A 144179-nucleotide genomic window follows, 5' to 3' on the forward strand; every position below is an offset into this window, starting at 1 on the left:
TGATACAATTATTTTTCACTAAATTGCATAGTTTAAGTTAGGGTAAATTGTTTGTGTTGTACATTTTATGGATTTTGACAAATGCATAATATCATGTATCTACCATTACAATATCATACAGAATAGTTCCACTGCCCCAAAAATCCTGTGCTCCATCTATTCTTCTTTCCTTTTGTCCCTGGATACCCTAGCAACTGTTCTTTTTACTGTCACCGTACATTTTTCTTTTCCAGAGTCCCATATAATTTGAATCATAGAGTGTATAGATTCTTCAAACTGTCTTCTCTCACTTAGAATTATGTATCTAAGGGCACTACATGCCTTTTCTTAGCTTGATAGCTCATTCTTTTTATTTATTAAGTAATATTCCATTATGTGGCCATACCACAGTTTGTTTATCCATTCACCTATTGAAGGAAGTCTTGGTTGATCACAACTTTTGGCGGGAATAAAGCTTCTGTAAATAGTCATGTAAGGGTTTTTATGAGGACATAAAATTCCACTTATTTGGGTAAATACCAAGGAGCCTGATTATTGGATGATATAGTAAGCCTGTGTTTAGCTTTATAAGAAACTGCCAGACTGACTTCCCAAGTGGCTAGAATATTTTTGCATACCTAATAGCAGTGAAGGAGATTTTCAACTGCTTCACATCCTTGCCAGCATTTACTGCAGTGTTTCTGATTTTTGCCATTGTAATAGGTGTACAGTTTTACCTCATTGTTGTTTTAATTTGTCATTTCCTAATGACAGATGATGTTGAGCATTTTTTCAAATTCATATGTGCCTTCAGTATATCTTCTTTTGTGAGGTATCTGTTTAGATAATTTCCCTGTTTTCCAATTGTGTTGTTTGTTTTCTAATTGCTAGGTTTAAGAGTTCTTTATATACCTTAAATACATGTTCTTTATCACATACATATTTTGCAAATATTTTCTCCCAGTCTCTGGTTTTTCTTTTCATTTTCTTAACAAGTTTTATTTTAATCCCTTTAATATTTTCGGTAAATTTGGGTGTAAGATCATTGACTGAGAGATTGTTATCTTATTTGCCTCTCCAACTTCAAGCCAAGCAGCATTCTGAATTTATGACTATTTTCTTAATCTGAAGGATACTGATAGTGCAGTGGTTAAAAGCTTGGCTGATAACTGAAAGTTCAGCAGTTCAAACCCTCTAGCTGCTCTGCAAGAGAAAGATATAGCACTCTTTTATTGTAAAGATTGCAGCCTTGGAAAACCTGTGGAAGTTCTACTCTGTAATATACGGCCAGAATGAGTTTGAATCTACTTCACACCAATGAGTTATCTGTGTTTTCTTTATGTGGCCTTGGTGAGGTGAGGTGTCAAAAAGGAAGTTCTCGAGGAAGGGCCAAGTTGGTGGAACAGACAGATGCTTCCGGGGAGGACTCTTACAATAAAGACCCCCAAAAACAAGTGAAACGAGTATATTTATGACGAACTAGGAGCCCTGACCATCAAATACAAAGTTAGAAAACGAACTGAGGGGTAGGGGGAGGAAGAGACGGTTCAGAAGTGGAGAGAAACTACCAGACCTAAATCACCGGGAGCCCTCAGGCACCATCTCTGAGAGCAGCAGTGGTAGTGGGCTGGTGGCAGCGTTCACCACAGTTTCCTCAGGGAGAAGCAGTCAGCCACACAGCGTACTCACATCTCTGGAACCAGAGAAGAGCTGCACTCTCTGCAAAAGCTACTCACTTGCATATATTTGACCCCCCCCCCAGCCCCCAAACAGGCTTCAGCAGCTTTTGTTTTCCCTGAACGTGAGATAGGCCCTGTTGAGCACCTAGAACCATCCTCCCGGCCTTGGAGAAGGAATAAATTCACTATTGGGAAAAAGACAATTTTCCAGCTCCACTAACCAGGGGAGCTCAGGACAGAAGTGGCTCCTGTCCAGGCATAAATGGTCCATGCACTTTGCGTACCTTTTCCCCCTGCATGGACCTGTGTGGGCCTATTTCAGGAGAATAGGCCCTTGTTTGCAGACTCCAGCCATTTCAACTGTGTGGTGGAGAGGTGGGTGTTTGATGTTTGACTTAGTTTTGCCTATTAAAAAAGGTCCTCACCTACTCACATTAAGGGCCCAAGGTCTGGTAGGTCCGCTCAGGTCAACCACCCACGTGTTACAGAGTTCCAAAGATAACTTCTACCTCCCAGTCCTTACAACTGAAAACATTGGGTGCTTATGGTCTGTATTCAAGACTCACCCACCTGTACACTCTAGGGAACAGGGACACACTTTCCTCTGAGATATTTAGGGGAATATTCTCAAAGCCTTGTCCTGTTCAGAGTGTGACCCCCTGCTCCAACCAGATACCAGTACCTATATCAATCACTCCTGTCCCTCTAAGACTGTAGGACAGGGCCTGTGCAGCACACTTGACGATCAGTTACCTGGACACCTGAGCTAAATTCATACAAGAAAAGTGAATGGTCTCCTACACTTATATACATGATAACAGCTCTAGCCATCTGGTGACAGGACGCCGGAGTTCCAAAGGTGATAATAATCAAGCTAGCTCACTCAAGCAACCCATTTGGGCATATCAAGACAAAAAAAAAAAGCAAAAAGCTACAAAACAGTAAGCAAACATAAAATAAACTAATGTAATAATTTATACACGGCTTGGAAACAACAGTCAATATCAACTCACAGAAAGAAACAGCATAATTGCCTCAACAAGCTCTCAAAACAAAGAATAAAGGGATCTTCTAGATGAAAGTGCCTTCCTGGAATTACTGGATACAGAACACAAAAGGTTAATATACAGAACCCTTCAGGACATCAGGAAGGAAATCAGGCAATATGCAGAACAAGCCAAGGAACACACAGATAAACAGTTGAAGAAATTAAAAAGATTATCCAGGAACATAATGAGAAATTTAATAAGCTGGAAAAATCCACAGACAGACAGCAATCTGAAATTCAGAAGATTAACAATAAAATTACAGAACCAGACAACTTAATAGAAAGTCAGAGGAGCAGAATTAAGCAAGTGGAAGGCAGAATTAGTAAACCTGGAGATAAAGCACGTGGCAGAAAAATTAAAAAAAAGAATTAAAAAAATAAAGAAACCTTAAGAACCATGTGGGACTCTATCAAGAGAAATAACATACCAGTGATTGGAGTACCAGAACAGGGAGGGATAACAGAAAATACTGAGAGAATTGCTGAAGAGATGAGGGCAGAAAACTTCCCTGATATCACGAAATTTGAGAAGATATCTATCCAAGATGCTCATCGAACTCCACATAAGGTAGATTTTAGGAGAAAGTCACCAAAACATATTATAATCAAACTTTTCAAAACCAAAAATAGAGAATTTTAAGAGCAGCTAGGCATAAACAAAAAGTTACCTACAAAGGAGAGCCAATAAGAATAAGCTCGGACTACTCAGCTGAAACCATGGAGGCAAGAAAGCAATGGGATGACATATATAAAGCATTGATGGAAATAATTGCCAGCCAAGAATCATATACCCAGCAAAACTGTCTCTCAAATATGAAAGGGAAATTAGGACATTTCCGGATAAACAGAAGTTTAGGGAATTCATAAAACCAAGCCAAAACTACCAGAAATGCTAAAGGGAGTTCTTTGGTTAGAAAACCAATAATATCAGGTATCAACCCAAGAGTAGAACACTGGACAGACCAATCAGAACTCAACCCAGACAGAGAAATCACAAAAAATAAACCAAGATTATATAAAAAAAGCTCAAAACAAGGAAACAGCGATATTATTACATAAAAGAAGAAAACATTAAAACAATAAAGAGGGGCTCAGAAATGTAGTCACAGATCTTTCATATGGAGAGGAAGACAAGGCAATGCAAAGAAAGAAAGCTAGGTTTAAATTTAGAAAACCCATTGCTATCAAGTTGATTCCGACTCATAGTGACCCTACAGGACAGAGTATAACTGCCCCATATGGTTTCCAAGGAGTGCCTGGTGGATTTGAACTGCTGATCTCTTGGTTAGCAGCCATAGCTCTTAACCACTATGCCACCAGGGTTTCCAAATTTAGAAAAGTAAGGGCAAATATTAAAGTAACCACAAAGGAGATAAACTATCCTACACATCAAAATAAAATACAAGAAAAAAATAGAGACTCAGCAGAAACAAAATCAACAACAACGAGTATGAGGAAAAGACAATAAATACAGACAAAATACTCAACATAAAAAATTATGTGGGAAATAGAAACTGTCAACAACACACAGAGAAAGACATCAAAATGATAGCACTAAATTCATACCTATCCGTAATTACCCTGAATGTAAATGGACTAAATGCACCAATAAAGAGACAGAGAGTCACAGAATGGACTAAAAAACACAATCTGTCTATATGCTGCCTACAAGAGATACACTTTAGACTTAGAGAAAACAACTAACTAAAACTCAAAGAATGGAAAAAATATATATCAAGCAAACAACAATCAAAAAAGAGCAGGAGTGGCAATATTAATTTCTGACAAAATAGGCTTTAAAGTTTAATCCATCATAAAGGATAAGGAAGGACACTACATAGTAATTAAAGGGACAATATACCACGAGGAAATAACCATATTAAATATTTACGCACCTAAAGACAGAGTTGCAAGATACATAAAACAAACTCTGTCAGCACTGAAAAGTGAGACAGACAGCTCCACAATAATAATAGAAGACTTCAACACACCACTTTTGGGGAAGGGCAGGACATCCAGAAAGAAGCTCAATAAAGACATGGAAGATCTAAACGACACAATCAACCAACTTGACCTCATAGATGTATACAGAAAATTCCACCCAACAGCAGCCAATTATACTCTCTTTACTAGTGCATAATGAACATTCTCTAGAATAGCCACATATTAGGTCATAAAGCAAGTCTTAGCAGAATCCAAAACACTGAAATATTACAAAGCATCTTCCCTGACCATAAGGCCATAAAAGCAGAAATCAATAACAGAAAAAGCAGGCAAAAGAAATCAAACACTTGGAAACTGGACAATACCCTGCTCAAAAAAGAATGGATTATAGAAGACATTAAGAATGGAAAAAAGAAATTCATAGAATCCAATGAGAATGAAAACACTTCCTATCAGAAACCTTGGGACACAGCAAAAGCTGTGTCAATTTATTTATTTATTAAAAAGAGGTCAATTTATTTAAAAAAATGTACACATACAAAAGGAAGAAATGGCCAAAATCAAAGAATTATTCCTACAACGTGAACAAATAGAAAGAGAGCAATAAAAGAAACCCTCAGCACCAGAAGAAAGCAAGTAATAAAAATTAGGGCAGAAGTAAATGATACAGAAACAAAAAAACAAATGAAAAAATTAACAAGACCAAAAGCTGGTTCTTAACAAAATCATGAACCATTGGCCAAACAGACAAAAGAAAAACAGGAGAGGATGTAAATAACCCGAATAAGAAAAGAGATGGGTAATATTACACAGACCCAACTAAAATTAAAAGAATCATACCAGATTATGAAGAAAAATTGTATTCGAACAAATTTGAAAACCTAGAAGAAATGGATGAATTCCTAGAAGCACACTGCTTACCTAACACAAACAGAGGTAGAACAACTAAATAGACTCAAAACAAAAGAGATTAAAAGGTAATCAAAAACTCCCAACAAAAAAAAAAGCTCTGGCCAGGAAGGATTCTCTGCAGAGTTCTACCAAACTTTCAGAGAAGAGTTAACACCACTACTACTAAAGGTATTTCAAAGCATAGGAAAGGACGGAATAATCCCAAACTCATTCCTTAAAGCCAGCATATCCCTGATACCAAAACCAGGTAAACACTCCCCCCAAAAAGAAAATTACAGACCTATATCCCTCATGAACTTAGATGCAAAAATCCTCAACAAAATTGTAGCCAAAAGAATTCAACAAACTTTAAAAAAAAAACTCACCATGATCACATGGGAGTCATACCAGGCATGCAGGGATGGTTCGACCTTAGAAAAACAATTAATGTAATACATCATATAAATAAAAGGAAAGTCAAGAATCACATGACATTATCAATTGATGCAGAAAAGGCATTTGATAAAGTTCAACACCCGTTCATCAAAAAAAAAACTCATCAAATTAGGAATAGAAGAAAAATTCCTCAGCATAATTGAGGTCATATATGTAAAGACAATAGCCAACAACTTTCTAAATGGACAGAGGCTAAAAGCATTCCCCTTGAGATCGGGAAACAGACAAGAATGCCCTTTATCACCACTCTTATTCAACACTGTGTTGGAGGTCTTATCCAGAGCAATTAGGCTAGGTAAAGAATTAAAGTGTATCCAAATTGGCAAAAAACAAATAAAAGTATCTCTATTTGCAGATGACATGATCTTATACACAGAAAACCCTAAGAAATCCTCAAGAAAACTACTGAAACTAATTGAAGAGTTCAGCAGAATATCAGCATACAACATAAACATACAAATCTCAGTTGGATTCCTCAACAAAAACAAAAAGAATGTCAAAGAGGAAATCATCAAATCAATAGCATTTACCAGTGATTGGAGAAAATACTTAGGAATAAATCTTACCAGAGATATAAAAGAACTTATAAAAAGAAAACTGCAATACACTTCTGCAAGAAACCAAAAGAGAACTACATAAGTGAATAAACATACTTTCCTCATTAATAGGAAGTCTTAAAAAAAAAAAATGATGGGAAGTCTTAACATTGTAAAAATGTCTACTCTACCAAAATTGAACTATAGACATAATGCAATTCCAATCCAAACTACATTGATGTTTTGTAATGAGATGGAGAAACAAATCACCAATTTCATATGGAAGGGAAAGAGCTTCCAGGTAAGTAAAAAAAAAAAAAAAAATTTGAATTAAAAAAAAAAAAAGCGTTACTGAAAAAGAACATAGTGGAAGGCCTCACTCTACCTGATTTTAGAACCTATTACACTGCCACAATAGTCGAAACAGCCTGGTACTGGTACAACAACAGATATATAGACCTATATAGACCTATGTATCAGAATTGAGAATTCAGACATAAATCCATCCTCATATGAGCATTTGGTATTTGTCAAAGGTCCCACACTAGTTAAATGGGGACAAAACATTCTTTTTAACAAATGGTGCTGGCATAAATGGATAACCATCTGCAAAAAAATGAAACAATACCCATACCCCACATCACGCACAAAAACAAACTCAAAATGGATCAAAGACCTAAATATAAAATCTAAAATGATAAACATCATGGGAGAAACGGTAGAGACAATGTTAGGGGCCCTAATACATGGCATAAACAGTATACAAAATGTTACTAACAATGCAGAAGAGAAATTAAGGTAACTGGGAGCTCCTAAAAATCAAACATCTATGCTCATCCAAAGACTTCACTAAAAGAGTAAAAAGATTACCTACAGACTGGGAAACAGTTTTTAGCTATGACATTTCCCATCAGTGCCTCATCTCTAAAATCTACATGATACTGCAAAAATTCAACTAGAAAAAGACAAATAACCCAATTACAAAATGGGCAAAAGATATGAACAGACACTTCACTAAAGAAAACATTCAGGTAGCTAACAGATATATGAGGAAATGTTCACCATCATTAGCCATTAGAGAAATGCAGATCAAAACTACAATGAGATTCCATCTCTCTCCAAAAAGGCTGGCATTGATCCAAAAAACACAAAATAAAAAATGTTGAAGAGGTTGTGGAGAGATTGGAACACTTATATGCTGCTGGTAGGAATGTAAAATGGTACCACCACTTTGGAAATCGATTTGGCACTTCCTTAAAAAGCTAGAAATAGAACTACCATATGATCCAGCAATCCCACTCCTTAGAATATATCCTAGAGAAATAAGAGCCTTAACATAAACAGATATAACCACACCCATGTTCACTGCAGCACTGTTTACAATAGCAGAAAGATGGAAGCAGCCAAGGAGCCCATCAACAGAGGAATGGATAAATAAATTGTGGTAAATTCACACAATGGAATACTATGCATCGATAAAGAACAGTGATGAATCTGTGAATCATTTCATAACATGGAGAAACCTGGAAGGCATTATGCTGAGTGAAATTAGTCAGTTGCAAAAGGACAAATATCGTATAAGACCACTATTATAAGAACTCGAGAAATAGTTTAAATACAGAAGAAAATATTCTTTGATCGTTACGGGAGGGGGAAGGGGGGGAGGCTGAAGGGTATTAACTAGTTAGCTAGTAGATAAGATCTACTTTAGATGAAGAGAAAGACAACACACAATAGAGGCAAGATCAGCACAACTGTACTAAACAAAAAGCAAAGAAGTTTCCTGAATAAACTGGATGTTTCAAAGGCCAGTGTAGCAGGGGCGGGAGTTTAGGGATCATGGTTTCAGGAGACAACTAAGTCAATTGGCATAATAAAATCTATTAAGAAAACATTCTGCATTCCGCCTTGGACAGCGGCGTCTGGGGCTTTAAACTCTACCAAGAGGCCATCTAAGATGTATTAATTGGTCTCAACCCACCTGGAGCAAAGGAGAATGAAAAACACCAAGGACACAAGGTAATTACGAGCCCAAGAGACAGAAAGGGCCACATAAAGCAGAAATTACACCAGCATGAGACCAGAAGAACTAGATCTTGCCCTGCTACAACAAATGACTGCCCTGACAAGGAGCACAACAGAGAACCCCTGAGCGAGCAGGAGATCAGTGCGATGCAAACCCTAAATTCTTGTAAGAAGACCAGGCTTAATGGTCTGACTGAGACTAGAAGTTACCCTGGTAGTCATGGCCCCCAGACTTCTGTTAGACGAAGATAGGAACCATTCCCAAAGTCAACTCTTCAGACAGGGATTGGACTGGAGAGTGGGGTTGAAAAAGATGTTGGTGAAGAATGATCTTCTTGGATCAAGTAGACACTTGAGACTATGTTGGCATGTCCTATCTGGAGGGTAGATGAGAGGGTAGAGAGGGTCAGGAGCTAGTGGAATGGACAAGAAAAGAGAGAGTGGAGGGAAGGAGCAGGCTCCTCATCAGGGTTAGAGCAATTAGGACTATTTCACAAGGTGTTTATTAATTTTTGTATGAGAGACTGACTTGATTTATAAACTTTCACTTAAAGCACAATATATAAGCACTAAACCAATTCTAATGAAACAAGAAAATGGGAGAATAATTCTTGCTTTTGAAAATTTGATGTAAAGTCAACAATGAAAAGAAAAAAATTTAAAAAAAGAACAATTAATATACAGCTAGGAATCTGCCACCAGTACAGATGCCTCATCAATCTAGAACACTAACTGGGAATTAATATTAATGTGTTGTTGTTGTTAGTTTTATCTTGTTGGCTCCGGCTCATAGCAACCCCATGTAAAACTGAGTGAAACACTGCCTGGTCCTGAGCGATCCTCACAATCCTAGTTATGCTTGAGCCCATAGTTGCAGCCACTGTGTCAATTCATCTCCTTGAGGTTCTTTTTTTTTACTGATCCTCTACTTTACCAAGCATGATGTTCATTTCAGGGTCCAATCCCTCTTGATGACATGTCCAAAGTATGTGAGACACGGCCTCACCATTCTTGGTTTTAAGGAACATTTTGACAGTACTTCCGCCAAGACAGATTTGGTCATTCCTTTTTCAGTCCATACTATATTCAGTATTCTTCACCAACACCATAATTCAAAGACATCAATTCTTCTTTGGTCTTGCTTATTTGTTGTCCAACTTTTACATGCATATGAGACTATTGAATACATCATGGCTGCAGTTATCTCCCTTCTCAAAATTGGGTTACCTATTACCAGTTTTTCTGACCCTTCCTGCCTTCTAGCCCTTGCCCCTGGGCTGGTATACCCCTTTAGTCTCATTTGTCCTATGAATCTGTCTAACCTTTGGCTAAAAGGTGAATCTCTAGAGTGATTTCATTACTGAGCTAAAAGAGTATCCGGGGCCATACTGTCAGGGCTTCTCTAGTTTCTGTCAGGCCAGTAAGTCTCATCTTTTTTTTTTTTTTTTTTTGAGTTAGAATTTTTTCTACATTTTTCTCCAGCTCAGGACCCTCTATTGTGATCCCTGTTAGAGCAGCCAGTGGTGGTAGCCAGGCACCTCCTCGTTGTATCGGACTCAGTCCGGTGAATGCCGTGGTAGTTGTGGTCTGTTAGTCCTTTGGACTAATCTATCCTTTGTGTCTTTAGTTTGCGTCATTTTCCCTTGCTCCTAAAGGGGTAAACCACTGGAGTATCTTAGATAGGCACTTACAGGCTTTAAACACCCCGGGCTCTACTCATCAAAGTAAAATGCACATTTTATTTATTTGTTTATTTGATTTCTTGACTGCTGCTTCCAGAAGTATTGTTGATAGTGGGTCCCAGTAAAATGAAACACTTTACAACTTCACTACATTCTCTGTTTATCATGATGTTGTTTAGTGGTCCAGCTAGTAGGATTTTTGTTTATTTTATGTTGAGGTATAATCCATACTGAAGGCTGTAGTCTTTGATCATCATCAGTAAGTATTTCAAGTGCTCTTGACATTCGGCAAGCAAGATTATATCTTCTAGATAATGCAGGTTGTTATTGAGACATCCTCCAATTCTTAGACCCTTTCTTTTTCATGTAGTCTAGCTTCTCAGGTTTTTGCTCAGCATGCAGGTTGAAAAAGTACGGTGAAAGATATAACCCTGACACAAACCTTCCCCGACATTGAACTACGCAGTAACCCCTTGTTCTATTCAAATGAGTGCCTCTTGATCTATGTATAACTTCCTCATGGGCACAATTAAGTGTTCTGTAATTCCCTTTCTTAGCAATGCTACCCATAATATATTATGATCCACATAGTCTAATGCCTTTGCATACTCAATAAAACACAGGTAAACATTTTTCTAGTATCCTCTGTTTTCAGCCAGGATTCATTTGACATCAGCAACGATAGCCTGGATCCATGTCCCCTTCTGAATCCAGCTTGAATTTCTGGCAGTTAAGTGTCAATGTACTGCTGCAATTGCTTTTGAATGATCTTCAGCAAAATTTACTGTGTGTGATATAAATGATAAAAAGAAAAAAAATTTTTTTTTTCGATATTGTTCAATAATTTCCACATTTGCTTAGATCACCTTTCTTGGGAATATGCATAAGAATGGATCTTTTCCAGTTGACTGGCCAGGTAGCTCTCTTCCAAATTTCTTGACATCCAAAAGGGCACTTCCCTTGCTGTATCTGTTTGTTGAACCATCTCAGATGGTTTTCCATCAATTTCTGAAGGCTTGTTTTTCATCAATGTCTTCAGTGCAAGTTGGACTTCTTCCATCAGTACCATTGTTGCCTTGTGATATGCCATCTTCTGAATTGGTTGGCATAGTGAGTCTGTGTACTCCTTCCATCTCCTTCTGATGGCTCCTGTGTAACTTAATATTTTCTCCATAGAATTCTTCAATATTGCAACATGGGCTTGAATTTTTTCTTCAGTTCTTTCTGGTAGAGAAATCCCGAGAGTATTCCCCGCTTTTGGTTTTCTAACACCAGGTCTTTGCACACATCATAATACTTTTTCTTATCAAGCCTCCTTTTGAAACCTGTTCTCTCTTTTACTTCATTATTTCTTCCATTTGCTTTAACTACTTGACATTCAAGAGCAAGTTTCAGAGTCTCCTCTGACGTCCATACTGGTCTTTTCTTTCTTTCCTGTCTTTTCAATGACCTCTAGCTTTCATAGTGTATGACGTACTTGATGTCAGTCCACAACTCGTCTGGTCTCAGGTCATTAGTATTCAATACGTGAAATCTCTTTTTCAGATGGTCTCTAAATTCAGGTGGGATATGCTTAAGTTTGAATTTTGGCTCTAATTTTCTTCAGCTTCAACTTGAACTTGCATATGAGCAACTGATGGTCTTTTCTAAAGTTCTCCCCTGGCCTTGTTTTGACTGATGACTTTGAGCTTTTCCATTGTCTCTTTTCACAGATGTAATAGATTTGATTCCTATGTATTCCATCTAGTGAGATTGACATCTGTATTCACTATTTATGCTGTTTAACAAAGATATTTGTGGAGGTGGAGCCAAGAGGGTGGAGTAGTCAGGAGCATCCTGTGGTCCCTTCTAAAACAAAGACCCAAACAAAACAAGTTAATCGATTGCATATGACAAGTTAGGAGCTCTGAACATCAAAGGCAAAGTTGAGGAACTGGACTGAGTGGCAGCGGGAAGGAGTACTGGTTCAAAGGTAGTGAGGAGTTACCAGACCTGGCTCAGTGGGAACCAGCACTTCTTAGACCCATCCCACTGTGGCTGCAAGGGTGGTGAGGCAAGCAAAGGCATTCAGGACTGTTTTCCACATTGGTGTAGGCTGAATGGCAGAGGGTCTGCTCATCCTTGCAGAACAAGCCAGAAGCAGCCCACAATTGGCAAGTAATTACCTGGCTTTCCCAACTACGAACCAAAAATACCCCCTCAGGAAAGTCCTCTCACCCATTTACCTGAACCTCTCCAGCTTTGCACAGTGTCCCTGCAGGCTGCATCATCTGGGCCGGGAAAGAACCCTGTACTCACCCTGAGACATTCTCCCAGCCTTAGAAGGGGAACAAATTGACAAACTGTTAAAAAATAATCTTCCAGTTCCCCTAATCCAGGAACTCAGGGCAGAAACAACATCTTTGCCTAGGCACAGGCAGAAGGGGCCCATGGACTTTGAATGTGTTCACCCCTACAAAGACTTGTTTGGGCCCATTACAGCAGCATAGGTCCTCATTAGCACAGAACGACAGGGTATATAACTGAAGTCTAACTTCATCTGTTTTAGCTACATGCTGGAGAAGCAAATTCATGTCATTTGACACCACTCTGCAAAATAACCAGTGTGCTCACCAACCCACATCAGGGTCCTGAGGACTGTTGACCCCACCCAAGATACCAGGTTACCGGTGACAGGGGTTCAAGAATAAGTAGTGCCTCCAGGTCCTTACAGCCAATAGTGTTGGGTGCTTATAATCCAGATGCCAAACATACCCACCCACACACTCTAGAGAACATGGACACACTTTCCTCATAGGCACTCAGGGGTGTATGTCAGCCACCAGCTTTGATCAGCATGTGACCCCCCCTACTGAACTGAAATACCTGTGCCTATACCAATTACTCCTGCTTGTCTAGGGCTGTAGGTGAGTGCTTGAACCACACACTTGATGACTGACTAACTGGACACCTGAGCTGAATCCATATAAGAAAAATATATGGACTTCTGGGATAACATACCAAATAATAGCAATAACAACCTGGTGACAGGAAGTTAGATCTTCAAAGCACTAATGATCAAGTTAGTTCACTCAAGTAGCCTATTTAAAAATATAAAAACAAAACAAAAGCTAAGACACAGTAAGCAAACATAGAATAAATGAATACAATAACTTATTGATGGCTCAGAGAAAATAGTCGACATGAAATCACATAAACAGGCAAGCCATGATGGCTTCAGAAAGCTCCCAAAACAAAGAATCAAGAAACCTTCTGGATGAAGATACTTCCTGGAATTACCAGAGGTAGAATATAACAGATTAATATACAGAACCCTTCAAGAGATCAGGAAGGAGATCAGGCAAATCGCAGGCCAAGCCAAGGAAGCACAGACAAACCTTTACAGGAACTTAACAGATTAGAAAAGAGCAAAATGAAGAATTTCATAGGCTGCAAGAATCAATAGAGAGACATTAAACAGACATGCTGAATGATAAGAATAAAATTTTATAATTAGACAATTCAGTAGAAAGTCATAAGAGCAGAACTGAGGCAATGGAAATCAGAATTAGTGAGACTAAGGATAAAGCACTTGACATCAACATGTTTGAGGAAGGATCAAAAGACAGAAATTTAAAAAATGAAGAGACTCTAAGAATAACATACGAGTGATTGGAGTACCAGAACAGGGTGGGAGGGTGTAAGAGAAAATATGGAGAGAAATGTTGAAGATTTCTTGGCAGAAAATATCCCTCAGATCCTGAAAGATGTGAAGATATCTATTCAAGATGCTCACTGAACTGCACACAAGGTAGATCCCAAAAGAAAGTCACCAAGACATTATAATTCAACTTGCCAAAAACAAAGATAAAGAGAGAATTTTAAGAGCAACTAGGGATAAACAAAAAGTCATCTATAAAGGAGAGTCAATAAGACTAAGCTCGGATTACTCAGCAGAAACCATGCAGGCAAGAAGGCAATGGGACGACATACATAAAATCTTAAAGGCAAAAAAAAAATTCAAGGGAAGAATTATACATCCATCAAAACTGTCTCTCAACTATGATAGCAAAATTACGATATTTCCAGGCAAACAGAAGCTTCTATACCAATCTATAGATACAAAACAATCCCGATCTAAATTCTAATAGCAAATCACCAACTTTATATGGAAAGGGAATAGACCCTGGATAAGTAATGAATTACTGAAAAAGAATAACAAAGTGGGAAGCCTCACACTACCTGATTTTAGAACCTATTATACCACCATGGTAGTCAAAACAGCCTAGTGCTGGTACAACAACAGATACATAGAACAGTGGAACAGAATAGAAAGCCCAGATGAAAATTTATCCACCTATGAGCAACTGATATTTGACAAAGGCCCAAAGTCCTTAACTGGGGAAAAGACAGTCTCTTTAACAAATGATGATGGAATACCTGTATATCCATCTGCATAAAAAAGAAACAAGACCCATATCTCACACCATGCACAAAAACTAACTCAAAATGGATTAGAGACCTAAATATAAAATCTAAAACGATAAAGATCATGGAAGAAAAAATAGGGACAATGCTAGGAGTGCTAATAGAAATACAAAACATTTCTAATAATGCACAGACACCAAAATAGAAACTAGATAATTGGGAGCTTCTAAAAATCAAACACTTAACACACGTCAAAGACTTCACCAAAAGAGTAAAAACACAACCTTTAAACTGGGAAAAAATTTGTGGCTACCACAAATCCAATCAGTGCCTAATCTCTAAAATCCTGAAGATATTGCAAAACTTCAACAACAAAAAGAGAAATAACGCAATTAAAAAATAGGCAAAAGATATGAACAGGCACTTCACCAATGAAGTCATTAAGGCAGCTAACAGATACATGGGGAAATGCTTATGATCATGAGCTATTAGAGAAAAGCAAATCCAGACTACAATGTGATACCATCTCACCCGAACAAGGCTGGCATTAAGCCAAAAACACAAAATAATAAATTTTGGAGAGGCTGTGGAGAGACTAGAACACTTATACACTGCGAGTGGAAATGTAAAATGGTAAAACCACATAGGAAATTGATTTTGAGCTTCCTTAAAAAGCTAGAAATAGAAGTACCATATGATCCAGCAATCCCACTGCTTGGAATATATCCTAGAGAAATAAGAGCTGTCAAAAGAATAGATATACGCACACCCGTGTTCATTGCAGCACTGTTCACAATAGCAAAAAGATGTAAACAACCTACGAATCCATCAATGGATGAATGGATAAACAAATTATGATATATTCACAAAAGGGAATGCTGTGCAACAATAAAAAAATAATAAACAGTGATAAATCTTATAAATCTCTCATAACATGGAGGAATCTGGAATGCATTATGCTGAGTGAAATTAGACAGTTGCAAAGGGCAAGTATTCTATGAGACCACTACTCTAAGAACTCAGAAAAATATTTAAACAAAGAAGACAACATTCTTTGATGGTTACTAGTGTGGGGAGGGAGGGTGAGGGTTATTCACTAACTAGATGAAGTACACAAGAATTATTTTAGGTGAAGGGAAGAACAACACAACTCAGGTGAAGTCAGCACAACTGAACTAAACAAAATCAAGACATCTCCTGAACACAACTGAACACTTTTAAGGACAAAGTAGCACAGGCAGGAGTCTGGGGACCATAGTTCTAGGGGACAGCTAGGTCAATTGGCATAACAAAGTTTATTAAGAAATGTTCTGCATCCCTCAATGGTGAGTGGCATCTTGGGTCTTAAATCTAGCAAACAGCCATCTAAGATGCATTAGTTGGTCCAAACACACCTGGAGCATAGTAGAATAATGAATACCAAAGACATAAGGAAAATATGAGCCTAAGAGACAGAGAGGACCAAATAAACCAGAGATTCCATTAGCCTGAGACAGGAAGAACTAGATGGTCCCTGGGTACCACCAATGATCACCCTGACAGGGAACACAACAGAGAGTTCCGGATGGAGCAGTCTACAAGTGGGGTTCAGAACTCAATTTCTACTAAAAAGACCAGGCTTGATGGTCTCACTGAGACTGGAGGGACCCCAGAGTTCATCACCCCTGGATTTTCTGTTATCCCAAAACTAAAACCATTCCTGAGACCAATTCTTCAGACAAAGATTAAACTGGACTATAAGATATTAAATGGTACTGTTGAAGAGTGTGCTTCTTGGCTCAAGGAGATGCATGAAACTAAATAGGCAGATGCTGCCTGGAGGTGAGATGAGAAGGCAGAAGGGGACAGGAGCTGGTTGAATGGACAAGGAAAATACAGAGTGGAGAGGTGAAGTGTGCTGTCACATAGCAGGGAGAGCTACTAGGGTGACTTAACAATATGTGTATAAGTTTTTATATGAGAAACTGACTTGAATTTTAAACTTTCACTTAAAGCACAATAAAAAAAAATAGATATACAAACTTGAGATTTTGAGTGGAAAGAACTAAAAGACCTGGATGAGAAAGTTTCTTGTGACCAGTTCTCAAATGCTTCTGTGAGTCTATCAGCTTGTATGGAAACAGGACCAAAAAGATGCAAAGTATTTACTGCCCCATGATACAATCAAATACTAGTAAGGTCAGGGTTCCTTAAGGGAGGAAAGAATTTATTGATGCTCTTAATTTACATATTTCTTTGCAGGGATCCACAATAAACACACATGGAAGCAATAGTAAAGAAATACAAGAATGTATTGCATTGGACAATTATGTTGCAAAAGGAGTCTATAAAGTGTTGAAAATGACAGCTGTCATTTTGGGGACTAAGGTGTACTGGACCTTAGCCGTTGCATATTCAGTCACCTCATATGTGTGCAAAAACTGGACAATGAATAAGGAAGACTGACAAAGAATTGACGCCTTTGAGTTGCTGTGTTAGTCAAGAATACTGAATATACTGTGGACTTCCAAATAGAACTAACAAGTCTGTCCTGCAATAAACACATCCATAGTGCCCCTTGGAAGTAAGGATGGTGAAACTTCATCTCAGGTACGTTGAACATTTTATCTGGAGGGACCAGTTCCTGGAGAAGGACAATATGATTGGTAAAGAAGAGGGGTCAGTGAAAATGAGGAAGGCTCTCGAGGAGATGGATTGATACAATGGTTGCAATAATGGGCTCACACATAGCAAAGACTGTCAGGATGGCTCAGAACTGGGTAGTGTTTCTTTCTGCTCTACCTAGGGTGGTTATGAGTCAGAGCTGATCTGATGGCATCTAATAATAAAGACAACTGCAGGGAGGTCTTTATGTCCAGTTATACTTCCAGGAGGTCTTGATTAAGTGGCAAAAGAACAAGACTGAAGCTTACAAGCACTGTTCTTCCATATAATTAAAATAATAGTGAAATCATAAAATATAAGATATAGGTAGCATGCTCCTCAGAAACCACGGAGGATGAAGAGATTTTGTCATGCTTACTGTGGACACGTAATCAGGAAAGACCAATTTCTAGAAAAGGACGTGATATTTGGTAGAGGGTCAGCAAAATTAAGTTGAAACCCTCCATGAGGTAGAGTGACAGGTGACAGCAACAATGAACTCAAAGATACCAACAATTATGTGAATGGTGCAGGACCAGGCAATGTTTTGTTCTAAGGTCACCCCGAGTTAAAGCTTCAAACCCATCCAAGCCAGTGGTGTTAATTATTCTTTGGACTCTAGGCACATAAGAATGCCATTGAGAAGTAAAAACACCATTCTAAGATCTCACCTGTATGCAAATCCTTGCACCATTTAAAACACCCCAATTCTATAATGGCATATTCATAAGTTTACTTAAAGCCCTCCCAGACCATTACTTCTGTGCCTTTCTCTCTTCTATCACTTTCCTGTGCTGATGCTCCATTCTTAACTCTACTACAAGACATTCCAAGGCAGAAAAGCCAAGGTAACTGCTTATATCTCCAGGAGGTCAGCAGGGTTTGGGCATCTCAGTACAGATTCATGGCAGTGGTGACACTGAAAAAGGGGTGATGATGGTGGTGTTGATGAAGATTAGGATGAGACAGCAATAGCAGTACCAGTTCTAAAAAGAAGAGGAAACAGAAGAATGAAATTACAACCGGAGCTTCAAATGCTTAGGTTTGTGCACAACAATGTTCCACCATTTGGAATTTGTACTTTCAAATGGTCATTCTATGTGTGTGGTCTTGGAACCCTGCCAGAAGACACCAAAAGCAACAAGGAAGCAAAAACAAGGAAATCATTCAATACAGGATGAGTTTCTCAATATCTCTCACTATTACCCTGGGCTCTCAACTTTGGTGGTTCCTGCAGCCCTGGGCACCACTTTCCCAGGGTCTTCACCCAAGTATGTGGGGTGAAAGGTCTCTAGTAGGCATCTTTTCCCTTCCCCTATTTGACCTTTTCTACTTGAATGTCCCCATAGTCTAAGGAGGTGGGGAAGATTGTACTACCTACATTTTTAGAGATAGAGATCATCATGTAGCCCCAGGGACCTAGGTCCACTACAGATGCCTGTCATTATTGCACTAGGGTGGGGAGCAATTGCAGTAGAAACAGTCCAAACTGTGGAAACTTCTTCCCACAACTCGACCATGGCCCAAGCTCTTGGGTGGCTGCTGCTGCTGCTCTTCTGTTCCTCTGCTCAGAGTTTTCTCTGGAGACGGACTCGTGGTTCCTATTCAAGCAAAGGGATGCACCCTTCTCGTGCTGGTTCCTTCCCACAAAAGTTGGACCATTTTAGCAAAAATTCTTCACAGTTATGGCCACAGGTAAAAAGTAATGACCAGGTAGGGGATGGTGTGAGCTTGAAGCCTTGGCATTGGTGCTGCAGAAGTCTGGGAGGTATAGAAGAGATGGGGAAGGTTTTCAGTCCCTGGGTGGTGCAAATGGTTAAGTACTGAACCACCAACATGAAAATTGGTGGTTCAAACTCAGCAAAAGGAACCTTGGAAGAAAGACCTGATAATCTCCTTCTGAAAGGTCACAGCCCTGAAACTTCTGTGGAGCACAGTAGTTCTCTGACACTCATGGACCCACCATGAATCAAAACTGATTACATGACAACGGGACTGGTTTTTTGGTTTCAGGATATTTCACTGAGGTAACAGGCCATTAAAGAAGTAATGAAGGAAAATTTTCTGTTACTTTTGTTTGTTTGCTTTCGAGGCCACATAGAATTTCTACAAATCTGTTGATGTATCTACAGAATTTATCAAAATTTATAGGAGCATGTTCACCTCATAATGGCAAGTTCTTTTATGTAGAGATATGAAATGCCTGAATTTTTTTTTTTTTTATTCTTGTTATGGTAGAAATTGTTGATGCCCAATGCTTAGATCTAATTATTCACACTGGGCGGGTTGCAAAATAATAATATTAATTTTCTTCATTCCTCATTTCTTAGCTGAAATATGAATACAAAAGAAATTTCAATTATGTATTATTTGGCTACATGGTGACCCAGTTTGTATTGGAAAGGTAGTATAAATGCTTGACTCATTCTCTTTATTTACCAGATTTTAAAAGGACATTAAGAATGATGGATTTAGAAAATTACACAATCACTTATTTTCTTTACCTTGTATTACAGAGCAGTCTCAGAATAATACCGTTTTCACCAACAATATAATTATGAAAAAACAATTAAAAATTTACTTTGCAGTGTATCTGTCCATGGGATTGATTCTATCTAAGATATACAGTTAAGTTACTGACTTCTCTGCCACTCAAAATTGGTCCATTCTGTGTGGTAATGTGCTAATCCTATACCATTTATGCCCATTTATTTCACTTTATTTTTAAAATTTGTGTTTTAAATTTGATATTGTTTTATAATTATGTATTTCTATGGTCCAATGTTGGAAAACCCAGGGCCTTTGAGTCAATTCTGTCTGATAGCGGCCCTATAGGACAGAGTAGAACTGTCCCATAGAGTTTCTAAGGAGCACAATGCAGATTCCAACTGCTGACCCTTTGATTAGCAGCCGTAGCAGTTAACCACTACCCCAAATGGACCAATGAGCAACATCATGGTAAATGGAGAAAAGATTGAAGTTGTCAAGGATTTCATTTTACTTGGATCCTCAATCAACAGCCCTGGAAGCAGCAGTCAAGAAATCAAAAGACACATTGCATTGGGTAAATCTGCTGCAAAGGACCTCTTTAAAGTGTTGAAGAGCAAAGATGTCACCTTGAAGACTAAGGTGATCCTGAACCAGGCCATGGTATTTTCAATTGCTTCATATTCATGTGAACCCTGGAAAATGAATAAGGAAGACCGAAGAAGAATTGAAGCCTTTGGATTGTGTTGACCAAGAATACTGAATACACCATGGACTCCCAAAAGAACGAACAAATCTGTCTTGGAAGAAGTACAACCAGAATGCTCCTTAGAAGCAAGGAGGGCAAGACTGTGTCTTACGTACTTTGGACATGTTGTCAGGAGGGATTGGTCTTTGGAGAAGGACGTCATGCTTGGCAGAGTACAGGGTCAGCGGAAAATAGGAAGACCCTCAACAAGGTAGATTGACACAGTGGGTGCAACAATGAGCTCAGCATAACAACGATTGTAAGAATGGCTCAGGACCGGGTAGTGTTTTGTTCTGTTGTGCATAGGGTCTCTACAAGTTGGAACAGACTCAACAGCACCTAACAACAACAACAACAACACGGTCTGAAGTCAAATTGACAAAAAAAAATAAAAAAAATAAAAATATTTCAATAAACTCAATTTTGACTGGTTGTATGGAGGAAAACACATTAACAACCTGCAGATGACACAAGCTTGTTTACAAAAAGCAAAGAGAACTTGAAGCAAATACTGATCAGAGCAAAGACTACAGCCTTCAGTATGGATTACACCTTGATATAAAGAAAACAAAAATTCCACAACTGGACCAATAAGCAGCATCATGATAAATGGAGAAAAGGTTGAAGTTGTGAAGAATTTCATTTTATAAGGATCCATAGTCAACAGCCATGGAAGCAGCAGTCAAGACATCAAAGTATGGATTGCATGGGGCAACTCAGCCGCAGAAGACCTCCTTAAAATGTTAAAAAGCAAAGAAGAAGGAACAAATCTGTCTTGGAAAAAGTAGAGCCAGAAGACTCCTCAGAAGCAAGGATGGGGAGACTTTGACACAGGTGCTTTGGGTATGTTATTGGCAGGGACAAGTCCCTGGAGATGGACGTCACGCTTGCTAGAGGGGCAGGGAAAGAGCGAAAGATCCTCAACAGGATGGATTGGCACAGGGACTGCAACAATGGGTTCAAAAGTAGCAATGATTGTGAGGGTGACACAGTAAAGGGCTGTGTTTTGTTCTCTAGTACATGGGGTCAGTAGGAGTGAGAACTAACTCCACAGCACCTAGGAACAACAACAAAACATTCTTAATGCTTCTCTTTATGATTTTATAAAAGATAAAGTCCTTCCTTTTGCATATAACTTCCCACCTTTACTCCTTTACTTTTCTATTTTGTTAGCGATATTATAGCCATATGTTTCTTGTTTTGTTTGTAATTGATTTTACGTGTTTTGTTGTGGTTCAGAGTATAAACAGTCAAACAAACTCCAGTTCAACAGTTTCTACAGGTCTAATTTAGTGACATTGATTCTATTCTTTGAGTTGTGCAACCATTCCCACCCTCTTTTTCTGGTTTGTTCCTCCTCCATTAACATAAATTCACTGCCCCCTAAGATTCCTATCTAATCTTTAGGGTTTCTTTAGCAAATTTTCTTCCATGTACATGGACCTTAAAGAGCATAACATTCGAGACACACATACTTTAGTAGAAAAGCTAATTATTATTTGGTTTTAAGAAGACTTCAGGGGATATTTTTGGTTTGAAGTTTAAGGAGTATATCAGGGCAAATATTTCAAGAGTACATCCAACCTCCATGAATCCAGTAATTCTACATTCTATGAGAACTTGAAATTCTGTTCTGCATTTTTCTGCTTTTGATCAGTATATGCTTTGAATTTTTGTATTTTGCAATATTTCATTCTATTCAATAACTATAACCTCTTGGTTGTTTTAGGCTTAAAATTGTATGTAAACACATAAATTTTTCACTCCTAATTCCTTTGTTAAAATCGATTATTAAAGAAGGACTTAAAATAATTATACTCTTGGAATTTTACTACTTGTGTGATATCTGAATGGTTAAATATATAATTCTTGCTTGTCAGTTTTCCTTCCTGAGTTAAACTCTCATCTAGCATTGTGTGTTGCTACGTAGCATGCGGAGTCCAACAAAATATATACTTTCTTATTTGGGACTTTTTGCCTGAATGCCTGAAGGATCCCTTCTTTTTCTTTGCAGTAAATGAAATTTCCTGGGACACATCTGGAGTTCTGGTGGCACAAGGTTAAGAGCTTGCAGCTTGAATCCACCATCTACTCCTTGGAATTCTCTGTGGGGCGGTTCTACTCTGAACTCTCAGTTCACTGTGGGTTGGAATCTACTCACAGAGATTGGGTTTGCGTTTTTGGGTTTTGGGACACATGTTGGTATTGACAAATTGATACCAGTTTTTCCTGAGATACAGTCTATTTATTCTTTACCATTTTTTAATAATGTATTTTTCCTAGTCTATGTATTTACTTTTCTTTTTTAAAGTCACCAGTTACACATTACTGAGTGTACATAGTCAATTACACTCAACTAGTTCTAATTTTCTCTCTAATTCAATTAAATACTTTTCCATTTATTTCTACTAATTCTTTTCTAGCTTGACCTCTAGATTCTTCATTCTGTGAATAATTATTTCTATAATAAGTTTATTTTTCCTTCTACTTATAGTTTGAACACGACCACTATAGTTTTCAGCTCTTTATTTTATTTTTTTTCTTTAAGTGTTCTGATCTCTTTTACAGAGAGTTGACTTTGCCTTAAGTTCTTGAATTCTTATGGAGAACTTCGGTCATAGTTATGAACTGCTTGCCAATACCATTTTTCTAGCCTGAGGACCTACTCTGTTGGCTAGGCTATTGGTTAACAGGCATTCTCATACATAGTTGTTAGGAATGGCTAAATGGTGTAACCATTATAGGGAGAATTTAGCAATATTTAGTAAAATTACACCCTCTTTTGTAAACCCTGGTGAAGTAGTTATTAAGAGCTACAGTTGCTAAGCATTTCAGCAGTTCAAATCCACCATGCCCTCTTTGGACACTCTATGGTGCAGTTCTACTCTGTCCTATATGGTTGCTATGAATAATAATCAACTCGATGGCAATGTTTTTTTTTTTTTTTTCCAGGCATCTGTCTCAAGGATACACTAACAAAACTATGGAAAGATGTATGTGCAAACTATGGATTTTGGAAACATTTAGAATAAGAGCAGATGGGAAATAAATCAAATATTCATCAAGATAATACTAGTCTAATTATTAAGATATGTCTACACTTGAAAATAAAATGTAGTTGTAAAAGACAATAAGGAATGTTTCAAAAATCTTAATATGTTGCTATGTAATGATCTCCATGATATGATATTGAGTGAAAATACCAGAATGGCACCCTAAGAAATGGCAGAAAGAATATATATATATATATCAAGGCATCAGGATTGGAGGAAGACTCATTAACAACCTATGTTATACAGATGACACAACCTTGCTTGCTGAAAGTGAAGAAGACCTGAAGCACTTACTAATGAAGATGAAGACCACAGCCTTCAGTATGGATTGCACCTCAACATGAAGAAAACAAAAATCCTCACAACTGGACCAATGAGCAACATCATGATTAACAGAGAAGATTACAATTCTCAAGGATTTCATTTTACTTGGATCCACAATCCATAGCCATGGAAGCAGTAGTCAAGAAATCAAAAGATGCATTTCATTGGGTAAATCTGCTGTAAAGGACCTCTTTAAAGTGTTGAAGAGCAAAGATGTCACCTTGAAGACTAAGATGTGTCTGACCCAAGCCATGGTATTTTCAATTGTATTATATTTATGTGAAAGCTGGACAATGAATAAGGAAGACTGAAGAAGAATTGACCCCTTTGAATTGTGGTGTTGGAGGAGAATATTGAATATACCATGGACTGCCAAAAGAATGAACAAATCTGTCTTAGAAGCACAACCAAAATACACCTTAGAAGCAAAGATGGCGAGACTTCATCTTACATACTTTGGACATGTTGTCAGGAGGGATCAGTCCCTGGAGAAGGACATCATGCTTGGCAGAGTACAGGGTCAGTGGAAAAGAGGAAGACCATCAATGAGGCGGATTGACACAGTGGGTGCAACAATGAGCTCAAGGGTAACAACGATTTTAAGGATGGCTCAGGACTGGGCAGTGTTTCGTTCTGTTGTGCATAGGATCGCTATGAGTCAGAACCAATTCGAGGGCACCTAACAACAACAAACATATATGTGTGTGTGTATATATATATATATATATACACACACATGTATATGTTTTACAAAATAATGGAAGAATAAATAAAAAGTAAAAACAGTTACATACATGAGACAGAGATAAAAGCTTCTGGAAATAAAATGACCCCAGTTTTTCTGAATATTCTTTGCTTTGCAGATTTAGCTTTGGAACCATGGAAATATTTCCAATAAAAAAATTAAAAATTGAAAATAAAATGAAAAAAGAAGAGCTAATTGTCTATAATATCTGTGGCTTAACTAGACAGAATTATCTTAAGTGACTAGATAGCTCAGTACTTTGACTTCATATCTCTTGTAAATTCTAACTATACATACACACAGAAACATTGGTAATCAGTTTTCAGTAATGATGTCACTGTTTTTATTAATTGTATTTTAGGTGAAAGTTTAGAGAGAAAATTAGTTTCTCATTCAAAAATTTATGCACAAATTGTTTTGTGACATTGTATTCAATTCCCACAATGTGTCGGTACTCTCCTGCTTTCTATTGTGGGTTCGCTTTCTAACTCAGCACTGAAGCCACACACACTCTCTCAATATTGTTCTTTCTGCATACCGTCATGTTGATTCCAAGGCATAGCAACTATATAGGACAGAGTAGAACTGCCCCTCAGTGTTTCCTAGACTGTAAAATTTATTGGAAAGAGCCCTGGTAGTGCAGTGGTTAAGAGCTAGGCTGCTAACTGAAAGGTCAGTGGTTCAAATCCAGCAGCCATTCTTTGGGAAAAAGATGTGCCAGTTGGATTCCATTTATTCCCAGGGGCAGTTGGTGGGTTTGAACCACCCACCAGGCAGTTAGCAGCCTTGCACTTAACCACTGTAACACCAGCATTTCTTTTAATATTGCTGTTGTTATGTTAATGTTTATTACTATATATTATTTGCATAAAGCAAATAAATAATTATGTTAATGTCACAACCCAAACTTTCAGAGTAAAAGAAAATAGTTGCGAGTATAAAATCAAACAGGAATCTCGCATTCTAAATTTGAATTTGAAATATCAGCTTGAAATGTAAACAAGTAGTACTGATGGTTACACTTTGTGGGTGCAATTTACACCACTGGATTCTACACTTGAAAATGGTTGAAGTGGCAGATTTTGCGTTGGGTCTATTTCACCACCAAAAGCAAAAACATAAATTTGTCCAGCATGTAGGCACAGTGACTTGAGCAATGACACTGATTTAAATGGGATCTTAGAATCATGGAAAACCTGGTAACATAGTGGTTAAGAGCTATGGCAGCTAACCACAAGTTCAGGAGTTTGAATCCACCAGGGACTCCTTGGAAACCCTATAGGGAAGTTCTTCTCTTTGCTTTGCAGATTTAGCTCTTCTCTGCCCTGTAGGGTCTCTATGAGTAGGAATTGATTCAACGGCAATGGGTTGCTTTTGTTGTTCTTAGAATCATAATTCAAATCTCACAAGTCAAATCATGCTGCTATCCAGTTATCAGAAACCAAAAACAATTTGCGAGGCCTGCTGAGTTAGTGACTTACAAAAATATTTTTACTTTCACAGAGATATTTCATTAATGATGCCTTTTATAAACCTGGAGGGCCAGTATTTCTGATGATTGGAGGGGCGTGGATTGCCTGCGAATCCTGGGTATCAATAAGTAAAACCTGGGTTACATATGCTGAGAGATTGGGCGCCCTCTTCTTACTTCTGGAACATAGGTTTTACGGACACAGCCAACCAACAGGGTAAGTCTAAGGTTGTCTTTTTTGTGGTTGTTCTCATTGTGGTTGCTCTTCTCTCTCTTTTTCATTTAGGCAATGTTAACTCCAGATATGCTCCTCTTGATAAGAAAGAAAAACTGTACGTAGAGGTTCTAGTTAGGAACAATGTTCTTGATAAAAAGATTGAAGTGAAATTTCCTTTTAAAAAATGTATTCCTCATGTACTATAATTTCATTTTAAAACTTGTTTTCCTGAACAGGAAACATACTTCTTTTTTTTTTTCTACTCCAATAGAATTTTATAGCATGAAAATTATCCTCCTCATGGAAAAGTGATGACCGTTTTGTTAAAACCACTCATCAAACATAACTGGATATTGTATTAAATTCCAGCCTGCAGTGGCAGAGCAAGAAACAAGAATGAGATCTGTTTTTGTCTCAATAGCTTATTCTTGCCACCTACTATTTTCTCCCCCAGTAGAAAGATATTTTTTTAACTTACTTTCTTAGAATTATAAGCTATTCATTATATGAAGTCAAGCAAATAGAACGAAGTTTAAAATTTTCTTGGGGTTCTGAAAAATCCAATTTAATGTCAGAATCTTTTATTGTCATTAAAATAAGGATTGCCTCTTATAAGCCTGAGAATGAGATTAGTGTCAGTAAAGTGATACCTTTTTTATGAGTCGAAGTGGTAGCTTTTATCACGACAGACTAATAATTACTGAAGGTTTCATAGGCTTCTATCTAACAATAACTCCACAAATGTGATTTTTGAATTGCATGTCAACTTATCTTTTGGTAGTGAGGTGACACTCCAATAATTCCATCAGTTCTACATTTCTTCATTAGAAACTTTGATTTGTTCATCTGTGTTTATGGAGTTGTGATAGTCTATATATATAGTTTTAAGTCCGAGTTTTCTTTAGTGATTTGTCAAAGAAAGTAAATTGCTGTCCAGGAATGGAATAACTGTGTTTTAGGAAATAACTATAGCAAATAACTCGTTTGCTATCCAAATTAACTTCATGTGCTATTTTTCACTAAGCTGGGGGTTAGAAAGAAACTATAATAGAATTTGGAGATCAAGTGAACAAATTGGGGGAGAGTCTACAGGTCTGAGAATTTACTTTTAGAAAGTGGGGTGAAATCTATGACAGAGTATTCCCATAAATCTTATCTACATGTTTCCAGTTAGTTTCCACTGCCTTGATCTTACACAGTAAGTCCACACCTGGCTGGAAGGGTGGCTAGGATACATAGTGTTTATCCTGGGCAGCCATGCTCACAGTTGAAACCCAGGACTCTGATTACATAAAGATAAAAGGGAAAGTAAATATAAGGGGAAAATTAACAGGTTCTGCTGTAGCTTCTTAGTAGAAATGCTGAGCCAAGGTAAACATTTTTGCCTCTTGATGTACTTATTGCATGAGGGCAAATTGCTTTCTGAATGATTCTACCAGTCCATATTTCCACAAGTGGTATAGGAGAGAAACTGTCTCCTCAAATCCATGCCAACACTAAGTACTAAAATAAATCTTGACAGTTTGATAGGAAGGGAAAAATACTCATATTTGTGTAGCTTTGATAATAGAAAGGGCTAATCATTTTCAAATATTTGCCGATTGTGTTTCTTTTTGTGAGTATTCTATGCCCTTTGTCTAGTTTTAAATCCATAATCAGCTAGTTGTAGCATCATTTGGAGGGGGGAGAGGGAGAATTTTTTCTTTAGCAATAAGGATTAAAAACATCCCAGGTTTATAAGAAGCCATACTATGTAAGAAACATCATTGAAAAATAAATTTTGAAAATTTTACTTAGTTATCTTATAACTGAGAAACTTAGGTTTAAATAGTGCTTTGTCTACATGTAGCAGAAAAGGAGAAAGCATGGAAAACAACATCAGTACAATTTAATATGTGTTTTTGTAAAGCTTTGCAAACAATTAAATCCCTGACATTTTAGCCCTTTCAAAAATGGGCTCCTCTCTGAGTCTGAGTAATAATGTGATAGTTGTGGTTCAGTTTGGTGGATGAAGAAATGAGATCATATGGGTATTTGCTGTTATTAGGTGCCAATGAGTTGGTTCCAATTCATATTGACCCTATATACAACAGAAAGAAACACCACCCAGTCCTATACCTTCCTCACAATCATTACTATGCTTGAGCCCATTGTTGCAGCCACTGTGTGAATCCATCTCATTAAGGGTCTTCTTCCCTTTTCTGCTGACCCTGTATTTTGCAATGCATGATGTCCTTCTCTCGGAATTGTTCCCTCCTGACAACATGACCAGAGTATTTGAGACATAGTCTTGCCATCATTACTTCTGAGAAGCATTCTAGTTGTACTTCGTCCAAGACAGATTTGTTTGTTCTTTTCGTAGTCCTTGATGTATTCAATGTTCTTTGCCCACACCACAATTCAAAGGTGTCAATTCTTCTTCGGTCTTATTTATTCATTTTCCAGCGTTCACATGCACATGAGGAGATTGAAAACACCACGACTTGGATCAGGTGTACCTTATCACTGGTTCCAAGTCCTCTTCTATATCTGGCTTGAATTTCGGGCGGTTCCCTATTGATATACTACTGCAGCCACTTTTGAATGATCTTCAGGAAAATCCTATTAGCATGTGATATTAGTGATATTGTTTGATAATTTCCACATTCAGTTGGATCACCTTTCTTGGAAATAGGTATAAATATGGATCACAGCTAGTCCATTGACCAGGTAGCTATCTTCAAAATTTCTTGGTATAGACAAGTGAGCTCTTCCAGTGCTGCATTTGTTTTTTGAAATGTCTCAATTGATGCTCTTTCAATTCCTGGAGACTTATTTTTCACAACCGCCTTTAGTGCAGCATGAAACTTTCTCAGTACCATCAATTCCCGATCATATGCTACCTTCTGAAATGGTTGAACGTCAGCCAGCTCTTTTTTGGTTTACTGACTCCGTGTATTCCTTCCATCTTCTTTTGATAGTTCCTGTGTTGTTTGATATTTTCCGCGTAGAAAACTTCAAGACTCCAACTCAAGGCTTGAGTTTTTTTTTCTTTCAGCTTGAGAAATGCTGAGTTTGTTCTTTCTTTTTGTTTTCTATGTCCAGGGCTTGGTGCATGTCAGTATAATACTTTGTCCTCTGGAGTCCTTTGAAATGTTTTTTTTTTTTCCCCCTTATTACCAACTTTCTTGTTCTAGTCCTTGCTCCTGGGGTGCTGTGCCCCTTTAGTCTCATTTTTTTTTTCTTTTTTACTTTTTCATTTTTACTTTTATTGTGCTTTAAGTGAAAGTTTAAAAATCAAGTCCGTCTCTCACACAAATCTCATGTACACCTTGCCTCATACTCTCAATTGCTCTCCCCCTTATGAAACAGCCCGCTCCCTCCCTCCACTTTCTCTTTTTGCGTCCGTTTCACCAGCTTCTAACCCCCTCTACCCTCTCATCTCCCCTCCAGGGAGGAGATACCAACATTGTCTCAAGTGTCCACCTATTCCAAGAAGCTCCCTCCTCACCAGCATCCCTATCCAATTCAATGTCCAGTCCAATCCCATTGTCCAGTCCAATCCCTGTGAAGTGTTGGCTTTGAGAATGGTTCCTGTCCTGGGACAACAGAAGGTCTGGGTGCCATGACCACCAGGGTTCTTCTAGTCTCAGTCAGACCATTAAGTCTAGTCTTTTTACAGAATTTTGGGGTCTGCACTCCTCTGCTCTCCTGCTCCCTCAGGGGTTCTCTGTTGTGTTCCCTGTCAGGGCAGTCATCAGTTGTAGACCAGCACCATCTAGTTCTTCTTGTCTCAGGCTGATGTAGTCTCTGGTTTAGGTGCCCCTTTCTTTCTCTTGGGCTCATAATTACCTTGGGTCCTTGGTGTTCTTCATTCTCCTTTGATCCAGGTGGGTTGAGACTGATTGATGCATCTTAGATGGCTGCTTGCTACCGTTTAAGACCCCAGATGCCCCTCTCCAAAGTGGGATGCAGAATGTTTTCTTAATAGATTTTATTATGCCAATTGACTTAGATGTCCCCTGAAACCAGGTCCCCAAACCCCTGCCCCTGTTACGCTGGCCTTCGAGGCATTCAGTTTATTCAGGAAACTGCTTTTGATTTAGTCTAGTTGTGCTGACCTCACCTGGTTTGTGTGTTATCTTTTCTTTCTCTTAAAATAGTTCTTATCTTCTACCTAATTAGTGAATACTCCTCTCCCACCCTCTCTCCCTCCCCCCTCTCGTAACCATCAAAGAATATTTTCTTCTCTATTTAAACTATTTCTTGAGTTCTTATAATAGTGGTCTTATACAATATTTGTCCTTTTGAAACTGACTAATATCACTTAGCATAATGCCTTCCAGATTCCTCCATGTTATGAAATGTTTCACAGATTCATCACTGTTCTTTATTGATGCATAGTATTCCATCGTGTGAATTTACCGCAGTTTATTTATCCACTCCTTCATTGATGGGCACCTGGGTTGCATCCATCTTTTCGCTATTGTAAGCAGTGCTGCAATGGACACGGGTGTGCATATATCTGTTTGTGTAAAGGCTCTTATTTCTCCAGGATATATTCCAAGGAGTGGGATTGCTGGATGGTATGGTAGTTCTATCTCCAGCTTTTTAAGGAAGTGCCAAATCGATTTACAAAGTGGTTGTACCATTCTACATTCCCACCAGCAGTTTATAAGTGTTCCAATCTCTCCACAACCTCTCCAACATTTATTATTTTGTGTTTTTGGGTTAATGCCAGTCTTCTTGGAGTGAGATGGAATCTCATTGTAGTTTTGATTTGCATTTCTCTAATGGCTAATAATCATGAGCATACCCTCACGTATCTGTTAGCTACCTGAATGTTTTCTTTAGCGAAGTGTCTGTTCATATCTTTTGCCATTTTTTAATTGGTTTTCGTAGTTGAGTTTTTGCAGTATCATGTAGATTTTAGAGATCAGGCACTGATCGGAAATGTCCCCAGTCTGTAGGTTATCTTTTTACCCTTTTGCTGAAGTCTTTGGATGAGCATAGGTGTTTGAGGAGCTCCCAGTTATGTAGTTTTTCTTCTGCATTGTTAGTAATGTTTTGTATACGGTTTATGCTACATATTAGGGCTCCTAAACATTTTCCCTATTTTTTCCCCGTGATCTTTAACATTTTATATTTTATACTTAGGTCTTTGATCCATTTTGAGCTCATTTTTGTGCATAGAGTGAGGTACGGATATTGTTTCATTTTTTGCAGATGGATATCCAGTTATGACAGTACCATTTGTTAAAAAGACTGTCTTTTCCCTGTTTAACTGTTTTTGGGCCTTTGTCAAGTATGAACTGCTCATAAGTTGATGGATTTATGTCTGCACTCTCATTTCTATTTCATTGGTCTATGTTTCTGTTGTTATACCAGTATCAGGCTGTTTTGACTACTGTGACAGTATAATAGGTTCTAAAATCAGGTAGAATAAGGCCTCTCACTTTGTTCTTCTTTTTCAGTAGTACTTTACTTTCCCAGGGCCTCTTTCCCTTCCATATGAAGTTGGTGATTTGTTTCTCCATCTCATTAAAGAATGTCCTTGGAGTTTCGATTGGAATTACATTAAATGTATAGATCGCTTTTGGTAGAATAGACATTTTTATAATGTTAAGTCTTCCTATCCATGAGCAAGGTATGTTCTTCCACTTATGTAAGTCTCTTTTGGTTTCTTGCAGAAGTGTACTGTAGTTTTCTTTGTATAAGCCTTTTACATCTCTGGTAAGATTTATTCCTAAGCATTTTATTTTCTTGGGGGCTACTGTAAATGGCACTGATTTGGTGATTTCCTCTTTGATGTTCTTTTTGTTGGCGTAGAGGAATCGAACTGATTTTTTTTTATGTTTATCTCATATCCCGATACTCTGCTGAACTCTTCTATTAGTTTCAGTTAGTTTACTTGAGGATTCCTTATGGTTTCCTCTGTATAAGATCATCTCTTCTGCAAATAGAGGTACTTTTACTTCTTTCTTGCCAATCTGGATGCACTTTATTTCTTTAACTAGCCTAATTTCTCTGGCTAGGACCTCGAACACAATGTTGAATAAGAGCAGTGATAAAGGGCATCCTTGTCTGTTTCACAATTTCAAGGGGAATGCTTTCAGGCTTTCTCCATTTAGGATGATGTTGGCTATTGACTTTGTATCAATGCCCTTTATTACAATGAGGAATTTTCCTTTTATTCCTTTTTTGCTGAGAGTTTTTTTAAATCAGGAATGGGTGTTGAACTTTGTCAAATATCTTTTCTACATCAGTTAATGAAATCAGGTGATTCTTGTCTTTTTTTTCTTATTTATATGATGGATGACATTAATTGTTTTTTAATGTTGAACCATCCCTGCATACCTGGTATGAATCTCACTTTGTCATGGTGAATTATTTTTTTGAAATGTTGTTGAATTCTGTTAGCTAGAATTTTGTTAAGGTTTTTTTGCATCTAAAGTTCATGAGCAGTATAGGTCTGGAATATTCTTTTTCAGTGGTGTCTTTACCTGGTTTTAGTATCAGGAACATGGTGGCTTCATAGAACGAGTTTGGGAGTAGTCTGTCCTTTTCTATGCTCTGAAATACCTTTAGTAGTAGTGGTGTTAACTCTTCTCTGAAAGTTTGGTAGAACTCTGCAGTGAAGCCATTAGGGCCAGGTTTTTTGGGGGGGGCGGGGGGAGTTTTTTGATTACCTTTTCAATCCCTTCTTTTGTTATAGGTCCATTTAGTTGTTCTACCTCTGTTTGTGTTAGTTTAGGTAGATAGTGTGTTTCTAGGAATTCATCCATTCCTTCTAGGTTTTTAAATTTTTAGAGTACAATTTTTCATAGTAACCTAAGAGGATTCTTTTAATTTCAGTTGGGTCTGTTGTAATATCGCCCATCTCATTTCTTCTTTGGGTTATTTGCTTCCTCTCCTGGTTTTCTTTTGTCATTTGGGCCATTGGTTTATCAATTTTGTGGATCTTTTCAAAGAACCAGCTTTTGGTCTTGTTAATTCTTTCAATTGTTTTTCTGTTCTTTGTTTCATTTAGTTCTACTCTAATTTTTATTATTTCTTTTCTTCTTACGCCTGAGGGTTTCTTTTGTGGCTCTCTTTCTATTTGTTCAGGTTGTAGGGATAGTTCTTTGATTTTGGCCCTTTCTTCTTTTTGCATGCATGCTTTTATTTAAGTACATTGACCTCTGAGCACTGCTTTCACTGTGTCCTGAAGGATCTGATAGGAAGCGTTTTCGTTCTCATCGGATTCTATGAATTTCCTTTTTCCATCCTTAATGTCTTCTATAACCCAGTCTTTTTTGAGCAGGGTATAGTTCAGTTTCCAAATGTTTGATTTCTTTTCCCTGCTTTTTCTGTTATTGATTTCTATTTTTATGGTCTTATGGTCAGAGAAGATGCTTTGTAATATTTTAGTGTTTTGTATTCTGCTAAGGCTTGCTTTATGATCTAATATATGATCTATTCCAGAGAATGTTCTATGTACACTAGAAAAGAAAGTATACTTGGTTGCTGTAGGGTGGAGTGTTCTGTATATGCCTATGAGGTCAAGTTAGTTGATTGTGTCATTTAGATCTTCCATGTCTTTATTGAGCTTCTTTCTGGATGTCCTGCCCTTCACCAAAAGTGGTCTGTTGAGGTCTCCTACTATTATTGTGGAACTGTCTATCACACTTTTCAGTGCTGATAGAGTTTGTTTTATGTATCTTGCAACCCTGTCATTGGGTGCATAAATATTTAATATGGTTATATCCTCTTGGTATATTGTCCCTTTAATCATTATATAGTGTCCCTCCTTATCTTTTATGATGGATTTAACTTTAAAGTGTATTTGTCAGAAATTAATATTGCCACTCCTGCTCCTTTTTGATTGTTGTTTGCTTGACATATTTTTTTTCCATCCTTTGAGTTTTAGTTTGTGTCTCTAAGTCTAAGGTGTGTCTCTTGTAGGCAGCGTATAGACAGATCTTGTTTTAATCCATTCTGCCACTCTCTGTCTCTTTATTGGTGAATTTAGTCCATTTATATTCAGTGTAATTATAGATAGATATGAATTTAGTGCTATCATTTTGATGTCTTTTTTTGTGTGTGTTGTTGACAGTTTATTTTTCCCACTTAATTTTATGTGCTGAGTAGATTATCTTTATATATTGTCCTTTTCTCATATTTGTTGTTGACTTTGTTTCTGCTGAGTCTCTGTTTTTTTCTTGCATTTTATTTTGATGAGTTTGCTAGTTTGTCTCCTTTGTTTATTTACCCCTATTTTTCTAAATTTAAACCTATTTCTTTGTATCACCTTATCTTTCACTCCATATGGAAGATCTATAACTACATTTCTTAGTTCCTCTGTACTGTTTTAATGTTGACTTCTTTTACGTAATAACATCACTGTAGCCCTGTTTTGAGCTTTTTTTTTTTTTGGCTTGGTTGGTTATCTTGCTTTGGTTTTTTGATTTCCCTGTCTTGGTTTACTTCTGATTGCTCTTCCCAGTGTTCTAGTCTTGGGTTGTTACCTGATATTATTGATTCCCTAACCAAAGAACTCTCTTTAGTATTTCTTGTAGTTTTGGTTTGGTTTTTACAAATTCCTTAAACTTCTGTTTATCTGGAAATGTCCTAATTTCATCTTCATATTTAAGAGACAGTTTTGCTGGATATAAGATTATTGTCTGGCAATTTTTTTCTTCAATTTTCTAAATAAGTCATCCCATTGCCTCCTTGCCTGCATGTTTCTGCTGAGTAGCCCGAGCTTATTCTTATTGACTCTCCTTTGTAGGTGGCTTCTTGTTTATCCCTACCTGCTCCTCGAACCCTCTATCTTTGGTTTTGGCGAGTTTGATTATAATATTTCTTGGTGACTTTCATTTAGCATCTACCTTATGTGGAGTTCAATGAGCATCTTGGATAGATATCTTCTCATCTTTCATGATATCAGGGAAGTATACTGCCAACAAATCTGCAACAACTTTCTCTGCATTTTCTGTGATTCCTCCCTCTTCTGGTACTGCAGTCACTCATAGGTTATTTCTCTTGATGGTGTCCCACATGATTCTTAAGTTTTCTTCATTTTTTAAAATTCTTTTATCTGATTTTCTTCAAATATATTAGTGCCAAGTGATTTATCTTCAAGTTCAGAAATTCTGCCTTCCCGTTATTCAATTCTGATCCTCTGACTTTCTATTGAGTTATCTACTTCTGTAATTTTATTGTTAATATTCTGAATTTCTTCATTCCTGTCTATTAAGGAATTTTCCAGCTTATTAAATTTTTCATTATGTTCCTGAATAATCTTTCTAATTTCTTCAATTGCTTTATCTGTGTGTTCCTTGGCTTGTTTGGGTATTGCTTCATTTTCTTCCTGAAATCTTGAAGGGTTCTGTATATTAATCTTTTGTATTCTGCTTCTCGTAATTCCAGTAAGGCACTTTCATCTAGATGATCCCTTGATTTTTTGTTTTGAGAGCTTGTTGAGGCGATCATGGTCTGAATCTTTATGTGACTCGATGTTGACTGTTGTTTCTGAGCCATCTATAAGTTATTGTATTAGTTTATTTTCTATTTCCTTACAGTGTCATAGTTTCTTGCTTTGTTTTATTTTGATATGCCCAGATGGTTTGCTTGAGTGAGCTAGCTTGATTATTTTTGTCTTTGGATCTCTGGTGTCCTGTCCCTACCTGGCTAGAGCTGTTATCAAGTATATCAGTCTAGAAGTCCATTCATTTTTCTTGTCTGAATTCAGCTCAGGTGTCCAGGTAGCTGATCATCAAGTGTGTGGTACAGGCTCTGTCCTACAGTCTTTGAGGGGCAGCGTGATTGGTGTAGGTACCAGTATCAGGTTTCAGCAGGGGGTCACACTCTGAACAAGGCGGGGGCTGAGAAAAGTCCCCAATGTGTCTCTGAGGAAAGCATGTCCCTGTTCCCTAAAGCATACAGGTGGGTGGATTCTGCAGACTGATCACGGGCACCAAGCATTTTGAAATCTTCTATTCAGCTCTTTTATTTCATCATTTCTTCCCTTTGGAAACATGCAATCAGGTGGCATTGATAGTTACTGGTGACTGGAATGCAAAAATTAGAAACAATATGGGTAGTGACAGGCATTTGAAGCTCCTTCAGAATGTCGACAAGAAGAAATTACATAACTAAAATGAGACAAATGATATCAGTTATTGCTATTTCCTGCATTTCTTTCTCACTGTCAACCAGATTATGCTGACTGAAATTTCAAGTTGGACCTGATATAAATATTCAACATCTTTTCATAATATTCATGTTTACTTTACTATAAAGCTCATGTTAAACCCCATATTCTCTGCTTTGTTGTCACAGAATGTTTTTATGCTTTAATTATAGAGATCTGAGTACTGCCAGCCTCCACTACCTCAGCAGCAGGCAAGCCTTGGCTGACATTGCGAACTTCCGAACTGAAATAGCAAAGAAAATGGGACTCACCAAAAATAATTGGGTTGCATATGGCTGTTCATATGGTGGCTCCCTTGCAGTGTGGTCGAGATTAAAACACCCTGACCTGTTTGCTGCAGCAGTGGGCAGCAGTGCACCGATCAAAGCAAAAGCTAATTTTTATGGTAAGTCCATCTATATAATGGAGTCCCTGGGTGGCACAGATTTTTAACAATCTGGCTGATAATCGAAAGTTTGGATGTTCAAGTCCATGCAGAGGCACCTTGGAAGCAAAGTCTGGCAATCTACCACTGAAAAATCAGTCATTGAGAACCCTATGGAGCACAGTTCTACTTTGACACATATGAGGTCACCATAAGTTGGAATCAACATGGTGGTAACAGGTTTGGCTTTTATGGCACATATGTGCACATATAAGTCTATAGGTATGTATACTATATAATATATATATAAAATAGCAAAAGTATCTGCAAGTTAGTGAATACTTAATCAGGCACTGTCCAATAATATAGCATCACACAACTAGACTTGAGTCTACCTTCCTCCCCATATGATAGGATCCATGAGAGATTCCTACACTACCTACCATTGGTAGTTGGTATCCATATTTGCAGCTATATGATGGGTGACAGCTTCTTAATTGGTGGAAATGATGTGATAAGTCACAGCTTTTGATTTAATGGTGAAAGAATTCATGATTTAGTTTTTTTCCAAAAAAAGTTAACAAAAAGTTTTTTTTTTTTAAATGACAAAACTTACCTATTCTTTTTTTAATATTTTAACTCGTTTTTGTTCTTTAGATGAAGGTTTAGAGAACAAACTAGTTTCTTATTAAACAGTACACATATTGTTTTATGACATTGGTTACCAACTCCATGACATGTCAACACTCTCCCTTCTCCACCTTGGGTTCCCTATTACCTGCTTTCCTATCCCTTCCTGTCTTCTCATCCTTGTCCCTGGGCTGTTGTGCTCCTTTAGTCTCATTTTGTTTTATATACCTGTCTAGTCTTTGGCTGAAGGGTGAACCTCAGGAGTGATTTCATTACTGAGCTAAAAGGATGTCCAGGGACCATACTCTTGAAGCTTCTAAAGTCTTTACAGGCCAGTAAGTCTGGTCTTTTATGTGAGTTAGAATTTTGTTTTACATTTTTTGCCAGCTCTGTCCCAGACCCTTTATTGTAACCCCAGTCAGAGCAGTCAGTAGTGGTAGCCGTGCACCAGATATTTGTACTGGACTTAGCCTGGTGGAGGCCATGGCAGATGTGGTCCATTAGTCCTTTGGACTAATATTTCCCTTATATCTTTAGTTTTCTTCCTTCTCCCTTGCTCATGAAGGGGTGATACCAGTGGAGTATCTTGGATGGCTGCTTACAGGATTTAAGGCCCCAGATGCTACTCACAATGTAGAATGTAGAACATTTTCTTTATAAACTGTGTTATGCCAATTAAGCTGGATGTTCACTGAGACCCTGGTGCCCACAGCCCTCAGTTTGGCAATTAGATCCCTCAGGGAGTTTTGTTGTGTCTATTGAGATTCCACCGCCTTGTCTGTTGTAAGTTGTTCTGGCTTCCCAATTATTGCGTACTGTCTTACCCTTCACCAAAGTTACTACTTATCTATTGTCTATTTAATGTTTTTCCATCCCCACCCCACACTCCTTCATAACCATAAAAGATTGTTTTATTTTGTACGTAAAATTTTCGTGAGTTTTTACAGTAGTGGTCTCCTATAATATTTGTCCTTTTGTGATTGACTAATTTCACTCAGCATAGAGCCCTACAGATTCATCCATGTTGTGAGATGATTCACAAATTCATCATTGTTCTTTATCGTTGCATAACACTCCGTTGTGTGTATGTACCATACTTCATTTATCCATTCCTCTGTTGATGGACATCTGGGTTGTTTCCATCTTTTCACTATTGTGATCAATGCTGCAATGAACATGAGTGTGCATCCGCCTATTCGTGTGACGACTCTTATTTCTCTAGGGTGTATTCTAGGATTGGGATTGCTGGATCATTTGATATTTCTGTTTCTACCTCTCTAAGGAAACATCATATCATTTTGCAAAATGGTTTATCATTTTGCATTTCCACCAGCAGTGCATAAAAGTTTCAATCTCCCTGCAGCCTTTCCAACACCTGTTATTTCCTGTTTTTTTTTTGGTTCATTCCAGTAATGCTGGAGTGAGATGGTACTTCAGTGCGTTTTGATTTGCAGTTCTCTTTACTGGCTAGTGATCACGAGCATTTCGTCATGTATCTGTTGGGCCCTCACGTGTCTTTTTTTTGTGTGTGTGAAATGTCTGTTCATTTCCTTTGCCTATTTTTTAATTGGATTTTTTTTTTTTTTTTTTTTTTGGAGAGGTGTTTGATTTTCTTGTATGTTTTAAAGATTAGACCTTTGATTTTTCAACAGCCAAAAACTATTTCAAAATCTATAGGTTCTCGTTTTACTATTTCGGTGAAGTCTTTTGATGCGCATTATGTGTTTAGTTTTTAGAAGAGCCCAGTAATCTAACTTACATTGTGACGTTTGTGTGCTGTTCGTTATGGTTTGTATCCTGTTAATGCCATGTATTAGGACCTCTAATGTTGATTCTATTTTTTCTTCTCTGAACTTTATAGTTTTTGGCTTTATATCTAGGTCTGGGTCATTGATTCATTTTTTTTTTTTTTTTTTGGTGTGTGTGTGTATGTATGGTGTGAGGTATAGATCCTGTTTCATTTTTTTGCAGATGGACATCCAGTTTTGCCAGCACCATTTGTTAAAAGACTGTCTTTTCCCCATTTGATGGACTTTGGGCTCTCATCGAAGATCAGTCGAACATAGGTGGATGGATTTACATCTGGGTTCTCAATTTTGTTCCAAATGGCCAATATATCTGTTTTCATACCAGTACCAAGCTATTTTGACTACTCTAGCTATATAGTAGGTTCTGAGGTTTGGTAGTGGAAATACTCCTACTTCATTCTTCATCTTCAATAGTACCTTTTTTTATCCAGGGCTTATTCCCTTTCCATATAAAGTTAATGATTCGTTTTTTGTCTCTTTAAATAATGTTGCTGGTATTTGCTTTAGGATTCCTTTGTATTTGTAAATCACTTTGTGTAAAATTGTCATTTTCACAATGTTAAGTCTACATATCCATAAGCACGGCATGTTTTTCCATTTATGTATATCTCTTGATATCTTGCTGTAGTGTTTTGTAGTTTTCTTTGTATAGGTTTTTTCCATCCCTCGTTTGATTTATTCCTGTTTTTTTTTTTTTTTTTTTTCGGGGCTATAACAAACAAAATTGTTTTTCTGATTTCCTTTGCTTCATTCTCTTTTTTGGGGTATAGGAATCCAACTGACTTTTATATGTTTATCTTGTATCCTGTTACTCTGGTTAATCTTTCTATTAGATCCAGTAGTTGTCTCCGGGACTCTTTTGGGTTTTCTATGTATAGAATCATATCCACAAACAGGGACAGTTTAAATTCCTCTTTAATAATTTGGATGTACTTTATTTCTTTTTCTTGCCTTATTGTTCTAGCCAGGACTTCCAACACAATGCTAAATTGGAGTAGTGATAAAGGCCGTCCTTGTCTTGTTCCTGTTCTCAAGGTGAATGTTTTCACCCTCTCTCCATCAAGAATGATGTTGACTGTCTGTTTGGCATAGATGCTCTTCATTATGTTGACAAATTTCCCTTCTAAACCCATTTTTGTCTGTTTTATTGTACTTCAGATTAAGGTTTACAGAACAAACTAGTTTCTCATCAAACAGTACACACATTGTTGTATGACATTGCTTAACTTCACCTATTTTACTGAGTGTGTTTATCAAGAATGGGTGTTGGGCTTTGTCAGATGCCTTTTGTACTTCGATTGAGATGGCCATGTGATTCTTTTCTTTCCTTTTTTTTATGTGGTAGATAGCCCTGATTGGTTTTCTAATGTTAAATCATCCTGGTAAAACTGGTATGCATCCAACTTGGTTGTGATCTATTTTTTTTTTTTTAATATGATACTGAATTCTATCGTCTAGAATTGTGTTGAGAATTTTTGCATCTGTATTTCTTAGAGATATAGGTGTATAATATTCTTTGTGTGTGTGTGGGGGGGTATCTTTGCCTGGTGTTGTTATCAGGGTTATCTGGCTTCATAGAATAAATTTGGACATGTCACTTTCTTTCCTATGTTCTGAAATAGTTTCAGTAGTACTGGTGTAAGCTCTTCTCTGAATGTTTGCTAGAATTCTCCAGTGAAACCATCTGCGCCAGGGCTTTTTATTTGTTAGATTATTTTTGTTACTTTCTTAGTTTCTGTTATGAGTCTGTTCTGATTTTCAACATCATTTTGTGTTATTTTGGGTAGGTAGTGATTTTCTATAAATTTGTCCATTTCCTGTATGTTTTCAGATTTGTTGGAGTATAGTTTTTCATAATACTCTGTCATGATCCTTTTTACTTCATTTGGGTCTCCTGTAATGTTCTCCATTTCATTTCTTATTTGGATTTTTTGTGTTGTCTCTTGTTTTTCTTTTTTTTAATTTGACAAGTGATTTGCCAATTTTGTTGATCCAGTCAAACAACCAACTTTTGGTTTTGTTTTTTGTCCTCTATTGTTTTTCTATTCCCTATTTCATTTATTTCTGCTCTGATATTTATTATTCCCTTTCTTCTGGTGGCTGCGGGCTTCTTTTCTGTTCTCTTTCTGTTTGTTTGAGTGGTGTAGCTAATGTTTTGATTTTGTCCATTTCTTTTTTTTTAATGGGTGCATTTATTGTTATAAATTGACCTCAGAAGACTGACTTTGCAATGTCCTAAAGGATTTTGTATGATGTGTTTTCATTCTCAATTGATACTAGGAATTTTTTGATCCATCTCTGATTTCTTCTATTACTGAGTGGTTTTTTAGCAGGGTGTTATTCAGTTTCCATATAATTGACCTTTGTTCCTTGCTCTTCTTCTTGTTAATTTCTACCCTGATGGCATTGTGGTCATGATGAATTCCTCCTTTAGTCATTTATATAATGCCCTTCTTTGTCTTTTATGGTGGATTTTGTTTTAAAAGCTATTTTATGTGAGATTAGTATTACCACTCCTGCTCTTTTTTGGTAACTGTTTGCTTGATGTATAATTTTTCCATCCTTTGATTTTTAATAAATTTACATCTTTCTAATGTGTGCCTCTTGTAGACAGCATATTGATGGGTCCTTTTTAAAAAAAAAAAAAATCTGTTCTGTCACTTTCTGCTTCTTTATGGGTGTGTTTACAGCATTTACATTCAGTATATTTATTGATAGGTGTGAGTTTATTGCTGTCATTTTGTAGTGCTTTTTTGTGGTGTTGATGTTTTCTTTGTTCCTCTTCTTCTGTGCTGAAGTCCTTCTGTTTGTGGCTTTTTTTTTTTTTTTTTCATTTCTTCTGTTTTTGTAGATTTGGTTATACTGAGAGTTTTTGTTTTCTTTTTTACAGTGGTGATTAGGTTCATTAACTTCCTTTCTGGTTACGATGAAATTTAGCCTTACATTCTCAGGTTTGAACCAGTCTATAACTTGCCTTCCTCTGCATTACGAAGTTCTATACTTACACTGTGTATTCCCTCTCTTTATTGTTCTGACATTGTGGTCATTACAGATTAACCTCTCTGGCTCCCTGTTGTAATTCTTTCTGTTTTGGATAGTCCTTGAGAGTATATTTCCTAGGTTGGTATCTGGCTGGTACAATCTTTGTCTTTGGTTTTAGTGAGTGTGATTACTATATGACTGCGTGATTTCTTTTTGGGTTTTATCCTATATGGGGTTCATTTAGCTTCTTGGAGAGTCAGCTTTTCATCTTTCATGATATTGGCGAAGTTTTCTGTCAGCAATTATTCAATGATTCTCTCTGTTTCTTTCATTTTCTCCCCTTGCTCTAGAACTTTGATTACTTGCAAATTTTTGCTTTTGATTTTATCCCACATAATTCTCAGGGTTTCTTCATTTTCATTCATTCGTTCTTCTGATTTTTCATCAAACAGAGTTGTAGTCAAGTGTTTGTCTTCAATTTCACTGATCCTGTCTTCCATTGTTTCAAACCTGCTCCTCAGTCTTTCTATGAAACCTTGTAGCTTCTATGAAACCTTGTAGTTTACCTTTTGGATTTCTAATTGTTGTTTTTGTGAGATTCCTAGTTGTGAATTTAATTTCTCATTTTGTTCCTTTTTTATTTTACTGAATTCTTCTTCTTTTTTGGTCTGCATTTTTCATGAATTTTTCTGCCCTTCCCATAAATTTGTTGATTTTTTCCCCCTCATTTTCGTTTGCCTTTTAATTCAACTCTTGGGTAACTCTGAACATTAAAGATTTGAATTCTCTGTCAGGTAGTTCTACTGCTTTTTCTTCTATTGGAATGTTATCTGGTGTTTCATTTTTGACACCTACTGGAACAATCCTGTTCTTTTTTTTTTTTTTTTAATGTGTTTTGATATTGTCTACTGTCTTTGGGTAATTCAGTACCTATTTTTTTCATTTACTGATTATAGATTTGTTTGTTTTGTCCTGCAGTTTGTTTTATTTTTTTATGTCTGAGCAGTCAGGCTGTCCATTCTTTGTTGTTTACTCATCTGTGGGCATGATACTTTTCACCTCCTTCTGCAATGAGCATGGCCATTAGCTCAGCTATGATTCAGTAAGGTCCAGCTAAAGGTGATGGTCTGGAATGGGTTTTTTGTGGCACATACTAGGGATAACAGGGCAGGCTTGGAACCAGTCCAGGGTAGTTCCCTGTGGGCAGTGACTGTGCTGCTCCAGTGTGTGCTGCTCAGTGCATGGCACAGGTAGGAAGGAAGGGGGGGAGGTTGTGATGTATGGAGCTAAGATGGGTATTGAGAAAGAGGAGAGAGAGAAGAGAGAAACAGGAGCAAAAAAAAGTGCTAAGGGAGCTTGCCATTGGAAGGAGAGATGAGAATCTGATAAAGAAAAAAATGAAAGAAAAAGGGAAAAATAAAATCATAATAATAATTATAAATAAAAAAGCAAAGCCCCCTGGGTCTCCACTGGTGTGTCTGGGAGACCAGGTAAGTAACTCCCAGGGAATGCAGTACAACCTTGCTAGAAGGGACAGAGATGTCATACGGCACCAGGTATTCAGGGGACAGGAAAATAATGTAAGTATAGAGAAAAGAGGAACTGAGAAGTGAAGAAAGAAAGATAAAAAGTAAAAAAGAGAAAAGAAATTCTCCCAGGGATTCCACTGTTGTGGCTTAGCTGACCAGGGAAGTGGCTCCAGAGTCACGCAGTACAGCCTGGCTAGAAGGGGCTCCCAAGCTACAAGAAGAAAATAAACAAACAAAGCAGAACAAAACAAAAACAGACAAACAAAAACCAGGAATTCCACCAGTATGGCAGTGCAGCCTGGGGAAGAAGTTCCATGGTCAAGCAGCCCTTCACAGGTTTCAAGAAGCAGCAGATATTGCACAAGAAGCCAGGTGTTTGAGAGAAAGGAGGGGAAGGTGGTGAGAGCGTTTATGATAAACCATTTATACTTAATGGCATTAGGATTTTTACAAGTGGATAAAAGCTCTTCAGTGGCAATTTGGGCTTCTGTATACACGTTCCCATTAAAATGAATAAAGTGTAAAATTTCTACTTCATTTTCTCTTTCAAAAAAAAAAAAAAAACCCACCTCACCAAAAAAAAAAAAGAGATACATTCCTCATAATTTTCCTTAAATATTTGAACATTTCAAATAGAAACAGTTCAGGTTTCTGTATCCTTGATAGAGTATCATCTGGTCCAACAAATCTGCAATGAGTAAATTTGTGGCATCTTTCTACCTACCTGTTTTAAAGAGTAAAACCATGCTTCAGTTCATTCATAGATCAGGATTTACCATGGTTATAAGTCTCTGTTTACTAGTGACTTTTCTTGGCATTCTGACAAAATCTGTTAATTTTGCAGTTTCTTAACCTTGTCATGACATGGAGGAAATTGCAAACTTGAAAGAACTCCCTTTACAAATAGTTACAGTTAAATATTACTGAATGCATTTTTTTTTTTTTTTTCCTTATTCTTAGAGTACCTTGAAGTTGTTCAAAGATCTCTGGCCACTCATAACAGCAAATGTTTTCAAACAGTGAAAGAGGCTTTTGATCAAGTTGTGAAGATGCTCAGATTTCCAAAATACTACAGAAAGCTTGAAAGGGATTTCACGTAAGTGGAATGATTTGCCTGTGAGGGAGTCTGTGTCTAAATATAGTTTGGTATTTACTTGAAGTTACATCATTTATGTCATTTTCTTACATGCTGTCATGGATTGACCTATGTCCCCCAAAAAATGTGTCTCTCGACTCGGTTAGGCCCTGATTCCCAGTATTCTGTGGTTGTTCTGAGATTGTAATTTTATGTTAAAGGATTAAGGTAGGGTTGTAAAACCATCCTTACCCAGGTCACCTACCTGATCCAAGGTAAAGGGAGTTTCCTTGGGGTGTTTCCTGCACCACTTTTTAACTCTCAAGAGATAAAAGGAAAGTGAATCAAGCAGAGAGCTGGGGATCTCATACCACCAAGAAAGCAGCACCAAGAGCAGAGTGTGTCCTCTGGACCTGGGGTCCCTGTGCCTGAGAAGCTCCTCAACCATGGGAAGACTGAGGACAAGGATCTTCTTCCAGAGTCAATAGAGAGAGAAACCCTTCCCTTGGAGCTGACACTTTGAATTTGGACTTTTAGCCTACTTTACTATGAGGAAATAAATTTCTCTTTGTTAAAGCCATGCACTTGTGGTATTCTGATATGGAAGCACTAGATGACTAAGACACAGGCATTGCATTGCCTTGCATTGCATAAGGCAAATTACCTGCAAACGATTTCTGTAGAATGTTAAAAAGCAAAGATGTCACATTAAAGACTAAAGTGCTCCTGACTTAAGCCACGGTGTTTTCAAAGCCTCATATGCAGGCGAGAGTTGGACAATGAGGGAGGACTATCAAAAATGAATTGATGTCTTCGAATGTTGGTGTCGACAAAGAATACTGATTATACCATGGACTGCCAGAAGAATGAACCAATCTGTCTTGGAAGAAGTACAGCCAGAATGCTCCTCTCACATACTTCGTACATGTCATCAGCAGGGTCCAGTCCCTGGAAAAGACATCATACTTAGGTAAGTAGAGGTCAGTGAAAAAGAGGAAGAACCTCAATGGGATAGGATGACACAGGACTGCAACAATGGACTCGAGCATAAGAACAGTTCTGAGGATGGCTCAGGATTGGGCAGTGTTTCATCCTGTTGTAAATAGAGTAGAAATTGTTTGGAACCAACTGGACCTAACAACAACAAAAACAAAAACAAGAAATAAGGAAAGCATTCTTGTTTCAGAACTGGAGGAGAGATATCCATGGTAGTGGTAGAAGTACTTTTCTGAGTTACTTAAAGTTAAAAAAGTTAGGGTGCAACAAATTTGTTAAAATACGTTTTCATAGATTCATAGAATAGCTAGAGTGTTATGAATAGTAGGCTTGGTATAACCTACATGACCCACAAATGTGTACTGTTTTTTCATATACCAGTTCCTGAGTCTTTCCTTGTTGTTATTATTAGGTGTCCAGAACCGGTTCTGACCCAGAGTGACCCTATGTATAACAGAATGAAACATTTCCCGGTCCTGTGCCATCTTCACAGTCATTGTTGCAGTCACTGTATTAATCCGTCTTTTTGAGAGTCTTCCTTTTTCTCATTGACCCTCTTCTTTATCAAACATTATGTTCTTCTTTAGAGATTTGTCCCTCCTGATGACGTGTCCACACTAAGCAAGATGAAGTCTCATCACTCTTGAATCTAAGGAACATTCTGGCTATATTTTCCTAAACCCATTGCTATGAAGTCTGTTCAGACTCATATCCACCCTATAGGTCACTCTCTAGACCTACTGAATAAGAATCTTGAAGGCAAAAGGATTGGAGATCTATGTTCTTCCTCTGGTTAAAGACAAAAAATATTCATTATATAGTTTTGTATCTTCTTAATTGTTGTTAGGTGCGTCAAGTCAATTCTGACTCACAGCAACTCTATGCACAACAAAACGAAACACAGCCCGGTCCTGCGCCATCCTCACAATCTTTGTTATGCTTGAGCCCATTGTTGCAGCTACTGAGTCAATCCACCTCGTTGAGGGTCTTCCTCTCTTCCACTGACACTGTACTTTGCCAAGCATGATGTCCTTCTCCGGAGACTGATCCCTCCTGACAACATGTCCAAAGCATTTAAGGTGGAATCTCACCATCCTTGCTTCTAAGGTGCATTCTGGGTGTACTTCTTCCGGAACAGATTTATTTGTTCTTCTGACAGTCCATGGTATATTCAATATTCTTCGCCAACACCACAATTCAATGGCATCAATTTTTCTTCAGTCTTCCTTATTCATTGCCCAGCTATCACATGCATATGATGCTGTTTAAAATACCGTGGCTTAGATCAGGCGCACCTTAGTCTTCAAGGTGACATCTTTGCTCTTCAACGCTTTAAAGAGGTCCTTTGTGGCAGATTTACCCAGTGCAATGCGTCTTTTTATTTCTTGACTGCTGTTTCCATGCCTGTTGATCGTGGATCCAAGTAAAATGAAATCCTTGGCAACTTCAACCTTTCTCTGTTTATCACGATGTTACTCATTGGTCCAGTTGTAGGGATTTTTGTTTTCTTTATGTTGAGGTGCAATCCATACTGAAGGCTATGGTCTTTGATCTTCATTAATAAGTCTTTCAAGTCCTCTTCACTTTCAGCAAGCAAGGTTGTGTCATCTGCATAATGCAGGTTGTTAATGAGTCTTCCTCCAATCCTGATGCCCCGTTCTTCTTCATATAGTCCAGCTTCTTGGACTATTTGCTCAGCATACAGATTGAATAGATACGGTGAAAGAATACAACCCTGGCACAACACCTTTCCTGACATTAAACCAATCAGTATTCCCTTGTTCTGTCCGAAAAATGCCTCCTGATCTATGTAAAGTTTCCTCATGAGCACAATTAAGTGTTCTGGAATTCCCATTTTTCATAATGTTATCCATAATTTGTTATGATCCACACAGTCAAATGCCTTTGCATAGTCAATAAAACACAGGTGAACATCCTTCTGGTATTCTCTGCTTTCAGCCAGGACCCATCTGATATCCCCAGTTCCACATCCTCTTCTGAAACCGGCCTGAATTTCTGGCAGTTCTCTGTCAATATACTGCTGCAGCTGTTTTTGAATGATCTTTAGAAAAATTTTGCTTGTGTGTGACATTAATGATATTGTTCTATAATTGCCACACTCAGTTGGATCACCTTTCTTGAGAATAGGTATAAATAGGGATCTCTTCCAGTCAGTTGGCCAGGAAGCTGTCTTTCATATTTCTTGGCAGAGACGAGTGAGCACCTCCAGCACTGCATCTGTTTGTTGAAACATCTCAATTGATATTACATCAATTCCTGAAGCCTTGTTTTTCACCAATGCCTTCAGAGCAGCTTGGACTTCTTCCTTCAGCACCATCAGTTTCTGATCATATGCTACCTCTTGAAATGCTTGAACATAGACTAATTCTTTTTGGTATAATGACTCTGTGTACTCCTTCCATCTTTTGATGCTTCCTGTGTCGTTTAATATTTTCCCCATAGAATCCTTCACTATTGCAGCTTGAGGCTTAAATTTTTTCTTTAGCTCTTTCAGCTTGAGAAACACCGAGTGTGTTCTTCTCTTTTGGTTTTCTATCTGTAGCTCTTTGCACTTGTCATTATAATACTGTACTTTGCCTTCTCGAGCCGCCCTTTGAAATCTTCTATTCAGTTCTTTTACTTCATCAATTCTTCCTTTTGCTTTATCTGCTCGACGTTCGAGAACGAGTTTCAGAGTCTCCTCCGGCATCTATCTTGGTCTTTTCTTTCTTTCCTGTCTTTTCAATGACCTCTTGCTTTCTTCATGGTAGATGTCTTTGATGTCATTCCACAAGTCGTCCAGTCTTCAGTCACTAGTGTTCAGTGTGTCAAATCTATTCTTCAGATGGTCTCTAAATTCAGGTGGGATATACTCAAGGTCATATTTTGGCTCTCGTGGACTTGCTTTGATTTTCATCAGTTTCAGCTTGAACTTCCATTGATGGTCTGTTGCACAGTTGGCCCCTGGCCTTGGTCTGACTGATGATATTGAGCTTTTCCATTGTCTCTTTCCACAGATGTAGGCAATTTGATTTCTGTGTGCTCCATCTGGCAAGGTCCATGTGTATAGTCACCGTTTATGTTGGTGAAAGAAGGTATTAGCAATGAAGAAGTAGTTGGTCTTGCAAAGTTTTATCATTCGATGTCCAGCATTGTTTCTATCACCAAGGCCATATTTTCCAACTACGGATCTTTCTTCTTTGTTTCCAACTTCCACATTAAAATCAGCAGTAATTATCAATACATCTTGATTCCATATTCTATCAATTTCAGACTGCAGCAGCTGATAAAAGTCTTCTATTTCTTCATCTTTGGCCCTAGTGGTTGGTGCGTATATTGGAATAATAATCACATTAACTGGTCTTCCTTGCAGGCGTATGAATATTATCCTATCACTGACACCATTGTACTTCAAGATAGACCTTGAATTTTTTTTTTTTTTTTTTGACGATGAACGCAACACCATTCCTCTTCAAGTTGTCTGATTCAAAATGGCCAATACCAGTCCATTTCATGTCACTAATGCCTAGGATATCGATGTTTATGCATTCCATTTCATTTTTGATGATCTCCAATTTTCCTAGATTCATACTTCGTACATTCCAAGTTCTGATTATTAATGGATGCTTGCAGCTGTTTCTTCTCATTTCGAGTCATGCTGCATCAGCGAATGAAGGTCCTGAAAGATTTACTCCATCCACGTCATTAAGGCAGACTCTACTTTGAGGAGGCAGCTCTTCCCTAGTCATCTTTTGAGTGCCTTCCAACCCGGGGGGCTCATCTTCCAGCACTATATCAGACAATGTTCCGCTGCTATTCATAAGGTTTTCACTGGCTAATACTTTTCAGAAGTAGACTGCTGGGTCCTTCTTCCTAGTCTGTCTTTGTCTGGAAGCTCAGCTGAAACCTGTGTTCCACGGGTGACTCTGCTGGTATCTGAATACCAGTGGCATAGTTTAGCATCACAGCAACACCCAAGTCCCCACAGTACAACACACTGACAGACACGTGGGGGATCTTCTTAGTACAACTGGTAAAAAGATTGAAAATTTTGGTAGAGCTATTCTCTACACTGCATCTCATTTCTGCCTCTGGGTTTGTTCACATGTTGCTCCTCATTCTGGAACCTTCTTTCTTTTCACCCTACCCAGATTCTATCCATCTTAAACCCTTGATTAAATTCTACCTCCTGACTAAAGTAACAGCAGACATCTACGTGCTTAAAAAAAAAAAAAAAACAGTGCTATTGAGTCGATTCCGACTCATAGCGTTGTGCTAATAAGCCATCCCCATAATAATCCCGAGAGGGAGTGCCTATTCTCCTCCCTGTTATAAAGCCAAGGCCGGGGGGTGGGGGGTTGGAGAAGTGAGGTTGTTGTTTTTCTTGATAGCTGTTGTTATTATGCCCCTAATTCCTGGCAATACTGTGCACAAAGGAATGCAAAGCTGCCTGCTCCTGAGACATCCCCTTGTTATGCATGAGCCCTGTTGTTGCAGTACTGGAACAACCCAACTCCTTGAGGATTTTCTTCCTTTTCACTAACCCTCTACTTTTACAAGCATGATGTACTTCTCCAGGGATTAATTCAACCTGATAACAGTTCCAAAATACTTGAGACGGAGTCTCACCATTCTTGCTTCTAAGGAGCAATTTGGCTATATATTTTTCAAGACAAATGTGCTTATTAATTTATTTGTTTTTTTGGCAGTTTATGGTATATTCAATATTCTTCATCAACACCATAATTCAAAGGTGTCAAATCTTCTTTGGTCTTCCTGATTCTTTACCCAGCTTTCATACGCATATGAGGCAATTGAAAACACCGTGGCTTGGGTCAGGTGGGCTTTAGTCTTCAAGGTACCATCTTTGCTTTTCAAAACTTTAAAGAAGTCTTTTGCATCAGATTTGTCCAATTCAACGTGTCCTTTGATTTCTTGACTGTTGCTTCTATGGGTGTTGATTGTGGATCCAAGTAAAATGAAATTATTGACAGCTCCAATCTTTTCTCCATTTATTAAGATAATGCTTACTGTTCCAGTTGTGAGAATTTTTGTTTTCTTTATGTTAAGGCACAATCAATACTTAGGCTGTAGCCTTTGATATTTATCAGTAAGTGCTTCAAGTCCTTTTCACTTTCAGCAAGCAAAGTTGTGTCGTCTGCATAACGCAGGTTCTTAATGAGTCTTCCTCCAATCCTGATGCCTTGTTCTTCATATAGTCCAGTTTCTCAGCTCATTTGCTCAGCATAGAAAAAAAAAAATAGAGATTGAATAAATATCGTGAAAGGATAAAACCTTAAGGAACACCTTTCCTGATTTTAAACCATGAAGTATCCAATTGTTCTGTTCGAACGACTGCCTCTTTGTCAATGTACACATTCCAGATGAGCTGAATTATGTGTTCTGGAATTCGCATTCTTTGCAATGTTATCCAGAATTTGTTATGATGCACAGGTTCTAAATCCTTTGGATGATATGTAAAACACAGGTAAATATCTTTATGGTATTGTCTGCTTTCAGCCAGGATGCAGCTGACATCAACAATGATATCTCTGGTTCCACGTCCTCTTCTTAATCTGGCGTGAATTTCAGACAGCTGTCTATGCACTGCTGCAGCTGCTTTTAAATCATCATCAGTACTTATGTGTGATGTTAATGATATTATTAGATAATTTCTGCATTCAGTTGGAGCCACTTCCTTGAGAACAGGCATAAATGTGGATCTTTTTCAATCAATTGGCCAAACAGCTGTCTTTGAAATTTCTTGGCATAGATGAGTGTGCATTCCAATGCTGCATCCTTTTGTTCAAACATCTAAATTCATTTTCTGTCAATTCCTGGAGCCTTGTTTTTCAGCAATTTCTTCAATGTAGCTTGGAACTCTTCCTTCACTGCCATCAGTTATTTATCAGATGCTACTTCCTGAAATGGTTCACTGTCCACCAAGTCTATCTGGTAAATAGTGACTCTGTGTATTTCTTCCATCTTGTTTTTTTTTTTTTTTAATATATAATTTTTATTGTGCTTTAAGTGAAAGTTTACAAATGAAGTCATTCTCACACAAAAACCCATATACACCTTGTTACACACTCCCAATTACTCTCTCCCTCCACTCTCCCTTTTTGTGCCCATTTCATCAGCTTCTAACCCCCTCCACCCTCTCATCTCCCCACCAGGCAGGAGATGCCAACATAGTCTCAAGTGTCCACCTGATCCAAGAAGCTCACTCCTCACCAGCATCCCTCTCCAACCCATTGTCCAGTCCAATGCATGTCTGAAGAGTTGGCTTCAGGAATAGTTCCTGTCCTGGGGCAACAGAAGGTCTGGGGACCTTAACCACCAGGGTCCTTCTAGTCTCAGTCAGACCATTAAGTCCGGTCTTATGAGAATTTCGAGTTTGCATCCCATTGCTCTCCTGCTCCCTCAGGGGTTCTCTGTTGTGTTCCCTGTCAGGGCAGTCATCGGTTGTAGCTGGGCATCATCTACTTCTTCTGGTCTCAGGATGATGTAGACTCTGGTTCATGTGGCCCTTTCTGTCTCTTGGGCTCGTAATCACCTTGTGTAATTGGTGTTCTTCATTCTCCTTTGATTCAGGTGGGTTGAGGCCAGTTGATGCATCTTAGATGGCTGCTTGCTAGCATTTAAGACCCTAGATGCCACACTTCAAAGTGGGATACAGAATGTTTTCTTAATAGATTTTATTATGCCAATTGACTTAGATGTCCCCTGAAACTATGGTCCCCAGCCCCCTGCTCCTGCTACACTGGCCTTCAAAGCAATCAGTTTATTCGGGAAACTTCTTTGCTTTTGGTTTAGTCCAATTGTGCTGACCCCCCCTGTATTGTGTGCTGTCTTTCCCTTCACCTAAAGAAGTTCTTATCTACTATCTAATTAGTGAATGCCTCTCTCCCACCCCTCCTCCCTCCCCCCTCTCATAACCACAAAGAATCTTTTCTTCTCAGTTTAAACTATTTCTCAACATCTTATAATAGTGGTCTTATAAAATATTTGTCCTTTTGAAACTAATTTCACTCAGCATAATGCCTTCCAAGTTCCCCCATGTTATCAAATGTTTCACAGATTCCTCACTGTTCTTTATTGATGCGTAGTATTCCATTGTGTGAATATACCATAGTTTATTTATCCATTCATCCCTTAATGGGCACCTTGGTTGCTTCCATCTTTTTGCTGTTGTAAACAGTGCTGCAATAAACATGAGTGTACATATATCTGTTTGTGTAAAGGCTCTCATTTCTCCAGGATATATTCCAAGGAGTGGAATTGCTGGATCGTATGGTAGTTCTATTTCTAGCTTTTTAAGGAAGTGCCAAATCAATTTCCAAAATTGTTGTACCATTTTACATTCCCACCAGCAGTGTATAAGTGTTCCAATCTCTCCACAGTCTCTTCTACATTTATTATTTTGTGTTTTTTGGATTAATGCCAGCCTTGTTGGAGTGAGATGAAATCTCATTGTAGTTTTGATCTGCATTTCTCTAATGGCCAATAATTGTGAACATTTCCTCACATATCTGTTAGCTACCTGAAAGTCTTGTTTAGTGAAGTGTCTATTCATATCTTTTGCCCATTTTTTAATTAAGTTATTTGTCTTTTTGCAGTTGAGTTTTTGTGGTATCACGTAGATTTTAGAGATCAGGTGCTGATCAGAAATGTCATAGCTGAAAACTTTTTCCCAGTCTGTAGGTAGTCTTTCTACTATTTTGGTGAAGTCTTTGGATGAGCATAGGTGTTTGATTTTTAGGGGCTCAAGTTATCTAGTTTTTCTTCTGTGTACTTAATAGTGTTTTGTATACTGTTTATGCCATGTATTAGGGCTCCTAAAGTTGTCCCTATTTTTTCTTCCTTGATTTTTATCGTTTTAGATTCTATACTTAGGTCTTTGATCCATTTTGAGTTCATTTTTGTGCATGGAGTGAGGTATGGGTCTTGTTTCATTTTTTTTGCAGATGGATATGCAGTTATGCCAGCATCATTTGTTAAAAAGACTGTCTTTTATCCATTTAACTGTTTTGGGGCCTTTGTCAAATATCAACTACTCATATGTGGGTGGATTTATGTCTGGATTCTCAATTTTGTTCCATTGGTGCATGTATCTGTTCTTGTACCAGTACCAGGCTGTTTTGACTACTGTGGTGATATAATAGGTTCTAAAATCAGGTAAAGTAATGCCTCCCACTTTGTTGTTCTTTTTCAGTAACACCTTATTTATCTGGGGCCTCTTTTCCTTCCATATGAAGTTGGTGATCTGTTTCTCCATCTCATTAAAGAATGTCCTTGGGGTTTGGATTGGAATTGCATTAAATGCATAGATAGCTTTTGGTAGAATAGACATTTTTATAATGTTAAGTCTCCCTATCCATGAGCAAGTTATGTTCGTCCACTTATGTAAGTCTCTTTTGTTTTCTTGCAGAAGTGTACTGTAGTTTTCTTTGTATAAGTCTTTTACATTTCTGATAAGATTTATTCCTAAGCATTTTATCTTCTTGGGGGCTACCGTAAATGGCACTGATTTGATGATTTCCTCTTTGATGTTCTTTTTGTTGGTGTAGAGGAATCCAACTGATTTTTGTATGTTTATCTTGTATCCTGATGCTCTGCTGAACTCTTCAATTAGTTTCACTAGTTTTCTGGAGGATTTCTTAGGGTTTTCTGTGTATAAGATCATGTCATCTGCAAATAGAGACATTTTGACTTCTTTCTTGCCAATCTGGATGCCCTTTATTTCTTTATCTAGCCTAATTGTTCTGGCTAGGACTTCCAGCACAATGTTGAATAAGAGTGGTAATAAAGGGCATTCTCTTCCAACTTCTTTTGATGCTTCCTGCATCGTTTAATATTTTCCTCATGGACACTTTTAATATTTCAACTCAAGACCTGAATATTTTTCTTCAGTTCTTTCAGCTTCAGAAATGCCAACCATCTTCTTCCGTTTTGGTTTCCAACTCCAGGTCTTTGCACATGTTATTATAATACTTCACTTTGTCTTCCCAGATCTGCTCTTTGAAATTTTCTGTTCTGCTTTTTTTACTTTATCATTTTTCCCTTTTGCTTTATCTACTTAACTTTCAAAAGCAAGTTTCAGTCTCTTTTGACATCCTTTTTAGTCTTTTCTTTCTCTTCTATCTTTTTAATGACCTCTTGGTTTCCTCATATATGATGTCCTTATTCATTCCACAACTCGTTTGGATTTCAGTCATTAGTGTTGAATTTGTCAAGTCTATTGTTGAGATGATCTCTAAATTCAGGTGGGATATACTCAGGGTCATACTTTGGCTCTTGTGGACGTATGCTAATTTTATTCAGCTTCAATTCGAACTTGCAAATGAGCAATTGTTCGTCTGTTCTACAGTTAGCCCCTGACCTTGTTCCGACTGATGATGTTGAGCTTTTCCATTGTCTTCCCACAGATGTAGCTGATTTGATTCCCGTGTATTCCACGTGGTGAAATGTACCTGCACAGCTGCCATTTATGATGTTGCAAAAAAGTATTTGCAATAAAGAATTTGTTGGTCTTCCAAAGTTCTATCATGTGATATCTGGCATCATTTCTATCACCAAAGCAATGTATGCTAACTACAAATCCTTCTTCTTCATTTCCAACTCTTAGATTACACTCCCCAGTAATTATCAGTGCATCACGATTGCATGTTCCATAAATTCCAGACTGCATAATTTGTTAAAAATCTTCCATTTAATTGGCCTTAGTTGTTAGTTCAACTTAGCCTTAGTAGCTAGTATGAACTCTTCTTCCTTATAGGCATATGGATATAATCCTATCACTGACAGTGTTGTACTTCAGAATAGATATTGAAATATTCTTTTTCATGATGAATGCAATGACATTCCTCTTCAAGTTGTCTTATCTGGCTTAGTAGACCATATGATTGTCTGATTGAAATAGTTAAATTTAGAGAAATATTTGTAGATGGCTTCTGATCTGATGTGAATTCTGTTTGAGGGCATTTAAATTCTCCTTAGTGGAAGCTGGAAACCCTGGTGGTGTAGTGGTTAAGTGTTATGGCTGCTAACCAAAGGGTCAGCAATTTGAATCTGCCAGGTGCTCCTCACAAACTCTATGGGGCATTTCTACTCTGTCCTATAGGGTCGCTATGAATCGGAATTGACTCGATGGCACTGGGTAAGTGGAAGCTGGAGCCCTGATTGTGCAGTGGTTAAGAGCTACTGCTGCAGTGGGAATTAAATACCTCAGCCAGAGGAAATATGGGAATTGTTAAGTATTCTTGAGAGATTTCTGCTAATGATAAGATGTGGTCATTTTAACTGTTCTCTTTTCTCTCCTTCCATTTAAGTGATTTTTATATGGGTTCTAATTTACCTCAGCCCACATATAGATTCAGAAAAAAATTAACTGTAATGCGTATTACCAGTTTTATGCTCCAAACATTTTGTGCATTTAAAATCATTCAGAAACTTTGTTTTTTATTTCACATTGCCCTTTGAATATTTCCTAAATAAGCTGTGAAATCTAGGATATTTAAATATCTAATTTTTATTATATTTTTAAAAACTGAAAACTAGTGAATTTCTAGGAATTTTTATTACGATGAGTTAAATTAACTAAGTCTCTTTCCTCCCCTCAAAAAACCAAGTGCATAAATATATTGTTACCTAAAGTGGGAATTGAATCATATTAATTTAATTCTAGACTAATGGCAGCAAACACACAGAAAAGACATAATTAGGTTTCTTAAATCCTTACAGATCTTTTGTTTGGGGTTGAGAAGTAATAAGAATTTGTGGATTATTGTAAGTGGCGACTCTAAATAACAACTTAGAAACTTTTCTGATCTCTAATACATGTAATGGAAACCCTGGTAATGGTTAAGAATTTGGCTGCTAATCAAAAGTTCAGCAATTCAAATCCACCAGGCACTCCATGGAAATCATATGGGGGAAGTCCTACTTTTTCCTGTAGGGTCATTATAACTTGGAATCTACTCAAAGGCAATGGGTTTGGTGTTGGCTTTTTAAACATGGAATATATTTAGTTAGATCCCATTATTTTTACAAAATCTTTTCATGAATTAAATTTTATTTCCAGAAAGACCAATCACTCTAATCTTGTCTTTATAAAATGTTGTCAATATATATTGCCAGGAGGTCTATATATGTTGTTGTTGTTGTTAGGTGCCATCGAGTCAGTTCTGACTCATAGCAACCCTATGCATGAAAGAAGAAATGCTGCCCAGTAGTGGACCATGCCTAAAATCATTGTTGTGCTTGAGCCCATCATTGCAACCACTGTGTCAATCCATCTCATTGAGGTGCCTCCTCTTTTTCGTTGACCCTGTACTTTACCAAGCATGATGTCCTTCTCCAGGGACAACTGTCTGCTAACAATATGTCCAAAGTATGTGAGACTGAGTTTTGCCATCCTTGCTTCTAAGGAGCATTCTGGTTGTACTTCTTCTAAGACAGATTTCTTCCTTTTTTGGCAGTCCATGGTATATTCGATATTCTTCATCAATGCCACAATTCATAGCCGTCAACTCTTTTGTCTTCCTTATTCATTGTTCAGCTGTCACATGCCTATAATGTGGCTGAAAATACCACTGCACAGGTTGGGTGTACCTTAGTCTTCAAGGTGATTTCTTTGCTTTTCAACACTCTGAAGACCTCTTTTGAAGTGGATTTGCCCAATGCAATGCATCTTTTGATTTCTTGACTGCTGTTTCCATGGGTGTTGCTTGTGGATCCAAGTAACATGAAATCCTTGATGAATTCACCTTTTCTCCATTTACCATGATGTTGCTTATTGGTCCAGTTGTTACTTTTTTTTAATGTTGAAATGTAATCCTTACTAAAGCCTGTGGTCTTTTATCTTCATTAGTAAGTGCTCTATGTCCTCTTAACATTCACCAAGCATTGTTGTGTCAACTGCATAATGAAAGTTGTCAATGAGTCTTCCACCAATCCTGATACCCCATTCTTCTTCATAGAGTCCACCCTCTCAGATTATTTGCTGAGCATACAGATTGAATAGGTATGGTGAAATGTTAGAAGCCATATGCAAAACTTTTCTGACTTTAAACTACACAGCATACCCTTCTTCTGTCCAAACAACTGTCTCTTGATCTATGTAGAGGTTCCTCCTGAGCACAATTAAGTGTTCTGGAATCCCCATTCTTCCCAATTTTATCCATAATTTGTTTTTATGATCCACACAGTCTCATACTTTTGTGTAGTCAATAAAACACACATAAACATCTTTCTGTTATTTTCTGCTTTCAGCTAAGATCCATCTGACATCGGCAATGATATCCTTGGTTCTATATCCTCTTGTGAATCAGGCTTGAATTTCTGGCAGCTCTCTGTCAATATACCGCTACAGGCACTTTTGAATGATAGGAAAATTTTACTTGGGTGTGATGTTAATGATATTGTTCAATAATTTCCACATTCTGTTGGATCATCTTTCTTGGGGATAAGAATCAATAAGAGTTTCATCCAGTTAATTGGCCAGTTACCTGTCTTCCAAATTTTTTGTCATAGACGAGTGAGCACTTCCAGTGTTGCATCTGTTTTTTGAAACATCTCAATTGATATTCTGTCAATTCCTGGAGACTTGTTTTTCTACAATGCCTTCAGAGCAGCTTGAACTTCTTCCTTCAGCACCATTTGCACCTGATCATATGGTACCTCTTGAAAGGATTGAATGTTGACCAATTCTTTTGGTATAATGACTCTGTGTATTCCTTCCACCTTCTTTTGACGTTTCCTGAGTCGTTTAATATTTTATCCATAGAATCCTTCACTATTGCAACTAGGGGCTTGAACTTTTTTTCAGTTCTTTCAACTTGTGAAATACCTAGCATGTTCTTCCTTTTGGTTTTCTATCTCTGGCTCTTTGCACTTATTATAATACAAGCTGCCCTTTGAAATCTTCTGTTCAATTATTGGCATCATCACTCTTCTTTTTGCTTTAGCTACTCAACATTCAAAAGCAAGTTTCAGAGTCTCTTCTGACATCCGTTTTGGTCTTTCTTTCCTGCCTTTTTAATGAACTCTTGCCTTATTCATGTATGACATCCTTGATGTCATTCCATAACTCTTCTGGTCTTTGGTCACTAGTGTTTAACAGGTCAAAGCTATTCTTGAGATGATCTATAAATTCAGGTGGGATATACTCAAGGTCAGCTTTGGCTCTTGCCCACTTGTTCTAATTTTCTTCAGCTTCAACTTGAACTTGCATATGAGCAAAATGAAAATAAATAGCTGCAAACATGCATTAATAATCGGAATTTGAAATGTATCAAGTATGAAACGATGAAAATTGGAAATTGTCCAAAATGAAATGTAACATACAAACATCAGTATCCTAGGCATTAGCAAGCTGAAATGGACTGCTATTATGCTTTTCAAATCAGAGACTCTTATGGTCTACTATGACACAAACGACAATTTGAAGAAGAATGGCATTGCATTCATCATCAAAAAGAACATTTCAAAATTTGTCCTGAAGCACTACCTTGTCAGTTATAGGATAATATCCATGTGTCTACAACGAAGACCAGTCAATATGACTATTATTGAAATTTACGCACCAACCACTAAGGCCAAAGATGAAGAAAATTAAGATTTTTACCAATTTCTGCAGTCTGAAATTGATGGAACATGCAATTAGAATGCATTGGATAATTACTGGTGATTGGAATGAGAAAGTTGGAAAGAAAGAAGGGTTGGTAGTTGGATAATAGGGCCTTGCTGACAAAATGATGCTGGAGATCGCATGACAGAATTTTGCAAGACCATGGACTTCTTCATTGCAAATATCTTTTTTCACCAACATAAACAGCGACTCCATGCATGGATCTCACCAGATGGACTACACAGGAATCCAATTGACTACATCTGTGGAAAGAGACAAATGAAAAACTCAGTAGAATCAGTCAAAACACGGTCAGGGGCTAACTGCAGAACAATTGTTCATTTGCAAGTTCAAGATGAAACAAGGTCTCTGTATAGGGCTCCATAATAAAAATGTAATCTCAAGTATTAGTTTTCTTCCTTGTTTCTACTCAACTTTACTATTAGCAGTTGTATTTTGTCTCTGAGTGCCCGTTATGTATAGAGCAAAGTGCAGGGATCCTGAGAGAGGCTTCAAAATATTTAGAATGACGAATTCACAGAGAGTTACTAGCAGGGCAGTCAATTTTAATCCTTAGATATATTCAATTCTGAATATCAGATAACTAAAAATTATCAATATATTGGTCAGAACTGAGTGTGTGCATTAGAACAGTCAAACTAGCAGACGACTCTTTTACTCTCATTATACTGTCATTATTGGAAACTGATTTTTTAGATCTTGTTTGGACATGGGCTAACCCATGAATCCACCACCTTAGCTTAGGAGTGTGGTGTCATGACTGCCTTAGTCATGGTCAGGAGACATTCCGTAATTTAAGAGTAGATGTAATTCCCTCCTGACCCACATGGGTTAAAAGTAGAATGAGAATGATTTCCAAAGATGAAAAAGGAGTTCTCTTACCAGAATTGGGGGAATGGATGCTGTATAAGCAGAAATCTCTGATAACAAAACATTAACAGACAATATTTTTAGAGTACTTTATGTGAATTGACAACTTAAGATGCCCACTAAAATACTAGGCAATTACTGTTGAAGCAATGAATGAAGGAATGAATATAAAATTCCATGATCAGGCCTTTGAACACTGCATTATAATGACATATTAGTAATATTATGACTATTATTATCATTATTGTTAAAATTGACTGCTAGGAAATTTTAAATCACTATCTCCTCATTCACTTATAAGTTTTTCTGGGATATTTCTTGCCATTTATCCTGATAGTTTGTCTCTCATTCTTCGTGTATTTAAATAATTTACTTCATGGCTCTGTTTGTCCTGCAATTTGCATCATATTTCTGGTTTTATTTTTCTGATTTTATCGCAATTACCTGCTATCTCCACTTGCTCTCCGTCTCCACGTGCTATCTCCAAGTGACCAAATTTCTTCTGGCAATTTTAATTTGTATTTTGGTTGTTTGTGCATTCAATGCAGCTTCTTCATATTCATTGTATATATATATTTCATAAAGGGTAGCTTTCCACCACCACCCCCACCCCACCCTTTGGAATCTTTCTATTGCGTCTTTGAGTACAATTTAACTTTCCAAGATTACTTTTCCATTTAAAGTGAGTTCCAATGTGATTTTGCTATTTTACTAAAACTAGTATACTTGGCTTTCATTTCTTAATAATCTTTCCTCTTTTCACTTTCAATTAACCCATTTTCTTAAAGTATTCTAAATTTCACCCTAAGGATTTCCTGTTTTTCTACTGAATTTTAATCTTTTTCGAGGTAATTTTGTCATAAAAAATTCTTAAACTACTCTCCTGAAAACCTGAAGCTATATAAACTTCTATGCGTGTGAATAGCCTCATATTCCAGGGAAAATGTGATAGTTCTCATCAGAGTTCAGGTTTATAACCCATGAATGTTTCACAGTTGTGATCTTCTTGCTACAATACTTCCTGATATTTTGTGAACTGGTGTTTGGCTTGTCAGACAGAAAGTGAGAGGGGAGTTTTTTTTTTTTTTTTCCATTAATGTGTCTTGATCTTTGTCACGATTCTGTATGTACACTGGGGAGGGTTTCAGAAGATGGAGGAACAGACTGTGGACAAACTAATCATCTGTCCTGGGTCTGTCAGTGGTCCCAAAATGATAGAATTGTCATCACGAGACACATAGTCTCTGAGGATTTCTGCTACTTGGGAAGGTTATCATCTTAGGGTGCATGCATGACCTCTTCATCCCTCCCTTCCAATGCTTTATTTACAAAGGCAGAACCTACTCCTTTTCCATATTTCTCCTATTTGCTATCAGATCAGTTTCTTCTCATGGTAATCCTGTAGGACAGAGTTCCCTTTAAGTGAAAGTTTACAGCTCAAGTACGTGTCTTATACAAAAATATATACACACATTGTTACGTGACCCTAGATGCTTTCCCTGTAATGTGATAGCATACTCATCTTTTTCACCTGGATTTTACATGTTCATTCAACCAGCTCCTATCCCTTTCTGCCTTCTCATCTTGCCTCTGGACAGGAGCTGCCCATTTAGTCTCATGTATCTACTTGAGCTAAGAAGCACACTCTTTACGAGTATCACTTTTTGTGTTATAGTCAAGTCTAATCTTTGTCTGAAGAGTTGGCTTAGAGAATGGTTTTAGTTCTGGGCTAACACAGAGTATGGGGGCCATATCTCCTGGGGTTCCTCCAGTCCTAGTCAGAAAATTATGTCTGGTCTTTTAAACAGAAATTGAGTTCTGCACCCTACTTTTCTCCTGCTCCCTCATGGACTGCCTGTTGTATTCCCTGTCAGGTCGGTCACGGGTGGTAGCCGAGTACCGTCGAGTTCTTCTGGTCTCAGGTTAATGTGGGCCTTTCTGTCTCTTGGGCTAATATTTTTTTTGTGTCTTTGGTGTTGTTCATTCTCCTTTGCTGGGATGCAATCTTTAAGAGAGCAACTTGCTGGGGCTTTTCTCCTGAAGAGCAGCTGGTAAGTTTGAACCTTCGAATTTTTCAGTTAGCAGTCCTGATCTTGAACATTGTGCCACAGACCTACTTTTCCAAGATGAGTGACACTTTATGAATGTTGTCTTCCACTTTCCCTTTGCTCATGGAGAACCATAAATCTCACTTTAATTCTTAGATTAAAATTAATTTGCTTTGAATCTGGATGTACAAGACTCACATCAGGCAGCTGCCTCTTCCTGTTCATTCTTCTTTGGCATAAATTGCTTTGATATAAAAAATAAGTCATCGAGGTCGGGGGCCAAGATGGCTGACTAGGTAGAAGCTACCTCGGATCCCTCTTGCAACAAAGACTTGGAAAAACAAGTGAATCGATCATATACATAACAATATACTAACTCTGACCATCAAACACAGATCTAAAGAGTTGACCTGAGTGACAGAGACTGAGAACGAACAACCACGGGGAAGCAGCGACTGTTTTCGGAGCCTAGAGCCAGCATCCCAGTCAGGAAGCCTTGGCGCCAGGCATTGGACTGGGCGCAGGGGAGCTGAGCACGACATCCTGAGACGGCGCAAACACTGGACGCAGCCTTAGCCCACAGAAGTGACCTCGGGGGAAGCCCAGCCAGTGCATGCAGGCAGCACAGTGATGCTGCTGACAGGAGGAGAAGTCACCAGGAGGCAGAGATTGGTTTCAGAGCCAGGAGTGCAGCGTCCCGGCTGGGGAACCTTGGTGCTGGGCTTTGGACTGGGAGCGGAGGAACTAACCACAGCTTCTGAGACAGCGCAAGCACGGGACATGGGCCTGACCCTCGGGAGCAATCTCTACCCAGCCAGCTCACACAGTTGACGAGCCCCTCAGGAATCTCAAATAAAACAGTAATCCCAAGCAAGATAAGTAACTTTATCTATATTTGGGGGTGCTACTCTCTCCTATTTATCTGAACCCTCCCCTCCCCTTCCCAGGTGGCTTCATTAACATTGGAATTTCCTAAGCCAGAGAGTAAACTGCTCTTCGGTTTTTCTTTCTTTCTTTTTGGTCTTTTCCTAACCCATTCTCCTGGCCTGAGAGAAGCAACCACAAAAAACCCAGGGACCAAAAATCCTTCCCTAATTGGACTAAAAACACAGAACCAGCTCCTGCCAAGCATATGTGATCCAGTCTTGGGCTTTCATCCCTACAGGGAACAAGGTGGCTATTACAATGCAAAGGCATTTCTGTTAGGGATCTGACTGTAATTGTTTTAGTGGATTACTGGAAAGAGAAGTTTCCCAGGTCTGATATCTCTGCCTATTCAACAGAGCCCTTGCTGACCCGCAACAGGGAACTGAGGGCTGAAGCTCCCCCCAGACCACCTAGCCTCCTGCCTTAGGGGTCTAAGGAGGGTGACACCTACCAATCTGTAGAGGTACTTGCATTGGGGGCCTAAGGTACAGCTGCGGAGCCTACCCACCAAGGTGCTTTAGGAATAGAGACACACCTACCTCACTGGCACTTGGGGGAAGCCTGTCAGCATCCTTCCCCCCCCAGAGTGTGAACCCCAGCTGCTGCTAGAATCTGGTGCACACAACTATCACCACTACGTCTCTAGGTGTATAGGTGACAGTCTGCACCACACATTTGATGACCCCAAATCAGATTCTACTCAAGAATAGTAAATGGACACTTAGGCTTATATATCTGGTAACAGCCCAAAACAGCTGGCAATAGGACATAAGTGATTCAAGGGCTACAACAATCAAGACAGCACAATCTAGTAGCTCAACTACGTATATTGAAAGAAAATAAAACAAGATAAGACTCAGTGAGCAAATATAGAATAAATCAGTACAATATCTTAGTGATGGCTCGGAGACAGCAGTCGATATCAAACCACATAAAGAAGCAGACCATGATTGCTTCTACAACTCCCCAAACTAAAGAATCAAAATCTTTCCCAAATGAAGATACAATCCTGGAATTGCCAGATGCAGAATATAAAAACCTAATTTACAGAATGCTTCAAGACATCAGGGAAGACCTCAGAAATGAAATAAGGCAATCTAGAGAAAAAAGCCAAGGAACACACTGATAAAACAGTTGAAGAACTCAAAAAGATTATTCAAGAACATAGTGGAAAAAATTAATAAGCTGCAAGAATCCGTATAGAGACAGCATTCAGAAATCCAAAAGATTAACAGTAAAATTACAGAATTAGACAACGCAATAGGAAGTCAGAGGAGCAGACTCGAGCGATTGGAATGCAGAGTGGGGGATCTGGAGGACCAGGGAATTGACATCAATATAGGTGAAAAAAAATCAGATAAAAGAATTTTAAAAAATGAAGAAACCCTAAGAATCAAGTGGGACTCTATCAAGAAGAATAACTTGCGTGTGATTGAAGTCCCAGAACAGGGAGGGATAACAGAAAAGACAGAGAGAATAGTTGAAGATCTGTTGGCAGAAAACTTCCCTGACATTATGAAAGATGAAAGGATATCTATCCAAGATGCTCATCGAACCCCGTTTAAGATTGATCCAAAAAGAAAATCACCAAGACATATTATCATCAAACCTGCCAAAACCAAAAATAAAGAGAAAATTTTAAAAGCAGCCAGGGATAAAAGAAAAGTCTCCTACAAAGAAGAATCAATAAGAATAAGTTCAGACTACTCAGCAGAAACCACGCAGTCAAGAAGGCAATGGGATGACATATATAGAGCACTGAAGGAGAAAAACTGCCAGCCAAGGATCATATATCCAGCAAAACTTTCTCTGAAATATGAAGGCAAAATTAAAACATTTACAGATAAACACAAGCTTAGAGAATTTGCAAAAACCAAAGCTACGAGAAATACTAAAGAATATTGTTGGGTCAGAAAACCAATAATATCAGATACCAGCACAACACAAGGTCACAGAACAGAACATCCTGATATCAACTCAAATAGAGAAATCACAAAAACAAATTAAGATTAATTTCAGAAAGAAAAAAAAAAACGCTCAAAACAGGGAATCATTGAAGTCAATAAGTAAAAGATCGCAATAATCAAAAACACGGACTAAATACAGGTGGCATAGAACTGACATATGGAGAGGGACACAAGGTGATATAAGACAATACAAGTTAGGTTTTTACTTAGAAAAATAGGGGTAAATATTAAGGTAACCACAGAGGTATAACAACTACACAACTCAAAATAAAAACCAAGAAAAACATAACAACTCAGCAAACATAAAGTCAAACGCTATGAAAATGAGGAACACACAATTTACAAAGAAAAACATCTCAGGACAAAAAAGTAAGTGGAAAAATGAAGTTGTCAACAACACACATAAAAGGCATCAAAATGGCAGCACTAAACACATACTTATCTATAATTACGCTGAATGTAAATGGACTAAATGGACCAATAAAGAGACAGAGACTATCGGACTGGATAAAGAAACACGATCCGTCTATATGCTGCCTACAAGAGACACACCTTAGACTTAGAGACACAAACAAACTAAAACTCAAAGGACGGAAAAAAATATACCAAGCAAACAACAAGCAAAAAAGAGCAGGAGTAGCAATATTAATTTCTGACAAAATAGACTTTAAAATTAAATCCACCACAAAGGATAAAGAAGGATGCTGCGTAATGATTACAGGGACAATTGACCAGTAAGATATAACCATATTAAATATTTATGCACCCAATGACAGGGCTGCAAGATACATAAAACAAACTTTAACAGAACTGAAAAGTCAGAGAGACACCACCACAGTTATAGTAGGAGGCTTCAACACACTACTTTCGGAGAAGGACAGGACATCCAGTAAGAAGCTCAATAGAGACACGGAAGACCTAATTAAGACAATCAACCAACTTGAGCTCATTGTTTTATATAGAACACTCCACCCAACTGCTGCAAAGTATACTTTTTTTTCTAGTGCACATGGAACATTCTCTAGAATAGACCACATATTAGGTCATAAAACAAACCTTTGCAGAATCCAAAACATCGAAATATTACAAAGCATCTTCTCAGACCACAAGGCCATAAAAGTGGAAATCAATAAAAGAAAAATTAGGGAAAAGAAATCAAATACTTGGAAACTGAACAATACCCTCCTGAAAAAAGACTGGGTTATAGAAGACATTAAGGAGGGAATAAAGAAATTCATAGAAGGCAACGAGAACGAAAACTCTTCCTATCAAAACCTCTGGGACACAGCAAAAGCAGTGCTCAGAGGTCAATGTATATTGATAAATACACACATACAAAAAGAAGAAAGAGCCAAAATCAGAGAACTGTCCCTACAACTTGAACAAATAGAAAGTGAGCAACAAAAGAATCCATCAGGCACCAGAAGAAAACAAATACTAAAAATTAGAGCTGAACTAAATGAATTAGAGAACAGAAAAACAATTGAAAGAATTAACAAAGCCAAAAGCTGGTTCTTTGAAAAAATTAACAAAATTGATAAACCATTGGCTAGACTGACTAAAGAAATACAGGAAAGGAAACAAATAACCTGAATAAGAAACGAGATGGGCCACATCACAACAGACCGAAATGAAATTAAAAGAATCATATCAGATAATTACAAAAAATTGTACTCTAACAAATTTGCAAACCTAGGAGTAATGGATGAATTCCTAGAAAAACACTACCTACCTAAACTAACACAAGCAGAAGTAGAACAACTAAATAGACGCATAACAAAAAAAAAAGATAATCAAAAAACTCCCAACAAAAAGAAGCCCTGGCCCGGATGGCGTTACTGCAGAGTTGTACCATACTTTCAGAGAAGAGATAACACCACTACTACTAAGGTTATTTCAAAGCATAGAACATGACGGAATACTACCTAACACATTCTATGAACCCACCATATCCCTGATACCAAAACCAGGTAAAGACATCACAAAAAAAAGAAAATTAGAGATCTTTATCCCTCACGAACATAGATGCAAAAATCCTCAACAAAATTTTAGCCAATAGAATTCAACAACATATCAAAAAAATAATTCACCACGAGCAAGTGGGATTCGTACCAGGTATGCAAGGCTGGTTTAATATTAGAAAAATCATTAATGTAATCCACCATATAAATAAAACAAAAGAAAAAAACCACATGATCTTATCAATTGATGCAGAAAAGGCATTTGATAAAGTCCAAGACCCATTTATGATAAAAACTCTCAGCAAAATAGGAATTGAAGGAAAATTCCTCAACATAATAAAGGGCATCTATTTTTTTTTTTTTTTTTACAAGTCAACAGCCAACATCACTCTAAATGGAGAGAGCCTGAAAGCATTTCCCTTGAGAATGGGAACCAGACAAGGATGCCCTCCATCACCGCTCTTATTCAACATTGTGCTAGAGGTCCTAGCCAGAGCAATTAGGCTAGACAAAGAAATAAAGGGCATCTGGATTGGCAAGGAGGAAGTAAAATTATCTCTATTTGCAGATGACATGATCTTATATACAGAAAACCCTAAGGAATCCTCACGAAAACTACTGAAAGTAATAGAAGAGTTTGGCAGAGTCTCAGGTTATAAGATAAACATACAAAAATCACTTGGATTCCTCTACATCAACAAAAACAACATCGAAAAGGAAATCACCAAATCAATACCATTCACAGTAGCCCCCAAGAAGATAAAATACTTAGGAATACATCTTACCAAGGGTGTAAAAGACCTATACAAAGAAAACTACAAAGTACTACTACAAGAAACTAAAAAGAACCTACTTAAGTGGAAAAACTTACCTTGCTCGTGGATGGGAAGACTTAATAGAAAAAATGGCTATTCTACCAAAAGCCATCTATAAATACAATGCACTTCAGATCCAAATTCCAATGACATTTTTTAATGTGATGGAGAAACAAATCATCAACTTCATATGCAAGGGAAAGAAGCCTCGGATAAGCAAAGCATTACTGAAAAAGAAGAAGAAAGTGGGAGGCTTCACTCTACCTGATTTTAGAACCTCTTATACAGCCACAGTAGTCAAAACAGCCTGGTACTGGTACAACAACTGGCACATAGACCAATGGAACAGAATTGAGAACCCAGATATAAATCCATCCACATATGAGCAGCTGATATTTGACAAAGGACCAGTGTCAGTTAATTGGGGAGAAGATGGTCTTTTGAACAAATGGTGCTGGCATAACTGGATATCCATTTGCAAAAAAATGAAACAGGACCCATACCTCACACCATGCACAAAAACTAACTCCAAGTGGATCAAAGACCTAAACATAAAGACTAAAACGATAAAGATCATGGAAGAAAAAATAGGGACAACGTTAGGGTCCCTAATACAAGGCATAAACAGAATACAAAACGTTACTAAAAATGATGAGGAGAAACCAGACAACTGGGAGCTCCTAAAAATCAAACACCTATGCTTGTCTAAAGACTTCACCAAAAGAGTAAAAAGACCACCTACAGATGGGAATGAATTTTCAGCTATGACATCTCCGACCAGCACCTGATCTCTAAAATCTATATGATTCTGTTAAAACTCAACCACAAAAAGACAAACAACTCAATCAAGAAGTGGGCAAAGGATAGGAACACGCACTTCACTACAGAAGATATTCAGGCAGCTAACAGATACATGAGAAAATGCTCTCGATCATTAGAGAAATGCAAATTAAAACTACTATGAGATTCCATCTCACTCCAACGAGGCTGGCATTAATCCAAAAAACACAAAATAATAAATGTTGGAGAGGCTGAGGAGAGATTGGAACTCTTATATACTGCTGGTGGGAATGTAAAATGGTACAACCACTTTGGAAATCTATCTGGCATTTTCTTAAAAAGTTAGAAATAGAACTACCATACAACTCAGAAATCCCACTCCTCGGAATATACCCTAGAGAAATAAGAGCCTTCACAGGAACAGATATATGCACACCCATGTTTATTGCAGCTCTCTTTACAATAGCAAAAAGCTGGAAGCAACCAAGGTGTCCACCAACAGATGAATGGTTAAATAAATTATGGCATATTCACACAATGGAATACTATGCATCGATAAAGAACAGTGACGAATCCGGGAAACATTTCATATCATGGAGGAACCTGGAAGGCATTATGCTGAGTGAAATTAGTCAGAGGCAAAAGGACAAATATTGTATAAGACCACTGTTATAAGATCTTGAGAAATAGTATAAACTGAGAAGAACACATACCTTTGTGGTTACGAGGGGGGGAGGGAGGGAGGGTGGGAGAGGTTTATTTACTGATTAGTTAGTAGATAAGAACTACTTTAGGTGAAGGGAAGGACAATATTCAATACACGGAAGGTCAGCTCAACTGGACTGGACCAAAAGCAAAGAAATTTCCGGGATAAACTGAATGCTTCAAAGGTCAGCGGAGCAAGGGCGGGGGGTTTGGGGACTATGGCTTAAGGGGACTTCTAAGTTAATTGGCAAAATAATTCTATTATGAAAACATTCTGCATCCCACTTTGAAATGTGGCATCTGGGGTCTTAAATGCTAACAAGCCGCCATCTAAGATGCATCAATTAGTCTCAACCCACCTGGATCAAAGGAGAATGAAGAACACCAAAGTCACATGATAACTATGAACCCAAGAGACAGAAAGGGCCACATGAACCAGAGACTTACATCATCCTGAGACCAGAAGAACTAGATGGTGCTCGGCCACAACCAGTGAGTGCCCTGACAGGGAGCACAGCAGAGAACCCCTGAGGGAGCAGGAGATCAGTGGGATTTTTGTGGTACAATGCATTGATTTAAATGAGAGAATTTTGATAACAGTAGTGTTACATAAATGCTGGATGGAATTATTTTTGTAGACATATTTTTAAAACCTAACATAGGGACCATAATTAATTTCTCCTTCCACAGAATAAATGTTCTAAAGAAATCTAGTATTAATTCATTTTGGATTACTTTCTACATTTGGCTTTTGATGTTGAAGTGAAATGGAACTTCACTTCTGTTTTTCTGTTTTCTTTCCCCTAGGTTATGTAAACGTCTTAAACTTTACTCAGCAATGGACAAAGCCTATTTTCTAGAACGTCTGATTTTTCCTGTTGAGCTCGCTGTTCAGCATAATAAGAATGAAAAGAACGATAAGGTAAAATAGTGAAGAAAGAAAGGGTGGAGAATATATAGAGAAAGAAAGAAAAGCTCACGGAGGTATTCACTAGTTGTCTAGGTGTCATAAATTTGTTGTAGAGAAAGACATACATGGTGTGGGCATATTTTTAGAAATTCAAACAATACATACAAGCTTCCATTCTGAGAATCAAACTACATGGTGATACATGTCAGGTATCAAATTATTAATATGCTACAACTTCCTTGTCTTATTCATCTTTTATTCTAAATACACTTGGAAACTCTTTAAAAAAGGTAGTAATGGATATACCGTATGACAGAATACAACTATTTCAATAAACTATGTCATGTCCAAAAATTTTTTTGTGTCATGTCCAAAAATTTTAGAAAGCTGTCCCATTATGTAGGATTACTCTGAATCTGACCTATTTCATAGCAACAATTATAAGCAAATAGAAAAAAATGAAATTATGTCTTGTGTGGACTGAAGAAAAAGACATGGTGAATTTAAATACTTTGAATAATGCTCAGAAACAGGAAATTTAAAAGAACATTAGAATATGAACATTCTTTTGATCCACTGGATCATGGAATAAGACAGATTTTGAAATGAGAAACTTGTGAACTTTGATATATCTAGAAAAAAAATCACAACTATTTTGGGAGATTGAGAAAGTTCTTTTAGGAATACCAGAGATTAAGGAACATGTATAAAGACTTGGGTACCTAACCAAGGCAGTCTCACCTCCCAGGTCATCCTGTTCTAATCCAGCCAGGGTACCTGCCAAAAAGAGTAAGTAAGGACACACATCTGGTAGAACAAGGGAATAAATTGGTTCATGAGTTGCATTGATTTTTTTATGAATTTTTATTTTGAACTAATTATGTACTCACAAGGAATTACAAGAAGTATACTGAGAAGTCTCATGTTCCCTTCATCCACCTTTATCGAATATTAGGATCTTACTTAAATGTAGTACATTATAAAAACCAATTGATATTGGTGCAATACAGTTAGCTAGAGTACAGATCTTACTTGGATCTCAACAGATTTGTATACAATTTTTTTGCTTTTTTTTTGAGCGGGGTGGCACTTGATAATTATGAGTTGAGAATATTGCAAACATGTTTCCAAAGTCGAAATGGAAATGTCTCTCATATTTTCCTCCTTCTCCCACAGTTTCTCTATATCCTTCTAACACTGTTTCTTTCTTCCCTCCTTGTTTCCATCCTCGCACACTGAGTACCAATTTAGTGCCAGCACTGTACTATGTGGCTGGAAAGATTGGCAAAGACAGACAGCTGTGTCCATGCCTGCCTTCACTATTATCCTTCCCTTATTCTCATTCAGATTCTTAGTGGTTTCTGATCTGTCTTCCTGCATTCTGTCTGTCCCCCAACCCAGTTCTTTGTATATCAAACTCTAGGTTAATCTCCCTAAAATACACCTCTTATCTCACTGCCTCTCTTGCTAAAGAACCCTTAAGAAACTCTTTTTCATGAACAAGATGAACTACTACAAAAAGTGTTAATCTGCTGTTATAAGAAGTCCCATTCTTCCAAAGTTCATGACTTATGTTCTAGCCAAATTCTACAATTTGCTGTTCTTGTATTCACATGAACATTTCCCCTAGTGTTATTCTGGTCTTCTACAATGCCCCCCATTCTTGTTCCTGTCAAAATACATTAAGTGCATTTCAAAAGGCACCCCCCATGAAATCTCTCATGATTACTTCAAGCTGATGCAACTTTTTTTAACCACTGCTCCCCAATCCCCACATTTTATGTGTGATTCTGTTGTATGCATATTTTTTTCCACCTCATTTGGTGCTCTATGGGGACATTCCTCCTACTACATCACACCCTTCTTTAGAACCGAGACTCTGCCTGGTTCCCATTCAGTTTTTCTTTTTCATCCGGAGAAGGAACATTGGTTTGGGTCAAGATTAATCTCCATGCCCCTCCTCCACAGTTTCTTTTTCTTGTTATCTATGTGACTCATAGCAAAATATCACATGATGTGGGTATTACTAGCTCCAAAGCACTTGGACCTAATGCATCTACTTCGTGGGATATTTTAGCAGTTTCCTTATACTACCTCAACAAAGTATCACAAAGTGGATGGCTATAAACCACATAAACTTAGTTTCTCACTCTTCTGTAGGCTAGAAGCTGGAATTCAAGGTGCCAGCTGGGCCATGTACTCTCTGAAGGCTCTAGGCAAGATCCTTTTTAATTTCTCTCAGCTTCTGGTAACCTTTGGCATTCCTTGGATTTCAGCCTCGTCATACCGCCATCATTACATGCCTCTTTTCCCTTCATTATTACATGTCTGTCTGTCTGTGCCTATTCCCCTCTTTTATAAGACACCACTCATATTGCATTAAGACTCACCTACTTAGGTAGGACATCATGTTAACTTTTCTGATAACATCTTCTAAGACCCTATTTCTAAACAAGATCACATTTACAGAAATTATGGTTTAGGACTGCAAACTGATGTTTGGAGGGACAAAATTCAACCCACAATAGGGATTCAATAATAGTATATGTGGAATGCCTAGCAAAGGAAATATTTGTAAAATTAAACCTTAAAGTCTTGGTAGAAAATCATCTTTGTAAGAAAGGAAAAATAGAAATGGTAATTATGGCTGACTTTGAATAATTAGTTTTTTTGTTTTTTTTTTTAGTTTAGTGATTACTTTAAGAAACCTAAGATCATTTGGGTTCAGAATCCACTGAAAGCTGAAGTCATTGTTAGAAACAGCTGCACCTAAATCTTGGCAACACATGTTGGGAATAACAAAGTCAGGCTGGGGAGCAGAAACTCCCACTGTCTTTTCTCCCTCCGCCAAAATTACTAAGGGCCTGAAAAAATAGAACCATCCACACCCTACTTTCTTGTACCCATCCTCCTCTACACCTGGATATTATAGTTACACAGAAGAGATGAAGGTCAAACTTTCTTCCCTATTCTATTTGGAAATAGTTTTTGGAGAAAATTCTTGATTGTTTCTAAAGGATCATTCTTGGAAAGACTTGGCTGGTGATTTGTGATTTGTATATCTGTTTTTTAATTTGAATTTCATGCAGGATTTTTTTATTACTTAATAATTAGTACTTATTTAGTAATTTACTCTATATGCATTTTTTAAATCTCTGTAATGGTATGCTATGCCCATTTTTCACCAGAATTAAAATAATACTTCAGGTACAGATAATTCTCTGTGACAATGCGTAAGTGTTAATTTCTTTCTACTCAAAACAATGAAGAATTTCCTGACTTTGTAACTGTCGTGCTTGGTCTCCAATTTGGTTGTCAGGATCTCTCAGCAAAGATAACAAACCTTCCAGGACTTAGAACCCAGATATTATATCTCTAGCCTCCAATGGTCTGGAAAACAGTTTAGAGATTATTTTTGAGGCTGATAGTTGTTTTGTCAGGCCAAGATCATGCAATTTGATCTTTTGCAAATGTAAGAGACTTGTACCAAAATATGTTTCCCTAGAAATGAACCTCCAAGGGCCATGACCTATTCTATATTGTTAATGAATAACCATAATAATGAGATAATGATATTAATAACAACTTCCACAGGCCAAGGGCTTATTCTTTCCCAGACTTTGTGCTAAATATTTTATATTTTTTTCTAACAAAAATTCTTACAGTATCTCTATGTTAGTCCTATATTACAAATGAGGAGCTCAGGCTTGAAATCACTGGCCCAAACACCAGTCTACTAAGGGGCTGTATCAGGATTTCAGTGTGAGTTTCTGTGAATAATACCTATATGTTGACTACTGTAATAATATATACATTTTCTTAGCTTCTTTTTTAAAAGATTACAAATTAAGTTAACAATTTAACCTCACTGGCTTTTTTTTTTTCCCTCTCTCTCTCCCTCTGTCATGGATAATATCAGATTTAATGATCACAACTATGATGCAGCACTCTATAGGACAGGTGCATGCACTTTATCTCATTTACTCTAAGATACTCTCGTAGGTGGGCAATGTTATATGCACCTTTAAAGATATGGACCCCAATCCTCAGAGAGGCCAAGTGACTGGTCTACAGTCACATAGACAAAATGAGGCAGAGCCAAGATGCAAGACTGTTCTGCAGATGATGGCAGGATAGTGTCTTCCTGAAAGAACCCTTAAGGAAGCTAACATGCTCATTAAAATTCAAACTTTTACCTTCACAGGGTGGGTTCTTTCCCTCAGTACCTGTTGGCTTGGTGATTTCAATGAATGACACCCAATAATTTCTTGAGGTCTGCTTTGGAGTTAAGAAGTGACTGCAAAGGGCTTGGTCAAGGATAGATTTTACTCTTAACGTTTTATTTTTTTTTTTTTACATTTCCCAGATTATTATTGTTTGTAAGAGACTTTATTGTACCTTTTGCTTCATGGCTGAAATATCAAAATATACTTAGGAATATGTGGATTGCCAACTACACATTTAAAACCCTCAGCAGAGAGTTTTCTTATGCAAAAATCTACCTTTTTTCTGTTAATACGTTAAAATTGGATTTGGAAAAATTTTATATGCTTTAAGGGAAGGTGAGGGGATTGAAATTAATGCAGTTTTTGTTCTGCTGAAATAACATACAACTCTAGTAAGAAAATTCACATTTATATTTGACCGTTGAAAAGCCTAGTAGAAGAGAGGGATATGTATTAATCCCTTGCCATCTAACGTGAAGCCATGAACACAGATGATGCTCAGACAATTATGGATTTTTCAAGGCTTTTTCCCTCATTCAAGCAAACACTGCGACTCTGTTCCTTCTTTTAACAGGGTTTTAGCTATGCCAAATCAAACCAAATCCTGTGAAATGCCACTGTATAGACCGCACGGTGAGAGCAGTTTTTTCTTTCAATATCAGCATCCAAGGGGGTTCACCTGTACTAGAATTTCTAAAATTAAGATGAAGACCAATTTGCAGCACAGTTACCTGAAAGGCATGTTAAAAATGCAGATGCCTTGGTCTCACTGCCAAACCTCTAGAGTGGGAACCACGCTTCAGTTCCTCAGGTGATTCTTATGGAATTTAAGTGGAATTTAAGACTCTATCTTCTAAACTAACTGTTCATGTCCATCCTTTTAAAAAAGACATGGATTGGACTAGACAATGGGTTGGAGAGGGATGCTGGTGAGGAGTGATCTTCTTAGATCAGGTGGACACTTGAGACTATGTTGGCATCTCCTGCCTGGAGGGGAGATGAGAGGGTGGAGGGGTTAGAAGCTGGTGAAAAGGACACGAAAAAAGAGAGTGGAAGGAGATAGAAGGCTGTCTCATTAGGGGGAGAGTAATTGGGAGTGTGTAGCAAGGTGTATATGGGTTTTTATGTGAGAGACTGACTTGATTTGTAAACTTTCACTTAAAGCACAATAAAAATTATTCAAAAAAAAAAAAAGACAAAAAGTCAAACCCATTGACGTTGAATCAGTTGTGACTCATAGCGACCCTACAGGACAGAGTAGAACGCTTGGCAGCAGAGCTCTTAACCACTGCACCACCAGGGATCTCCTTGCCCTTCCCCATAATCCCACAATAGGGAAGTCCTATTAAACATGAGAAAAATGAGTTAAAAAAGGATAAATATGTTTCTTTTCTCACACTCATTTTCTCTAGCAACCCTTTCTGTGTTGGTATCCAGCTTCAGATTTTCTGTGCAAATGTAGGGTTTAATCAACTAGTTGCTGTCATGTTGATCTAACTCATAGCATCTCCATGTGTGTCACAGTAGGATTGTGCCCACAGAATTTCCATTAGATGATTGTTTGGAAGTACATTGCTAAACCCTTCTTCTGAGATGCCTCTGGGTAGACTTGAATCTCCAGCCTTTTAATTAGCAGTAGAGCTTGTTAACCATTTGCACTACCCAGGAACTCCAAGTGTGGCATTAGGGATTCCTAAATCCACAGACAATTCACTAAGTGTAAATCAAGGAGTATATAATTCTGCCAACAGATTTGACCTTCATCCACATTAAAACTTTCATGGTTCTTAATAGGTAGCATATTTGAAATAAAAATGTTACTGATCTTTTAAATACTTTTCTACACAGACCTGTAACCCTCTGAAAAAGACAATCAACAAACATGTAAGAGTTCAATATCTGATCACATTCCACGATTAATAGATATTATCATTTTTTTTTTTTTGGATTGTCTCGACTCAAAAAATATGTGTGTATATATACATGGTGTTTATTGAACAACGTGATAATCATAGTACCATTGAGCTGTATGTGTAGATGGTAGAAATGGCAAATGTTCTACTTCGTATACCATTAGCACAATTAAAAAAAGTGGAAGAAGAAATATAATAATTGTAATGAAAATAATGCTGCTTCTTATTGAAAGACCTGTGTTCCAGGCATTATCTTAAGATTGTTTTCATTTAATCCTCACAGGAAACTTATGAGTTATTCTGATTAGCTTATTCTTATTGTCCACATGCAGCACATGAGCAAACTAAGGTTCAGGAAGTTAAGTAGCTAAGTCAGTGTCACACATCCAGTTTTACTGACTACCTCTTAAACACTGCACATCCTTGCCACAAGTTCTTCAGACATGTTGCTCCCCTTTCCCACAATGCACTCTAATTTTTTTAATTTTGGTTTTTATTGTATACATATAAAAACCTAACTTTTGCATCTCAACATTTTTCACATGTACATTTCAGTAAAAAAAAATAACATAAATATGTTGTGTAACCATCACCAATATCCATTGCCAAATTTTCCATCTCCTTAATCAAGAACTCTGTATTACCTAAAAAATGATTCTCCCCTTTCTCTTTCCCTCTTTGCCCTGTGACCACTATTAAACACTAATCTCTATACCTTTGTCTATTATAGATACTTCATATTAATTAAATCATACAAATGCACTCTACTTCTATTTATTTAAACCTTACACCATCTTCCAGGTCCACCTCAATTCCTACCTCCTCAAGAAGCTTTTCTCATGATTCTACTCCTCTCAAAATTCTCTCACAATTCCCAGAGTCTCTAATTACTGTTTTCATATTTTATGTACCTTTTCTTCAACTAGATCCTTAGTCCTAGTACACCTGGTACACTTTTTATACCTCCCACATGTTCTCGAATTGCTCTGGTAAGTTACTGCATGCTTAATCAAAGCTTACTTATTGGTTAACTCTTCCAAACCAAATATCGACACAAATACCAAAAGTCTTAAAGCAAGTGCTTTTATGAGCTATGTGTCTTGCACGAGGGAGGTTGACTCGCTTCTAATAGACTCTGCAACCCATACAAATGAGCTGATAGTTTTCAGGAGTTGATCTTCGGGCCAAGTCACCAAAGATTATTTGTAATTTGAATTGTAAGCAATCACTTAAAGCATTGAAAATAATTTTGGTGTGAGTTTGATTTTTCCTGTTGAGACCACAGTTCAGCATAATAAGAATAAAAAGGATGATAAGATAAAAAAAAAAATGAAGAAAGAAAGGGGGAAGACTATATAGAGAAAGAAAGAAAAGCCCCAGTAAGTATTCACTAGTTGTCTAGGTGTCAAAAATTAGTTGTAAAGAAAGACACACATGGTGTGGGTGTATTTTTAGGAATTCAAACAATACATACAACCTTCCATTCTGAGAATCAAACTAAATGATGATATGTCAGCTATCTAATTATTAATATGCTACAACTTCCTCATCTTACTCATCCTTTACTCTAAATACACTTGGAAACTCTTCAAAAATGGAATAAGGGATACACTATAGGACAGAATACAACTATTTCAATAACCCATTTCATGTCCAAAATTTTAGAAAGCTGTACCATTAAGTAGGAGTACTCTGAGTCTGACCTATTCCATAGTAACAAGTATAAGGAAATGGAAAAAAAATGAAATTTTGTCTTGTGTGGGCTGAAGAAAAAGACATGGTGAATTAACACTTTGAATAACTCTCAAAAGCAGGAAGTTAAAAAAAAATTTGAATATGAAGATGTTAATGTTTCTAACACTTTTGATCCACTGCATCATGGAATAAGACAGATTTTAAAATGGAAAACTTGTGAACTTCGATATAGCTAGAAAAAATCGCAGCCTTTTTGGGAGATTAGGGATTATTTTTTTTCTTTTTTAAAGGGATGCCAGAGATTAAGTAACATGTCCAGAGACTGGGTTACCTAACCAAGGTAGCCTCACTCCCCAGGTCACCCTGTTCTAACCCAGACATGTTAATTGCCAAAAAGAGTAAGTAAGGACAGACATCTGGTAGAAAAAGGGAATTAACTGTTTCATGACTTGAATTGATTTTTTTTTTATTTTGAACTAATTATGGGCCCACAAGGAATTACAAAAAAAAGTATACCGAGAAGTCTCATGTTCCTTTCATCCACCTTTATCCAATATTAGCATCTTACGTAAATACAGTATATTATAAAAACCAATTGATTTTGGTGCAATACGGTTAGCTAGGCCAAGTCACCAAGGACCATTTGTAACTTACTTGAATTGAAAGCAATCACTTGAAGCATTGAAAATAATAATGGAGCTCAATTCCATTTGGAGCTGAAAGCCATCCCATGTATATTGTCTTAAGGATAATCAGAATCTTGATTTTTGCAGGGAGAACAGCTTTCATTCAGCATGGATGAACTCTGTGATGCAATGGCTAACACCTCACTGGGTTCACCGTACCACAGATATGTTAGAATTATACTTTTAACGTACAAGGATAAATATTCGCCTTGCTTTGCTGCACATTACAGAACGAAACTGAAAATCCTCTTGGACACTTCCATCAACCACCACGATCCTAACATAGGTAAAGCATTATCTGGTGAAAATGAAAAGTGACAAAATAACCAGAGCTAAGTGGTTTCCTCAAGGATGGGAACAGAGAGTGAATGAGTCAAAGAGCTGGATATACACAGATTAAACTACTTTAGTAAAAGATTCAGAAATTCCAAATGCTTAGGATTGCAAGAAACAGAACGCAGAAAGTTGACTGGTAGTATTTTTTAACACTAATCTAGCATCACCGTTGCCAACTAAATACTTCACTCCACTTCAGATTCTATATAGAGTAGTTCTCCAAATGTGGTTGCACTCTGAAATGACCTAATCTGTTGCCGTCCAGTCAATTTCCATTCATGACAGCCCCATGTGTTACAGAAAAGAAATGTACCACAGGTTTTCTTCACAGTAAATTTTATAGGACAAGATCACGAGGGCTTTCTTGTGTGGCACTGCTGGGTGGGTTCAAATTGTCAACCTTTAAGTTAGTATTCAAGTAAAAATCATTTGCACCACCCAGGGACCCTCTCTCTATCATTAGCCTGTTTGACATCCAATGTAACTACAACTTCAGGCTATTTGTAGCATGAATAGTTCTTAACATGTTTAACTAAATTGATCAAAGACATGTGAATCTTTGACATAGCTGCTAGACTTTAAATGAACTGAACATCTCAGTTATTATCCACAAATTGATGAATTGATCCATATCATCCCACCAATCTTGGTGACCTCTGGGGGAGAAGTTGTAGTCATAGCGTGACTGAAGAGGTGGAGATGGTGAGGCACGGGGGCATTGAGTGTGCATCCTTCCATCAAGAAACTTCATAGAGAAGAGCCTGTGACATCCTGAAGGGGAGTTAACTGGAGGCAGATGCAGATAGAATGGAGCATGTTCCAGTAGAAGCTGGAAAATGAGGGTGGAAAGAAGGACAGAAACGAGGTACTCATAGAGCTGGTCCTGAGGAAAAAAATTAGGATTCCTTTAGGAGCATGTGGGGACCTTGCCAAAATCTCCTTCTCATTGGATGTAGTTTCAGGTCTTGCTCTGGTAATATTAGATATGACTAAAAATATCGATAATGATGAGATCGAATGTGTTTTAGAATGTCACGAGCATCATATAAAACTGTGTACTGAAATCTTTTAAGCTTTTTATTTGTTAATTGACCGAAATATCATTTTTGGTTAAATCAATTGATGTTTTGCTTTCTAGACAGGCAATTCTTCTACCAGTCTTGCACTGAATTTGGGTTCTTTCAGACCACGGATTCAAAGAACCAGCCCTTCACTGGGCTGCCTCTCAGGTAGATGTTCTATTTTCACATTCGTGTGTCACTACAAACCATGACTGCATGTTTTTTCTTTCTTAAAATTGATCAAATATGCCACACATAAATCGATCAAATACACCAATTTCAAATTGATAAAAAATAAGGTATAAATATTTTGGATAGAATATGGGAAATCAAAAATGATTCCAATAAGATGTGTAGGACCAAATCTCAGATTTCCAAATCTACCTTAACTAGTATCTGCCAGGATACACCCTATAGATTTTAGAGGATGCATAAAAATAAATAAACTAGTAGCCTTAGTCATACTTGCCGGCATTAGAAGGTCATTTTATCTAATACTCTTTAACAAATAATGTACTTTGTGTGTTTATTGAAAAACCCAATTAAGGAACATGGGTGACAGAAAAGTTGCAACTAAAGAAAGCAAGTTCTCCATCTCTTTTGAATTTTGGTTAGTGAAGGTTTGCTAATTGTATGAAGCAAAACAGATAACCCTTAGTAAACTAGATTCTCATTGCTTTCTGATCCTTTGTTCGTATTTACTGGGTTTGTAGAGCAAGGCATGATTCCTGACATGGAGCCTATATTGTCTACCATCAAAGTCCAAAGGGTGAAATTCCCTAATGAGGAAAGGAGCTAGGACTCAGTCTATGCCAAGTGTATTAGTGTATTAGTTGAAGCACAATTTTTAAGAGTGATGTCTATCTATGGTGAAGGTACCTGTATTGGGGCAAACACGTACTGTAGCCTCACTTCTTTAGGTGTCTGTTCCACCAGTGTGGAGAGAAGCCCATCTACATTTTCAACCCTTTTCCCTTGCAAATCGCTTTTGCTACTAGGACACAGGAGGAGAAAGCTTCCTTTTGATTGGTTCCCTTCTTTAGTCTCTCTTTGATGTTCTAAACTCACAGGATAGAACAACTAGAACTGGGTGGGTTCGAGTAGCTCTGGGGCCTACCTCTCTGCATTGGAGGTAGTCTCTCACTTTCACTACCTCTATAGTCTCTTCTTCTTTATCAGGCTGGCAGGCTATGCATTGAATATTCTTTCTTCCACAGTGGTTACTAGTCCAAGTTCAAGTATGGACTTGGGAATGCAAAGAACAGGGTTTTCTGCTTTTTTGTTTTGAAGCCCTGGGTTGAGAAAACAGCAGCCTGTGGTGTCTATAGCCTCCTCGCTAAGATGGTACATTGAGTTGACCAAGGGTCCGATAGACAAGTACTTTTTTGGCCACATTCCTCTGTGTATACTGCATCATGGATCTCATAGGAGGAAAGGCTGGAGTCAGACAGATAACTAGATAGCTAGCTAGATAAATAGATACATTTCCTTCCTAAACTGAAGAAATCTTTCTTTAGCTATTTTAAGGAACTCAGATTCTCAGGGGAAAACAAAACAACTAAATAAATAACACCACACTCTTTCCATAGATGTCTTTTCTACATTCCTCAACCCTCATCTCCAGCACCTAAAATTTTCTCTCATTTTCTTTGCAGTTATTTTCTTCAACAATGTTCTGATTTCTTCGGCCCTAAGTTCAATAATGATTCACTGAACACAGGTGTTATATCGACCAATGCGTACTACGGTGGCTTCAACATGACGGGAAGCAAAATCATCTTTCCCAATGGTTCCTTTGATCCTTGGCACCCTCTGGGAATCACAAAGGATATCAGTAAAGATTTGCCTGCTGTCTTCATTAAAGGTAACACATTGCGAATAGTCAAAGACCTATAAATAGTATGAAATATGTCAGCATGTCATAATAAATGAAGGAGGCTAACATGGTTCAGTGGTTAAATTCTTGCCTTCACTGTGGGAAAACAGGTTTGGATTCCCTGACAATACACATTATGTACAGCTACTACCAGTCTGTCATAAAAGGCTTTTGTGTATTATGTACATATTTCAATGAGCTTCCAGATTAAAATAATCTCTTCATAGAAATCAGCCAGTGAATGCCTTAGGGATCACAATGGTTTAATATGCAAACAATCACAGGAATGGCACAGGACAGGAAGCATTTAGTTCTGTTGTGTATGGGGTCTCCATGAGTTGGGGGCAGACTTGACTACAGCTATCAATAACATTAATAAATTGCTTTTGGTGTTGTTATTGACAAAAAACACAAAATACTTCTAAGCAGGAGATAAGTAGATCATTTAGTCTTCATTAGTATTTCAACCTCTGGTTGGCATCTAAAATGAAACACACTGCAAAGTACCTATTAGCATAGACATTTAATGTGGATATAAAATTAACCATATGAGTACTATTGTCCTTTTTTTTAAAAAAAAATAAAAATTGTATGTGATTTCATATAATCAAGTGATATAAGGTCACTTTCTTTTGTGAATGTAATTGCTCATTAAAACAAGTTGTTTTGTCTAAAGGCTCTGAACACTGGATACATCAGTGTCCACCAGCACAACAGCTTGGTTCTTAGAGTAGTAACCTCACTTGGATCACACTGTCTTTCCTTGTGCTCCATTTTACCTGCAGAGGTTACTGAAATTAGTTTTAAAATAATCTCAATAATCTATATATACCAAAAGCAAAACAAACCCAGTGCCGTCGAGTTTATTTCCACTCATAGTGACCCTATAGGACAGAGTAGAACTGCCCAATAGAGTTTCCAAGGAGCACCTGGCAGATTCAAACTGGCAATCTTTTGGTTAACAGCCGTAGCACTTAACCTCTGTGCCACTGTATAAAATGTGTATTTTCACTGCAAAATAAAATCTGCTCATTATTATGCTAATATAACATTTACAGAAGCCTTCACCATGACTTTTAGCTTTAAAACCATCAAAATTTAATATGAGAATGTCAAAACTGTCATAGGGTTTAGTGACCTTGACCTCTCTCACTGAGTGTTTTCCTGGATGAGTCAGTAGAAGTAAGGACAAAGTACATTGAAATAGAGGAGGTGAAGAAACAGAAACAGCAAGCTTAAACACCTTGAATGTGAGGAGTGGAAGAGAAAAAAATAGCTGTTGCTGAATGCAATAAGATTAAGGAGAAAGATATCACACTAAAGGGAAGTCAGGAAAGGAAAGGGTCCGGCAACACATGAAGCAAATAACTTTGAGGGAAAACACAGTAGGTTTCTAGTCTTCGTGGCAGGAATTTGAGAAAGTTCCTGGGTTGGAGTTACCATTCTTACAATTATCCAACCCAAATCAAGAATACTGTCAAATTCCGGCTACTTGGCTCTTAAACTTCTTTGTGTCTTCTCCGGGATTAGCTCAAAAGACATCTAAGCAGTATCCTTCATCTATTCTCACTTCAGCTAACCCGAAATTTCTCTCATTCCCAATGTGTGTGTATGTATGGGTGTATGTGATAGTGTAGATGATGCTAGTAACCAATTTTTGCCCAGAAGTCTACCTTATAAGAAGGTGGACGAGGTCATCTTGGTTTTGTAATGAAAACAGAAGGCACTATTGCTATGGTATCTCCCAGAGATGAGATCCTAATATAAATTCTTGGTGGGGAGAGTAATGCCTTATACAAAGCTCCTAACGGTTTTGCTCCTTTTGGCTTAGTGACTACAAATTCAGCACCAAGACAGCCTCATGCCTCTTGTGTTATTGTAAAGAGGACACAGCATAAATGTGATCCCAACAGGGACATGACTAATACTTTGTTCATGCCCTTTACTTGCCTCTGCATAGATATCAAGGATGAGATCACATCTTAATAGAAAATTACAATTCTTTTAGGGATTAATTAAAATTTCAAGGAGATAGGTTGGAGGATATTTTCAATACCTTAATGAAGACAAATGACAAGAAACATGATTTAAGCAAGTTCCTATTCCATGAGAGCAGGACAGGGAGCTCTAAGGTTTAAAGGGTCAGTGTTGCTTCCAGGAACATCAGACATTAGGAGATTTTCTAGTTTTCTGATCTCTCCTTGAAGGTATCTTTGCGCTTTACCCACCAAGACGTATCAGATAGTGTTCAGGTCTGAGTAACAATCCCATGGATATCCCCAGGCAGGAGATGCTCATTATAGCTGTGACATGGGAGCATACGATTCCTGCATACTTGCTTTGACTGCCATTTCTTTCTTATTAAAGAGTGGGCTGTGTATAATGCCATAATAGAAACCATGAGGTAGGTCTTGAAATAAAATATATTATGTATTACACGTTATATATATTTTTCACAGACTTTACAGCTACTTCCATTGAGTTGGTTCCAATTCATAACAATGGCATAATGGTTCATAACAAAAAACGATTATGATTACTGGCATGCTTGAGTCTAGTGTTGCCTTCCAATCTATGGGGCTAGCCTTCCAGTACTATATCAGACAATAACTCTATTGGGATCCATAGAGATTTCATTGGCTACTTTTTAGAAAGAGACCATCAGGTCTTTCTTTCTAGTCATACGCTGGAAGCGCCATTGAAACCTATCCTGCATGGGTGACCCTGCTGGTATTTAAAATATCTGTGGCATAACTTCCAGAATCTTAATAATATGCAAGCCACCACACTATGACAAATTGACAGGTGGTGGATTCACAAATTATAGGGCTATATTATTCAATAAGATGGCAAGTATAAAATATGTCATAGAGACTAACATGTAAAAATTGCTCACTGACTGGTAACTCTGAGGAAGAATACTTAAATAACTTGGAATAGGCAACCGTAGTGTACCAAGGGCACCAGACAGCCTTTCTTATGCATAGAATTATTTTACCACACGGACACAAATCTTTTATATTCTAGCTTCTGAATTAATGCCTAACACTAAATTTTACAATGATTCTACTTATTTTTAAAAGGATCTAATTTTATTTGTACCTACCCAAAACCAAACAAACCCACTGCTTTCAAGTTGATTCTGACTCATAGCAACCATACAGGACAGAGTAAAACTGCCCTAGAGTGTTTTCAAGGCTGTAAATCTTTATGGAACCAGACTGCCACATCTTTCATCCATGGTCCCACTGGTAGTTCAAACGTCTGACCATTTGGTTAACAGTTGAGCTCTTTAATCATTGCAGCACCAGGGCTAGCCACCATTTTTTCCAATGCTATTTAATAGAAGTATAATTTGATCTATACATTTGACGAACATATAAAATTTTCAAGTAAATACAAACATAGACCCACAAATGACGTTAACTTTGAGAATATATTTTATTTAACAACATATGTGAAACATTTTCATTTCAACTTTTAATTCATATAAGAGGATAGTTAACATGATTTTACATTTTTTTTATACTAAGCACTGAAAATCCAGTGTGTATTTTACTTAAAGCCCATGTCAATTTGGATGAGCCATATTTCAAGTGATCTATACCCACACGTGGACTATATGAAGAATAGTGCATAAAGATTGGAGAAAGACTCCTTAAAAAACTGTGATATGCAAATGACACAACCTTGCTTGCTGAAGGTGAAGAGAACTTGAAGCACTTACTGATGAAGATCAAAGACTACAGCCTTCGGTATAGATTATACCTCAACATAAAGAAAACTCACAGTTGGACAAATAAGATCCTGACAAGTGGAGTGAATACTGAAGTCGTGAAGGATTTAATTATACTTGCATCCACTACCACCACCCATGGTAGTAGAAGTCAAGAAATCAAACGGTACATTTCATTGGGAAAATCTACAAAATCTCTCTCTAAATTGTTAAAAAGCATAGCCTTCTCTCGCTATGAGTCGGAATCGACGGCAGTGGGTTTTTTGTTTTTGGATTCTCTTTAAGGATTAAGGTGTGTCTGATCCAAGCTATGGTGTTTTCACTTGTCTCATATGCATATAAAATCTAGACAATGAATAAGGAGGACCTTAGAAGAATCTATGACTTTGTATTATGTAGTTGTCAAATAGTATTGAATATACCTATGGACTGCCAGAAGAATGAGCAAATCTGTCTTGGAGAAGTATACCCAGAATTCTAATTACCAGGAAATATAGTGGGGCTTTGTCTTACATAATCTGGATATGCTGCCAGGAGGGACCAGTCTCTAGAGAAGGACATCATGCTTGGTAGAGGGTCAGCAAAAGAGGGCTTCCCTCAACAAGGTTGGCTGAAACAGTGGCTGCGGAAGTGGGCTAAAACAATGCAACAATTGTGAAGATGGTGTAGGACAGGGCAGTGTTTCTTTCTGTTGTACATAGGGTCACTACGAGTCAAAACTTTGTCACTGGCACATAACAACAACAAGATAGCCACATGTAGCTCATGTTGGCTACCATATTGGACGCTGCAGGCCACACTTTACATGTGTAATCTCATTATATCCTCCTAACAATCAAGGGTAATTGTTAACACATTTTGCATTTCACAGATGAGAAAATGGAACATAAAACAAATAAACCTGTTGCTGTTGGCCCCGACTCCTTATCATCCCATGTGTGTCAGAGTAGAACTATGCTCCATAGACTTTTAAATCACTGATTTATTTTGGGGAGATAGTCAGGCCTTTCTTCTGAGTCACCTCTGGGTGAATTTGAACCTCCAACCTTTCTGATGTTATCACCCAAGGACTCATACAGAGGTTAAGACAACCAGACTAAGACTCCTAGTGTAATACATGGCAGGACCAGTGTTCAAACCAAGGAGTCTCACCAAGAGTCTTGTTCTTTAACCATTGTACCACCTGCCTTCCAATTTTTTTGGAGATAGAAGTTCTTATGATTTCAAAAAGACCTCAAAACCCTGAGAAAGCTGTTGCAAATCCTTATTTATCATAGAACTTAGTAAAATGGAGTGCTCAAATACATTCATTTAAAAGTATTTCTGGAGGGTCTACTTGTGTCAGATGCTAAGCTGGACACTCGGGGGTAAGGGTGCACACAGTCACTGCTCCTAGGAGCTACTCATCATACATGTGAGACAGATATTGATCAAGTAACTACACAGAAAGCTTTCCCGGGTCACAGATATCTAGACAGAATTGAAAAAGTGAAGGGGAAGTTTAGGATTCACCCTCTAGGAATCAATCTCCCTGATCACTGTGACTGGATCCTATTCATTTTTGAATCCATGGTGCCTACTATATGGCTGATGTTCAGAGACTGTGTGCTGAATGAAAAATTATAAAATTACAAAAATGAAGTTAAGAGAACCCAGCAAGAAGGTCAATGTCTTATCTTCAGGTTCTTCACAGCAGCTGAATTAAAAAAAAAAAAAAAAGGGCTCTTATCTATAACTAGAGAAGAATTTGAAGTACTGTCAAATTTTGTAGATAAATATGCCTTTTTCACTTTACTTCCATTTCCACATCTCTTATTATCCCATTTCTAATTGGTCTTGTATTCAATTGGTGTTTTGTTTTAATTGAAAATAGAGTTTTATGACTCATTATATTAGATAATAAAATCAAGTTGGTGTAATAACCTACTTTTTTTTTTTTTTGAACTTCATTATGTATTCTTGGATATTCATAATTTCAGTAAGCATCAGAAGTACCATTTCATATTTTGGCTTGTTCAGATTTGGCCATTTGTCAAAATTAAATGTTGTAAGTCAGCTGAGGCAATTAAATGATCAAGAATCATTATAATTTTTATTCTAGAGGCAGGAGGAAAAATTGGGGCTAGAGCTGTCATGGTAGAACAGTAGTAACAACGCACATCAGCCTGGAGAAAATGATAGGTTGTTACTTTTGTTGTATAATAATAACCAGTTCTGGCTTCCACTCATGTTAGCCCCATGGGTTTCAGACTGCTGCTGTGCTCCATAGGGTTTTCAATGGCTGTGACCTTCTGGAAGTAGATCGCCGTATCTTTCTTCCAAGGCATTCCTGGGTGGATTTCAACTTCCAATCTTTCAGTTAATAGCCCAGTACTTAACGGTTTGTACCACCCAGGACTCCTGTGATTGTAGGGTGTCATTGTTTTTGTCTTTGCTCACACATGATTACAGTGTGTCTTATTTCTGCATGATCTCATCACAGTCATGGTGTCACCTCATCTGAACTTGAAATTCTGTAAAAGTGTTTATGTTTATAGGAAACTCCGTAGTTAGTATCTGTCAGTTGTGAGGGGCTTTGCTTACTTCTCTACAGACGGAACGGAAGTCTTAAATTTCCTACCCTGTTTCCCTCCTAACCTGTTAGGGAGCCATCTCTATTAGTTTTTGTTCATCTTTGTGGTATTTTTTGCAAATCAAAAAAAAAAAAAAACTCATTGCCAGCAATTTGATTCCAACTCATAATGACATTTAGGATAGAGTTGGACTTCCTCAAACTGTTTTCAAATCTGTAAACTTTATGGAAGCAGACTGCCACATCATTTTCCAGCAGAATGGCTGGTGGTTTCAAACTTCTCACATTTGTTTAGCAGCCAAGTGCTTTAACCGTGGTGCCAGCAGGGCTTCTGCTTTTGGCAAATAAAATCATATATATTCTTACCCCTTTGAGAAAAAGGTAGCATAATGTGTATACTGTCCAATACCTTCCTTGTTTCTCTTTTACCAGTGTACACTGGAGATCTTTCCATCTAAGTACATAGAAGTTTTTCTTATTGTTTTTTCAATGGGTGAATAGGACTCCACTATCTCATAGTTATTACATAATTTTAGCTTCTTAAAAGAAAATAAGGAGTTCTGGCCGCACAATGGCTAAACACTCAGCTGCTAACCAAAAGGCTGGCATTCAAACCCACCAGCCACTCTGCAGGGAAAGATGTGGTTGTCTGTTTCCTTAAAGATTACAGCCTTGGAAACCCTATGGGGCAGTTCTACTCTTTCCAAAAGGATTACAATTAATTGGAATCGACTTGACAGCAAGGAAACTTGTGGGTAACAGCAAATACATCTTGCCCCTAAAATAAATAATGCCGACTGGATGGATGCTTGGAATCCCTGAGTGGCGCACATAGTTACATGTTCGACTACTAACTGAAAGGTTGGTGGTGTCTCAGAAGAAAGGCCTGGTCATCTGCTTTCCAAAGATCATGCCACTGAAAACCTTATGGAACACAGTTCTCCTCTGAAACATATAGGGTCACCATAAGTTGGACTCTAAGGCAAATACTTTGTCCCATTTGTTATGTTTTTGCTTTGGTTGGATGCTTATTTGTAAAACCCTGAGCTCATATTTGATGGCATTTGCTACATAATCCAGCATGTGAAGACCTTCTGGTGATCGGGGTTCAATCCTTAGCAATTTTCTTGACAAGTCACTTAAACTCTCTGATGCGTAGGTTCCACATCTGCAAAATGAAGCGTTTGACAAATATTTAAATCCCCATCTATTTTGTCTATTTGATCTTACGCTTACGTGTTATATGTTTATCAATCCATTCTCCTTAAGGGAAAAAAAAAAAGCACTGATTTTTTAGCATCTGCTGATTTTCATGGTGTAAATACTCCCATCAAGACCAATTTCAAGCTCGCTGTGTAACAGCCAGCTCGCAAAATATCTGAAAATTGAACAATCGGCTCTTGGACCTGGTACAGTGGAACTCCAGGAGGCTGCTGAGAAAACTTTCTAAAATAAGACTCACTGAGATTCAGACATTGTGTCTTCCTCAGATGGAACTTAAGTTATATCACACTTGAACTGAACAAAAAGGAAACTAAAAGCATTATTCTCTAAATCTACTACCTTAATCATTCCCAGACACATTCATTAATTTGTAGCACAAGAGGATTACACAGACTTCAACAGTAACTCAATTGAATAAACATCATATATTTACCATTCCTTAATCTACAAAGCAGCTTACTTCTTGGATTCAAAGCCCATTATATGAGTAAACTAATTCTCTTTCTTAATTATGGCTGCACATTTTAATCACCTTTTAACCAGCTTTTGAAAGTTACTGATACCCACTCCCACACCAGACTAAAAGTAGAACCTCTTAAGGACGTGGTTCAGGTATTGGTTTTTTTTTGAACAAGGTTCAAAGAGGTTCTAACGTGTAGCTGGGGGTTAGGGACATTTGCCCTTTGGATGCTTGGTATGTAAGTATTCTAACATTTATCTTTCTCTTTTTAGGTGCAGTACATTGTGCAGATATGTTTGAACAGAATGATACTGATTCAGCTGAACTAATTCAAGCACGAGAAAAAATCTTCCAGCTTCTACAAAAATGGCTAAAGCAATAGATCTCTCTGAGAAATAAAAGCAACAGAACCTGAAATCTGGACTCCCATTTTATTGCTCAAAAGTAAAATGTCCTACAAGGGTGAAATTAGAGCAGTCCCAAAAGTCTAATTCCTCTCTGAAAGATTTAAGTTGGTTTTGTTTTCATGGAAGGTCATCTTGTTCCTCCTTTCTTGGTGACCTTGAGAAGGAGCAGATCATCTAGCACACAAGAAATTATTATCCTCGAGTACCAGGTGCAAAAATTCAGTTGGTTGCCATGGGGATGGAAGCTATACAATCTATGTTTTCCAGAACAATCTCTATTTCATTAACTCTTTTTTTTTTCAATACAGGCTATTCATAACATGCAAATATAAGTGTTCTGATTAATTTTAAATACCTATAAATCCATACACAAGACAAAATACTTTGCCAAATAATGGATTCTTATCTTTGTTAAGAAAATTTAGGGATAAGCACAACTTGAGTGAATTTGGAAATTAAAAAAAAAAAAAATTCTTGAGGCAGATGAAAATCTCTTTGGAAAAACTGGCTCCACCGACCAACCTTTCCTGGAGTCACCTAGTACTTAAAATTGGTACTGCTCTGCCTACTATGAATTAAATTTAATCTCATCTTGGAAATAACTATAGCTCTCATCTGGTATTTCATTATAACTTCTGTCCAAATTAGCTTCTTTTCAATTCATCTGAAGAGAGCTCAATACAGCCATACATGTCTAAAACTTATTTCAAAGGTATTACTATTCAGTCAAGATGGCATCTTTTTTCTTTCCTTAAAAAAGGACATGAAAAGTTCTTTTTTTTTTTAATATTATTTTTTATTTTGCTTTAAACGGAGTTTTGCAGAGCAAATCAGTTTCTCATTAAATAAATAATATACATATTGTTTGCATAACATTTGTTGTGAACTCCTCAAACTGTCAACGCTCTCCCCTTCTCAACCTTGGGTTCCCCATTACCAGTTTTCCTGTCCCCTCCTGCCTTCACATCTTTGCCCCTAGGGTGGTGTGACCATTTAGTCTCAATTTGTTTTATGCATCTCTCTAATCTTTGACTGAAGCAAGAACCTCAGCAGTGACTTCAGTACCAGGTTAAAAGGGTGTCCAGGGCCCATACTCTCGAGGTTTCTCCAGTCTCTGTCAAACAAGTAAGTGTGTGTGTGTGTATGTGTGTGTGTGTGTGTGTGTGTGAGTTAGGTCTTTGTTGTACATTTTTCTCCAGCTCTGTTCAGGATCCTCTACTGTAACCCCTGGTGGTAGCCGGGTACCACCTGGTTGTGCTGGACTCAGTCTGGTGGAGGCTGTGGTACTTGTGGTCCTCTAATCCTTTGGACTAATCTTTCCCTTATGCCATTGGTTTTCTTCATTCTCCTTTGTTTCAGATGGGGTGAGACCAGTGGAGTATCTTAGATGGCTGCTCACAGGCTTTTAAGACCCAAGATGCTACTCACCAAAGTAGAATGTAGAACAGTTTCTTTATAAACTACATCATGCCAATTGAGCTGGATGTTTCCTGAGATCACGATCCCCACCCCTTAGCCCAGTAATTCAGTCCCTCAGGGAGTCTGGATATGTCTATGGAGCTTCCATGACCTTGGTTGGTCAAGTTGTTCTGGTTTCCCCACTATTGTGTATTGTCTTACACTTCGCTAAATTTACCACTTATCTATTTTCTGTTTAGTAAGATGTTATTGATCTCATTATTTGAGTAGCTTTTTAGTTACTACAAACAATTGAAGTTTAGTTATTATTAATATTAATGTGCTAATATTCGTTTCTTAGTTTGGTGAATTTATCAGCAGTTATTAATATTAGGGGGGACTGTGTGAGAAGCCTCCCACATGTCTGTCAGTTTGTCTGCTGTGAGGGCTGCGAAGCTGGAAGCTATGCCACCAGTATTCGGATACCAGCAGGGTCACCCATGGAGGACAGGTTTCAGCTAAGATAGGCTAGGAAGAAGGATCAGGCAGTTCACTTTTGGAAAGAATTAGCCAGGGAAAACCTTATGAATAGCAGTGGAACATTGTCTGATATAGTACCATAAGATGAGCCCCCCCAAGTTGGAAGGCATTCAAAAGACAACTGGGGAAGAGCTGCCTCCTCAAAGTAGAGTCGACCTTAATGATGTGAATGGAGTTAAGCTTTAGGAAGCTTCATTTGCTGATGTGGCCAGACTCAAAATGAGAAGAAACATCTGCAAAAATCCATTAATAATCAGAACATAGAATGTATGAAGTATGAATCCAGGAAAATTGGAAATTGTCCAAACAAAATGAAATGCATAAACATCAATATTCTAGGCATTAGTGAGCTGAAATGGACTTGTATTGACCATTTTGAATCAGACTATCATAGTGTCTACTATTCCGGGAATGACATCATGAAGAAGAACTGTGTTGCATTCATCATCAAAAAGAACATCTCAAGATCTATCCTGAAGGACAAGGATTTCAGTGATAGGATAATATCCATACACCTGCCTGGAAGACCAGTTGATACGACTATCATTCAAACTTACACACCAACCACTAAGGCCAAATATGAAGAAACTGAAGATTTTTACCAACTTCTGCAGTCTCACATTGATCGAATATGCAATCAGGATGCATTGATAATTACTGGCGATTGGAATCCAAAAGTTGGAAACAAAGAAGGAGGAACTGTAGTTGGAAACAATGCCAGAGTTCAAATGATAGAATTTTTTAAGACCAATGACTTCTTCATTGCAAATACCTTTTTTCACCAACAAAAAAGGTGACTCTACACATGGTCCTAACCGGATGGAATACACAGAAATCAAATCGACTATATCTGTGGAAAGACAGGATGCCAAGGATGGTGTCCCTCTCCAGGGACTAATCCCTCCTGATAACATGTACAAAATATGTAAGACAAGGTCTCGCCATCTTTGCTTCTGAGGAGCAATCTGGTTGTACTTCTTCCAAAACAGATTTTTTCCTTCTTCTGGCAGTCCATGGTATATTCAATATTTTTCACCACCACCACAATTCAAAGGTGTCAATTCTTCTTCAGTCTTCTATAGTCATTGCCCAGCTTTCTCATGCATAAGGTGCGACTAAAAATACCAAGTTTTGGGTCAGATGCACATTAGTCTTCAAGGTGACATCTCTGCTTTTCAGCACTTTAAATACGTCTTTTCCAGCAAAATGCACCTCTTGATTCCTTGACTGCCATTCCTATGGGTGTAGATTGTGGATCCAAGTAAAACAAAATCCTTGACAACTTCAATCTTTTCTCCCTTTATCATGACATTTCTTACTGGTTCAGTTGTGAGATTTTTGTTTTCCTTTATGTTGAGGTGCAATCCATACTGAAGGCTGTGGTCTTTGATCTTCCTCAGTAAGTGCTTCAAGTTCTCTTCACTTTCAGCAAACAAGGTTGTGTCATCTGCATAACCAGGTTGTTAATAAGTCTTCCTCCAATCCTGATGCAGCATTCTCCTTCATACTGTCCAGCCTCTCAGATTATCTCCTCAGCATAAAGATTTAATAGGTATGGTGAACAGATAGAACCCTGAAAAACACCTTTACTGACTTTATACCACCCAGTAACTCCTTGCCCTGTTGGAACATCTGCCTCTTGATCTGTGTACAGATTCCTTATGGACAAAATTAAGTGTTCTGAAATTCCCATTCTTTGCAATGTTATCCATAATTTGTTATGATCCACATAGTCAAATGCCTTTGCATTGCCAATAAAACACAGGTAAACATCTTTCTGGTATTCTCTGCTTTCAACCAGGATCCATCTGACATCAGTAATAATATCCCTGGTTTCACATCCTCTTCTGAATCCAACCTGAATTTCTGGCAGATCCCTGTCTATATACAGCTGCAGTCATTTTTGAATGATCTTCAGCAAAATTTTAGTTTCATGTGATATGAATGATATTGTTTGATAATTTCTGCATTTGGTTGGGTCATCTTTCCTGGGAATAGGCATAAATATGGATCTCTTCCAGTCAGTTGGCCAGGTAGCTGTCTTCCAAATCTCCTGGCATAGATGAGTGAGCACTTCCAGCGCTACATCCATTTGTTGAAACAGCTCAATTGACATTCTGTCAGTTCCTGGAGCTTTGTTTTTCTCCAGTGTCTTCAGTGCAGCTCAGACTTCTTCCTTCAGTACCATTGGTTCTTGATCATGTGCTACTTCTTGAAATGGTTGAACGTTGACCAATTCTTTTTGGTATTATGACTGTGTGTATTCTTTCCATCGTCTTTCATTTAATATTTTGCCCACGGAATCCGCAATATTGCAACTCGAGGCTTGAATTTTTTCTTCAGTTCTTTCCGTTTGAGAAATGCTGAGTGTGTTCTTCCCTTTTAGTTTTCTATCTCTGGCTCTTTGCACATGTCACACTATAATATTTTACTTTGTCTTCTCGAGCCACCCTTTGAAATCTTCTGTTCACTTCTTTTACTTCACATTTCTTTATTTTGCTTTAACTACTCAACATTCAAGAGCAAGTTTCAGAATCTCCTCTGACATCCATATGTTCTCTTCTTTCTTTCCCATCCTTTCAACAATCTCTTGTTTTCTTCATGTATGATGTCCTTGATGTCATTCCACTACTCCTCTGTTCTTCAGTCATCAGTATTCAACACATTAAATCTATTCTTGAGATGATCTCTAAGTTCAGGTGGAATATACTAAAGGTCATATTTTGGCTCTCATGGTCTTGTTCTAATTTTCTTCTGTTTCATCTTGAAATTATACATGAGCAATTGATGGTCTGTTCTGAAGTCAGCCTCTGGCCTCTTTCTACTGATGATATTGAGCTCTTCCTTCATTTCTTTCCACAGACATAGTCAAATTGATTCCTGTGTATTCCATCTGGGGAGGTCCATGTGTACAGTAGCTGTTTATGTTTAGAAAAATGAATTTGCAATAAAGTAGTCATTGGTCTGGCAAAATTCTATTGTGCGATCTCCGCTACCATTTCTATCACCAGGGCCATACTTTCCAACTACGGGTCCTTCTTCGTTTCCAACTTTCACATTCCAATCATCAGTAATTATCAATGCACCCTTATTATATGTTCGATCAATTCCAGATTCCAGAAGATGGTAAAAATTTTCAGTTTCTTCATCTTTGGCATTAGTGGTTGGTGCGTAAATTTGAACAATAGTCATATTAACTGCTTTTCCTTGTAAGCACATGGATATTATCCTATCACTGACAGCATTGTACTTCAGTATAGATCTTGAAATGTTCTTTTTGATGATGAATGCAACACCATTCCTCTTCAAGTTTTCTTTCCCAGCATAGTGGACTATATGATTGTCCAATTCGAAATGACCATTTCAGCTCATTAATACTTAGGGTATCAAAGTTTATGGGTTCCATTTCATTTTTGATGATTTCCAATTTTCCTAGATTCATACTTCATATATTCCAGCTCCAATTATTCCTGAACGTTTGCAACTGTTTCTCCTCAAATTGAGTCATGCCACATCATCAAATGAAGATCCCAAAAGTTTGACTCCATACAACTCGGTAAGGTAGACTCTACATTGAGGAGGCAGCTCTTCCCCAGTTGTATTTTGAGTGCCTTCCAACATGGAGGGCTCATCTTCTGACACTGTATCAGACAACATTCCTCTGCTATTCATAAGTGTTTCACTGGCTAATTCTTTTCAGAAGTAGACTGTCGGGTCCTTTTAGTCTGTCTTAGTCTGGAAGGTTCACTCAAACCTATCTGCCAAAAGTGACCCTGTTGGTAACTGAAGACTGTGGCATAGCTTGCAGTATCACAGCAACATGCAAGCCCCACAGTAGGACAAACTGACAGACATGTGGGGGATGACATGTATAAGGGCTCCTAAAAATCTAAATAGAAAACCTAAAAAGATAAAGATCATGGAAGAAAAACTAGAGACAAATTTAGGGCCTCTAAATTTGTCACTATTTTTTCTTCCATGATCTTTATCTTTTTAGATTTTGTACTTAGGTCTTTGATCCATTTTGAGTTAGTTTTTGTTTATGGTGTGAGGTATGGTCCCTGTTTCATTTTTTTACACATGGATATTCATTTATGCCAGCATCTTTTGTTAAGGAGACTGTCTTTTCCCCATTAACAGACTTTGAGCCTTTCTCAAAAATCAGCTGCTAATAGAAGGATGGATTTACTTCTGGGGTCTCAGTTCTCTCCTATTGGTGTGTCTGTTGTTGCACCAGTATCAGGCTGTTTTTACTATGATGGCTGTATAATAGCTTCTAAAATCAGGTAGTGTGAGGCCTCCTACTTTGTTCTTCTTTAGTAATGCTTTACTTATCCAAAGCTTCTTCCCTTTCCGTATAAAGTTGGTGATTTTTTATTCATCTTGTTAAAACTCTTGTTGAATTTGGATCTGTTGAATTTGTTGCATTGTACCTGTAGAATGATTTGGGTAGAATTGACATTTTCACAATGTTGAGTCTTCCTATTCAGGAACATGGTGTGTTTATCTACTTATGTGGGTCTCTTTTGGTTTCTTGCGGTAGTGTTTTGTAATTTTCTTTGTACAGGTCTTTACATCCTTGCTTAGATTTATTCCTAAATACTTTATTTTCCTGGGGGCTATTGTCAATGGTATTGATTTGATTATTTCATTTTTGAAGTACCCTTTGTTGGTGTAGAGGAATCCAACTGATGTTTGTATATTAATCTTGTATCTTGCTAATTTGCTGAAATCTTCTATTAGTTCCAGTAGCTTTATTTTGAATTCTTTTTCTGGGTATAAGACCATATCATCTGCGAATAGGGTTAGTTTTACCTCTTCCTTACCAAATTGCATGCTCGTTAATAATTTTTCTTGCCTATTGCTCTAACTAGGATCTCCAGCACAATACTAAATAAGAGTGGTGATAAAGGGCAGCCTGGCCTGGTTCCCATTCTCAAGGAGAATGCATTCAATCCCTCTACATAATGAATGATGTTGGCTGTTGGCTTTGTATTAAAAAAAAAAAAAGACTTTGTATAAATGCCCTTAATTTGTCAAGGAATTTCCCTTCTATTCCTATTTTGCTGAGAGTATTTATCAGGAATGGTTGTTGGAGTTTTCAAATGCCTTTTGTGGGTACGTTGATAACATCGTGGGTTGTTTCCTTTTGTTTTATTTATGTGCTTGATTGCATTGATTGGTTTTCTATTGTTGAACCATCCCTGCATATCTGCTATGAATCCTACTTCATCATGATGTATTATTTTTTTGATATGCTGTTGAATTCTATTGATTAGAATTTTGTTGAGGATTTTCGCATCTCTGTTCATGAGCATATTGGTCTGTGGTTCTCTTTTTTCACGTTGTTTTTGCCTTGCTTTTGTATCAGGGTTATGCTGGCATCATAGAACGAGTTCGGAAGTGTTCCTTCTTTTTCCATGCTCTGAAATTGCTTTGATAGTATTGGTGTTAGTCCTTCTCTGAAATTTAGTAGAATTATCCAGTGAAGCTCTCTGGGCCAGGGTTTGTGTTAGTTCATGTAGGTAAGGTGTCTCTGAATATTTTTTTCCATTTCCTCTAGGTTTTCAATTTTTTGTAGAGTATACTTTTTCATACTATCCTGTTATGATCCTTTTTATTTCAGTTGGGTCTGTTGTGATATCACCCATCTCATTTCTTATTCAGGTTGTTTCCTCTCCTGTTTTTCTTTTGTCGATTTGGCCAGTAGTTTGTCGATCTTTTCAAAGAACAAACTTTTGATCTTGTCATTTCTTTCTATAGCTTTTCTATTCTCTATTTCATTTATTTCTGCTCTAGTTCTTATTATGTTTTTTCTTTTGGTGTCTGAGTGCTCCTTTTGCTGTTCTCTTTCTATTTGTTTGTGTTGTAAGGTTAATGTTTTGATTTTGGCCCTTTCTTCTTTATTGATGTGTTTAGTGCTATAAATTGAACTCTAAACACTGATTTGCTGTGTCCTAAAGGTTTTGGTAAGATGTCTTTTCATTCTTATTTGATTCTATGAATTTTTTATTGCATCATTAATTTCTTTTATAATCCAGTAGTTTTCAAACAAAGTGTTGTTCAGTTTCCATGTATTTACTTTTTTTTCCTTGATGTTTCTGTTATCAATTTCTGCTTTTATGGCATTATTATCAGACAGACTGCTTTGAATTATTTTGATGGTTTACATTTTTCTAAGGCTTGTTTTGTGGCTTAAAATGTGGTGATTGTTTCTGGAGAATGTTCCATGTGCATTGGAAGAGAATGTATGCTTTGCTGCTGTTGGCTGGAGTGTTGTATATAAGTCTATGAGGTCAAATTGGTTAATTACGCCATTTATATCTTCAGCAACTTTAATTAGTTTCTTTCTAGATGTTCTGACTTTCACTGAAAGTGACACGTTGATGTCTCCTACCATTATTACGGCAGTGTGTGTTTCTCTTTTCAATGCTGTTAGAGTTTGTTTAATGTATTTTGGAGCCCTGTCTTTGGGTGTGTATATGTGGTTATATCCTCCTGGCCTATGTACCACTTAATGACTATATAGTGTCTGTCCTTAGGCTTTACGGTGACTTTTGCTTTAAAGTCTATTTTGCCAAAGATTACTACTGCCCCTCCTGCTCTTTTTTGGTTGCTGACACCCGTGGAAGCAGCAGTCAAGAAATCAAAAGATACATTGCATTGGGCAAAGCTGCTGCAAAAGACTCTTTAAAGTGTCAAAAAGCAAGATGTCACCTTGGAGACTAAGGTGCTCCTGACTCAAGCCATGGTATTTTTAATCGCCTCATATGCATGCAATAGCTATGTGATGAATAAGGAAGATTAAAGAAGGGTTGACTTCTTCAGTTGTGGTTTTGACTAAGAATGTCTAATGTACTATCGACTGCCAAATGAACAAACAAATCAGACATGGAGGAAATACAGGCAGAATGCTCCTTAGAAGCGTGGATGGCAAGACTATGTCTCACATACTTTGACGTGTTATCTTGAGGGATCAGTTCCTGGAGAAGGACTTTATTCTGGGTAAGTTAGATGATCAGCAAAAGAGCAGAAGTCCTTCAACCAGATGGATTGACTCAGTGGCTGCAACAATCTTAGGATGGCTCAGACAGAGCAGTGTTTCGCTCTGTTGTACATAAGGTTACTAGGAATCGGAACCAGCTAGATGGCACCTAACAACAACTACATGACAGAGACCATGGGATTATTCAGTAGAATAAGAGGAACTCAGAGCTTTCCTTTTCCAATGAACCAAGTAGTTGTTAGTTCACTTCTCTTGCCGCTTTTGTCTTGCTGTATTCCTGAGCTCTTCAAGAGACTGAAATCCAGAAAAGTTGTGACAAGCTAAGCTGTTTAAGAGCTGTGTTCTCCATTATAAATGCCACTGAGACCTTCAAAGTGGATTATTTTCTATCTATTCTTTTCATATCTTTTACCGTATTATGAAACTTACCCTACAGAAATGAGTACAATTTCTCATAGGTCAAATGATTGCCTAACATTTGTCCCTGAAGGACCATACATTAAAAATGAGAAATAGAATATGTGATAACATTTTACTTTGAGACCATCAAAAAGAAATGTTTCATAACCTTGTGAGTAGCAAGCAAAATAGTCCAATCTCTTACCCCAACATAGAGCCAATATGTTTTGGGCCTTTGGTCAGTTTCCTGCCTCACAATGCTGCAGTGATGTTTAATAACACAGGGCCTGAAAGGCCACAAGTGTCCAGTAAGTATTAACTATGTCACAGTTACCAGATTGGGTCTCTGTTTCCAAGGGGGAGATGTCATTTAAGCATCCAAATTTAGGTCTGGCTATTTCGTGCTTTCACATCCAGGCTGATGGGATACCGAGTAGCTTAGCATAAAGCAAACAATATATTTGAAGTTCATAACTCAGGGATGCAAAAGTTTGGAAATGATTCTTCACTACAGGCCTGAAATCCTGTGTGTGTGTTTCTTGTTAAGAGTTTTAAACAATTTATTTAATTAGTCACTTGTTCATTCATTTATACATCAAGAAATGCTTAATCATCTAACTATGTAATATACTACATTGTACTCTGGAGACAGACAGTTTTTGATCATTAAGAAGTGAGGGAGCTAAAGAAATACATAATATGATCCAAACATAGATTGTGATGAATATTATGATTCGTTTCTGGGTGGTGCAAATGGTTAATGTGCTCAGCCTTTAGTGAAAGATGGAGGTTTGAGTCCAAGCAAGGATGCCTCAGAAGAAAGGCCTGGAAATCTACTTCTGAAAAACAAATCATCCTCTGAAAACCCTGTGAAGCATAGCACTACTCTGACACACATGGAGTCAGTAAGAGTCAGAATCAACTTAACAGCAACTGGTTATTAGGAAAAAAACAGCAATGAGAATCTTCTTTAAGGATAATCAGGTGAGTCCTCTGTGTGTTCTGAAGGTTAGAACGGGTCAGCTCTGCAAAAATCTGGGCCAGATTAGCAGAAGACACCATGGAGTTAGGGTTTTATTTGGAGTTGTTTTGGTTTTCCAAAAGATCCTTTGGGCTATAGGATAGACAATGAATTAGAAAGGATAATAAATACCTGGTAATAAATGTGAGGAGATGACTTATGAGGAAATATTCTTGGATTCCATTATATTTATTATATTGCTTATGTCTCCCACAACACAGCTGTCTTTGAAAGTCCTTCCCATTTTCCTCCCCAGGTCAGTGGCTGTGAAGCCATTTTCACACTCTTTTGGCAAACGGGCAGAGGCACTCCAAGATTGGTTGATGAGTGCTTATTACTTATGGAACTGGGAAAGAAAATTTCTGAGTATTTCACCACTTCCTGACAGTTGACAGTTTAAGTGATAACTAAGCCACACACACTTCTGAAATGCTCTTGTGTCATTTGTCTGCGGCATCCCCTTCTTGAATGTTCTGTAATATTTTTGCATATCAAATTCTACCTTTCTTACAAGTCCTGCTGGGAATCACGTTATTCACTTTCTGAAATCTTTCCCATTACCTTGTATCACTTTAGTCTATTCCTTCTCTGAATCCTTGTAATAAATTTAGAAGACACCACAAATTTTGACACTCGATTCTATACTGCCATGCATTTTCCGAAGTCATGTAAATAGCATTTACCATCTTGACTAAGTCATAAACTTCTTGAGAGCAAAAACTATTCTCATTGTTTGGTCTTTTGCCTTCTTTCTGCCCCCCTCCCAACCAGTCCCAATATTTAGTAGGGTATTGCCACATTATGAAAGTGCTTATGGACACAGTTGAGATTTAATTCACTGATAAAGACCTAAGATTTCTTCACGATTTTCAGATGACATATGGTTTGTGTTCCAAGGATGGCTTTGCCTTAGAGCACTACATTCATCAGTTGCCTGAATGGATTCCAGTTTCTATCTCATAAACCTGAACATTTATTTTTATAGCTCCATAGTATCCTTAGAGAGGAGATGCTAGAAGAGATACTGACAGAGAGGAGCTGTTGTAGTTTGAATCCTGTTCCCCCCAAAATGTATGTATCAATTGGTTAGGCCTTGATTTCCATTATTTTATGGTTGTCCTCTATTTTGTGATTGTAATTTTATGTTAAAAGGATTAAGGTGGGATTGTAACACACTTCGCAGGTCACATCCCTGACCCAATGTAAAGGGAATTCCCCTGCGGCTTGGCCTCTACCACCTTATATCTCTTAAGAGATAAAAGCAAAGGGAAGCAAGCAGAGAGTTGGGGAACTCATGCCAGCAAGAACGCAGTGCCAGGAGCACAGCACATCATTTGGACCTGGGGTTTCTGCACTGAGATGCTTCCAGACCAAGAAAAGGCTGATGCATCACAAGGACCTTCCTCCAGGGCCCACAGAGGGAAAAAAGTTCTCTGGAGCTGGTGCCCTGAACTCGGACTTCTATCCTACTGGACAGTGAGAGAATAAATTTCTCTTTGTTAAAGCCATCCACTTATGGTATTTCTGTTATAGCAGCACTAGATGACTAAGACAGGAACCATATAAAATTCCTCAAGTGAGCCAAGCTCAGCCTATTGAGCTGCATTTAGAGCATTTGTCAGGGCAGATCATTCCTTGGCAGATCATTCCCGACAGTAGAAGACCGTGTGGAAAGCCAGTAAGATACACACACTGCCAGCTTACACATGCCCTGATTCAACAGAAAAAATACATCAATAATTACAATATTATCAGAGGGAGGTTTGAGTAACAACTGCTTCCTGGGACACTGATATTCATCTTGTTTTTCAAGTGATTAATGACTCTATGGAAAGAGAACTATTCCAATATAAATTGCTAATAGAGTCCTTCCTATTTTTTTTTTTTTATTAATTCTGGAACACTGGTCGCTAGGATTAGTGAATAGGAAGAGTAGTTAAGCTATATTGAGAAGAGTGTTAAAATATAAAAGCTAGATAACCTATTCCAAATTGTTCAGGAAGGTAAACCTTATGAATTAGAAAGATAAGGATGTGTTAAACATCAGTACACACACACATACACACATTTTAATTTACTAAAGTCCATAAAACCTATTAACAAATTGTAGTCCAGTTGTTTGACTCTCATAGTGACTCAGTGGGACAAACAACTGCTTCATAGCATTTCCAAGGCTGTAATCTTCACTGAAGTAGATGTCCACATCTTTCTCCCATGGAGCAGCTGATAGATTCAAACCATCAACCTTTAGGTTAGCAGCCATGCACTGCACCACTCAAGTTCCTACAATTGTCCATAGTTTATTCAATTTAGTTTTTACTTAATGTTCTTTTTCTGTTCCAGGATCCCTCCAAGGACACCACATTACATTTAATCATCATGTTCCCTTAGGCTCCTCTTGGCTGTGACGCTTCCTCAGATTTTTCTTGTTTTTGATGATCTTGACAGTTTTGAAGAGTACTGGTTAGGTATTTTGTAGAATGTTCCTGAATTGAGATTTATCTGATGCCTTTCTCATGATTCGACAGTGCTTATGGGTTTTGGAGAAGTGAATTGCCATTTTCACAACATCATATCAAAGGTACATACTATCAAGATGATATATCACTGTTGATGTCGACTTCGACTACCTGGCTGAGGTGGTAATTATCAGCTTTCACTAACATGAAGCCTTTTTCCTCCCTTTCCAAACTCTAGAAAAAAATCCATATGTGCAGCCCACACTTATAGAGTGGAGATTTATGGTTCATCTCTGAGGGAGGAGTATCTACATAAATATTTAAAATTCTTTGGCAAGGAAGTTTTATCTCTCTGCCTTTTATTTAATAATTCAATCCTGTGTTTATATAAATATAGACTTGTGGATATTTATTTTACACCTTGCATTACAATCTAATCACTATTTATTTTGTGGCTCAAATTGTTTTAGCTTTGATCATTGTGTGCTCTTTCACTTGGCTCTTGTTTTTCCTTTGACATACGCTATCAATGTAGGTCTCTTTTTGAGAGACACTACAAGGTGTCCAGCTTATCTTGTATATATTCTAGTAAGTCCTTTAATCAGGCATTTTCCTGTGGAGCCTGGTTCCTTTTATTGAAATGGTATTAGAATTCTGGTGCTAAGTATGTTCATTTTTACTGGGTATCCTTGCTTCTTGGCCTTTTTAGGTGACAGAGCAAGTAAATACGTAAGTCTATATTGATCCATGGAAACACTGGCGGCGTAGTGGTTAAGTGCTACAGCTGCTAACCAAAGAGTCGGCAGTTTGAATCTGCCAGGCTTTCCTTGGGAACTCTATGGGGCAGTTCTTCTCTGTCCTATAGGGTTGCTATAAGTCGGAATCAACTCGAAGGCACTGGGTTTGGTTTTTCTTTTGTATGTGAATCCATGTTTACACACATATTTATAAATATTTCTGTACATAGCCTTCTGTATATATATCTGTATGTATTCATATGTGTAAGTGTACATATATGTACACATATATACTAAGATAACCATGTGATTATACTAATATCTCCAACTTTGATTCTTTGCTACATGGATCTAGAGCGATCTTCCTTACTTATTTTTAATTTCACACTCAGAAAGTGAAAAACCTTGTTCCCACAATCAATTTACTGAACTGTGTGCATGTATAACAGTATGACGCATTGGTTAATCACTCAGTTGCTAACTGAGATGGTGGTGATTCCAACCCATGAGCCACCCCAAGGGAGAAAGCTGTGGCATGCTGCCTTGGAAACCCTACGGGATCGCTATGAATCTAAATTGACTCTGATAAGTGTTTTATAGGAATATCAGATTTGTTCTTCTGTACATTGGGAGAAACAACTTTATCAGTTAGAGTACAGTATATTTTCTTTAGTTATTAGTCTTATAGATTCCACTCAGTTTCAAAGTTACTTAGTGTCTTAGTTATCTAGTGCTACTACAACAGAAATACCACAAATGGATGGCTTTAACAAAAAGAGGTTTATTCTCTCACAGTCCAGTAGGCTAGACATTCGAATTCAGGGCACTGGCTGCAAGGGAAGGCTCTCTCTGTCTACTCTGAATGAAGGCCCTTGTCATGCATCAGTATTCCCTTGGTCTGGAAGCATCTCAGTGCAATGTCCTCAGGTCCAAATGACATGCTTTGCTCCTGGCACTGCTTTCTCAGTGGTATGAGGTCCCCAACTCTCTGTTTACTTCCCTTTCCTTTTATCTCTTAAGAGATAAAAGATGGTGTGGGCCACACCCCAGGGAAACTCCCTTTTATGTTGGATTAGGGATGTGACCTGGGAAGGCTGCTACAATCCCACCCTAATCCTTTTAACATAAAATTACAATCACAAAATGGAGGACCACCACAGAATACTGGGAATCATGGCCTAACCAAGTTTATACACACATTTTTTGGAGGACATAATTCAATCTGTGACACTTAGGTAGGCAACTATTCTTCACGATTGAGTCAATGAGTTTGTTTCATTCATTTGTAATTCAGTTTGATTCTTTTGTTACCTTCTACATTCCATTTTGGGATCATCTGACTTCCCTTTTGACTGGGAAGAAGTCAATATTGAAATTCTGTAATTCTCTGATGTATGATAAATAAATGTCTTAGTAGAAAACTTTTTTTTTTTAAATTGTGAAAAGCTGACATTACAAACTTGGTCTGCTCCTAATGTGAAAATATGAATTAAAGCTGGCCATCACCAGGAACATCAGTGTTTTCACTTGTAAAACAGGGGAGCTTGTCTGGAGGAGGAGTGTTAACAGAAATGCCTAGGGGACCTGGTTAGCGAATCAGGCTGGCCTTAAGACAAGAGTGGGAGTGTCTATGATAAACTGGGGAATACATTGATGTTAGGTGCCTTCCAAGTCAGTTTCTACTCATAGCGACCCTATACACAACAAAATGAAAGGCTGCCTGCACGATCTTTACAATCATTATTATGCTTAAGCCTATTGTTGCAGCCACTGTGTCAATCCATCTCCTTAAGGGTCTTCCTCTTTTTCAATGACCCTCCACCAAGCATGATATCCTTCTCCAGGGACTGATCCCTCCTGATAACATGCCAAAATATGTGAGACCTAGTCTGGCCATTGTTGATTCAAAGCAGCATTCTCTTTGTACTTCTTCCAAGACAGATTTGTTCATTCTTTTGGCAGTCCGTGGCATAATCAATATTCTTCTGCAACACCAACATTCAATGTTTTTTCTGTTTATCATGATGTTGCTTATTGTTCCGGTCTTGAGGATTTTTGTTTTCTTTATGTTGAACAGTAATTCATACTGCAGCCTGAGATTTTTGATCTTCATCAGCACAGGCTTCAAGTCCTCTTCACTTTCAGCAAGCAAGGTTGTATCACCTGCATATAGGAGGTTGTTACTGACTATACCTCCAAATCTGTTGCCCCGTTCTTGTTCATATAGTCCTGTTTCGGGGATTATTTGCTCAGCATAGAGATTTAATACGTATGGTGAAATATTACAACACAGATGCACACCTTTTCTGACTTTAAACCACACAGTATTCCGTTGTCCTGTCTGAAGGACTGCTTCTTGATCTATATACAGGTTCCTTGTGAGCACATTGGAAAGAGAAAGCCAGCACTCAGCTCCAACTTACTGTGCCTTTAGACAATACAGAACTTTTTCCACAGTGTGCATTGCTTCATCCTCCAGCTAGTTAACAGAAATAGAAGCATTTTAAATATGGCAATAATTTTAATTAAAAGGTAAACCCTTTTGTGCAGAAAAAATAAAATGCATTGATGAGTAGAATGTAAAAGATTGGTGGTGTTTTGCAGTGCCTAGAGTAGATGATCCCTAATAGTATTTGGGTACCAAAATGCTTTAAATTCCAGATTTTAAAGACAGATTATGAATTACCTCAAAAGCCAGGGTCTGTAATTCCGTTTCTTATCAAACTTGAATCACATCAAACTATATACTGTCATCTTAGTTTCACTAGAATGGGTAAAAATGACTCAAGGGTTGGCTACATAGACACTGACTCTTAAAAAGCTATGTTTATCTTTAGTGAACTATACTAAAAAAGTCTTGTTTGACAACTCATGTCACATTTGAAAGTGATACCTAGCTGTTTGTCACAAACACTGCTGTCTTTGATTCTTCAGACCCATAACAGGTTTTGGCAAAATTGAGGAGACCAAAAAAAAAAAAAAAATCGGTTTGTATGACGAGCAATCTCATGAACATACTGATAGATGAAATTTCTCTTTTATGTCCCGGTTTCCCATTTTGACAGAACTTTTGAAGAATACTGGGGGGTGTTTGAACTCTTCCAGATGAATTTTTTCATTTTTTTTTTAATAAAAATGAAGCTATGGTTGACATTTTTCCATGCACACTATCATTTCCTTCTTTTATTAACATAATGGTGATTTCCCAGATGGCAACCACTCTTATCACACTCTCAGCCTGGAAGAATGGTTTTCAAAGTGCACATCAGCATCACCTGGTTCTTGTTAGAAACACAAATTCTCAGGCACCACCCTACTAATTTTAACCCATCCCAGAACTCCAGGCCTGATTATTTATATACCTTGGTGAGTATAAGGATGGACATATGATCTATGTCAGTGGTATTCAAACCTTTAGTGTGAATTAGAATCATTTGGAGGGCTTGTTCACGCTAAGATGGCTGGGCTTCACCGGACAGCTACTGATTCAGTACTTTGAGTATTTGCATTTTTAACAAGTTTACAGGTGGTGTTGATGACCATACTTTGAGAACCACCCATTTGTTGTTATTGTTTTTAGGTGCCATTGAGTTGGTTCTTACTCATAGCAACCTATGTACCACAGGAAAAAAAAAAAAAACACTGCCAGGTTCTGGGCCATCCTTACAAATCATTGTTATGCTTGAGCCCATTGTTGCAGCCACCATGTCAATCCATCTCCTTGAGGACCTTCCTTATTTGAATGACCCCCCTGCTTTACCAAGCACGATGTCCTTCTCCATGGATTGATCCCTCCTGACGATATGCAACAAGTATGTTAGATGCAGTTTCTCAGACCTTGCTTCTATGGAGTATTTGGGTTTTATTTCTTTCAAGATGTATTTGTTCATTCTTTTGGCACTATACAGTATAATCAATGTTCTTCACCAACAGAATCCAAAAAAAAAAAAAATCCAAAGGTGTCAATTATTCTTGGGTCTTCCTTATTCACTGTCCAGATTTCACATGCATATGATGTGATTTAAAATACCATGGCAAAGGTCAGGCACACCTTAGTCTTCAAGGTGACATCTTTGCTTTTCAGCTCTTTAAAAAGGTCCTTTGCAGCAGATTTCTCCAACCTTCTGTTGGCCCAGGACAGGAACCATTCCCGAAGACAACTCATCAGACATGGAAGGAACTGGACAATGGGTTGGAGAGAGATGCTGATGAAGAGTGAGCTACTTGTATCAGGTGGACACTTGAGACTGTGTTGGTGTCTCCTGTCTGGAGGGGAGATGGGAGGGTACAGAGGGTTAGAAACTGGCAAAACTGTCACGAAAGGAGAGACTGGAAGGAGGGAGGGGGCTGACTCATTAAGGGGAGAGTAAGTGGGAGTATTTTTTTTTTTTAAGTGGGAGTATGGAGTAAGGTGTATATAAGCTTATATGTGACAGATTGACTTGATTTGTAAACTTTCACTTAAACCACAATAAAAATTACTTTAAAAATATATGTATATTTCATGTAATCAGCCTTGGAAGAGGTTCAAGAACAATGATATTTTGACAAAGTCTTCAAATGCCTGGTTAGCTCAGTTGGGTAGAATATGGTGCAGCTCAGAACAAGGTCACTGATTTAATTTTTGAGTCAGTGATTTCAACTCACATTAAGGTCTCAGGCTGCCCTTGGAACTACAACCGAGTGCCTGGCTAATCCTTGCAGTTATTTATATGAGAGAATCAGCAAAGCCTTGTGCAGTTGTAGTAGAGAAACAGCTAAAAGCACAAGTCCTACTGAGGGAAGTTGTACAACAGCATCTCTTTCAGTTTAAGAGATATCAGAGTCAATTTTCCTCCTGGAAGGTGGGCATACCCTCAGAAAAGATATTGACTGACATGGGTGTTATGAATTGTGCTCCTTCAAAATATGTGTCAACCTGGCTAGACCTTGATTCTCAGTATTGTGTGATTTTTCTCCAGTTTGTCATGTGATGGCAATTTTCCTATGTGGTGTAAATCCTACCTCTGTGCTATTAATGAGGTAGGATCTGAGAAAATTATGTTAATGAGGCAGGACTCAATCTACAAGATTAGGTTATATCTTGAATCAATCTCTTTTGAGGTATAGAGAAGTCCAAAGAGAGACAGTGGGACCTCCTACCACCAAGAATAGAGACAGAAACAGAACACTTCCTTTGGACTTGGGTTTCCTGTGCTGAGAAGCTCCTAGACAAGGGAAAAACTGATGAGAAGGACCTTCTTCCAAAGCCTACAGAGAGAGGAAAGCATTTCTCTGGAGCTGGTGCCCTGAATTTAGACTTCTAGCCTTCTGAACTCTGAGAGAATAAAATTCTCTTTGTTAAAAACCTTCACTTGTGGTATTTCTGTTACAGCAGCACAAGATAACTAACACAGTGGGCAATGGCTAAGTATGGCCAGTGCGGGTGGGTTCCTGTTGATCATGAGTTTGGTTTAGGTCGAATTAAAATTAAAGTAACTGCTCAGTAGCAGAATAGCTGTGCACATGCATAGCTTCATAATTATACTATCTCTGTTTGTTTGGTATCATCTTAATGATTACAGCTCACACTGGCCCTGTGTTTAGCATGTTATGTTTATCTCATTTGGTTCTTCTAAAAACCCTGTGAAATCAGTGTATTTATTATTGTCAATTTACAGACAATGTAACTGAGGTTCACAGAGGATATCTACTCAAGGTTACACAGGAAATCAGTCATAGAGCTGAGGCTCAGTATCTGGGCAACACTGGCTAGAGCCCATGGTTCACACCCCTATGCCATTATGAGTCTTTATTTCCCACTTTCCATGGTACTAGTAAGGAAACCAAAAAAGAGTCAATTATTAGTATGAAATTGCTCAAGAAGCTTAACCATGGTTACTTTTGATTAACTTGTTCATTCATTCATCTATGTTTTCAACAAATGCTCATTGAATCCCTTCACTACGCCAGGCACCTTTCTAGGTTCCTGGAATAGAAGGACAAATAAGATGGCATCTTTGCCTTCAAGGAATTCAATCATTTATTTTCTATTTCCCTCTTCGGGTTTCTCTTTTCATTATGATGGAGCAATGCAACATCGTAGCAGGTGACTGTGACCCTATTTTTGTGTGATAGGGTGTGCTCCTAATAATCTTATAGTATTTCTTCCTGTTCTTTTATTATATGTAATTTCTTCTTTCTACCACACCTTTCCTTTTATCTCTACCATCCACAACTTTTAACAATGTTATCTAATATTGAAAAAAATATTCTTTGCAAAGCATGGAAGGAGTATGTGTGTATGTCAGTGTGATAGTGTGTGTGTGTGTGTGTGTGTGTGCGTGTAGATATAGGTCTTTCTGTTTTTATTGTTTTAAAATATTATTTAAATATTCTCAGGAATAATTTGAGTAAGAGTTAATCAGAATCCTAACATTACTCTTGAATAATATCTCAGCTAGTGGTATTTAAAAGGAAGAGTAATCTGATAGATTGTATCTAAAATGTTAGTTTGAAACCATCTTAAACACCACGTTTGTCAGTTTGTCATACTCTGGTGGCTTGTGTGTTGCTGAGATACTGCAAGGCTTGCCACCTATATTTCGTTACACCATCATAGTCATCTTTGGTGGGCAGGTTTCAGCTAAGCTTCCAGACTAAGACTAGGAAGAAGGAACTGCTAGTCTACTTCCGAAGAAAATGGCTAGTGAAAACCATATGAATAGCATCGAAATATTGTCTACGATAGTGCTGGAAGATGAGCCTCTCAAGTCGAAAGCTACTCAAAATATGATTGGGGAAGAGCTGCCTCTTCCAAAAAGTGTCATCCTTCATGACATGGATGCGGTAAAGCTTTCAGGATCTTCATTTGCTGATGTGGAATGACTCAAAATGAGAAGAAACAGGTTCAAACATCCACTAATAATTGGAACATTGAATGTACAAAGTATGAATTTAGGAAAATTAGAATGTATCATAAATGAAATGGAATGCATAACCATGGGTATCCCAGGCATTAGTGAGCTAAGATGGACTGGTATTGGCCGGGAATGTCAAACTGAAGAGGAATTGCATAGAATTCATATCAAAACGAACATTTCAAGATCAATCCCGAAGTACAGTGCTGTCAGTGGTAGGATAATATCCATACACCTACAAGAAAGAGATCATTAAAAAGACATGGAAGAAAGAAAAGAACAAAATGGATGTCAGAAGAGACAGTGAAACTCGCTCTTGAATGTTGAGCAGCTAAAGCAAAAGAGAGAAATAACGAAATAAAAGAGCTGAATAGAAGATTTCAAAAAGCAGAACCAGAAAACAAAGTATTGTAATGACATGCACAAAGACCTGGAAATATAAAACCAAAAGGGAAGAGAGCGCACTCAGCATTTCTGAAGCTGAAAGTACTGAAGAAGAAAATCAAGCCTCAGATTGCAATACTGAAGGATTCAACTGGGAAAATACTAAATGATCAAGGAAACATTAAAAAAAAAAAAAAAAGGTGGAAGGGATATACAGAATCACTATATCAAAAATAATTGGTCAATGTTCAACCATTTCAGGAGGTAGCATGTGATCAGGAACTAAGTTCTGAAGGAAGAGGTCCAAGCTGCACTGAAAAAAAGCTGTTGACAAAAAACAAGGCTCAAGGAGTTGATGGAATACCAGTTGAGATGTTTCAGCAAACACATGTAACACTAGAAGTGCTCACTCGTCTATGCCAAGAACTTTGGAAGACAGTTATGTGGTCAACCAACTAGAAGAGGTCCATATTTATGCCTATTCCAAAGAAATGTGATCCAATTGAATGCAGAAATTATTGAGCAATACTGTTAAACTCACATTCAAGTAAAATTTTGTGGAAGGCCATTCAGAAGTGGTTGCAGCAGTACCTCAACAGAGAACTGCCAGAAATTTAAGACAGATTCAGAAGAGGATGTGGAACAAAGGGTGCCATTGCTGATGTCCGATGAATCCTGGCTGAAAGCAGAGAGTACCAGAAAGATATTTACCTGTGTTTTATTGACTATGTTAAGGCATTCAACTGTGTGGATCATGATAAATTATGGGTACCATTTTGAAGAATGGGAATTCTAGAACACTTAATTGTGCTCACAAGAGAACTGTACATAAATCAAGAGGCAGTGGTTCAAACAGAACAAGGGGACACTGTATGGTTTACAGTCAGGAAATGTGTTTACCAGGGTGCTATCATTACACCATACCTATTGAACCTGTATGCTGAAAAAATAATCCAAAAAGCCAGACTGTATGAAGAACAGGGCATCAGGATTGAAGGAAGACTCATTAACAACCCACACTATGCAGACAACACAACCTTGCTTGCTGCAAGTGAGGAGGTCTTGAAGCACTTATTAATGAAGATCAAAGACCACAGTCTTCAGGGTGGATTACATCTCAACATAAGGAAAAGAAAAGTCCTCACAACTGGACCAATAAGCAACATTGTGATAAATGGAGAAAAGACTGAAGTTGGCAAGGATTTCACTTTACTTGCATCTACAATCAACAGTTAAGAAATTAGGTGACATATTTCATTGGGCAAATCTGCTGCAAAAGTACTCTTTCAAGTGTTAAAAAGCAAAAATCTCACTTTAAGGACTGAAGTGCGCCTTAGACAAACCTGGATGTTTTCAATGGCCTCATGGGCATATGAAGGCTGAACATGAGTAAGGAAGATCAAGTAAAAATTGATGCCTTTGAATTATGGTGTTGACAAAGAATATTGAATAGACCGTGGACTGCCAGAAGAACTAACAAATCTGTCCTGGCAGAAGTACATCCAGAATGCTCATTAGAAGCAAGGATGGTGAGGCTTTATCTCACCTACTTTGGACATGTTACCAAGAGGGACCAGTTCCTGGAGAAGGACATCATGCTTGGCAAAGTAGAGGATCAGCAAAAAAGCAGAAGACCCTCAAAGAGATGGGTTAACAAGGTGGCTGCAGCAGTGGGTTCAAACTATCTTAGCCGGAGTGCATAGTGCCTTCCGATAGCAAATTTTTATATTTTTTAATTCATTTCTGGCAGCTGCCTATGACCGTACCTCAGAGTCTCCAGCTAGGAATGAGTGTGAAGGTTACAATACTTCAAGCGCGGAGAAAAAATCAGCTTAAGTGAACAAAGTCCTCTGAGTTAGGGTGGAAACTACGTTTTAAAGTCCTTTTCTTCTCCTGCTACACTGTTGGCAGTCTGAGACTGAAAATTGTGGCTGGTTCATTTTATAATATCGGTGCTTGGGATAATAATGCTTGGCACAGATAAGTAGTCACTGATGTTTGGGGAGTTACTGAAAGACTGATGACCTTTAGACAAGCATTTCTCATGTTGAAAAGAAGGTTCACTATCTGATTATCAAGTCTTTGATTTGCCCAGTTATGTTTAGCACTAGTTTCTAATAACCAGGTGCAGTTGAATTAATTTTGACTCATGGTGACCCCATGCGTGTCAGAATAGAATTGTGCTCCATAGGGTTTTCACTGACTGAGTTTTCAGAAGTAGATCATCAGGCCTTCCTTCTGAGGCACTTTGGGTGAACTCAAACCTCCAACTTTTTGGTTAGTAACCTAGCATGTTAACTCTATGCACAACCCAGGGACTTCTGAGATTCTCATAACAATAACCACAAAAACAAGTGCTGTTTCACTGGTTCCAACTCATGTGGGTTACACGTATTGCAGAGCAGGGTTTTCAAGTCTGAGATCTTAGGGAGACTATCACTAGTCCTTTCTACAATGTGCATCCTGATAGGTTTGAACTGCCAACTCTTTGGTTAGTGGCCCAGCACTTAACTGTTAGCACCAACCATGTAGTTTATTTTCTCACACACACACGAAAAAAGCATTGCAGTCCAGTCAATCCCGACTCATAGTGACCCTATACAACAGAGTAGAACTGCTTCATAGGATTTCCACAGAGGGCCTGGTGGATTCAAACTGCTGGCCTTTTGGTTAACAGCTGTAGCTCTTAACCACTGCACTACCAGGGCTCCTAATTTCTCATAGTGAAGGACAATTTAATATTTCATATAATAGACACTGTTAGTGCACAAATCACTTTTTTTTTATAATTTTATTGTCCTTTAAGTGAGAGTTTACAAATCAAGTCAGTCTCTCACCCAAAAAACTGTATACACCTTACTACACACTCCCAATTACTCTCCTCCTAATGAGATAGCCCACTCTCTCCCTCCACTCTCTCTTTTCGTGTCCTTTTTGCTAGCTTCTAACCCCCTCCACCCTCTCATCTCCCCACCAGGCAGGAGATGCCAACATAGTCTCAAGTGTCCACCTGATCCAAGAAGCTCACTCCTCACCAGCATCCTTCTCCAACCCATTGTCCAGTCCAATCCATATCTGAAGAGTTGGCTTCGGGAATGGCTCCTGTCCTGGGACAACAGAAGGTCTGGGTCCCATGACCACCAGGGTCCTTCTAGTCTCAGTCAGACCATTAAGTCTGGCCTTATGAGAATTTCGGGCCTGCATCCCACTGCTCTCCTGCTCCCTCAGGGGTTCTCTGTTGTGTTCCCTGTCAGGACAGTCATCAGTTGTAGCTGGGCACCATCTAGTTCTTTTGATCTCAGGATGATGTAGTCTCTGGTTCATGTGGCTCTTTCTGTCTCTTGGGCTTGTAATCACCCTGTGTCCTTGGTGTTGTTCACTCTCCTTTGATCCAGGTGGGTTGAGATCAATTGATGCATCTTAGATGGCTGCTTCCTAGCATTTAAGACCCCAGACGCCACTCTTCAAAGTGGGATGCAGATGTTTTCTTCATGGATTTTATTATGCCAATTGACTTAGATGTCCCCTGAAACCATGGTCCCCAGCCCCCTGCTCCTGCTACGCTGGCCTTTGAAGCATTCAGTTTATTCAGGAAACGTCTTTGCTTTTGGATTAGTCCAATTGTGCTGGCCTCACCTGTAATGTGTGCTGTCTTTCTGTTCACCTAAAGCAGTTCTTATCTACTATCTAATTAGTGAATGCCCCTCTCCCCGCCACCCTCCCTCCCCCCTCTCATAACCACAGAAGAATGTTTTCTTCTCAGTTTAAACTATTTCTCAGCCTCTTATAATAGTGGTCTTATACAATATTTGTCCTTTTGCAACTAATTTCACCCAGCATAATGCCTTCCAGGTTCCTCCATGTTATCAAATATTTCACAGATTCCTCACTGCTCTTTATTGATGCATAGTATTCCATTGTGTGAATATACCATAATGTATTTATCCATTCATCCATTGATGGGCACCTTGGTTGCTTCCACCTTTTTGCTATTGTAAACAGTGCTGCAGTAGACATGGGTGTGCATATATCTGTCCGTGTAAAGGCTCTTATTTCTCTAGGATATATTCCAAGGAGTGGGATTGCTGGATCGTATGGTAGTTTTTTTTTATAGCTTTTTAAGGAAGTGCCTAATCGATTTCCAAAATGGTTGTACTATTTTACATTCCCACCAGCAGTGTATAAGTGTTCCAGTCTCTCCAAAGCCTCTCCAACATTTATTATTTTGTGTTTTTTGGATTAATGCCAGCCTTGTTGGAGTGAGATGAAATCTCATTGTACTTTTGATCTGCATTTCTCTAATGGCTAATGATCGTGAACATTTCCTCATATATCTGTTAGCAACCTGAATGTCTTGTTTAGCGAAGTGTCTATTCATATCTTTTGCCCTTTTTGTAATTGGGTTATTTGTCTTTTTGTAGTTGAGTTTTTGCAGTATCACATAGATTTTAGAGATCAGGTGCTGATCAGGAATGTCATAGCTAAAAACTTTTTCCCAGTCTGTAGGCAGTCTTTTTACTCTTTTGCTGAAGTCTTTGGATGAGCATAGTTGTTTGATTTTTCGGAGTTCCCAGTTATCTAGTTTTTCTTCTACATTCCTTATAATGTTTTGTATAGTGTTTATACCATATATTAGGGCTCCTAACGTTCTCCGTATTTTTTCTTCCATGATCTTAATCGTTTTAGATTTTATATTTTGGTCTTTGATCCATTTTGAGTTCATTTTTTTGCATGGAGTGAGGTATGGGTCTTGTTTCACTTTTTGGAGATGGATATCCAGTTATGCCAGCACCATTTGTTAAAAAGACTGTCTTTTACCCATTTAACTGTTTTGGGGCCTTTGTCATATATCAACTGCTCATATGTGGGTAGATTTATGTCTGGATTCTCAATTCTGTTCCATTGGTCCATGTATCTGTTGTTGTACCAGTACTAGGCTATTTTGACTACTGTGGCGGTACAATAGGTTCTAAAATCAGGTAAAGTAAGGACTCCCACCTTGCTCTTCTTTTTCAGTAATGCCTTATTTATCTGGGGCCTCTTTCCCTTCCACATGAAGTTTGTGATTTGTTTCTCCATCTCATTAAAGAATGTCATTGGGATTTGGATCGGAATTGCATTAAATGTATAGATAGCTTTGGGTAGAATAGACATTTTTATAATGCTAAGTCTTCCTAGCCTTGAGCAAGGTATGTTCTTCCACTTATGTAAATCTCTTTTGTTTTCTTGCAGAAGTGTACTGTAGTTTTCTTTGTATAAGTCTTTTGTATCTCTGGTAAGATTTATTCCTCAGTATTTTATCTTCTTGGGGGCTACTGTAAATGGCATTGATTTGGTGATTTCCTCTTTGATGTTCTTTTTGTTCGTGTAGAGGAATCTAGCTGACTTTTGTATGTTTATCTTGTATCTCGATACTCTGCTGAACTCTTCTATTAGTTTCAGTAGTTTTCTGGAGGATTCCTTAGGGTTTTCTGTGTATAAGATCATGTCATTTGCACATAGAGATACTTTTACTTCTTCCTTGCTGATCTGTATGACCTTCATATCTTTATCTAGCCTAATTCCCTGGCTAGGGCTTCCACCAGAATGTTGAATAGGAGTGGGGATAAAGGGCATTCTTGTCTGTTTCCCGATCTCAGTGGGAATGTTTTCAGGCTCTCTCCATTTAGGGTGATGTTGGCTGTTGGCTTTATATAAATGTCTTTTATTATGTTGAGGAATTTTCCTTCTATACCTATTTTGCTGAGAGTTTTTATCATGAAAGAGTGTTGAATTTTGTCAAATGCCTTTTCTGCATCAATTGATAAAATCAGGTGATTCTCGTCTTTTGTTTTATTTATGTGGTGGAATACATAATTGTTTTTCTAATCTTGAACCATCCCTGCATACCTAGAATGAATTTCACTTGGTTCTGGTGAATTATTTATTTGATATGTTGTTGAATTCTATTGGCTAGAATTTTGTTGAGGATTTTTGCATCTACATTCATGAGGGATATAGGTCTATAATTTTCTTTTCTTTTGGTGTCTTTACCTGGTTTTGGTATCAGGGTTACAGTGGCTTCATAGAATGAGTTTGGTAGGATTCCGTCCTTTTGTATACTCTGAAATACCTTTAGTAGTAGTGGTGTTAACTCTTCTCTCAAAATGTGGTAGAACTCTGCAGTAAAGCCATCCAGACCATGGATTTTTCTTGTTGGGAGTTTTTTGATTACATTTTCAATCTTTTCTTTTGTTATGGGTCTATTTAGGGTGGTTTTTACCTCTATTTGTGTTAGTTCTGTTACATAGTGTGTTTCTAGAGAATTCATCCTTTTCTTCTAGGTTTTCAAATTCGTTTGAGTATAGTTTTTCATAACAATCTGAGACAATTCTTTTAATTTCAGTTGGGTCTGTTGTAATATCACCCGTCTCATTTCTTATTAGGTTATTTGCTTCCTCTCCTGTTTTTCTTTTGTCAGTTTGGCCAGTGGTTTATCAATTTTGTTGATTTTTTTCAAAAAAGCAGCTTTTGGTCTCATTAATTCTTTCAATTGTTTATCTGTTTTCTATTTCAATTTATTTCAGCTCTAATTTTTATTATTTGTTTTCTTCTGGTGCCTGTGAGTTTTTTTGTTTTTTGTTGTTGCTCTCTTTCTATTTGTTCAAGTTGTAGGGATAATTTTTTGATTTGGGCCTTTTATTCTTTTTGGATGTGTGCACTTATTGATATAAATTGGCCTCTGAGCACCGCTTTTGCTGTGTCCTAAAGGTTCTGATAGGAAGCGTTTTCGTTCTCATTGGATTCTCTGAATTTCTTTAGTCCATCCTTAATGTCTTCTATAATCCAGTCTTTTTTGAGCAGGGTATTGTTCAAGTTCCAGGTGTTTGATTTCTTTTCCCTGCTTTTTCTCTTATTGATTTCTACTTTTATGGCCTTATGGTCAGAGAAGATGCTTTGTAATATTTCAATGTCTTGGATTCCGCTAAGGTTTGCTTTATGACCTAATATGTGGTCTATTCTAGAGAATGTTCCATGTGTGCTACAAAAGAAAATAACTTTGCTGTTGTTCGATGGAGTGTTCTGTTGTATATGTCTATGAGGTCAAGCTGGTTGATTGTGGCATTTAGATCTCCTGTTTCTTTACTGAGCTTCTTTCTGGATGTCCTGTCCTTCACCAAAAGTGGTGTTTTAAAGACTCCTACTATTATGGTGGAGCTGTCTATCTCACTTTTCAATGCTGATAGAGTTTGTTTTATGTATCTTGCAGCCCTGTTATTGGGTGCATAAATATTTAATATGCTTATATCTTCTTGGTGTATTGTCCCTTTAATCGTTATATAGTGTCCTTCCTTATCCTTTCTGTTGGATTTAGCTTGAAAGTCTATTTTTCAGAAATTAATATTGCCACTACTGCTCTTTTATCATTGTTGTTTGCTTTATATATTTTTTCTATCCTTTGAGTTTTAGCTTGTTTTTGTCTCTAAGTCTAAGGTGTGTCTCTTGTATGCAACATATAGATGGCTCTTGTTTTTTAATCCATTCTGCCACTCTTTGTTGGTGCATTTGGTCCATTTACATTCAGGGTAATTATGGATAGGTATGAATTTAGTGCTATAATTTTGATGTCTTTCTTTGTGTGTTGTTGACAGTTTCTTTTTCCCACTTGATTTTATGTAGGGAGTAGATTTTCTTTATATATTGTCCTTTCCTCATATTTGTTGTTGTTGATTTTGTTTCTACTGAGTCTATTTTTCCCTTGTATTTTATTTTGATGAGTAGGATAGTTTGTCTCCTTTGTGGTTACCTTATTATTTACTGCTATTTTTCTAAATTTAAAACTAACTTTTATTTCTTTGTATCTCTGTATCTTCCTCTCCATATGGAAGGTGTATGATTATGTTTCTTAGTCCCTCTTTATTATTTTAATGTTAGTTTCTTTTATATAATAACATCGCTGTTACCCTGTTTTGGGCTTTATTTTTTTTATAATCTTGCTTGGTTTTTTTGGATTTCCCTGTTTGGGTTTACTTCTGGTTGTTCTACCCAGTGTTCGGGTTGATCCCTGGTATTATTGATTTTCTAACCCGAGAACTCCCTTTAGTATTTCTTGTAGTTTTGGTTTGGTTTTTACAAATTCCTGAAACTTGTGTTTATCTGGAAATATCTTAATTTCACCTGCATATTTAAGAGACAGTTTTGCTGGATATATGATTCTTGGCAGGCAATTTTTTTTTTCCTTCAGTTTTTTAAATATGCCATCCCATTGCCTTCTTGCCTGCATGGTTTCTGCCAAGTAGTCTGAGCTTATTCTTATTGGCTGTCCTTTGTAGGTGACTTTTCGTTTATCCCTCGCTCCTCTTATAATTCTCTCTTTATCTTTGGTTTTGGCAAGTTTGATTATAATATGTCCTGTTGATTTTCTTTTAACATCTACCTTATGTGGAGTTAGATGAGCATCTTGGATAGATATCTTATCTTCACAATATCAGGGAAGTTTTCTGCCAACAAATCTTCAACAATTTTTGCTGTATTTTCTGTTATCCCTCCCTGTTCTGGTACTCCAATCACTCATAAATTATTTCTCTTGAGAGAACCCCACAAGATTCTTAAGGTTTCTTCATTTTTTTTAATTCTTCTATCTGATTTTTCTTCAAATATATTAGTGGTAAGTGATTTATCTTCATGTTCAGAAATTCTAGCTTCTACTTGCTCAATTCTGCTCCTCTGACTTTCTATTGAGTTGTCTAATTCTGTAATTTTATTGTTAATCTTCTGAATTTCTGATTGCCCTCTGTCTATGGATTTTTCTAGCTTATTAAACTTTTCATTATGTCCCTGAATAATCTTTCTAATTTTTTCAGTTGCTGTATCTGTGTGATCCTTGGCTTGTTCTGTGTATTGCCTCATTTCCTTCCTGATGTCTTGAAGGGTTCTGTATATTAAACTTTTGTATTCTGGCTCTGGTAATTCCAGGAATGTACTTTCATCTAGAAGATCCCTGGATTCTTTGTTTTGAGAGCCTGTTGAGGTGATCATCATCAGTTTCTTTGTGTGACTTGATATAGACTGTTGTCTCTGAGCCATTTATAAGTTATTGTATTAGTTTATGCTTGCTTACTGTATCGTAGTTGCTTACTTTGTTTTGTTTTGGTAAACCCCTATGGGTTGCTTGAGTGAGTTAGCTTGATTATTTTCACCTTTGGAGCTCTGGCGTCCTGTCCCCAGCTGGCTAGAGCTGTTTTCAGGTATATCAGTCTAGGAGTCCGTTAGGTTTTCTTGTATGAATTCAGCTCAGGTTTCCAGGTAGCTGATCATCAAGTGTGTGATAGAAGCTCTGTCCTACAGTGTTAGCAGGGCAGGGGTGATTGGCATGTATACCAGTATCTGATTGCAGCAGGGGGTCACGCTCTGAACAAGGCAGGGGGCTGAGAACCGACCCCCAAGTGTCTCTGAGGAAAACGCATCTCTATTCACTAGATCATGCTCGTGGGTGGGTTCTACAGAGGGACCATGGGCACCCAAAGTTTTTGTTGTAAGGACTGGGAGGTACCAGTTATCTTTGGACCCCTGTCACGGATGGCTGGGTGACCTGAGTGGAGCTACCAGTCTTTAGGTCCCTGATGTGGTTAGGTGAGGACCTTGTTTAATAGGCAAAGCAATGTCAAACGTCAAACACCCACCTCTCCTCTGCACAGCCTATAGGGTCACTGTGAGTCAGAATCGACTCAACGGCAGTGGGTTTGGTTTTTTTTTTTTTTTTTTGCCAACAAGTGCCTATTCTCCCAAAAGAGGCCCACACAGGTCTATGCAGAAGGGAAAGGTGCTCAAGGTCCATGGATGGTTTATGCCTGGACAGGAGCCGCTTCTGTCCTGAGCTCCCCCAATTAATGGAGCTAGAAAATTATCTTTTTCCCCAATTGCAAATTTTTTCCTTCTCCAAGGCTAGAAGGATGGCTCTAGGTGCTCACCAGGGTCTATCTCAGGCCCAGGGATTCAGCTGCTGTAGCCAGCTTGGGGTTGGGGGGGCACGGTAAAATATACGCAACTACTTAGCTTTTGCCGAGCTCGCCATTCTCCTCACGTTCCAGAGGCGTGAGTAGGCTGTGTGGCTGGCTGCTTCTCACTGAGGAAACTGCAGATGAACGCTAGTACCAGCCTGCAGCTCGGGGAATGGTGCCTGAGGGCTCCCCGTGATTCAGGTCCGGTTACTCCTCTTCATTTCCAAATGGCCTCTTCCTCCCCCTGCCCGTCATTTTGTTCTCTAAGCTTGCCTTTGATGCTCAGGGCTTTCAGCTTGTCACAAATGTACTCATTTCACTTGTTTTTTCGGGTCTTTGTTGTAAAGAGGGCTCCCCAGAAGCATCTGTCTATTCTGCCATCTTGGCTCTACTATGGTCTTCTTTTTAAAGTTCAGCTTCTTGGATTGTTTGCACAGCATACAGATTGATTAATTATGGTGAAAGGATACAATCCTGCCTCGGGCCTTTCTTGATGTTAAACCACATAATATCAATTTGTTCTGTTTGAATAACTGCATCTTTTTGTATGTACAGGTCCCTCATGAGGACCAGTGAGTGTTCTGGAATTTCCATTCTTCAAAATATTATCTACAGTTTGTTATAATACAATAGTTCTATTTTATTTGTTTATTTCTTTATTGATTTTATGTCTGTGTGCCTTTTTTGTGTTGTTTTACAGTTGTTTTTATTTATCTGGAGATTAGCTGTTTCTCTTCTCTTTATATTGTCTACCTTCCTTTGTATTGTTTTATTTTGTTTAGCTGTGTTGGTCTTTGTTATGAGTATGATATTGTTGGTTATTTTTTTGGTGTATGGTTTGGTTCTGTCATTTGTTTGGACATTTTTTCTTTTTTTGTGAAAGTATGATTTTCATTTGGATTACTTAACAGATTAGCCTCTAGTTTTCGTGTCTTAGCCCTCTTTAATATTTTAGTTAAAAGAAATGTGAAAGGGAAACTTGCAGGAAAAAATAACCTTTTATTGTCTTAGGCATTCCATCCTGAGTATGAAACAATATTACAGCATGATCCAATTCTTAAAATATAAGTGTTTATGCACTATACAGACTCATTTCCCATTAGCAGATGCATAGAAAGATATTCTGCTGATAGAATAGATACCAAGTTGTTATCAGTGATTATCTCTTGGGTTGGAATTAGAGTCAACCAGTTAACCAGTTGCCTTCCAGCTGGTTCTAACTCATGAAAACCCTATGTATGCACAGTGGAACTGTCCTCCATAGAGTTTTCAAGGTTTTGATCTTTCAGAATCAGATCACCAGGACTTTCTTTTGAGATTCCTCTGGATGTATTCGAACTACCAACATTTCGGTTAGCATCTGAGTGTTCAACCATTGCAAAACCAGGTCTTCATGTAAGAATGCAGAGGTTGTTAGGAAGAACTGAAAGTGCTATTTGCCCATAAACTCTTATAATACCCTATTGCCCATTAAACCTTGTTCCACACCATACCTGCTTTAGAACATTCAGCTTATTCATTTTGACCCAGACCCTGTTTCTATCCCAGTGAATTTTGTGTTTGGAACTTGCCTGTTTTATGGGTAATTTTCAAATGTGGAAAATATCAAACAATATCATTAATATCATATGCAATTCAAGTTTTGCTAACTATTACTTAAAAGCAGCCACAGCAATATATCAATACGGAACTGCCAGAAAGTCAAGCCAGATTCAGAAGATGACGTGGAACCAGGGATATCATTGTATATGTCAAATGGATCCTGGCTGTAAACAGAGAACACCAGAAAGTTATTTACCTGTGTTTAAATGACTATGCAAAGGCATTCGTCTCTGTGGATAACAAATTGTGGATAACATTGCAAAGAACTGGAATTCTAGAACACTTCTTGGTGCTCATGAGGAACTTATACATAGGTGAAGAGATAGTCATTTGAAGAGAACAAGGAGATGCTGCGTGTTTTAAAGCCAGGAAAAGTATGCATCAGGGTTGTATAATTTCACCATACCTATTCAATCTATATACTGAGCAAATAATCCCAGAAACTAGACTATATGAAGAAGAACGGGCAATCAAGATTAGAGGAAGGCTGTTTATCAACCTGTGTTATGCAGATGACACAATCTTGCTTGTTGAAAGTGAAGAGGGCTTGAAGCATTTACTGATGAAGATCGAAGAGCACAGCCTTCAGTATGGACTATACAAACACAAATCTTTACAACTGGACCATCAAGCAACATCAAGATAAAAGGAGAAAAGATTGATGTTGTCAAGGATTTTATTTTATTGTATAGATCATCAACACTCAAAGATGTCATGTTGAAGTCTAGGTTACGCCTGACCCAAGCCATGATGTTTTAAATGACCTCATATGCATGTGAAAGCTAGACAATGAATAAGGAAGACAAAAGAAGAATTGACACCTTTGAATTGTGTTGGCAAAGAATATTGAATACAACATGGAGTGTCAAAAGAACCAACAAATTTGTCTTGGAAGAAGTACAATCAGAATGCTTCTTAGAAACAAGGATGGTCAGACTATGTTTCGAATACTTCGGACATGTTATCAGGACTGATCAGTCCCTGAAGAAGGACAGCATGCTTGGTAGAGTAGAGGGTCATCAAAAAAGTGGAAAACCCTCAACAAGATGGTTTGACACAGTGGCTGTAGCATTGAGCACAAGCATTAGAACGATTATGAGGATGATGTAGGACTGTGCAGGGTTTCGTTCTGTTGCACATAGGATCGCTATGAGTCTGAACCAACTCGAAGGCACCTAACAACAACAACATGGATGGATACGCATTACCAACCTCTTGGTTAGCTGCCTAGCATGGTAACTGTTTTCACCACCCAGGGACTCCTTTCATTCTCATAACCAAAAAAAAAAAAACCCAAATCAGTTCCTGTTGAGTTGATTCCGAGCAACAGTGACTTCACATTTTGCAGAGTAGCACTGTGCTCCATACACTTTTGACATCTGAGAACTTTTGGAAGCAGATTGCCAGGACTTTCTTCCAAGGTTGCTCTGGGTGGGTTTGAACAGTCAACTTTTTGGTTAGTCAGCCAGCACTTAACTGTTCGCACCACCGGTGGATTTCTGATAGTGAAGACAATTTGACAAATCAAATCAACAGATACTGTTAGCACACAACTCATTCAGGTACACGTGCAGGCATAGAGTTTTGTGTAGTAAATGCATGGTATGTGTGTATATATGCATGTCCCGGGGTGTTGGATGGGGAACAGTTTCAATGTGCACTAGTATAAACTAGTTGGATTATGCATTCCTATCAAATGTACAAGTGCAAATGTAAAATGTAGAAAGCAGTTGGAAAGTTGACAGGAGAATAAGAAATACTTTAGTTTCAATGTACTTGGCACACATCAAAGCTTTTTAATATTTTTCTCTAGATAATAGTAATAATTTTATGATTCTATCTCAAGGAAAATGTCAAATCTATTTCCAAGACTGTGGTCCTAGATTTACCAGAGCACAAATTCAAAGCTCCAGCTCTTCTCTGGTTACCCTGTGAGGCAAAGGATCTGTCTTGAGTTCTGTTTGTCACTGGAGACCATTTTATTGTGGGCAGGTGCCTTTGAGCCAGTTCCAACTCATAGCGACCTTATGCATAACAGAAAGAAACACTGCCCAGTCCTGTGCCATGCTCACAATTGCTTTTATGCTTGAGCCCATTGTTGCAGTCACTGTGTCAATTCATCTCAGCAAGAGACTTCCTCTTTTTTGGTAACCCTCCACTTTACCAAGCATGATGTCCTTCTTTAGGGATTGATCCCTCCTGATATCTTGTCCACTATCCTTCCTTCTGCAGAGCATTCTGGTTCTACTTCATTCAAGACAGATTTTTGTTCCTTCTTTTGGCAGTCCACAGCATATTCAGTATTCTTATCCAACACCATAATTCAAAGGCATCAATCCTTCTTAGGTCTTCTTTATTCATTGTCCAGCTTTTGCATACATGTGTGACGATTGTAAACACCATGGTTTGGGTCAGGTGAACCTTAATCTTTAAAATGACATCGTTGTTCTTTGGAGAGACCATGGATGCAATTTATTTCCATATTTAAATGTGAACAATATTTACCAGACAGGCCATTTCTAAACTGGTGAAAAGTTAAAGGGAGAGGCGGGGCCAAGATGGCAGACTAGGTAGATGCTACCTCAGATCCCTCTTGCAACAAAGACTCGGAAAAACAAGTGAATCGATCACAGACATAACAATCTACGAACCCTGAACAACAAACACAGATTTAGAGACAGAAAACGAACAAATATGGGGAAGCAGCAACTGTTTTCGGAGTCTGGAGCCAGTGCCCCAGCCAGCGGATATTCTGGAAAAACAAGTTTTCCAGTGATGGCTCGGAGACAGCAGTCGATATCAAACCACATAAAGAAGCAGACCATGACAGATTCTACAACCACCCAAACAAAAGAACCAAAATCTTTCCCAAATGAAGATACAATCCTGGAATTATCAGATACAGAATATAAAAAACTAATTTACAGAATGCTTCAAGACATCAGAAACGAAATAAGGCAAACTGCAGAAAAAGTCAAGGAACACACTGATAAAACAGTTGAAGAACTCAAAAAGATTATTCAAGAACATAGTGGAAAAATCAAAAAGTTGCAAGAATCCATAGAGAGATAGCATGTAGAAATCCAAAAGATTAACAATAAAATTACAGAATTAGACAATACAATAGGAAGTCAGAGGAACAGACTCGAGCAATCAGAATGCAGACTGGGGAATCTGGAGGACCAGGGAATTAACACCAACATAGCTGAAAAAAAATCAGATAAAAGAATTAAAAAAAATGAAGAAACCCTAAGAATCGTGTGGGACTCTATCAAGAAGGATAACTTGCGTGTGATTGGAGTCCCAGAACAGGGAGGGAGGACAGAAAACACAGAGAAAATAGTTGAAGATCTCCTTACAGAAAACTTCCCTGACATCACGAAAGACGAAAGGATATCTATCCAAGATGCTCATCGAACCCCATTTAAGATTGATCCAAAAAGAAAAACACCAAGACATATTATCATCAAACTTGCCAAAACCAAAGATAAACAGAAAAATTTAAAAGCAGCCAGGGAGAAAAGAAAGGTTTCCTTCAAGGGAGAATCAATAAGAATAAGTTCAGACTACTCAGCAGAAACCATGCAGGCAAGAAGGGAATGGGATGACATATACAGAACACTGAAGGAGAAAAACTGCCAGCCAAGGATCATATATCCAGCAAAACTCTCTGTGAAATATGAAGGTGAAATTAAGATATTTACAGATAAACACAATTTAAGAGATTTGCAAAAACCAAACCAAAGCTACAAGAAATACTAAAGGATATTGTTGGGTCAGAAAACCAATAATATCAGATACCAGCACAACACAAGGTTACAAAACAGAACATCCTGATATCAATTCAAATAGGGAAATCACAAAAACAAATTAAGATTAATTAAAAAAAAAAAATGCTCATAACAGGGAATCACTGAAGTCGATACGTAAAAGATCACAATAATCAAAAAGAGGGACTAAATACAGGTGGCATAGAACTGCCATATGGAGAGTGATACAAGGCGATAGAGAACAATACAAGTTAGGTTTTTACTTAGAAAAATAGGGGTAAATATTAAGGTAACCACAAAGAGGTATAACAACTCCATAACTCAAGAGAAAAGCCAAGAAAAACGTAATGACTCAACAAACATAAAGTCAAACACTACGAAAATGAGGATCTCACAATTTACTAAGAAAAACGTCTCAGCACAAAAAAAAATATGTGGAAAAATGAAATTGTCAACAACACACATAAAAAGGCATCAAAATGACAACACTAAACACTTATTTATCTATAATTAAGCTGAATGTAAATGGACTAAATGCACCAATAAAGAGACAGAGAGTCTCGGACTGGATAAGGAAACACGATCCATCTATATGCTGCCTACAAGAGACACACCTTAGACTTAGGGACACAAACAAACTAAAACGCAAAGGGTGGAAAAAAATATATCAAGCAAACAATAAGCAAAAAAGAAGAGGAGTAGCAATATTAATTTCTGACAAAATAGACTTTAGACTTAAATCCACCACAAAGGATAAAGAAGGACAAGACATAATGGTAAAAGGGACAATAGATCAGGAAGACATAACCATATTAAATATTTATGCACCCAATGACAGGGCTGCAAGATACATAAATCAAATTTTAACAGAATTGAAAAGTGAGATAGACACCTCCACATTTATAGTAGGAGACTTCAACACGCCACTTTCGGAGAAGGACAGGACATCCAGTAAGAAGCTCAATAGAGACACGGAAGACCTAATTACAACAATCAACCAACTTGACCTTATTGACTTATACAGAACTCTCCACCCAACTGCTGCAAAGTATACCTTTTTTTCCTAGCGCACATGGAACATTCTCTAGAATAGATCACATATTAGGTCATAAAAGAAACCTTTGCAGAATCCAAAACATCGAAATATTACAAAGCATCTTCTCAGAACACAAGGCAATAAAACTAGAAATCAATAACAGAAAAACTAGGGAAAAGAAATCAAATACTTGGAAAATGAACAATACCCTCCTGAAAAAAGACTGGGTTATAGAAGACGTCAAGGAGGGAATAAGGAAATTCATAGAAAGCAACGAGAATGAAAATACTTCCTATCAAAACCTCTGGGACACAGCAAAAGCAGGGCTCAGAGGCCAATTTATATCAATAAATGCACACATACAAAAAGAAGAAAGAGCCAAAATCAGAGAACTGTCCCTACAACTTGAACAAACAGAAAGTGAGCAATGAAAGAATCCATCAGGCACCAGAAGAAGAGAAATCATAAAAATTAGAGCTGAACTAAATGAATTAGAGAACGGAAAAACAGTTGAAAGAATTAACAAAGCCAAAAGCTGGTTCTTTGAAAAAATTAACAAAATTGATAAACCATTGGCTAGACTGACTAAAGAAATACAGGAAAGGAAACAAATAACCCGAATAAGAAACGAGAAGGGCCACATCACAAAAGACCCAACTGAAGTTAAAAGAATCATATCAGATTATTATGAAAAATTGTACTCTAACAAATTTGCAAACCTAGAAGAAATGGATGAATTCCTGGAAAAACACTACCTACCTAAACTAACACATTCAGAAGTAGAACAACTAAATAGACCCGTAACAAAAAAAGAGATTGAAACGGTAATCAAAAATCTCCCAAAAAAAAAAAAAGCCCTGGCCCTGATGGCTTCACTGCAGAGTTCTACCAAACTTTCAGAGAAGAGTTAACACCACTACTACTAAAGGTATTTCAAAGCATAGAACATGATGGAACACTACCCAACTCATTCTATGAAGCCACCATCTCCCTGATACCAAAACCAGGTAAAGACATTACAAAAAAAGAAAATTACAGACCTATATCCCTCATGAACATAGATGCAAAAATCCTCAACAAAATTCTAGCCAATAGAATTCAACAACATATAAAAAGAATAATTCACCCTGATCAAGTGGGATTTATATCAGGTATGCAAGGCTGGTTTAATATCAGAAAAACCATTAATGTAATCCATCACATAAATAAAACAAAAGACAAAAACCACATGATCTTATCAATTGATGCAGAAAAGGCATTTGACAAAGTCCAACACCCGCTCATGATAAAAACTCTCAGCAAAATAGGAATTGAAGGAAAAATCCTCAACATAATAAAGGGCATCTATGCAAAGCCAACAGCCAACATCACTCTAAATGGAGAGAACCTGAAAGCATTTCCCTTGAGAACAGGAACCAGACAAGGATGCCCTTTATCACTGCTCTTATTCAACGTCGTGCTAGAAGTTCTAGCCCGGGCAATTAGGCTAGACAAAGAAACAAAGGGCATCCGGATCGGCAAGGAGGAAGTAAAATTATGTCTATTTGCAGATGACATGATCTTATACACAGAAAACCCTAAGGAATCCTCCAGAAAACTTCTGAAACTAATAGAAGAGTTTGGCAGAGTCTGAGGTTATAAGATAAACATACAAAAATCACTTGGATTCCTCTACATCAACAAAAAGAACATCGAAGAGGAAATAACCAAATAAATACCATTCACAGCAGCCCCCAAGAAGATAAAATACTTAGGAATAAATCTTACCAAAGAGGTAAAAGACCTATACAAAGAAAACTACAAAGTACTACTACAAGAAATTAAAAAGGACTTACTTAAGTGGAAAAACATACCTTGCTCATGGATAGGAAGACTTAACATAGTAAAAATGTCTATTCTACCAAAAGCCATCTATACATACAATGCACTTCCGATCCAAATTCCAATGTCATTTTTTAAGGCGATAGACAAACAAATCACCAACTTCATATGGAGGGGAAAGAAGCCTCGGATAAGCAAAGCATTACTGAAAAAGAAGAAGAAAGTGGGAGGCCTCACTCTACCTGATTTCAGAACCTATTATACAGCCACAGTAGTCAAAACAGCCTGGTATTGGTACAACAACAGGCACATAGACCAATGGAACAGAATTGAGAACCCAGATATAAATCTATCCACATATGAGCAGCTGATATTTGACAAAGGCCCAGTGTCAGTTAATTGGGGAAAAGATAGTCTTTTTAACAAATGGTGCTGGCATAACTGGATATCCATTTGCAAAAAAATGAAACAGGACCCATACCTCACACCAAGCACAAAAACTAACTCCAAGTGGATCAAAGATGTAAACATAAAGACTAAAACGATAAAGATCATGGAAGAAAAAATAGGGACAACCCTAGGAGCCCTAACACAAGGCATAAACAGAATACAAAACATTACCAAAAATGACAAAGAGAAACCAGATAACTGGGAGCTCCTAAAAATCAAACACCTATGCTCATCTAAAGACTTCACCAAAAGAGTAAAAAGACCACCTACAGACTGGGAAAGAATTTTCAGCTATGACATCTCCGACCAGCACCTGATCTCTAAAATCTACATGATTCTGTCAAAATTCAACCACAAAAAGACAAACAACCCAATCAAGAAGTGCTCAAAGGATATGAACACACACTTCACTAAAGAAGATATTCAGGCAGCTAACAGATACATGAGAAAATGCTCTCGATCATTAGCCATTAGAGAAATGCAAATTAAAACTACAATGAGATTCCATCTCACTCCAACAAGGCTGGCATTAATCCAAAAAACACAAAATAATAAATGTTGGAGAGGCTGCGGAGAGATTGGAACTCTTATACACTGCTGGTGGGAATGTAAAATGGTACAACCACTTTGGAAATCTATCTGGCGTTATCTTAAACAGTTAGAACTACCATACAACCCAGAAATCCCACTCCTCGGAATATACCCTAGAGAAACAAGAGCCTTCACACAAACAGGTATATGCACACCCATGTGTATTGCAGCTCTCTTTACAATAGCAAAAGCTGGAAGCAACCAAGGTGTCCATCAACGGCGGAATGGTTAAATAAATTGTGGTATATTCACACAATGGAATACTACGCATTGATAAAGAACAGTGACGAAACTCTGAAACATTTCATAACATGGAGGAACCTGGAAGGCATTATGCTGAGCAAAATTAGTCAGAGGCAAAAGGACAAATATTGTATAAGACGACTATTATAAGATCTTGAGAAATAGTATAAACTGAGAAGAACACATACTTTTGTGGTTACAAAGGGGGGAGGGAGGGAGGGAGGGAGGGAGAAGGTTTTTTACTGATGAATTAGTAGGTAAGAACTGCTTTAGGTGAAGGGAAGGACAACACTCAATACATGGAAGTCCAGCTCAATTGGACTGGACCAAAAGCCAAGAAGTTTCCGGGATAAAATGAATGCTTCAAAGGTCAGCGGAGCAAGGGTGGGGGTTTGGGAACCATGGTTTAAGGGGACTTCTAAGTCAATTGGCAAAATAATTCTATTATGAAAACATTCTGCATCCCACTTTGAAATGTGGCGTCTGGGGTCTTAAATGCTAACAAGCTGCCATCTAAGATGCACCAATTGTTCTCAATCCACCTGGAGCAAAGGAGAATGAAGAACACCAAGGTCACACGACAACTAAGAACCCAAGAGACAGAAAGGGCCACATGAATCAGAGACCTACATCATCCTGAGACCAGAAGAACTAGTTGGTGCCCGGCCACAATCGATGACTGCCCTGACAGGGAGCACAATAGAGAACCCCTGAGGGAGCAGGAGATCAGAGGGATGCAGATCCCAAATTCTCATAAAAAGACCGTACTTAATGGTCTGACTGTGACTAGAGGAATCCCGGCGGTCATGGTCCCCAAACCTTCTGTTGGCACAGAACAGGAACCATCCGCAAAGACAACTCATCAGACATGAAAAAGACTGGACAGAGGGTAGGAGAGATGCTGATGAAGAGTGAGCTAATTATATCAGGTGGACACTTGAGACTGTGTTGGCATCTCCTGTCTGGAGGGGGGATGGGAGGATAGAGAGAGTTGGAAGCTGGCAAAATTGTCACGAAAGGAGAGACTGGAAGGGCTGCCTCATTAGGGGGAGAGCAAGTGGGAGTAAGGAGTAAGATGTATATAAACTTATATATGACAGACTGACTTGATTTGTAAACATTCACTTGAAGCTCTATAAAAGTTAAAAAAAAAGAGTTAAAGGGAAAATATTCCAGATGAAAGTGTGAAAATTCACAATGAGATATATAAAACTAAAACCCATTTTCTTAAACTCTCTTTTATTATCAAACTCGAGATAGTTGGAAACATCAGTGGTTCAATATGGTATACAAGAATGGATATATTGGCACGTTATTCTTGCTGTTGTTAGGTGCCGTCGAGTTGGTTCTGACTCATAGAGACCCTATGCACAACAGAAGGAAACACTGCCCAGTCCTGAGCCATCCATACAATCCTTGTTATGCTTGAGCTTATTGTTGCAGCCACTGTGCCAATCCACCTCATTGAGGGTCTTCCTCTTTTCCGCTGACCCTGTACTCTGCTAAGCATGATATCCTTCTCCAGGGACAGATCCCTCCTGACAACATGTCCAAAGTATGTAAGATGCAGTCTCACCATCCTTGCTTCTAAGGAGCATTCTGCTTGTACTTCTTCTAAGACAGATTTGATCGTTCTTTTGGCAGTCCAAGGCATATTCAATATTCTTTGCCAACACCACAATTCAAAGGCATCAATTCTTCAGTCTTCCTTATTTATTGTCCAGCTTTCACATGCATATGATGTGATTGAAAATACCATGGCTTGGGTCAGGTGCACCTTAGTCTTCAAGGTGACATCTTTGCTCTTCAACTCTTTAAAGAGGTCCTTTGCAGCAGATTTACCCAATGCAATATGTCTTTTGATTTCCTGACTGTTGCTTCCATGGCTTTTGATCGTGGATCCAAGTAAAATAAAATCCTTGACAACTTCCATCTTTTCTCCGTTTATCATGATGTTGCTCATTGGTCCAGTTGCGAGGATTTTTGTTTTCCTTAAGCTGAGGTGCAATCCATACTGAAGGCTGTGGTCTTTGATCTTCATTAGTAAGTGCTTCAAGTCCTCTTCACTTTCACCAAGGAAGGTTGTGTCATCTGCATAATGCAGGTTGTTAAGGAGACTTCCTCCAATCCTGATGCCCCATTCTTCTTCATATAGTCCAGCTTCTGATGTTATTTGCTCTGCATACAGGTTGAATAGATACAGTGAAAGAATACAACCTTGATGCACACCTTTCCTGACTTAAACCTATCAGTATCCCCTTGTTCAATCCGAACAACTGTCTCTTGATCTATGTAAAGGTTCCTCATGAGCACAATTAAGTGTTCTGGAATTCCCATTCTTCGCAATGTTATCCATAATTTGTTACGGTCCACACAGTCGAATGCCTTTTCATAGTCAATATAACACAGGTAAACATTCTTCTGGTATTATCTGCTTTCAGCCAGGATGCATCTGACATCAGCAATGATATCCCTGGTTCCATGTCCTCTTCTGAAACCGGCCTGAATTTCTGGCTGTTCCCTGTCAATATACTGCTGCAGCTGTTTTTGAATGATCTTCGGCAAAATTCATCTGAAGGATAGATTTGACGCATTGAACACTAGTTACCGAAGACCAGACGAGTTGTGGAATGACATCAAGGACATCATACATGAAGAAAGCAAAGGTCATTGAAAAGATAGGAAAGAGAGAAAAGACTAAGATGGATGTCAGAGGAGACTGTGAAACTTGCTCTCAAACAGCTAAAGCAAAAGGAAGAACTGATGAAGTAAAAGAACCAAAGATTTCAAAGGGAGTCTCGATAAGATAAAGTATTATAATGACATGTGCAAAGAGCTGGAGATGGAAAACCAAAAGGGAAGAACACTCTCAGCGTTTCTCAAGCTGAAAGAAATGAAGAAAAAATTCAAGCCTTGAGTTATAATAGTGGAGGATTCTATGGGGAAACTATTAAACGACGCAGGAAGCATCAAAAGAAGATGGAAGAAATACACAGCATAATTATACCAAAAAGAATTAGATGATGTTCAACCATTTCAAGAAGTGGTGTATGATCATTAACTGGTGGTACTGAAGGAAGAAGTCCAAGCTGCTCTGAAGGCATTGGCAAAAAACAAGGCTCCAGGAATTGATGGAATATCAGTAGAGATGTTTCAACAAACAGATGCAGAGCTGGCGGTGTTTACTCGTCTATGCCAAGAAATATGGAAGACAACTTCCTGGTGAACCGATTGGAAGAGATCCATATTTTTGCCTATTTCCAGGACAGGTGATCCAACCGAATGTGGAAATTATAGAACAATAGCATTAATATCACACACAAGAAAAATTTTGCTGAAGATCATTCAATATTGGCATAAAAAACATACCCCATCTTAATTGTTGGCATTACTGAGATATTTCATTTAATACTTGTTTACTTAAAGTGTTCTTGACTTGCAAATTGAAATTTCCAATTTAGAAATATGAGCTACACCAAAGAGGCAAATAAGGCATACTTTTTTTTCAAGCCATGTAAATATCCATGTATCGCACAATTAAGAATAGGCAAGATTTGCTGGAGGGATGACGTGGAACACATTTGGCCTCTTATTAAAATATCCATGTTCCTTTGTTCTCATTTTTTGGTTTCCTTCATCAAAGTACAATCTCTGCCCTCAAGAAGTTTCCATGATAAATTGATGTTATTAGGTGTGCAGGAGTTTAGAGACATTTCTTCCTGTTTCTTTATCATTTTTGAGGGTGTGAGGCTCAGCGATTTTGTGTGTGTGGTATGTGTGTCTGTGTGTCTAACTCTCTAATTTTTAGGGTAACAACACACAATTAAACAAATATTTTGGAGGTGAAGTCTACAGGTGATATGACATGAGGAGAGCTTATAGTTGAAAATGAGGCTGTTTGAGTTTCAGAGGAGATACAGTACCTGGTGTTCACAAGTCCATGGAGTGAGCAGCCAAGGTAGAGTGCAAAAAAAATTCATCAGAGAGAATGTAGTTAAAAATCACTACTATTAGAGAAAAGCTTTTGGAGTTAAATACAATAAGGTAAGAAGGATTTCTAAAGTTAACTCTTTCTACAAACTTAATTCTCTTTTGCTATATAACTTAGTGTATTCATGGATTCTGGGGATTGAGACGTGGACACTTTTGACATTCATTATCCTGCTTGCCACAGTTTCTGAGTATGTGTAGGGCCTGTCCAGAGTGATCAGCTAGGCAGTGTCCTTTCCACACCTGCAGATATCAGGTAATCCCTGTCATTTCTATACCTTTCACTTTATTGTCAGGCTCAATAACAAGGCTGCTTTCAAATCTATCTTATTACATGCCAGCATATATCCAGGAAAGACAGTAAAGGAGAAGGATGTAGTTAACATAAGCCAGTTGACCATTTGGACTCCAGTGTTAGTATTTCCAGAATGCAGGGATAGAATTAAACATTTAAATTCTTGGAGTTGTCAAGCACAGAGTGAAAATAAGAATTTATAAGAGTTCTGATTGCTCACCTTGAGAGTTTTAAATATCATTGCTTCTGAGAATTGGAAAATTGAAAACTCCCAAATGTCTCTATGACTTCCAGTTACTTCTCATTCTTTGTGCAAATTAGTTGAGGGAGAAATTCAATAAATTTTGGAGCATAGATGACATTGATTTGAAGTAATGTTTTAATAATCTTCTACTTGCTAAGTAAGAATTTGAAAAACATACATAAGAGACCGTCTTTTTAGTACTAAGTTTTTTTGAGGCTGATACTTAATTGTTGTTCTTGGATATACGGATTCTTGGCTTAGCTGACCAACCTTTCCCCCATGAAAACTCAGATAAAAAAAGGAACATAACAGCCTTAGAGGAGATACAATCAGAATGCTCCTTAAAATCAGGGATGGTGGGACTTTCATGGCACTGAGTTGCCCCACTCATAGCATTTGTCACATTCCTCAGAGCAAGTGCCTTTTTCCCACTCCTAGATTCCAAAGGACCTGAAAGCTGTGTTTTTCAGTGTTTGTTCTGGGGAAGTGTACAATATAGGAGAGCCTTAAGCAAGATTTGTTGAATGAAATATTTATTCTCAATGGTGTTTTGGGTAAACCTGGTAGTACTTACAGGAACTTAATATTAGCTCCTGGTATTGGGCACAGGTTACAGCTAGTATTCAACAACCAATCAATGCTCTCCAATGCCCAAAGGAAATGATAGTATCCATTAGGGTTTGGCCAATCCTGAGACTAAGTAGGTTAAACAGTTTTCACTTTAAGACCAGAAGAGAGGACAGGTTTCTGCAGTTATATATCAGAGGACATGGCCATTATCTTATGAAACTCTTTCTGTGCACAAATCACCATTGAACCACCCACTAGTCAAAGATATTGCCTCCTCAAAGCTTTGTTCTTTCAGCCTGGAACATTTGCCCCCTAAGTCTTCCAAGCTGGCTTCCCATCACTGATGTTCAGCCCCCAAGTCTCTTTTATAGACATTCATCACCCCATTTAAACAGTTCCAGAACCTAGCCCACTGTGTGGCACATTATACTAGCTTTTAAATATATTGCTTAATTAATTCAACTTTGCTTAATTAATGCAACTATGTGTGTTATAAAGCAAAGGTTCCAACGACTTGGATGGCCAAGGTAAAATGTCAATCCTTTGACACTGTCTGTGTCCTGGAGTGTGATCTGCCCACAATGTCCACTCTCCCCCTTGCTATCTCCATCCAGAGGCTACACTTCTGCTTGCTTTCCTACCAGCTCTGTACAGACCTGGCTACATAATTTTCAGAGCCAGCGAAAATGACAATGAGGGGCTCCTTCTTCAAATAGAAATAGTAAAACTTTTTTCCTTTCTTCTTTGGTCCCTTTAGACCTATTATGATGATTTTTTAATTTGCAATTTAATGATGTGACCCCTTGTTATGAGGAAACTTTGGGGGTGAATACAGACGCTCATAAGAGACCGGGGTGCATGTCCTGATCAGGGTGGTAGAGAGGGATTGAAAATGAAAAAATTCTAATCAGGTGTTGACCTAGTGAGGGGCTGGATGGACCTAATTCTGACTCAGAGCTACCATCAGAATCCACACAAATTCAAAGATAAAATTGTTAAGAATTTCCAGAAAGCAAGGGGCTGTAGGACATTAAACTCCAAGCACCGGGGCGCTCCTTTGGCCCATGGTGCCCTGAGCAGCTACCTGGTCTCTTACTGAGGAAGCCGGCCCAAACTCTAGGCTTAATACAGTTATCAATGTTTCCCTCTGTTCTTTCCTTTTCTCTTCTTCTTGAGGGTAACTCTGCATTTTATTCCATGTTAATGGTGATGTAGTGCTTATGAAAATTACTTCTGATCTTCTCAGGTTTCTCATTCATACAAGTCCTATTCTTGAAACCAAGAAGCTTGCAGTCTGGTATGGGAAGCCTCCAGGCTCCTAGAACTTCAGAAGATTATGCTCAAAGAGAAGGCTTTCAGAGGAACAGATTCTCGTACACCAGGTGATGCAGCTATACCCTGTTGTCTCAATAACATGATTCTTTCTGTGATGAAAGCAGCTGTTTGAATTCCTGGATACATGTACTCTGCTTGGTCCAAGTTTATAGACCCATTGTAAATAGCTGTCCATTTTATATTCCTATCACAGAGAATTAGGAATATAAAATGGATAAAGTATTATACTGATATGTGCAAAGAGCTGGAGATGGAAAAACAAAAGGGAAGAACATGCTAGGCATTTCTCAAGCTGAAAGAACTGAAAAAAAAAAATTCAAGCCCCTAGTTGCAATAGCAAAGGATTCCATGGCGAAAATATTAAACAATGCAGGAAGCACCAAAAGAAGATAGAAGGAATACACAGAGTAATTATACCAAAAAAAATTAGTCGATGTTCAACCATTTCAAGAGGTGGCATATGATCGAGAACTGACGGCACTGAAGGAAGAAGTCCAAGCTGCTCTGAAGGCATTGGCAAAAAACAAGGCTCCAAGAATTGATAGAATATCAATTGAGATGTTTCAACAAACAGATGCAGCGCTGGAGGTGCTCACTCATCTATGCCAAGAAATATGGAAGACAGCTTCCTGGCCAACTGACTGGAAGAGATCCATATTTATGCCTATGTCCAAAAAAGGCGACCCAACCAAATGTGGAAATTATAGAACAATATCATTAATATCACATGCAAGCAAAATTTTTCTGAAGATCATTCAAAAACGGCTGCAGCAGTATATTGACAGGGAACTGTCAAAAATTCAGCCGGTTTCAGAAGAGGACGTGGAACCAGGGATATCATTGCTGATGTCAGATGGATTCTGGCTGAAAGCAGAGAATACCAGAAGGATGATTACCTGTGTTTTATTGACTATGCAAAGGCATTCGACTGTGTGGATCATAACGAACTATGGATAACATAGTGAGGAATAGGAATTCCAGAACACTTAATTGTGCTCTTGAAGAACCTTTACATAGACCAAGAGGCGGTTGTTTGGACAGAACAAGGGAATACTGATTGGTTTAAAGTCAGGAAAGGTGTGCGTCAGGGTTGTATTCTTTCACCATACCTATTTAATCTGTTTGCTGAGCAAATAATCTGAGAAGCTGGACTATATGGAGAAGAACGGGGCATCAGGATTGGAGGAAGACTCATTAACAACCTATGTTTTGCAGATGATACAACCTTACTTGCTGAAAGTGAAGAGGACTTGAAGCACTTACTAATGAAGATCAAAGACCACAGCCTTCAGTAGGGATTGCACCTCAACATAAAGAAAACAAAAATCCTCACAACTGGACCAATGAGCAATAGCATGATAAACGGAGAAAAGATGGAAGTTGTTAAGGATTTTATTTTACTTGGATCCACAATCAACAGCCATGGAAACAGAAGTCAAGAAATCAAAAAACACATTGCATTTGGTAAATCTGCTGCAAAGGACCTCTTTAAAGTGTTAAAGAGCAAAGATATCACCCTGAAGACTAAGGTGCGCCTGACCCAAGCCATGATATTTTCAATCACATCATATGCATCTGAAAGCTGGGCAATAAAGAAGACCAAAGAAGAGCTGACACCTTTGAATTGTGGTGTTGGCAAAGAATATTGAATATACCATGGACTGCCAAAGGAACAAACAAATCTGTCTTAGAAGAAGTACAAGCGGAATGCTCCTTAGAAGCAAGGATGGCGAGACTGCATCTTACATAATTTGGACATGTTGTCAGGAAGAATCGGTCCCTGGAGAAGGGCATTATGCTTGGCAGAGTACAGGGTCAGCGGAAAAGAGGAAGACCCTCAATGAGATGGATTGACACAGTGGCAGCAACAATGAGCTCAAGCATAACAAGGATTGTAAGGATGGCTCAGGACCGGGCAGTGTTTCGTTCTGTTGTGCATTAGGTTGCTATTAGTTGGAACTGACTTGTCGGCACCTAAAAAAAAGAACAACATCACAGAGAATTTACGTTTTATTTTTCTTGTTTGTGCAGTTATCTAAATCACAAATCTAAAAAAAAAGATTCTGTTCAATAGGACTCTTTATGGTATGTGTAAATATCTGCATTACTTTCCCTCTGTCATAAATTTCTCACTAATCCACATTTGAGGGTGAAGTCAAGACATCTTTTTTCCCATGGCCCTCCACTAAAAACCCACTGCGGTCAATGGCCCTCCACTAGAAAGGGCAAATCAGGAGTCTTTTGCTCTTTTCACTGGATCTTGCTTTTTCCCCTTTTTCATGCTCAGGAAATTTCTCCTATGTGAGTGGGGGAGAGGGGAGGTCAGACGTTATTCCCCATGGTAAGAGTTAAAAATGCGAGACACTTCCCTCCTCTCCCCTTCTAGCACCGAGAGCTGAGGATAGAATCCCCACTAAGCCAAACTAATCCCTGTTTTTCGGATTGTGAACCTGGAAATTATAATGAAAGACTCAGAGGCAGTGGCTCTTTCTAAAGCTGGAAGTAACAGTATGGGCAGCAGAGTAGAGGTCAAGGGTAAGTTCCTGTGTGGTGTAGCCTCTCAGGGCTGACTTTTGCTTCTGTCTGCTTATCCTTGTTATTTCTTTACCTTGCCAAGCCTCATTTTCCAGGCTTCTTAGCTGTATTGTGAGCTCCTTAATATATATATATATTATAAATATATATTTTAATTAAAAGATTTTATTTTTACAGCAGTGTTAGATTTACAGAAAAATTGAGCAAAAATACCGAGAGTTTCCACATATCCCCACACTCACTCCCATGCACAAGTTTCCTGGTTCTGAACATTCTGCATTTCTGTGTGGTATATTTGTTGTGATTGATGAAACAATATCAATACAATTCTTTTTCACTAAATTGCATAATTAAAGGTGTGCATTTTATGGTTTTGACAAATGCATAATATGTATCTACCATTAAAAAAAAAATTACAGTACCATAAAATATTTCCATTACTCTAAAAATCCCTTGTGCTCCATCTATTCTTCCCACTTTTTCTCCCTGGATCCCCTAGCAACCTCTGTTCTTTTTACTGTCACCACATTTTTTTTTTCCAGAATGCCACATAATTTGAATCATAGAGTTTCTTCAAACCCTCTTCTCTCACTTAGAATTATATATCTAAGGACACTCCATGCCTTTTCGTAGCTTGATAGCTCATTTCTTTTTATTTATTAATATTCCTTTATGTGGCCATACCACAGTTTGTTTATCCATTCATCTATTGAAGGAAGTCTTGGTTGATTACAACTTTTGGCAATTATGAATAAAGCTGCTGTTAAGCGTTCACGTAAAGGTTTTTATGTGAGCATAAAATTCCATTTATTTGAGCGAATAGCCAGGAATTGGTTGATATGGTAAGCCTGTGTTTAGCTTTATAAGAAATTGCCAGACTGACTTCCCAAGTGGCTAGAATATTTTTGCATACCTAACAGCAGTGAATGAAAGTTTCAATTGCATCACATCCTTGCCAGCATTTACTGAAGTCAGTGTTTTAGATTTTTGCCATTTTAATAGGTGCACACTTTTATGTAGTTGTTGTTTTACTTTGTCATTCCCTAATGACAGATATTGTTAAGCATTTTTTCATATTCCTACGTGCCTTCAGTATATCTTGTTTGGTGAGGTATTCGTTTCAATAATTTGCCTGTTTTTAAATTGTGTTGTTTGTTTTCTAATTGTTGAGTTTAACAGTTCTTTATATATCTTGAATATATGTTCATTATCACATATGTATTTTGCAAATATATTCTCCCAGTCCATGGTTTGTCATTCCATTTTCTTAAGAAGTTTTCTTTTAGTCCGTTTAATATTTTCAGTGAATTTGGGTGTAAGTTCATTGACTGAGAGATTGTTGTCTTATTTAGCTCTCCAACTTCAAGCCAAGGATCATCCTGCATTTTTGCCCATTTTCTTAATCTGAAGGATCCTGATACTGCAGTGGTTAAAAGCTTAGCTGATAATGGAAAAGTCAGCAGTTTAAACCCCTAGCTGCTCTGAGAAAGAAAGATGTAGCACTTTTTTATTGTAAAGATTGCAGCCTTGGAAACACTGTGGAAGTTGTATTCTGTAATATACGGCCAGTTTGAGTAGGAATCTCCTTCACAGCAATGAGTCATTTGTGTTTTCTTCATTTGACCTTGATGAGGTGAGGCATCAAAAAGGAAGTTCTAAGAGGCAGGGACAAGATGGTGGAATAGACAGACTCTTCTGGCAAGCACTCTTGCAACAAAGACCCACCAAAAACAAGTGAAACGAGTATATTTATGACAAGCTAGGAGCCCTGACCATCAAATACAAAGTTAGAAAATGAACTGAGGGGCAGGGGGAAGAAGAGATGTTTCAGAAGCAGAGAGGAATTACCGGGCATGAATCAATGGGAGCTCTCAGTTACCATTCCCAGGAACAGCAGCAGCAGCAGGCTGGTGGTAGCATTTGCTGCAGTTTCCTCAGGGAGAAGCAGCCAGTCGCACAGCTTACTCAAACCTCCGGAACCAGACAAGAACGGCACTCTTGGCAAAAGCTAAGTACTTGTGTATATTTGACCCACCCCCCCCACCCCCAATCCAGCTTCAGAGGCTGTTGGTTTCCCTGGGCATGAGATAGGCCCTGTTGAGCACCTAGAGCTGTCCTTTCAGCCTTGGAGACAGAATAAATTTGCAACTGTGGGAAAACATAATTTTCCAGCTCCACTAACTGGGGGAGCTCAGGACAGAAACAGGTCATGTCCAGGCATAAATTGTCCATGGACTTTGAGTACCTTTCCCCCCTGCATGGGTGCGTGTGGGCCTATTTCAGAACAGGCCCTTGTTGGCAGACTACAACTGTTTCAGCTGTGTGGTGGAGAGGAGAGTGTTTGATGTTTGGTACTCCTTTGCCTATTAAACAGGGTCCTCACCTACCCACATCAGGGGCGTAAGGACTGGTAGTTCCACTCAGGTCACCCAGCCACCTGTGACAGGTTTCCAAGGATAACTGGACCTTCCAGTCCTTACAACCAAAAACATTCGTTGCTCACAGTCTGTCTGAAGAACCCACCTACCTGTACACTACAGGGAAGTGGGACATGCTTTCCTCAGAGACACTTGAGGGATGATTCTCCGACCCATGCCTTTTTTAGAGTGTGACCACCTCCTCCAAACAGATACCAATACCTACACCAATCACCCGTGCCCCTCTTAGACTGTAGGACAGAGCCTGTACCACACATGTGATCCTCAGTTACCTGGGCAAATGAGCTAAATTCATACAAGAAAAGTGAATGGACTTCTAGACTGATATACCTGAAAAGAGCTCTAGCCATCTGGTGACAGAACATCAGAGCTCCAAAGGCAATACCAATCAAGCTAGCTTACTCAAGCAACCCATTTGGGCATACCAAAACAAAACAAAGCAAGAAGCTACAACACAGTAAGCAAACATAAAATAAACTAATGCAATAACATAGATGGCTCAGAGACAACAGTCAATATCAAGTCACATAAAGAAACAAAGCACGATCTCCTCAAAAAGCACTCAAAACAAAGAATCCAGGGATCTTCTAGATGAAAGTACATTACTGGAATTAATGGATGCAGAATACAAAAAGATTAACATACAGAACGTTTCAAGACATTTGGAAGGAAATGAAGCAAATGTGCAGAACCAGCCAAGGAACACATAGATAAAGCATATGAAGAAATTAAAAAGGTTATTCAAGAACACAATGAAAAATTTAATATGCTGGAAAAATCCATAGACAGCAATCAGAAATTCACACACTAACAATAAAATTATAGAAGCGGACAACTCAATAGAAAGAGGAGCAGAATTGAGAAAGTAGAAGGAAGAATTTGTGAACTTGAAGATAAAGTACTTGACATCAATATATTTGAAGAAAAATCAGAGAAAAGAATTAAAAAAATGAAGAAAACTGAAGAATCATATGGGACTCTAACAAGAAAAAAACCTACTAATGATTGGAGTACGAGAACAGGGAGAGATAAGAGAAATACAGAGAGAATTGTTGAAGATTTGTTGGCAGAAAACTTCCCTGTTATTGTGAAAGATGAGAAGGTATCTATCCAAGATGCTCAATGAACTCCACATAAGGCAGATGTTAAAAAAAAGTCACCAAGACATATTGTAATCCAACTTGCCAAAACCAAAGATAAAGAGAGAATTTTAAGAGCAGCTAGGGATAAATGAAAAGTCACCTATGAAGGAGAGTCAATAAGAATAACCTCAGACTACTCGGCAGAAACCATGAAGGCAAAAAGTCATTGGGATGACTTATATAAAGCATTGATGGAAAAAATTACCAGCTAAGAATCATATATCCAGAAAAACTATGTCTCAAAAAGGAATGTGAAATTAGGACATTTCCAGATAAACAGAAGTTTAGGGAATTCATAAAAAACCTAACCAAAACTACAAGAAATACTAAAGGGAGTTCTTTGGTTAGAAAATCACTAATATCAGGTATCAACCAAAGGCTAGAACACTGGACAGAGCAATCAGTTGTCAATCAGACAGGGAAATCACAAAAGTAAACCAAGACTAAAAAAAAAAAAAAAACTCAAAACCGGGAAACAGCGATGTTATTATGTAAAAGAAGACAACATTAAAACAATAAAGATGGACTAAGAAATATAGTCATAGATCTTTCATAAGGAAAGGAAGACTAGATGA

General features: G+C 37.9%; 1 protein-coding gene across 1 annotated transcript; it reads left to right on the forward strand.

Moving 5' to 3' along the window:
• Window positions 1–26212: 26212 nt before the first annotated feature.
• Window positions 26213–90729, forward strand: LOC100666672 (putative serine protease K12H4.7). The gene is made up of 8 exons (XM_064287393.1): window positions 26213–26335; window positions 36662–36894; window positions 44783–44918; window positions 70425–70539; window positions 79135–79333; window positions 80522–80612; window positions 82100–82308; window positions 90585–90729. Exons 2-8 carry the CDS (start codon window positions 36750–36752, stop codon window positions 90692–90694), a joined length of 1005 nt encoding a protein of 334 aa, XP_064143463.1. The 5' UTR covers window positions 26213–26335; window positions 36662–36749; the 3' UTR covers window positions 90695–90729.
• Window positions 90730–144179: the final 53450 nt, after the last annotated feature.

The sequence above is a fragment of the Loxodonta africana genome, chromosome 6 (assembly GCF_030014295.1).
Source record: "Loxodonta africana isolate mLoxAfr1 chromosome 6, mLoxAfr1.hap2, whole genome shotgun sequence".
Classification (NCBI taxonomy): domain Eukaryota; kingdom Metazoa; phylum Chordata; class Mammalia; order Proboscidea; family Elephantidae; genus Loxodonta; species Loxodonta africana.

What these genes read in the sequence shown, in the direction of transcription:
- LOC100666672 (XM_064287393.1), top strand. Translation starts at nt 36,750, where the DNA reads ATGGGACTCACCAAAAATAATTGGGTTGCATATGGCTGTTCATATGGT. An exon ending in AGCAAAAGCTAATTTTTATG is followed by an intron (nt 36,895 to 44,782) that starts GTAAGTCCATCT and finishes CCTTATTCTTAG; the next exon opens with AGTACCTTGAAGTTGTTCAA. An exon ending in AAGCTTGAAAGGGATTTCAC is followed by an intron (nt 44,919 to 70,424) that starts GTAAGTGGAATG and finishes TCTTTCCCCTAG; the next exon opens with GTTATGTAAACGTCTTAAAC.